At 36.9% G+C, this 144,179-nt stretch overlaps 1 protein-coding gene across 3 annotated transcripts; it reads left to right on the top strand.

Annotated features, from left to right (window-relative positions):
- Positions 1–46,034: 46,034 nt before the first annotated feature.
- On the top strand, positions 46,035–102,822 carry LOC121967228 (vacuolar protein sorting-associated protein 52 A-like). Of its 3 annotated transcripts, XM_042517323.1 has the most exons (22): positions 46,035–46,483; positions 46,561–46,708; positions 47,231–47,294; positions 51,279–51,373; positions 52,405–52,462; positions 57,467–57,562; positions 61,228–61,329; positions 66,674–66,757; positions 67,548–67,628; positions 68,504–68,647; positions 70,769–70,860; positions 74,532–74,613; positions 76,171–76,353; positions 80,636–80,751; positions 80,855–80,913; positions 83,483–83,583; positions 84,836–84,886; positions 93,330–93,509; positions 93,632–93,766; positions 93,875–93,949; positions 102,078–102,135; positions 102,222–102,822. In XM_042517323.1, exons 4-22 carry the CDS (start codon positions 51,297–51,299, stop codon positions 102,521–102,523), a joined length of 2,076 nt encoding a protein of 691 aa, XP_042373257.1. In that variant the 5' UTR covers positions 46,035–46,483; positions 46,561–46,708; positions 47,231–47,294; positions 51,279–51,296; the 3' UTR covers positions 102,524–102,822. The 3 variants fall into 3 exon arrangements, with proteins under 3 accessions (XP_042373257.1, XP_042373256.1, XP_042373258.1); XM_042517322.1 differs by lacking the exons at positions 46,035–46,483; positions 46,561–46,708; positions 47,231–47,294 and having other exon boundaries at positions 51,273–51,373; XM_042517324.1 differs by lacking the exons at positions 46,035–46,483; positions 46,561–46,708; positions 47,231–47,294; ... (1 more) ...; positions 52,405–52,462; positions 57,467–57,562 and having other exon boundaries at positions 66,678–66,757.
- Positions 102,823–144,179: the final 41,357 nt, after the last annotated feature.

The following is a 144,179-nucleotide window of genomic DNA, read 5'->3' as shown; positions in this document are numbered from 1 at the left end:
TTATTATCTTGTCATCCTAACTTTATGACAAATAAAATTAATAGTTGGTATTTCTTCGGTCACACAAATAATAGCAGTGACTCCGATGGGGAGGATACTATTAAATGTGCTTAAGTGTATACCATTACTTGATACTTAGTCCATTAAATAGGATTGTGCCCCTTCAGATGGAGAAAATCGCACGCACCTAAATAACTTCCTATAATCATCCATAAAGGAAGTTTGATCTAATGAATCGTAAACAAAGTCATCCGATGTGGAGGAAGGCACTCAGAGCCAACGCGCAAGTTTGAATGCATCACTTACAAACCAGTAATGGAGACCATGAAATTTAAATAATTCCTCTCCCACTTAGTTATTTAAGACGAGGAATTTTAACATGCAAACACATCACACATGCACAGTATAAAAGACAATAAATATGAAAAATATTTTCCTACTATTATGGCCTTGTCCATAGCTATCCTCCATGTGTTGCCAACCCTAGTCGTCAGCCTAGGGTTTATGTCGTCGCGTCTATTATGCTTCCTTCTCCGCTGCGCCTCTGGTCCTCAACTAGTACCACACCTTGCAAGGATACGATCCGTGACAAAAATAAAATTTTACATTTATCGATCCTATTTTCCACGAAGGAATGTATTAAGCTAAATCTCACCCTTTGATAAGTTAAAGAAATAGATACTAAATATATATGCTTGTTATTATATTAAGATTAAGAGCACACACTTCCATAATAACTAAGGTCTAGTTCTTTTATTAAGTCAGTATAAAAAAAACTTACCTAAAATGATCCTACTCAATACACTTAGAGTGTACTAGTGTAATTTATTAGTCAAGATAAAATAATACCTAATTACACTACGACTATACCAATGATTTATTCCTTTCCATCTTAGTCATGAGCAACTGTTTATAAATTATAAAGAGCTGATAACATGATCTTCTGTGTGTGATACCACACACCATGTTATCTACTTTATAAATTAATTGAACAACTATATTCAACAAATAAATATAGACATTTGACCAATGTGATTCTTTTATTTCAAAAATAAATGTTTACAAAAGCTAGGCTTTTAGTATACACTCTAACAATAATGTATGATATATTTCTTGATTCTCTATCACCAATATCTTCTCCACTTCCACTTCTATTGAGACGCCATTTAGTTTCTAGTAGACAAGGAGTGCAAGTTGAGGATAGTCTCACTAGTGCATATAGTGCAATGATACATGGAGATAATTGGATTTTCCTGGTTCCTGACCTTATATGTGAAATTGAAAATAGTCTTTTGTGGAGGATTTCCTTAGATCTAGATGTGAGTTTTAGTATTTGTGCCTTGCTTTGTATCCTAAAGATATGCTTGTATCATGTTAAAAGCTATAAGTCCTGCAATCTATTGCTGCTAGTAGCTATGATATTATCCTCATATCCATTGCTGCTAGTAGCTTTGATATTATCCTTTGGTGCTGACATAACACATCCTCATCTTGGGGAAGATTCTAGCCCTTTTATCGTAGCTGTAAGTAATTTTATCAATCTTCATTTCTTGCTCTATGTATAGTTGCCTTGATGTATCCTTACTATCTTGATTATATTTGGTTTATCAGGTTGTTGCGTTTCAAGACTAGCCCGAGGTGATAAAAAATGTTGGATTGGTCTGTGCTCAGGCCCATCAAGAATTAATTCAAGATCTATTTAAGGTCTGGCAAGATCCTCAGCAAGGAACTCTTACTGGTGGCATGATAAAGTATGAAATACAATCTAAAACTAGTTTTAAATAGAATGTTGGTTTTCTTTTCCAATTTACCTGGCTGAGTAGAACATCTGCCATGCAATATCCAGGGAGCTACTTATTTCCTTCAAAAAGGCTACTGGATAAAAGCCCCAATGGATTATATTCTACAGGTATGAATCTTTGGAAAACTTAAAAAATACTTGATTGTTTAGATTAATATAGCAAGTTGTACATTCAGGGATGGAGTGAGTGAGGGTCAATTCTATCAAGTTCTACTATATGAAAGAATCAGTAAGTGAGAAAGAGGAGTCCAATAAAATCCTACAAGTCGAAGATTGTGATGGGACTTGGGTTGATAATAATTAAGTACAATCCTACATGGCATGAACCACCATCACAAGTTTCTAGTCTTTTGGTTATTATTTATTAGTTGTAAATATAGTTTATTTGTTTATTTGTATTGAGATAAATTTTATTTGAACATAGAGACATGTTTCTTCTTTTGTGATTGTAATTCTTGTATAAGTAACATTTTGAATGATATTGATGTGGGGAATATTCTTTCTTTTGTGATTATGATTCTTTATTATATATTTATATTGAAATATGATATATTAGTATTAAAAGACAATGATTTAAAATTATTGTTGTCGTCTATCACCCTCAAAGACAACGGTTAAAAACTGTTGTCATAGACCCAAAAACGTTTTAACTGACAGTGGTATTAAAAGTTCTTTAAACAACAACGATTTTAAACCGTTGTCTTTTCATTGAAAGACAATGGTTTAAAACCGTTGCAAAACTATTGTCTTTTCATTCAAAGACAACGGTTTAAAACCATTGTCGTAGCCTCCACTTTTAACAACACTGCCAATTACAACAGTTTTGAAGGGCCTACGACAACGGATAAAATTCGTTGTCTTTTAATATTTTTGTTGTAGTGATGATTGCCCACCTGAGATTCAGTAACCTCTTTTGCCGAAAAATGCACCCACGGGCAGAGGAGCACTATTAACAAATAGCTAACCGACATAACTGTTAGTCAATGCTTTGCTCCTCGTAAATCATCGTCAGATATTTTCACTTAATAACAGCTCGATTTCATAGGTGTTAATCAACAACACCATGTTCTCCACATAATTACAGGTCATACATCTCTAGGTATCATCGAGGATATCTAATCATATCCAATCGGTCCATGAGTCAGGATCTCCCATGAAAGAACATTAGGCGAGTTGGCTAACCACCGCCTTATAAATCGTTATATCACGATTCCTCCTTTTTAGGTTCAAGAACTCCTGACAAGCTATACAGAAGGAGGTAGAGAAATACTATCTCTCTAGAGCATCTCAGAATCATCAACAAGGAATGCTTTGCTCCCATAAGTAGTCTTCTGCATCTTCCTTCACGTGGTGTTTGGTCACGTAAAGGATACGCAGCTAACATCATCTTTTCTTTACCAGTACAAGTCATATATCTGAATATACTCACCAAGTTATACAACCAAGCAATGGTTATATCTCGTAAGTGTTAAGCAGGTAGCGTTACACTTTTCCATACCAGTGGGGTTATCTATCTCAATGTACCTTCAAAGCTCTCCAACCAGGTACAGACAGTCCATGGTCAAAGTCCCCATAGAATATGATATATACATCGATTCTCTACACACTAGTCTAGTCAATAATGGTATGTGGCTAACTCAGTCAATTCTACGTCTGTACAAATCATGAACTCAAATGTGCCTTATAGGTTATCTAACCAAACACAAATAACCCAAAGTCAGAATCTTCATGAAATAGAGTAAGTCGGTCTCCTACTAACTGAACTAATAGAAGTAACTCAGTACTCTACTAACTACACTGACAAGAATGGATCAGTCTTCCACTGATCAAGTCAACAATGGTAAATTAGTCCTCTACTAATCGAAGCAACAAAAGTAAATTGGTCCTCTATGAACCGAACCAACTAGGTTAAATCGATCCTCTACTACCCAAGTCAATAAGGGTAAATCGGTTCCCTATTAACTGAAGTAACATGATATTTAGCAGATATTGTACACTACCAAACTAGTGATAACAGAGACTAATAATACTGGTGGTATGGTAAAAGAAATCCCATGAGACTGTAATCCCTAATCTTAAGTAGGGTTTGTGTTGGCGCTCGGAATTCCATTCTGTGTAAAACCCCTATACAAAAATTTGCACATGCACAGAACTTTTCCTAGCAACTTACATGCTCGATCATACATGTGTTTGATCAATCAAGCAAGTCCTTGATTGACCAAAATGCACCTTGATCGAAGCACAAGATCGCTTGCCTCTTGTGTTGGTGTTCAGGATCCATACAAAGAAAACATAACTAGTTGCGCTGCGGAATAAATAACTAGTTGTACCTTTTTTCGTAGCTAAAGACCTCAAGATCTTCTGTCGTATTCCTCTCCTCTTCTTGGACATCGTGTGTGCGACGATCTACCAAGACAACACCACCCTTCTTTTCTTCTCTTCCAAACCGTCGACCACAAAGAAGATGGAGGAGAAAGGGGCACCGACCCCAGGAGGAGGAGAAGGGGGGTGACCCTTGGTGGAGGTGGCGCCGACCACAAGGAGGAGGAGAAGAGGGGTTTGTGCCGCCGGCCCTAGGAGGAGGAGAGGGGGAGGCAACCACAAGGAGAGAAGGAATTGTAGAGAATAAGAAAGTTAGGTTTTAGGGGTCACATCCTATTCCCTTTTATAGACTTGTCGTCGATTACAAGGAAAGAGAAATTAACAAAATTTTGTTTAGAAAAAATCTAAACAAATTTTGTTAAAACAAACCAAGTTAAATTAAACTAAACTAAGTTAAATTAAATCAAACCAAGTTAAGTTAAATTAAACCAAGTTAAGTTAAACCAAACCAAGTTAAGTTAAACCAAACCCGGTTATGGATGAGTGGATGCGAGGCTTTATATAGAGGCTAAAACAGGGACCTAGAGAAGGAATTGGTTTAGGTCTCCCGATGGGCTTGGGTTTCCCGTGTTCACCCCGAACACCCAACTCAAGTCTATCAATAATAATCTATACCACTAAAGGGTCATTATTGAACTACCGCACCAATCCTATATTATAATATGGGCTCCTACTTATCATGAGTGCGTTAATCTCCCTGTGTTTAAGATATCGTATGTCCGTTAATTAAATGAGTTACTGACAACTCACTTAATTAACATCTGACTCCAAGAGTAGTACCACTCAATTTTATTATCATGTCGAACTAAGTCCACCATAATGTTTACATGATAATCCTTATGAGCTCCTGAAGGGGACATCATCAACCTAAATAAATAGGACATAATTTCCTTTTATAATCAATAACACACCATATAAATGGTACTATCTCCCAACTTATTGGGCCTATTGATTTAACGAATAAATCTCACCCGTTGATAAGTTAAAGAAACAAATACTAAGTATATGTGTTTATCATTATATCGGGATTAAGAGTACGCACATCCATAATAATAAAGGTTCTGTTCTTTTATATAGTCAGTATAAATCGAACAACCTCAAATGGTCCTACTCAATACACACATAGTGTACTAGTGTAATTATATAGTTAAGACAAACTAATACCAAATTACACTACAACCGTTCCAATAGTTTGTCCCTATCCATCTTGGTTGTGAGCTACTATTTATAATTTATAAGGAACCGATAGCATGATCTTCTGTGTGACACCACACACCATGTTATCTACAATATAAATTAAATGGGCAACTGCATCGACATATATATAAATATAAAATGCATACATTTGACTAAAGTGATTCTCATTTCAAACTATCTCAAAAAACAGATGTTCATACAAAGGCTAGACTTATAGTATACATCCCAATAATGTAACGACCCAATTTTCCTTATTTCGAGTTTCAAATGTCCATAAAAATATTTGAAAATACTTTTAAAATATTCTAGAGATTTTTAGGAATTTTTAGAGTATTTTTACGTAATTTTTGGAGGTCGTTTAGTATGGTTACAAAAGAAAGAAGTTTTGACCAAAAAGATTGTTAAAGGTGAGACTCGAACCCAAGACCTCCGGCCGAACCTGACCCAACCGGACACAGCCAACCGACTGAGCTACGTGTGGTTTGTTAATAAGTCTGAAGCGAGATATATATGAGTTATAGTAAAGAACAAAGTTAGACCTAGGTTATAAAAGGGATAAGTTAAGAGGAGAAGGGATTACCGTGACCTAAATCTCTTCCTCATCCTTTCTCACGCGACGGAGCGGCGCCGTTCTGTGCTTGGGCGAAAACGAAGCCCTAGCTTTGTCTCTGGCGCCGGCGAAGGGCTTTTCCGGCCGGTTTTCATCCGTGCGTGACCACCTCGACGAGGAGAGCTCGGAAATACAAAGAAGCCGCCGAGATACGAAGTTGACCGAAACCCTAGAGCTTTTCTTCTTCCTTTCGGTTGTAAGTCCAAGAACAACAAGGTGAGTTGCTTCTCACCTGCAGTAGGAGTTGCTCCGAAGTTTATTCCTCGTTCGTTTCTTTGTTTCCGAAGCTTCGAGTTGCTTCCGGTTTTCATTTTCCTTGCTTTCAGAAATCTTTGTGCCGAATCTGTGGTGCTAGGGATTTAGGTCCCTCTTGGTTAAGATTAAGTTGTATAGGCTTATTGTACCAAGGTTGTTTCAGATTATAGAGTACAAAATTGGGTTAGTCCGGGAGTTTAAGCATAGCATGCGTTCTTGGGCTTTTCCTCTTAAGATCTGTTGTAGAAAAATTAGGATCATGTTGCTCTATAAAAGTATAAGAATTGTAGTCATTTTTAGCTTGTTTTCTGTTGCTGTTGCTGGACATCAGATCTGTTTTAGAAGGGAATCACGATTCCTGCTGGGTTTCAGGAATTTGGAAGGATAGTAAGGTTGTTAAGAGTTTAATAGGAGTCTTTCTTTTAATCGCTAGAGAAATTATAGGTTTCACTTGCTATTGGTATTGCTGGATTTAATTTAGTTGCCTTTTCTATTAGCAAGTGCAGAATTAGCAGTTTTCCTGGCCAAAACAAGGCACGAACAGCTATATATAAAGTGTATTCTGTCACATGATTAGTAAGATTAGATGTGCTTTCTTTTCCTTTGTTTTACAGCATGTATAGGAAGTTCAAAGTTGCATTCTTTTGCCCTATTTTACAGCATGTTTAGTAAGTCTAAGTTAGCTTTCGTTTGCTCTATTTTACAGCATGTTTAGTAAGTCTAAGTTAGCTTTCGTTTGCTCTATTTTACAGCATGTTTAGTAAGTCTAAGTTAGCTTTCTTTTGCTCTATCTTATAGCATGTTTAGTAAGTCTAAGTTAGCTTTCTTTTGCTCTATCTTATAGCATGTTTAGTAAGTCCAAGTTAGCTTTCGTTTGCTCTATTTTACAGCATGTTTAGAAGGTTCAAATTAGCCTTCTTTTGCTTTTATCACAGCACGTTTAGAAAGATCAAATTAACTTTCTTTTGCTCTTATCACAGCATGTTTAGAAAGTCCAAGTTAGCTTTCTTTTGCTCTATTTTACAGCATGTATAGAAAGCTTAAAGTCGCATTCTTTTGCTACCCTATCCAGCATGTGTAGGAAGTCCAAACTAGCTCTCTTTTGCTCTATTTTATAGCATGATTAGTAAGTTCAGATTAGTTTCCCTTTTTGCTCTATTTTGTAGCATGATTAGTAAGATTAGATTAGCTTTCTTTGCTCTTATCACAGCATGTATAGGGAGCTCAAAGTTGCATTCTTTTGCCCTATTTTACAGCATGTTTAGTAAGCTTAAAGTTGCTTTTCTTTGCTCTATTTTTACAGCATGATTAGTAAGCTCAAGTTGCTTTCTTTGCTCTATTTTTATAGCATGATTAGTAAGTTTAAAGTCGCTTTCTTTGCTCTATTTTATAGCATGATTAGTAAGCTCAAAGTTATTTCCATTTGCTATTTTAACAAGCATGAACAGCCATGTATTTTAATGGAAAAATAAGAATCCTATTAAATACTTTTAGAAGTATTAACAAGTAAAAGGAAGAAAAAGAAAAAAAAGAGAAAGGCCAAGGCCTTAAGTAGATCCCAAAGTCAAGACTTTAGGGATTTTGGCACACAAGGTGCTTATTAAATGCTAAGGCATTTTATTATAAGAAGTATTTAAAGATAAAAAGTATTTTACTTTTAAAGGGCATGTACCGGACACAAGATCCAAGGGATGGGCTCCAAGTTGCCCCTAGGCACAAGGCCTAGAAGTATCTTAGTAGTTTCGGGATTAGCTACCTCGATTCTTATTAAGAATGCGCGCAAAGTGGTACAATGCCGGCCCAAGAGAAGTTGATTATTATTTTGAAGTATTAAAGTATAAGTTTTGAAACAAATGAAACAAGCTTCAAATATGTTTAGAATTAGAAAGTTTAGTTTCTTGCTATTTGGAGCATGCAGTAGTAGTTTCAATTGTTTCCTTGCTACTAGATTATTCAGCATGTTTAGTTTTACATGTTTAGTAGTTTTACATGTTTAGTAGCTTTACATGTTTAGTATGTTTCCTTTATTGGATTATGAGCATGATTAGCTATACATGTTTAGTATTTCAGATAGTATGATTCCTTTGCTATTTATGAGCATGAGTAGCTTTACATGTTAGCATTCAGTTTTAGCATGTTTTTATTTATATACATGCATATCGAGTTTTTGTGAGTAGATAGCGCTCACTAAGCTTTATGCTTATAGACTGCACTTCCTCCTACTGCAGATAAAGGAAAGGAAAAGATTTAGCAAGGAAGGCGACAAGGTGGTGGTGATGAAGGTGTGTGATGGCTGGACTATGGAGAGATCATGAGTTTGCTAAGGAGTTGTTAAAACTTACCTGATTAGAGTTTCCTTTTCTTTCTCCTTAATGCTATGATGAAGTTGAGATTGTAATTGAGTCTATTCCGCACTTTGTTATGTTTTATTGTTGGAGTATTATATGTTTACTATTGCTAGAGTAGTTTCATTCTTCTTATTGAGTTATTATACTGCGTGGTTGAGTGATTATATGTTCCAGCCACCTGTGGCTGAGTATATATTATTTGTATTGTTGATTTGGTCACCGGTACAGGGGAGACTCTGTCGAAATTTTTCGGTAGGGATTTCTCGTAGTTTTTAATTATACCGGTTAAGTAGAGTTAGTAGTTAAGTAACGGTCACTCTTAGAGAGTAGTAGTAGTAGTAAGAAGGGTGGTCGTTACAGTTGGTATCAGAGCAGTTCCCATTCTCCAGCATCACACACACATCAGCATCATCCTTGCCGTCTTCAAGTAAGAAAGTATTTAAATTCTTTCTTAATTGCTTTCCTTTATTATTATTTGCAGTATAGAGTGATTGCTTATAAGTGCTTAAGTAAGATAAGAGTTTTTGCTGTTTTCTTTCTTCATATACAAATATGTATGTTTAGAAAGGATAGAGAAATGTTTAGAAGTACCTACTCATAGGTGTTGAAAGTCAAGAATCATGTATAAGTAAGATATATCTAGAAAGTATAGTGATAATTTTAAGTTTTCTTTTTCCTCTGCCTGACTTGATGGCAAGAAGAGGACGTTCCCGTACCGCTGGTATTGAGGATCGAGCTCAGGAGAACGAAGAGCCCAGAACAACTGGGCCTAATCTCTCTGAAGTTGTTGCTCAACTTTAGAGACAAGTAGTAGAGCAGCAACAAGTGATTGCCAATCTGATGGCAAATCAGGAACCAGTTCCTCCCACTCCAACAGTAACTGTGGAGACTCCAGGGGTAATCGAGGTTCCACCAGCTGCCCTGGGAGTCGTCACAGCACCTCAGAGATAAGAAGCCTACCTGATACGGTGGCTGAAGCTAAAACCAGAAAGCTTCTCAGGCACGACTGAGCCCTAGGATGCCCAGGCTTGGTTCAAGACACTTGACAATGGAGCTTCTTGACTGGCCAGAAGTCGAGAAGGTTAAGTGTGCCTCTTTCTACCTATATGGAGATGCTCGTACGTGGTGGGAGCGAGTTAAGAGTAAGAGAGCAGTCAACCAGATGAGCTGGGTTGACTTCGAGATAGAGTTTTACGAAGAAGTCTTCCGTCAACGGATCACCAATAAACAGTATGAGGAGCTTATGGAATTCAGACAAGGTGACCTACCAGTAGAAGAAGCGGTTAAAAGATTTAACAGGCTAGCTCACCTTTGCCTATAGTTAGCAAGTACAGTGAAAGAACGAGTCAGACTGATGCTCCTAATGCTGAGATCAGAAATAACACCTAATGTGAGTAGTGAAACTCACCGACCATAGATTGGTGAAGAGCTGGTCAGCAGGGCATTAGTGAGCACTATCTGAACAACATCAAGGTACAACAAACGTAACACAAGTCAGTCAAGATAGAAGACAAGACAGTGGGGAAACAGAGACCCCAGTCAAGTAATCAGAACTAGAAGGACAAAGATAACAAGAAAGACCCAAGCAGGAAGATGTTCGGGTAGTCTATGAGTATCCATAGGTATTTCCAGAAGTGCTACCTGGACTACCTCCCAACAGAGAAGTGGAGTTTGAAATTGAATTGGTTCCTGGTACCGGTCCAATTTTAAAAGCTTCGTACCGAATGTCTCTAGCAGAGCTAAAAGAGTTACAAGAACAATATCAGGAGCTAGTTGACAAGGGTTTCATCCACCCTAGTCATTCACCTCGGGGAGCTCCAGAGTTGTTCGTTAAGGAGGAAGACGGATCTATGCGGATGTGCATAGATTTTAGAGTGCTGAGCAAAGTAACAGTTAAGGACTAGTACCCTCTTTCCAGAATAGATGATCTATTTGATCAGCTAAAGAGGGCAACAGTGTTCCCTAAAATATACCTGCGTTTTGGGAACCATCAGTTGAAGGCGGAAGGAAGTAATACACCCAGGTAAAGCTAACAAAGTGGCAGATGCACTAAGCAGAAAGTCCAGTGCATCCCTGATGTCTCTGTCATCATTAGCCCTGCCACTGCAGAAAGAGTTGTCAGACTTTGGAGTCGAAATTATTTATGGGCAACTCTCTGCATTGACCTTAGAGTCAACCCTGCTTGAGGATATACAGAGAAAGCAAAGTGAAGATCCAGATATCCAAAAGATCAAGCAAGGGATACAAGAAGAAGAAAATTCAGAGTTTCGAGTATCAAATAGTGGAATCCTCTACCAGGGGAACCGCCTTTGTGTCCCTAATGACGAAGAGTTGAGAAAGAAGATTATAGAAGAAGCTCATAGTACATCCTACTCCATGCATCCTGGTTCTACCAAGATGTACCAAGACGTGAAACAGAGGTTCTGGTAGTCTGGACTCAAAAGAGATGTAGCTAAGTATGTCAGTATCTGCCTGACATGTCAGAGGGTCAAAGCAGAACACCAGAGACCAGGAGGAGTCCTACAGCCCCTCCCAATACCAGAGTGGAAGTGGGAAGATATATCCATGGACTTTATAACAGGCCTTCCAAGAACTACAAATGGATATGACGCAATACTTTCAATATGGGTAGTAGTGGACAGATTGACCAAGTCTGCTCATTTTCTAGCCATCAAGGTGTCCCACTCTATAGAGCAGTTGGCACAGCTGCATGTTAAAGAGGTGATCAGACTTCACGGAGTTCCTAAATCTATTGTTTTTGATAGAGATGGACGCTTCACCTCACACTTCTGGGAGTGTGTTCAGAATGCACTAGGCACCAAACTCAAGTTCTGCACAGCCTTCCATCCTCAGACTGATGGACAGACAGAGTGAGTAAATCAAATTCTAGAAGATATGCTCAGAGCTTGTGCACTAGATTTCAAGTGGAGTTGGTGCAAGTATCTATGCTTAGCTGAGTTTGTCTACAATAATAGTTATCAGGCCACCATCAAGATGAATGGTAGGAAGTGCAGATCACCCATCTGCTAGCAGGAAGCAAGTGAAAGAAAAGAAATGGAAGTAGAGCTGGGCATTCAGACAGAGCTGATAGATGAAACTACTCAGGCTATTCAGAAGATCAGACAGAAGATTGAGACTGCCCAGAGTAGGCAGAAAAGTTATGCTGACACACGCCGTAGGCCACTTGAGTTCCAAGTAGGGGATTCAGTTTTTCTTAAAGTCGCTCCTATGAAGGGAGTAATGAGATTTGGCAAGAAGGGCAAATTAAGTCCGCACTATGTAGGACCTTACCTGATTACATAGAGGATTGGGAAAGTAGCTTACAAGCTAGACTTACCACAAGACATGTCAGCAATACACAATATATTTCATGTCTCTATGCTAAAGAAGTGCATTCACGACCCTAGCCAAGTGATTCAGCCTCAGACAGTGCAGATCCAAGAGGATCTTAGCTACGAGAGCAGACCTACACAGATAGTGGACAGAACAGTCAAGAGATTAAGAAACAAAGATGTACCACTAGTGAAGGTCATCTGGCAGAACCAGAAGCACGAGGAAGTCACTTGGGAGCGTGAGGACAGTATGAGACAGAAATATCCAGAGCTATTCTAAGTTCGAGGACGAACTTTTTATAAGGTATGGGGAATTGTAACGACCCAATTTTCCTTATTTCGAGTTTCAAATGTCCATAAAAATATTTGAAAATACTTTTAAAATATTCTAGAGATTTTTAGGAATTTTTAGAGTATTTTTACGTAATTTTTGGAGGTCGTTTAGTATGGTTACAAAAGAAAGAAGTTTTGACCAAAAAGATTGTTAAAGGTGAGACTCGAACCCAAGACCTCCGGCCGAACCTGACCCAACCGGACACAGCCAACCAACTGAGCTACGTGTGGTTTGTTAATAAGTCTGAAGCGAGATATATATGAGTTATAGTAAAGAACAAAGTTAGACCTAGGTTATAAAAGGGATAAGTTAAGAGGAGAAGGGATTACCGTGACCTAAATCTCTTCCTCATCCTTTCTCACGCGACGGAGCGGCGCCATTCTGTGCTTGGGCGAAAACGAAGCCCTAGCTTTGTCTCTGGCGCCGGCGAAGGGCTTTTCCGGCCGGTTTTCATCCGTGCGTGACCACCTCGACGAGGAGAGCTCGGAAATACAAAGAAGCCGCCGAGATACGAAGTTGACCGAAACCCTAGAGCTTTTCTTCTTCCTTTCGGTTGTAAGTCCAAGAACAACAAGGTGAGTTGCTTCTCACCTGCAGTAGGAGTTGCTCCGAAGTTTATTCCTCGTTCGTTTCTTTGTTTCCGAAGCTTCGAGTTGCTTCCGGTTTTCATTTTCCTTGCTTTCAGAAATCTTTGTGCCGAATCTGTGGTGCTAGGGATTTAGGTCCCTCTTGGTTAAGATTAAGTTGTATAGGCTTATTGTACCAAGGTTGTTTCAGATTATAGAGTACAAAATTGGGTTAGTCCGGGAGTTTAAGCATAGCATGCGTTCTTGGGCTTTTCCTCTTAAGATCTGTTGTAGAAAAATTAGGATCATGTTGCTCTATAAAAGTATAAGAATTGTAGTCATTTTTAGCTTGTTTTCTGTTGCTGTTGCTGGACATCAGATCTGTTTTAGAAGGGAATCACGATTCCTGCTGGGTTTCAGGAATTTGGAAGGATAGTAAGGTTGTTAAGAGTTTAATAGGAGTCTTTCTTTAATCGCTAGAGAAATTATAGGTTTCACTTGCTATTGGTATTGCTGGATTTAATTTAGTTGCCTTTTCTATTAGCAAGTGCAGAATTAGCAGTTTTCCTGGCCAAAACAAGGCACGAACAGCTATATATAAAGTGTATTCTGTCACATGATTAGTAAGATTAGATGTGCTTTCTTTTCCTTTATTTTACAGCATGTATAGGAAGTTCAAAGTTGCATTCTTTTGCCCTATTTTACAGCATGTTTAGTAAGTCTAAGTTAGCTTTCGTTTGCTCTATTTTACAGCATGTTTAGTAAGTCTAAGTTAGCTTTCGTTTGCTCTATTTTACAGCATGTTTAGTAAGTCTAAGTTAGCTTTCTTTTGCTCTATCTTATAGCATGTTTAGTAAGTCTAAGTTAGCTTTCTTTTGCTCTATCTTATAGCATGTTTAGTAAGTCCAAGTTAGCTTTCGTTTGCTCTATTTTACAGCATGTTTAGAAGGTTCAAATTAGCCTTCTTTTGCTTTTATCACAGCACGTTTAGAAAGATCAAATTAACTTTCTTTTGCTCTTATCACAGCATGTTTAGAAAGTCCAAGTTAGCTTTCTTTTGCTCTATTTTACAGCATGTATAGAAAGCTTAAAGTCGCATTCTTTTGCTACCCTATCCAGCATGTGTAGGAAGTCCAAACTAGCTCTCTTTTGCTCTATTTTATAGCATGATTAGTAAGTTCAGATTAGTTTCCTTTTTGCTCTATTTTGTAGCATGATTAGTAAGATTAGATTAGCTTTCTTTGCTCTTATCACAGCATGTATAGGGAGCTCAAAGTTGCATTCTTTTGCCCTATTTTACAGCATGTTTAGTAAGCTAAAGTTGCTTTTCTTTGCTCTATTTTACAGCATGATTAGTAAGCTCAAGTTGCTTTCTTTGCTCTATTTTTATAGCATGATTAGTAAGTTTAAAGTCGCTTTCTTTGCTCTATTTTATAGCATGATTAGTAAGCTCAAAGTTATTTCCATTTGCTATTTTAACAAGCATGAACAACCATGTATTTTAATGGAAAAATAAGAATCCTATTAAATACTTTTAGAAGTATTAACAAGTAAAAGGAAGAAAAAGAAAAAAAAGAGAAAGGCCAAGGCCTTAAGTAGATCCCAAAGTCAAGACTTTAGGGATTTTGGCACACAAGGTGCTTATTAAATGCTAAGGCATTTTATTATAAGAAGTATTTAAAGATAAAAAGTATTTTACTTTTAAAGGGCATGTACCGGACACAAGATCCAAGGGATGGGCTCCAAGTTGCCCCTAGGCACAAGGCCTAGAAGTATCTTAGTAGTTTCGGGATTAGCTACCTCGATTCTTATTAAGAATGCGCGCAAAGTGGTACAATGCCGGCCCAAGAGAAGTTGATTATTATTTTGAAGTATTAAAGTATAAGTTTTGAAACAAATGAAACAAGCTTCAAATATGTTTAGAATTAGAAAGTTTAGTTTCTTGCTATTTGGAGCATGCAGTAGTAGTTTCAATTGTTTCCTTGCTACTAGATTATTCAGCATGTTTAGTTTTACATGTTTAGTAGTTTTACATGTTTAGTAGCTTTACATGTTTAGTATGTTTCCTTTATTGGATTATGAGCATGATTAGCTATACATGTTTAGTATTTCAGATAGTATGATTCCTTTGCTATTTATGAGCATGAGTAGCTTTACATGTTAGCATTCAGTTTTAGCATGTTTTTATTTATATACATGCATATCGAGTTTTTGTGAGTAGATAGCGCTCACTAAGCTTTATGCTTATAGACTGCACTTCCTCCTACTGCAGATAAAGGAAAGGAAAAGATTTAGCAAGGAAGGCGACAAGGTGGTGGTGATGAAGGTGTGTGATGGCTGGACTATGGAGAGATCATGAGTTTGCTAAGGAGTTGTTAAAACTTACCTGATTAGAGTTTCCTTTTCTTTCTCCTTAATGCTATGATGAAGTTGAGATTGTAATTGAGTCTATTCCGCACTTTGTTATGTTTTATTGTTGGAGTATTATCTGTTTACTATTGCTAGAGTAGTTTCATTCTTCTTATTGAGTTATTATACTGCGTGGTTGAGTGATTATATGTTCCAGCCACCTGTGGCTGAGTATATATTATTTGTATTGTTGATTTGGTCACCGGTACAGGGGAGACTCTGTCGAAATTTTTCGGTAGGGATTTCTCGTAGTTTTTAATTATACCGGTTAAGTAGAGTTAGTAGTTAAGTAACGGTCACTCTTAGAGAGTAGTAGTAGTAGTAAGAAGGGTGGTCGTTACAAATAATCTCCCACTTATACTAAAAGACTATGCTTCCATATATGCTGTCATACATTTGATTCTCATCCCCTCAACATGTCCATCAAAAGCTCTCATCGGAAGGGCCTTAGTAAAAGGATCTGCCAAGTTATCTGTTGATGCAATTTGGCGATAACAACTTCTCCTCGCTTTACGATGTCTCGTATCAGGTGGTACTTGCGCTCAATGTGTTTACTTGCCTTATGGGCTCATGGTTCCTTCGAGTTTGCTACTGCACCACTATTATCACAATAAATTGTGATAATTTTGGGCAAACCAGGAATCACATCTAAGTCCATCAAGAAGTTTCTGAGCCATACAACTTCTTTGGCTGCCTCAGAGGCTACCACATACTCAACTTCCATGGTGGAGTCTATAACGCATTTCTGCTTAACACTCTTCCATGTTATGGATCCACCTCCCAAAGTAAATACATACCCTGAGGTTGACTTATTACTGTCTCTATCTGATTGGAAGTATGAATCTGTATAACTCACAGGGACCAAATCATCTGCCTGGTAAATCAGCATATAATCTCTAGTCCTTTTCAGGTACTTTAATATATGCTTTACGGAAGTCCAATATCCCGGTCCTGGGTTACTTTGATATCTGCTAACCATGCCCATGGTAAAATAGATATCCGGTCTCGTACATAGCATCACATACATTAGGTTTCCTACAGCCGAAGCATAAGGAACTGCCTTCATCTCCTCTATCTCCTTTGATGTTTTAGGACACATCTCTTTAGATAAAGGTACTTCATGCCAAAAAGGTAGAAAATCTTTCTTGGAGTTGTGCATGCTAAAACAAGCTAGGATAGTATCGATGTATGAAGCTTGGGATAAGCACAACATCCTTTTCTTGCGATCTCTTATTACTTTGATCCCAAGAATATGTTCACATTCTCCCAAGTCCTTCATATCAAACTGTTTAGACAACCATGCTCTTACATCTGACAACACTTTGACATTGTTGCCAATGTGCATAATGTCATCTGCGTATAGTACAAGAAATACCACCACATTTCCATCACTTTTCTTGTATACACAAGACTCATCCAGACACTTAATGAATCCATAAGACTAGATCACTTCATCAAACCGGATGTTCCAAGATCTCGAAGCTTGCTTCAGTCCATAAATGAACCTATTGAGCTTACATACAAGATGCTCTCTGCCCTTTGCAATGAATCCCTCTTGTTGCTTCATATGGATGTTTTCTTCAAGACTTCCATTAATGAAAGTTGTCTTGACATCCATTTACCAAACCTCATAATTCATATGAGCAGCAATAAATAAAAGAATCCGGATAGACTTAAGCATGAATACCAGCGAAAAAATTTCCTTATAATCGATTCCCTCTTTTTGAGTATACCCCTTCGCAACAAGTCTTGCTTTAAAGGTTTCCACCTTCCCGTCTGTTCCTCTTTTCCTTTTGTAGACCCATTTACATCTAATGACTTTTACTCCATTTAGTGGTTCTACAAGCTCCCAAACTTGATCAGAATATATATATTCTATTTCAGAGTTTATTACACTTTGCCAAGATGTTGCATCTTTATCTTGGAGTGCTTCATCATATGTGCAGGGATCAGGTTCATGTTCACCAGGGATCAAGTCTGAAGACTCTCCCAAAAACATGAATCTATAAGGTTGCCAACAACCCTCCCACTACGACGAGGCACTACCTGTAATTGTGCATCATTTGTGACACGTGTTGTAGTTTCTTGTGGTATCTCATCTTATACCGTTGGTACTAAATTAGATATGTCCTCTCTTATTTCCTCAAAAATAATTTTACTCATGGGCTTGTGGTTCATTACATAGTCTTCTTCTAAAAATTGGGCATTGGTGCTAACAATGACCTTCTGATCTTTATGACTATAAAACAAACCACCTTTCGTTCCTTTAGGATAACCCACAAACAAGCGAACTTCTGTACGTGATTCCAACTTTTCAGCATCTCCCTTCAGCACATGTGCTGGACTACCTCAAATCCGAATGTGTTTCAAACTAGGCTTACGTCCATTCCACAATTCTATGAGAGTAGAGGGTACTAACTTAGAATGTACCAAGTTCAGAATGTACACCGTCGTTTCCAGAGCATATCCCCAAAATGAATTTGGTAATTCTGAATAACTCATCATTGATCTAACCATTTCCATAAGAGTCCTATTCCTTCGTTCTTCCACACCATTCTATTGGGGTGTACCAGGTGCAGACAATTGGGATTGGATCCTGGCCTCTGATAAGTAACTCCTAAACTCTCCTAAGTGGTACTCTCCACCACGATCAGACCATAGTGTCTTGATACTTTTACCCTGACATTTCTCCACATCAGCCTTGTACTCTTTGAACTTATCAAAGCACTCTGACTTGCGGCGCATCAAGTAAATGTACCCATATCTCGAATAGTGGTCTATAAAAGAGACAAAATATTCGAAACTATCTCATGCCTGGATAGTCATAGGCCCACACAAATCAGAATGAACCAATTCCAATACTTCTTTGGCTCTATACCCCTTTTATTTAAAAGGCTTCTTGGTCATTTTTCCTTCCAAGCAAGACTCACAGGTCGAAAAATTTTCCACTGCCAATGAACTCAAAGGTTCATCGACTATTAACCTTTGAATCCTACTCAAGTTAATATGACCCAATTTTAGATGCCAAAGATATGCTCAGTTCATTTCCGATGGTTTCTTTTTCTTATTAGATTTAGAAGATGTGTTATTAATTTTCATTTGTTGCATCATGGGAGTAATTGGATTAAAAGTATACAAATTGTCAACCAACGTACCAGAACAGATAACCACCCTATTTTTCTTAACAACTACTTTGTCATCAAAAGAAACAGAATACCCATCCTTAAATAATTTAGAAACTGAAATCAAGTTCTTTCTAAAACATGGTACGTAAAGATAATTTCTCAAAATCAAAGTTTTATTCCTATCAAAAGATAAATAAGCATCTCCCACTACAACAGCCGCCACTCTCATAGTGTTGCCCATGTAGACGGTAATCTCCCTTTCATTTAGTCGTTTAGTTTCCTGGAACCCCTGCACTGAATTACAGACATGATCAGTAGCTCCCGTATCTACACACCAGGTACCGGTAGATAACACTGCTAAACATGTTTCGACGACTAACGAATAAGATATACCTTTATTGTTCTGCTTTCTGCGAGGACAGTTCGTCAAATGAGCCATCATCTTGGGGATATGATCCCTCATGGGTGTCCCCTCAGTCATGGTGGTCGTCATTAAGTTTCTCCTGGCCTCCTGCCTGGCAGCCCGATTCTGGTGTCCGAAGAGTTCGTTGAGATTGTACATCATGTCATAGGCAGTAGGCATGACTTGATGCTGATGTTGCAACACATTTGATATAGAAGTCAAAATGTAACACCGCGTCATCTCATCTGCCTTGACTCATTTCCTATGTCTGTCAATCTCCTCTTCACTAGAATTTCTATCAGGCGCGTTAGGACATACCTCAAAAAGTACGAACTTGTACCCTTCAACAGTTAAGACAATGTCTAAGTTTTGTTTCCAATCAATATAATTGGGACTAGTAAGTTTGTTTTCTTTTAAAATAACAACAAGAGGATTGAAAGTCATTTTGAAATCCTAAGAATCACAAAATAAGATATTTGGTCAAAACTTTAGAATTTAAAATAATATTGATTCCTCGAAAAATATAATTTAAATTCACCAACACCTCAAAACACTGTGAATTTTGTATGTCACGATAGTGTGGAGGTATACTAATTCAAACATTTGTAAGAGGAGGTTTTGTCCATTAATTTTATTATCTTATCAACCTAACTTTATGACAAATAAAATTAATAGTTGGTTTATTTTCGGCCGTACAAATAATAGCAGTGACTCCGATAGGGAAGATATTATTAAATGTGCCTAAGTGTATACCACTACTTGATACTTAGTCCATTAATTAGAATTGTGCCTCTTCAGATGGAGAAGATCACACAAAACTAAATAATTTACTATAATCATCCATAGAGGAAGTTTGATCTAGCGATCTACAAACAATCTCATCCGATGTGGAGGAAGGCACTTAAAGTCAACGCGCAAGTTTGAATGCATCACTTACAAATTAGTAATAGAGATCGTGGAATTTAAATAAATAAACTCTCTCCCACTTAGTTATTTAAACGAGGAATTTTAACATACACACATGCACACAAAAACATACACATCACAACACATAAAGGCAATAAATATGAAAAAATAATTTTCCAACTATTATGTCCTCATCCATAGCTGTCCTCCGTATATCGCTAACCCTAGTCGTCGCCAACCCTAGTCGCCGACCCTAGGGTTTATGTCGTTGCGTCCTTCTTGCTTCCTCTTACGCCTGATCGCCTCTGGTCCTCAAGCTAGCACCACACATATCAAGGAGATGAGACACAACAAAATAAAATTTTACATTTATCGATCTTATATTCCACAAAGGAATGTACATGTAATCTAGATCAAAATGTAAAATAAACTAATACAGCTCCTGCTGTATTTAATAATTACAATCATGCATGCACACACAAAATGCCCTTGACATGTCCGATGGTCCAAATCACATACAATGCCCGAACTGGAGGAACATGGTTAGGACATGGTCCAAATCACACACTAGTCTGTTTGTCCTTATTTAGATAAACATGGTTAGGACACGCAATGCCCGAACCGGAGGAACAGTGACTCCACCAGATCTGACACAGGTAGTCGCAGACCTCCAGCATCAGATCGCAGAGCAACAGCAGCTGATCACTACCTTAATGGGTCAGCAAGGCAATCCACAACCTGTTGTACCTACAGCCGCACCAGTGCCCCCGCCAGCCCCTACTCCGATGGTCCGACAAGAGGCCTATCTGATTCAGTGGCAAAGGCTTAAGCCGGAAGCATTCTCGGGAAACTGTGAACCATGGGATGCGCAAGCCTGGCTCAAAACCGTGGAGAACATAATGGAATTATTGGATTGGCCTGAACACGAGAAGGTCAAATGCGCGTCGTTCTGTCTTACCGGAGATGCCCGGATGTGGTGGGACAGAGTAAAGGCGAAAAGACAAATAAACCAAATGCAGTGGGCAGATTTTGAGACAGAGTTCTTAGAGGAATTCTTCCATATGCGAGTGACCAACAAGCACTATGACGAGTTCACTGAGCTCCGACAAGGTGATCTGTCAGTTAATGAAGCCGTTAAGAGGTTCAACCGCCTAGCCCGACTGTGCCCAGAACTGGTTCGAACTGAAAAAGAAAGGGTCCGGTTAATGTTAAAGATGCTCCGACCCGAGATAGCTCTGAACGTAGCCGGCGGAGTTAATAGACCGCAGACTGCAGAGGAGCTAGTCAGCAATGCCCTGATTACCGAGCACTATCAGGAAGCAATGAACAAGGGCAAGAACCAAGCACTGACCGGAGGACAAAAATCGTACAATACCAGAACCGACTGGAAAGGAAACTCAGGTGGAAAGAGGAAACAGTGGAATAAACCAAAAGGTGGTCCGGTCAATAAGCAGACCAAGTACCCTCAGTGTGCCACATGTGGGAAGATGCATTCTGGAGTATGTCTTCTGAGCACCAGAAAGTGCTACAACTGCGGAAAGGAAGGTCATTTGATAAGAGATTCAGGCACCACCTTCGCAGAACTTCCAGAACAGGAGTGCCCCCGCACAGCTTCACCAGATGCAAGCTGTCATAGAAGGGACTTCAATCAGCCAAGGAAGATTGGAGGCCCCTCCCACTATGACCGATGCCAGAATCTACTCACTTACCCAGGAAGACGTGGCGAACACCTCTACTGTTGTCACAAGTCAGCTACTTATTTACAATCAATATGCTGTAGTATTATTTGATAACACACTCGTTCGTCTCAACGCCTTTTATGAAGAAGCTAGATATACCACTTCGAACTCTAGAGGACACGTTCTTAACAACCTTACCATCCGGGGAGATTATGCCATCGGACCACATGCTGCAAGCAGTACTCATTCGGATCGCAAACAGAGAACTCTACTGCAATTTGATAGTACTCGATATGCAGGATTATGACATAATTTTGGGCATGGATTTCCTTAGCAAGTACGGCGCTTCAATCGAGTGCCGCAAAAGAAAAGTGATTTTCCGACCCGAAAATGAACCAGAGTTTGAATTTTACGGAGAATCAGAAGGAACGGAGAAGTTATTGTCATCTATTAAAGCACAAAAGATGTTAGATAAAGGATGTATGGGGTTTCTAGCACACGTGGTTGATACTAATCAAGTCAAAGACCCGAAGTTAGAAGACGTCAGAGTAGTATGCAACTACCCAAAAGTATTTCCTGATGAACTACCAGGGTTGGCCCCTGACAGGAAGATAGAATTCGGAATCGAATTGATTCCTGGTACTCAGCCGATCTCGAAAGCACCTTATCGTATGGCTCCGGCTGAATTAAAGGAACTTCAGGAACAGTTATCCGAATTACTCGACAAGGGACTTATTCGTCCTAGTCACTCTCCATGGGGAGCTCTAGTACTATTCGTAAAGAAGAAGGATGGGTCTATGCGAATGTGTATAGACTACCGAGCGCTGAATAATGTGACGATCAAGAATCGGTACCCACTCCCGCGGATCGATGACCTGTTCGATCAACTGAAGGGTGCGACTGTTTTCTCAAAGATAGATCTACGATCCGGTTATCATCAAGTGAAGGTGAAACTAGATGATATACCAAAAACGGCATTCCAAACCCGATATGGACACTATGAGTTCATAGTTATGCCTTTCGGAGTAACCAACGCTCCTGCAGTATTTATGGACCTGATGAATCGAGTATTTACAGCATATCTTGATAAATTTGTAATCGTCTTCATTGATGATATACTTATCTACTCGAGAACCCTGGAAGAACATGCTGAACACCTGAATACTGTACTACAGATCCTCCAAGAGAAACAATTATATGCAAAATTCTCCAAATCCGAGTTTTGGCTTGACCGGGTAATATTCCTAAGACATGTCATCTCCAAGGATGGAGTTATGGTGGATCCAAGTAAAATCGAAGCTGTAAATAACTGGAATCGACCAAGGAATGCCAGCGAAGTCAGGAGTTTTCTCGGACTAGCAGGCTATTAGTAGAGAATTTCTCCAAAATCGCAGCCCCTATGACAGCCCTCACCAAGAAAAATACAAAGTATGAATGGACAGAAGCTTGCGAGGAGAGTTTCGCGGAATTAAAAAGGAGACTGACCAGTTCTCCGATTCTTACTCTTCCGGAAACCAACAAAGGCTTCGATATATACAGCGATGCTTCCATCACAGGACTGGAGCTGTACTCATGCAAGATGGCAAAGTCATTGCCTACGCTTCTAGACAACTTAAAGAACATGAGAAGAATTATCCTATTCACGACTTAGAACTAGCAGCCGTGGTCTTCGCTCTAAAAATATGGAGACATTATTTATATGGAGCTCAGTGTAAGATTTATACCGACCATCAGAGTCTGAAATATTTCTTCACACAAAAAGACCTAAATATGAGGCAACGCCGATGGCTCGAGTTAGTTAAAGATTACGACTGCGAGATTCTTTATCACCCAGGGAAGGCGAACAAAGTGGCCGATGCACTCAGCCGAAAGTTCAGTGCCACCTGATGTAACTATTTTAAAGTTCGAGGACGAACTTTTTATGAGGTACGGGGTACTGTAATACCCACTAAGCTTGTAAGATAAATATATGAATGTGGGATTTTTCCTTAGAAAAATAATAGGAAGTGAGTTGAAGCAAAAAGAAATAAAATGAAATAAAAAGAAGAGGAGATCAAGGATTGAACCATGAACCTCTTATATTATATTTCATAGAATTAATTAGTAGAAACCAATTGGGATAGAGAGAAGATGTTGATAACAAAGGATGGAAACTCATGATAAAGGTAAGAGTAAAAGCTAGCCAAAAGAAAACAAGAAAGGAGCAAGAGAAAGGCAACTTGTCTTCCTCCCTTTCTCTCCTTCTTCCTCTTTGTTGTTGCCGAAAATTTAAAGAGGGAATTAAGAGGATTCAATCCCCCTTATTTCATCATGAATGGTAAGAATAAATAAATAAATAAAATAAATAGGAAATAGGAAAAAAAAGGCTAAGGGAGAAGGAAAGCAAAAATCAATTTTGCTACCTCTTCCCCCTTAACATAAAAGGGAGCAAGAAAAGAGAAGGTTATTTTTCTCTCATTTTCTCTCATTCTTCCTCTCCCTCACCGAAACCATCAGTCCCCTCTCCTCCATCTTCGGCCCCAAAGCCAAGGTTTTCTCCTAAGAAAGCCTAAGATACAAGGAGGACTAAGCAAGGGAATCAAGGGAAAGGAACTAGAAGAAGAGGCTACTTCTTCCATCACCATACCTTAGATCCACAAGCGAAAAGGATGTAAGCTTCCCCTCACCTATGGTACAAGGCTTTTTATGTGATTTTTGGATTTTATAAGGATTAGAAAACCTAGGAAGGAATTTAAGAAAAATTCGGCCAAAGAAAGGGTTTTCAAATCTAGGAAGGTTTAAACAAGTCCTTATTTCATGATATTTTTCAATGCTATGTAGGAAGGATTTTCTTCATGTTTTTATACCTAAATGATGCTTGATCAGAGGAGTACCTAACCCTAGAATTTCGGCCAAAAATATTTTAAAGAGGTTAGGGAAAATATTGTGTAACCAAACTAATGCAAGATTCTCTCCATGAACTATTAAGGATCTTTTATTGGTTTTCTTGCTTAAAAGTTACTTGGAACCAAAAGAAATCCATTTATATGTTTCGGCCAAGAAAAGGGCTTAGGGTTAGGAAGACCTTTAAATTTTAAGTAACCATGTTTGTATGATAGAATATAGAGTTTTCTTAAAGAATTGCATGTTGAACATTGCTAGAAATTCATGAACTCTTATTTTAGATTTTCGGCCATGACAGGATGGATAGTTTAGAAAAGCTTAAACAAAATTCTAATATGCTCAAGACCTCTGTGATATTATGATATGAAAGTTGTTTAATGTTCTTATTGTTGGGGATCGGACGGCCGGCTTGAAGGGGGGTTGGATAGACGGCGCCCCCAAATCGTTGCTTCCTACGTATTCGTTAGCACAGCGGAATACAAAGAATACAAATACGAATACTAAAGCTAATCTAAAGACAAGGAAAGAACAAGCAAACCAATGACACGTTCGTTTAACGTGGTTCGGAGATTAGGGCTCCTACTCCACGGCTTGTCCTTGAGGTGGACGATCCCGATCCTTCGGTGGATTACTCCCCGGCAAACTCCGACTAGCTCACGTAGCTCCTTGTGGGTGGAGAAACCTCACCACAACCCTCACAAGAACTCTTTTGACGCTAGGGCACAAGTAGACTACTAATAGAGATTAACCACCTCTATTTCGTCAACTCAAACCAAGCTCCCAAGCTTTGGTTTTATAGGCCACGGGTTGGAAAACCCCGCCTACCAGTCGACTGCTAAAACATGCAGTCGACTGCCCTCTGTGGAAATTCGACCGTTACATCCCAACGGCTCGATTTCACACATTCTGTTCGCTGCCAGTCGACTGCCCCAGTCGACTGCACGACTGCCAAAACATGCAGTCGACTGCTACAGTACTGCTACAGTAGCGCTACAGTACTGCTACAGTAACGCTACAGTACTGCTACAGTAAAACCCTAAAATCTAGGATTTTACTCCGAGTACAATCTCTCGTGCACTCGTACCCTCACCCTTATGACTCACTTGATTCTTCCTTTGCAGCTTTGACCTTTTGCCTTCAAGCCTACTTCCTTTGGCTCTCGTCCCTCGGATGCATTCAAGCCCGCGGCTCGTACCCAATGCCATCCTTCGCGTATGCCTCGAAGTCGCTTCCCTCGGCCCTTGTCCTCGCTGCCTTGTCTACGGTCCCTCGGATGCTCCATCCTTCACCGGACCCGAAGCCATCAACCTGAGTCACATGTGTATCCTGCAAACCTGCACAACTCAAATACACATATCAAATACAAGGGTGAACCTAACTTAAACCCTTTGCCCAAACACCAAAACACATGGTCCCGCGGACCATTGGGATTGCTCCAACACTTATGTTTAAATTGAGTATAGGAAAATTAGTTACATGATATATGACATGTAAGATCACAAGGGTCCTAGCTTGTTTATGAACCAACTTTGTATATGATGTTCTTAGTAATTTTTGCCATGAAACTTACTTAGGTTTTCCATGCTTTAGGGCACTTAAAACCTAGTTTAAAGAATGGTAGGTTTCAGCCATGAGGAAAAATAAAAGAAAAAGGGAAAGAAACCTAGGAAGCCTAAGACACAATTCACATGTATGTTTATTATGCTTGTCTTTATACATGCTATGAAACTTGTATGATTTCTTATGCTCTTAGGCTATTTGAAGCAAGTTTATATACTGTTGAGTTTCGGCCAAGTAGGGTTTAAAAGACCTAGAGGCCTTAGAAATGAAACCAAATGTGTTAAAAGTGCTTCTTATGAAAATAGGATAATGTGTTGATTGTGTCACATGCTTGTATAATTTTTCCATGACCTAAATGAACTATTGTATGTTTCGGCCATGAAGGAATAGATGCCCTAGAAACTCTAGAACAAGAATTAAATATGCTTATGTCACTTAACATGGAATATGATAAGTAGAAAGACAAAGTTCCCATACTATATGTTGTTTAATGACCTAATTGAGGCTAGGGTAAGTTTCGGCCATACATGTTGTATAATGTTTTGTTAAGAATTTATACATGATGTTAGTTCAAGTTCACATGCTTGTATGTTTGTTTTTAGCCCTCATGAACACTTGTTAAAAGTTTGACTATGATATATGTTAAGGGCTTGAAGGACTTAGGAACTAGCTCAATATGCGTACTATGTTACTTGAAAAAAATGCTATAAATATGGTTTAAGGTTTCCATGCTTTCATGACATTTGGGACCTTGTTTATATACTGATAGGGTTCGACCACATGAGTTTAAGGACTTGGAGAACTTAGAAACCAAGTAAATCATACTTATAATGCTTCCTATGAAATTCATGTAATGATAATTTAGGTTTCACATGCTTGGAGGTTGTTTTTACCTAAATTGAGACCTAAGGGGGTTCGACCATGATAGGAACCCAAGGGTTTAGGAAGCTTAGAACCCAAGTTAACTATGTTACCATGTTTCTTATGATAGTATAATCACATGATACACCCTTATGCTTAACCATGTATGCTTGTGATTTATACCTTTTTTATGATATGATATGTGGATAGAGATATGCATGTTTTAATGATATGTTATGTGCTTAGAATATACATGCTTGATGATATGCTATATGCTTAGAATATGCATGTTTTTATGATATGATATGTGTTTAGAAATATGCATGCTTTGATGATATGTTATGTGCTTAGAATATGCATGTTTTTATGATATGATATGTGTTTAGAAATATGCATGCTTTGATGATATGTTATGTGCTTAGAATATGCATGCTTGATGATATGCTATATGCTTAGAATATGCATGCTTTTTATGATATGCTATGTGGAAGGAAATATGCATACTTTGATGATATGTTATGTGCTTAAAATATGTATGCTTTTATGATATGCATGTTAATATGATGTATGCCTAAGTGATGCATACTTTTATATGATGTATGCCTAAGTGATGCATACTTTTATGACATGATGTATGCCTAAGTGATGCATACTTTTATGACATGATGTATGCCTAAGTGATGCATACCTTTATGACATGATGTATGCCTAAGTGATGCATACTTTTATATGATGTATGCCTAAGTGATGCATGCTTGTATGATGTATGATATGTATAAGTATGACATGTATTTTACTTTGAATGGCTTGTACCAAAAGGGTGGGCTCCTTATGCGCCCCTAGGTCGAATTACGGGCCTAGTAAAGGGTGGGCTCCTTACGTGCCCCTAGGTCGAGCTACGGGCCTAGTTTCCTAGTAGGATCAAGACTAGCTATCTTGGATCTACTTAGGATGCGCGCATTATATATGTATGTGGTACTAAGCCGAGATCCCCAATATGTTGATATTATGTTCAAGTATATATGTAAGAAGAAATAGTTTTAAAGATCATGAGACATACACATGTTTTTCGGATACATGTTTTCAAAATCATATTGCATATACTTTATGATCATGTTGTGATAATGCTATGATTTATGATATGCCATGATTAGATATGACTATGATATGTTCCATGCTATGCTTTAAGGGATGAGATGCCATGATTAGATATGATTATGTTATATTTCATGCTATGCTTTAAGAGATGATATGCCATGACTAATTATGATTTTGTTATGCTGCATGATATGATTAAAGAGTATGATATGTTATGCCATGACTAGTTGAGATCATGTTATGTTGATATATTCTTTTATTATGTAATGATTTTTGGTTTTAGTGAGTAGGAAAGGAACTTACTGAGCCATGAGTGCTCATAGCTTACTTTCCTTGTACCGCAGATAAAGGAAAAAGCTGGATGCGCTAAAGGAGCAGCAGGAGAGGCAAGGAGATGTGTGTGGCTGTGGCTAGGCAACCCAATAAGAACCTGCTTTAAGAACTTTTAAGAATTACGCTTTGGTTTCATAAATTGTAGTACTAAATGGGTGACTTGATGTTATGTTTCTATTTATCTTGTTATCATGTTATGGAAACCATATTAGTGTAGTTCAGATATGCAAACAAAAGAAAAGTTTTTATTAATCTAAGAAAAATTATTTTAAGTCTTCCACTGTAATATGTATGTAGAGTATCGTAGCCCCGTCCCTTAGGGTTAGCAGGGAGGGCGGGCGTTACAGCACCAATCCCATATTACAATATGGGCTCCTACTTATCTTGAGTGTGTTAATCTCCCTATGTTTAAGATATTGTATGTCCGTTAATTAAATGAGTTACTAACAACTCACTTAGTTAACATCTGACTCCAAGAGTAGTACCACTCAATTTTATTTTCATGTCGAACTAAGTCCACCTGCAGGGTTACATGATAATCCTTATGAGCTCCTCAAGGGGGCATCATCAACCTAAATAAATGGGACACAGTTTCCTTTTATAATCAACAACACACCGTATAAATGGTACTATGTCTCAACTTATCGGGCCTATTGATTTAACGAATAAATCTCACCCATTGATAAGTTAAAGAAACAAATAATAAGTATATGTGTTTGTTATTATATCGGAATTAAGAGTACGTACATCCATAATAATAGAGGTTTTGTTCTTTTATAATTAGTATAAATCGAACAACCTCAAATGGTCCTGCTCAATACATGTTAGTTAGAGCCCTAGAGCCAATCATTTGATGATTGTATGGACTCATTGTATCATATTCTTGTATATTAATAAAGGCATTTGTTTGGTTATTATACTTACTTATATTGGTGCCAAATAAACTAAGTATAATAGCGTCCTTGAGTAGAAGGTTCTCACCTATATCAATCGGTTAGTTGAACCGATAGTGAGATGATATAAGGAACACTACTCTAAATCATTCCTAGTCGAGTATTAACATTCAGGGACAATGTTAATGCAATAAGACTAGCATGTAGGTCAACTCGATGACTTGATCTCACAAGTCATGGATATGGAGATATCAAGTTGACACATGGGTATGCATTGGAGAATGTATACTGAATGACCCGCCATGAGAAAGTATCATGGATCGTTATATGAGTGTCATATACTTTCTCATGTGGCTATTAGTATGACTATTAGTCCTTAGACCTGAAGTCACCATGGATCCCTACATAAGGAGTTATATATTTTGGTTTCGTCAAACGTCACCCGTAACTGGGTGGACTATAAAGGCGATTACTGGGTATATAACGAATTATGTAGAGGGATGTGAGTGATGTAGATTGGATCTATCCCTCCCATATGACGGGAGCGACATCGGTATTCTTGATAGAGTTAGACCACGAAGTGCATGGCCATGTCCAAATGAGTCAACATTAGATGTTGAACTCATTTAATCGAGTGACTCTACTTGGAGTTCAAGATTTAGATTGATTAGAGGATGACACGGTCTATGCCTCATATTGATCAATCTAGATGTCTAGGATAGAAGGACAATGTCACATATTGTGAGGAGTCACAATTAGTAGTCACAAGGTGATGTTGGATCTCAACATTCTTGTAACTTGGGTAGTAATGATGTATTGCTAGATACCGCTCATTACTTATGCTTCTAAATGAGTTTAGGGGCATTGCCAACGTTACAAGAACCTATTGGGTCACACACAAAGAACATGTGGATGGAGATTAGGTTCATATGATGAACCAATTGGATTAGGTTCATATGATGCACCAAAGATTGGATTCAAATTAGACTTATTGAGTTAGACTCAATTAGATTCAATTGTTGAATGAGTCTAATTTAAATTTGATTCATTGAGTCAATTTATATTAATGAATTGAGATTCATTAAATTGAAATTGACTTGAATCAAAGGTTGGATTTAACTCAACAAGGAAGAAATTGATCAATTTTGACTTGACCAAGTAGAAGTTGAAACATCAAGTTTGACTTGATGTATTGCCACATCATAAGGATGACTCATCCTTGCCACATCACCTCCACCTCATGAGACATTCCACCTCATGGGGGTTACACTCTCCCCTTGGCTTTAATGTGGCCGGCCACATTAATGGGGAGGTTACAATGTTGTGGCCAGCCACACTAATGCAAAGGAGGTTTTGTTTTGTGGCAATTGATGTGTGGTAATTGTCTCATCTTCTTCCTAGCTTTCTTCCTCCTCCTTACTGCTGTTGCCGTGAACTTCAAAGTGAGGAGAAGGTGGTTGAGTGAATTCCAAGTGCAAAGGAAGAGTGAAGGTCACAAAGGAGGGATACTACTTCTTGAGTGTATGAGTTTCTTTTGTACTCTCTCTTTTTCTTCCTTTCCAATCCCATCCGAGAGCTCTAGAAAGTGCTAGCACACTTGGGGCTCTCTTTTCCATCCTTGAGTGCTAGAGAGCACTCCTTGTTCGTGTGGATATCACTAGAGAAGTATCTACCTTGATACTTTGGAGATCCGACACGTACCTTGGACGAGCGGGATTTTGCGAGGGCACGCTTCAAAGGTAAAAGCTCTCAACACATAGATCTAGGAGTAGATCTAAAGTTTTGAAACTCGTACTCGTATTTTGTTCGGTTTTCCTTGCACGGATCTACGGCTTTGGGTGATTCGGGGTTTCCGCGACGCGAAAAAGCGGTTTTCGCGGCCCGAAGAACCCAGCAATACACACATAGTGTACTAGTGTAATTATATAGTCAATACAAAATAATAGCAAATTACATTACAACTGTTCCAATGGTTTGTTCCTATCCATCTTGGTTGTGAGCTACTATTTATAATTTATAAGGAACCGATAACATGATCTTCTATGTGACACCACATACCATGTTATCTATAATATAAATTAAATGAACAATTGTATCGACATATATATAAATATAAAATGCAGACATTTGACCAAAGTGATTATTATTTCAAAATATCTCAAAAAATAGATGTTCATATAAAAGCTAGGCTTATAGTATACATCTCAACAGTTTGATAGACCTATACAGTGATTCTACAAGTGTATGATGGATCTAACTAATGACTGACACAACACAAGTCATTCATAGTATAAACAACTAGTTAAGTAACAATGGAAGTGTATGATAACAATTGACCACATACCTCTTATAGCTTGGAGATTCCTATCGTTTTCCGGTCCCAAAACTCGAAAAGTCACATCGAGAAACCAAATCATGAAAATCCAAATCACGAAAAATAGGACTCGTAAACCTGTGGCTCTGATACCAATAAATTACCACGCCCCAGAGGAGTCCCTACCGATAAAATTTTGACAGCATCTCCCCTGTACCGTGACAATATGAGGCATATATACATACATCCACAAGCATACTATCAGCAATATACAACAACCCACACGGTTGGATGAAAACACAACCACATAGTTTAATAGTAGCTCACACAGCTGGAAGTAAACACAACCACGCAGTTTAATAGATAGCCCACATGGCTGTAACATAAACACAGCGAAAATCACAACATAACGAATATAAAATAAACCAAACAACTAACTGCGAGCTGGCCCGGCTTGACATGACAACTACATCAATTCAAATACAAGATATCACAAAACTAAACTCCATATAAAAAATACAAATACAAGAACAAGTACAAAACCAATAATGCAAATGGAAGTACTAACAGAATGAGAAGCTCGATGTGACATGGGACTAGCGGACAAGATCTCTAGGTGGCTCCATAAATCCTTTACCTACTACCTGGCGAAATAAATCAGTTTACGGGGTGGTGAGTACTAAGACTCAGTCGGTAATAGACAGATAGTGCATGAACATAATAAAGAACTAGAGATACAAAGGTATACAGTCTCGTAGGGAGAAATAGCAGATACTACAGTGATATCATAATAAGTGTCCATACCTGAAACTATATCCTAGGCTAGTAATAGAATGTCAGGTGTAGCAAAGACCTGCTACAGTACAACTCATAACTACATAGGTATCATGTGAGATATATAAATGTTAACAATAAGTAAGCCAGTGTTTAAACACATACCACAGGTATATATCTCAACATATGTAAACATATCAGCATAAGTAAGCATCAGCACCATAAACTAGCAACAACAGCATAAGTAAGCAACATAATCAGCAGGTATAATAATAACAGCGTATGTACGCATGGTCACTCTCGCCCACCCCTCTACACCATGACCCCTGTATGGTCGAGAGGTCAGGTCAGTGACAGACTGTACACCACTCCAGCTACCACTGCTTTCGAGTGGCCGAGGGGGCAATTGCATAGTAGCTAACTAGCTACATCTGTGACGAGGGTCCCTGCTGCCCGCAACTTCATCTATCACTACCATGAGTGAGTGAGTGGGGGGCACGACAGGACAAGCGACACTCTCCAGCTACCACTACCCATGAGTGGTTAAGCGTGCGTCCCTGGCCAATGACCCTCTCAACCACAAGGGAGATATGGTTGTCGGCATGCATGCAATGACATGATGCGTAAAATGCAACAATCATATATATATATATATATATATATATATATATATATATATATATATATATATATATATATATATATATATATATATATATATATATATATATAAACAGAAATCAGGTATGCTACATGAAGTCAGCATACTCAATAAGGTATGTAAACATACAACATTCAAAACAAGTAGACATGGCATCTAGTTTATATATATATATATCCAATATCTAATATCTAGCATCTGGTATCTAGTATCCGCTAAATATCATAGACAGCAATGTGAAACTATATAGATATAGAAATGAGTAACTCAAAGATCGAGTGGATAAGTATCAAACACAGGACAAATACGAGTGGAGTCAAGATAAATATAGAAACTATCCGAAAATATAGCTCATGCACTAAGATCAATGTACTAAAGAGATAAAGCAAGAAGTACCCGTCTTTATCTGTCGATCGTGATAAATAATGTCACGTCGAGATGTGTCTCCGACTAGTATCCTGTAACATAGAATACATAGTACTTCTAAGTTCTATTATAAGCCAAATAGCTAATCCTAATCCTAATCCGATTAGGAATCAATATTTTAATTCCATTTACTAATCCAACACTACTTTCACAACTAATCCCCTTATGATCTAATCCAATTCAATTAGTTAACCCTTCTTGTTAACATGCTTCAATTATCCATAGAGATATAAACTAACAATCCAACTAATATGATCAATCATGTATCCATTTAATCCTCAATTACCACAAACATCTTTTAAATTAATCATTGTCATGCTTAAAATACTCATATCAACTAATCAAGTCAATAATTCAATAGATTAAACAATCCTAACTGTTTTCACCATTCAATTGGGGTTCATCCTATGCATAAATCACTACAATACTCACCCAATCTGATTGCGCAACCGTTGACCCGTCATCGAGGAAGCTTGCTACTGGAAAAGTGGTCGGAGCTGTGGTTCGCTCACGAACAGCACAACTGGAGCTTAATGGCTAACCACAACTACAAACATTCCAAATTAATTACAATCAATCAATTACAATCAAAGCATAATACCAAAATCCTAAACCATCACAAACCTCAACTCCATGAGCAAGGCAAAGAATTGTCCTAATCCCTTCGTCGATTCTCCTTCTCTCGGCAACGAGGACACTGATTGGCAGTGTCGGCGAATCCGGGTGTCGTAGTGACGTGAGAGGAAGGAAGGCTCGGTAGTGGCTGACTTTTTCCCGTCCAGCCACAGCGTCATCGAGCGGTGGTGGTGGCGAACGAGGAGGTGCGCGAGTGCCAGCGACGGTGGATTGGAAGCTAGGGCATGGAGACGGTGAATCGGGGATGAAGAAATGGTCGACTGATGTTAGATATTTGCATTACCGACCTTCCTGCGGCTAGCGACTTCGATTGGAGCGACTCCGATGAATAGCGGCGATGAAGCTGTGCCCGTGACGAAAATGAGAAGATGGTTGGCGACATCGATGATGTTAGGTCTCGCAAGGTTGTGCCGCACGAGAGAGGACGGCACCTCCCTGCTCTTGGGCGAAGGCAGTCCGTGCAAGGGAGGACAGCTCAGAGAGCTCGGCGGCAGATCTATCTTCGGTGATCGAAGGTGAGGAGGAGATGACATTTGTGACGGTTCGAGTGAGAGAGGAAGAAAGAAGAATCAGATGGGGAAATTAGGGAACTTAGGCTTTTTCAATAATACTTATATACTTATAATTAATCCCTTTAAAACATGTCATACGGACTCCGTTTAAATTTTGAAAAATTTCTAAAAATTCCTAAAAAATCCAATAAGATTATTTGTCAAATATCTTTATTATTTAATTATTATTTAAGTACCGTATTTTACATCGCCCAGTTCCTCAGGCCAGGATTTCGTTGTCTAACTGTAGCTAGGATTTTCCACCTACTTAACCGCAGCTAGGACTTTCCTTTGCCTAAAACCATTTAGGACTTTCTTGCACACTTAGTTCAACTTGTTAGACAACAAGATAGCTTAACTTTGAACTCCTTTGCAATTATCAAAATACAGGTTCGATCATCTGGTGCTCCCAGCACCAACATAAGGTCATATTCACTTACTTTTGCATCGGAGGTACCCTTGTGCAGTTTGATCAATTTTTCCTATAGATCTTTTGCACTTGAAAATTGACCGACTCGATTTAGTTCTTTTTTTGGTTATGCCGCATTGGAGATTACATGTCGCTTTTGCATCCTCCTCGATCTTCCTCTTTGTTGGTGCATCCCACTTGTCATAACGGATGAGTACTCCGTCTTCGGTAGGAAATGTGAATCTAGTTTGGATTATGATCCACATTTTTACTTGCATCTTCAAGTGGTATTCTATCCATCCTTTCTAGTATCCGAAGTGTCCTCACCAGAGAAAAGGGGAGGGTGTGTGATACTGTAACCTTTTTTATGGAACATTTAGTGAAGATCTTGTAAAGACAAAAATAATAAAATTTGTTTCAAGACTTAGTCTTGGATTAGTAGTACAGTAGGAAAATAAGATAACAAAATTAGCCCAAGTGGTGTTGCACTAATTTTGAGAAAAAATTCAACGAATCGATAAATTTGTCAGGAGAGGTTATTAGACCAATTCTGACTTATGATAAAAATTTGAAAATGGAAATATATATATATATATATATATATATAAGAATTTATTTTTACCAAAAATGGGCGAAAAAGCAATGACAAAGAATGCTCGAACAATAGTTGTACCGATTCAGAGCGGCCCCACTTTGATACCAATTGTAGGATCAAAAGCACTAGAGGAGGGTGACTAACACTTGTGGCTTTTTTCACATTTTTCAGAAAACCTAGAATAACACAGCGGAATAAAGAAAAGAAAAGAAAACATAAAGCCAAGCTAGCACCTTTAGTTTTACTTGATTTGGAGCTTGTGACGATTCCTACTCTAAGGCTCACACTCGTTAAGTATTTATTTTGGGTAATTCACTAATAAATTAGAGAATTACAAGTATAATAATTTAATTATAATAATTAAAATTATACTGACAACTAAGGATTAGAAGTTCTGAGCTTTCGATCGTCGAAGTTGCGTCACAGAGTCGTAGGATTGTCCTTGAAGTGATGCGCAAGAGAAAGATAGTAGAATTGAGTTATTTTCAACCCTCTGCTCAAATTCTTCTTTTATAAATTGCTGAAGGTACCTCCAGCATAGTCCGAGGCACTTCCGGCTGTGATGTTTATCCCCACAACCTTTGTCTTGATAACGCACGCTTTCTGTGAAGTTCATCTATCCGAAGGCGCCTTCAAGGCACTTGAAGGTGCCTTTAAGCCAGTCTCCAGGGCGGCTTCAGGCACATGGAAGGTACCTCCGCATAGACCTGACCACGGTTCGGAATCGACGGTTCGACGGTTCGGAACCGCCGGTTCGACGGTTCCAGGCAGGTCGACCCTTAACCTTAACCGCCCAAGACGGTTACGGTTCACGGTTCGGTTCACGGTTCGTCACGGTTCGTCACGGTTCAAGATTAATATGTTAATAAAAATTAAAAATTAAAAATTAAACATTAAACATTAAAAATTAGAAATTAAAATTTATTAAAAAAAGGGCTTGCACTTATTTAAGTTGCCTACGTATCCCTTTAGGGGAATCAAAGCCCACGTAGTTCTTTTACATTTTTATCCTTTTACATTTTCATTCACTTCCATTTCCTGTTCCTGTCGTATTTGTTCCTTCAGTATCAAAATCTTCAACTTCGTCATCTGAAAGTTGCATTCCTTGGATTCTTTTCTCCGTCTGGTCCAATCGTCCAGTAATGCTTGGGCTTCCAATGAGTCGAGACAAAGTTGATCGTCGTTCATCTAATATGTTGCCACAGGCACTGAGCGTCTGCTCCACAGCAACAGTTGACACTGGACAAGCTAAAATTTCTTTTGCGATCACGGAGAGAACGGGAAAGCTTTGAGCCTTCCGTGACCACCACTTTAAGATATTCAAGTTTTCGCTATCCGCTTCATTAAAATCAAAAGAAGTCGTAGAATAATTCTCAAGTTCCTGTGTGGAACTTGAGGATCCCCGTGAACGTTTTGTCCGTTCTTTTAATAAGAGTTGTGCTTTTGTAAGTTTTAAATTACTACTAGTAGTTTGTTGAATTTCGAAATATTAATTTGTGTTCCATATTTTGCATAATATTGATTATAAATATCATATAAATAAATTCTAACATTATATATAATATTAATGGATCGGGGAAGAAGAATCTTTAATTGGAATTAAAGCATCATAATATAAAGTTAACATTTCTTGTAAAACTTCTAATTTAAATCTAGGATCTAAAGCAAATGCAATTAAATAAATTTCAGAATTAAATTAAAATATTTTTCCCATTTAGTTTTCATAGCTAAGATGCAAGGAGATAAAGATTCATTATTAATATGTTCATTTAAAACTAATACTATATTAGAAAAATTTTCTAAAACTAATTGAGCAATGGGATAATAAACACTGGAAAGTTGTTCGGTTGCATCATTAAATACTTTTAAAATTTCACAAATACTACTACAAATATTCCATTGTTGTGAAAATAAATATATATTAGCATTAGTGTTTTGTGCAAAAAATGAACATAATAATTCTTTATATTGAAATGAATCTTGTAATAATTGGTATGTTGAATTCCAACGTGTTGGTACATCACGTGGAAATTTTTAGGTCTCATTCCATTAATTTTACAAAACCTACCCCATTATTTCATTATAGATGGATGAGACCATAAATAAGAAATTGCAATTCTAATTGGTTTAATATAACTTTCTAAAATTTTTAAACCATCTTGAACACATAAATTTAAAACATGGCATACACAACGAATATGAAAAATAAACCTCCAATAATAGGTTGACAAACAAATTTTAGATCATCTATACAAGCGGTATTAGAACTAGCATTATCTAATGATATTGAAAATATTTTATGAGTTAAACCATATTCTTCTAAAATTAAACATAATAATTGTGCGATATTATGAGCATTATGTGATTCATCAAAAACTCTATAAGCTAATAATCTTTTTGAGATTCCAAGAGTTATCGATCCAATGGCAAGTCACACCCATATACGAATGTGTTTGCCAATGATCACTCCAAATATCGGAACATAAAGAAACTTTATTATCTAATTTACTAAATTCATCAATTAAATTCTTTTTCCTTGTTTTACTAATTTTTAATTGTACGAGTAAGTGTAGTCCTAGGAACACGCTTAGCACATGGATTAAGAGATTCTTTACAAAAATCTTCAAATGTGCATTTAGATCCAAAACTAAAAGAAAGATGTTCTACTAAACAAATTTAGCTAATGATTCTCTTAATTTATTATCCGAATATAAAAATAAACCGGAATCGGTACTACCGCTAGTTGAAGAAAATCTTGATAATTGTGTTTGAGAACGGTCGAGTCCATATTCCGTCGGGTGCTTCATTTCTACATGTCGTTTCAACGACCCATAGCCGCCGCCGGCTTGGAATTTGTAGGAAGCATTGCAGTGCTTACATTTTGCACGCATTTCTCCCGACGGAAGAGTGACCTTCTCAAAATGTTTAGTAAAAATAGAAGACTTTAGAGGAGGAAGTTCCCGAACCTTAGAAGTAATTGCATCGGTACTTCCTTGTGTTTCGGGTGTCGGATTCGGAAGATGCTCGATCTCATCATCGGTGGATTGAATGTTGGGGTCCTCCTCCCGCGGATTCATTATTTGCTTTCCCTTCCGAGCTCGAGATGATGCACCTCTGCGGCCTCCTTCCATTGTAATTGAAAACGAAAGCGTGTAGAGATTAGAGAATACGAAAATGAGATTAAGAGTAGAGAAGATGTGTGTGAAAAATGATGAAATGAGCTCTCTATTTATAGAGTTTTGATAGTAACGGACACTAAATCATAGCCATTGATCAAAAAACGGTCAAATGATTCTAACCGTTGAAAAAAAATATCCAAAAAACCCTCCCAGCGGCTACGAACCGGCGGTTCCAACGGCTATGAACCGCCGGTTAACCGGCGGTTCAAGCCGTTTAAAAAAAAAAAAATTGTTTGCGGCTGAACTGCCGGTTCAACCCGCCGGTTAACCGGCGGTTCGCCGGTTTTACATCTAATGAACCGGAACCGGCCCGGCAACTTGCCGGGCCGGTTCCGGTTCGACCCGGCGAACCGGGTCAACGGGCAACCGGCCCGTTGACCCGGTTACGGGCCCGGGCCGGGTCCGGGCCAGACCCGGCCCGGGGTCGGGTCTACCTCCGCACCTCTCCACGCGATGCTTTGGCCAAGGCAGCTGAGGACCTCTAACAGCTCCAGAGGCGCCTCAAACACTGTTTATCCGAGCTCTTCTCTGTGTATTTCACTTTTTGCAAGGCATATTAGTCCAAATACAACATATACCCTGCAAAACAAGATCACACAATAAAATATGATTAATAAACTACTTGACAGTCTTTGGACTATCCAGTTCTAACTTTTAGATTTCTCTAAAGCCCTAGGTTGAACTGACATCTACTATTTCCTCAACGGGGAACGCGTCCTCACCAATTCCTCTCAGAAGAATTTAGCTTTTGCCAGACCAGTCCTCTAGACTATCTAGACTTTTGCTCAATGTTCGAGACATCAAGACTTTCCACTGGACGTCTGATCCCAGACCCGTCCAGTCCTCCACCTGGTGTCCGTGATCCTCAGGACTTTTACCTAGCATCCTCAATCCTATGATTTCGCCCAACTTCCTCAACCTGTCAAGACTTTGCCCAATCCCCTGGATTAGGACTTTATTACCTAACCGCAGTTAGGACTTTTTCACCTTTTGCTTAGCCTCAACTAGGACTTTCACCTTATCTGAGATTACTTAGGACTTTCTTGTACACTTAATTCAACTTGTTAGAACAACATCATAGCTTAATTTTGAACCTTGGTCAATATCAAAATACAAGTTTGATTAGTCGGTGCTTCCAGCACCAACAAGAAGAACTATTCCGATCATTCTATCACTTCGTTCTCCAACTTTTGCGACTCTACTATGCTTGACCACTGGCGGCAGACTGACACCAATACACGAGCTCAATCAAATTCCATTCTTCTAAGTGTTGGTAATGATTTCATTTATTATATATCTTTTATACTTGCAAATGCAAAGTATAGGGTGTTATACTTTTCTCATTTTTTACGTGACTATTCTACCGAGAGTTTACCAGTAGAGAGATTTAGTGATTGTTAGTATTAGCCATAGTACTAATTATTAGATGATTGACAAGGACACTTTTTATATCATATTTTATTCATAAATTGTAAAGTTGGTTATTATATTTGTTTTAGTTCAGTGTCGAATAATAAGTATAATAATGTCTTATGGTAGTAGGTTCTAGTCTACAACATATCAATTAGTTGAATTGATAGTGAGAGCCTGTAGATAGATATATATATATATATATATATATATATATATATATATATATATACTACTTTTAACTATTCCTAGTCAGACATTAATATGCAATGACAATATGAGACTAGCATGTAGGTCAATTGATGACTTAATCTCATAAGTCATGGATATGATATATCACATTAATACATGGGTATATATTAAAGAATATATACTGAATAACCCGCTATGAGAATATTTCATGGATCATTATATGAGTGTCATAAACATTCTTATAGTAACTATTAGTATGAATAGTCCTTAGACCTGAAGTCACTACGCTTTCCTACATAAGGAGTTGTATACTTTGGTATCAACAAACGTCATCTATAATAAGGGGGCTATAAAGTCAATTATTGGGTACGCAATAAGTTATGCAGAGGGATGTGAGTGATATAGATAGGATCTATCCCTTTCATATGACGAAAGTAATTTCTGTGAGCCCCTTGATTAGTAGGACACAAGAATGCATGACTATGCTCAAATGAGTCAATATGTGATATTGAGCTTATTTGATTGAGTGTGTCTACTTAGAGATTAAGAAATACAAAGATTGATAAGAGAATACCACGGTCTATGCCTTATTGATCAATCTAGATATTAAGAATAGAAGGATTGAGTCATATAATATAATAGATACAATAAGGTTAGGTCGGATATCGACATTCTCATCACTTGGGTATCAATGATATCTTGTTAGATGTCACTCATTGTTTATATATCTAAAATAGTTTTAGAGACATTGTCAACGTTATGATAACCTATTGGATCACACACAAAGAACAAGTTTGATTTGGAGATGAGTTCATATGATGGATCATTGAATTAAATCTAATCCAAATTAGATTCATTGAGTTAAACTCAATTGGATCCAATTATTGGATTGAGTCCAATTCGAATTAGACTCATGGAGTTAATTAGGATTGATGAGGATTAATGAGTTGGACTCATTGGGTGAACTCGAATTCACCAAGAAAGAGGAAATGTCAATTTTGGTTTATTGGATGAAAACCAAAAAGACTTAATTGGATTAATGGTGAATTAATACCAATTAATGTCAATTAAGACTCATTGGGTGAATGAATACAAAAAGAGGTTTTTGATTCATTTGGTGGATAACACTTGTGTTCTTCATCCTCTTCTTCCTCTTTGGTCGAAATCTTCCTTAGGGTTGCTAGCACAACCTTGGTTAGTTTTCTTCTCCACTTTGTGAGTTCGTTAGACGGACGAAATACTTGTTTGTATGGATACTGAAAGAGGCACGGACACATGATTGTGCTGAGATCTTAGCTGTTGGGAGTTTATGTTTACACACAAAGGTATAACTCATATTTAACGAACTTAATATATGTTCTCCCTTGCATGGATCTTTTGAAAGGATCTAGCTAGTTTTTCTTTTTGCGTATTTAGTACTCTAGATCCTAATAGTGACTACCCGTCGGAAAGGTCCAAGGGACCTGACTCTTGGAGTAGGAGTCGTCGAATGTTCTTAACCATGTAAAATCTCTTGTGTTATTCCGTTTGTGTTTTTGTTCATTTATTCTGCTGCACACTCGTATTTTCAAAAATCAAAAAAAGAAAGATTTTAAAATACTCGTAATTCAAACCCTCCCTTCTCTCACGTGCATCTGTCCTACAAGTGGTATCAGAGCAAGGTTCACTTTGAATTGGTGCATGCACCATTTGATTGTTATTCTTTTTTGCTCATTATTTCAAAAAATAATATATATTATTTTGTTCAGTTCTTTTGGCAAATTTGTTATAATTTTTTTATTTTTTATTTTTTTATTATTTTTCCTCGAAATTGGCCCGCACTAGTAATCTAAGATCTAGCCTTAGGACTTGTCTCTTTATCTCTTATTATGTGCAAGTATTTTATACATGGTCTAAAGAGAATGAGGAAGCATGCATGAACCTCCACCATACGAAATAAACTACTTCAGAATATGGAAGCATTACATGGAATGCTTCATTATGATGGACAACTTCGATTACGACATAACATTGAAGGGATCTATCCAAAATTCGAAAGCAAACCGAAAGGTAATAAATTTAATCTCAAAATTATTACTTAATAAAATTACCTGTAGAATTGGAAAGTACAAGAATGCATCTAAACTTTGGACTTGGTTGATCGAGCTTCACAAGAACCCAACAAAGCTAGAAGACTAAGTCGAACTTGAGTTCAAATCCGAGTTTGAATCCACGTAGTCAACTGTAGAGTTAGAAGAACAAGACTAGACCAGATTCATGATACTTATAGCTGTGAAGGAGGATCAAGTCATAGTTGAATCCAAACACGAATCAGAACCAATAAAAAAGTCTATAAAATTAGGGGTTACATTTAAGGTTAATATAATTTATCAAAATACTCTTGTTAATAGTAATTTAAATGATATGGATGATAATTTAGATATTTCTAAAAATATCCCTAGAATAGAAACGAGAAATTTAGGTATTGAAAAATTAGAAAATTCAGAATTAATAGTTAATAACACTAATTCTAGTGATAAGAATGATTTAGTCAATAGAGATCTAAAAATTTTAACCTTAATAAGTAATATGAAATTAAATAATAATTTCGATTTTGACCAAATGTTTTTATCATATTCACCTTCACTTGGTCAAATAAAATATTGATAAAATCAATTTAAATAAATTAATTAATAAAAATTTAAATATTGATAATTCAAAATTAAATTAAATTAATAAAAATTCAAATCTAATCAATCAAGATAATGATCAAATAAATCTAGTTCTAGATAATCAATCTTTACTCTAATCAAAATTTTAATTTATTCAATCAAGATAAATCTAAATTTAATAATTCAATTCTAATTAATCATAGTAATTCAAATTTAATTAAACCTCGAGATAAAGTTAAATTAACTAATTAAAATTTACTTAATTTAATAAATCCAAAGTTAATTAATAACTCATTTAATTTGAAAATGTCTAATTTAATATAATTGAATTTAAAATTAATAAAAATTTAAACATTAAATATAAGACCTCAAACACTAACAATTTAATAAATTCGAAATTAAAAATTTAAACACTAAAGATAAGACTTTAAATATCAACAATTTTTAAAATTTAAAACTAAAAATTAACAAGAACTTAAATATTAAAAATGATATTTTAATAAATTCAATCAATTCAAAATTAAAGAAAAATTTAAATATTAAATATATCTTTTTATTTAAATAAATATAATTTAACCAACTCAATTAATTTAAAATTAAAAACTTAAATTAAATTAATCAACTAAAATTAATTAAAAATTAAAATTAACCTGACATCAAAATAATTCATATTGATTTAAAATTAATTTCAATTCAAATCAAAGATTAAAAATTAAACATAATATATGATTCAATGGAGACATCAAATTAGTTGACGCCTCAAGAATAAATCTTACACACCAGGGTATATAGGACTAGATAATTAAGGGTTAACTCTTAACTTGCTAAGATTAAGGACTAGTATTAAATTTTTTGGGTAAGACTAATTGGAAAGCTTGATGTAATGCATGTGATTACTTCTAATGGTATTAATGTGATTTATCATAGTTTTGAAGCTTATCCAAGGAAGCTCGATTGGTGGTGGGTCCAAAGATATACTTAACCTAACACAAGTCAAGACCATCCTTAAAAAATAACTTAACTCATCTTATAAAATTAAAAGATTTATCTTAGTCGAATAAGATAGACTAGACGAGATGAATAAAGAAAATTTAATTTAAATTTTTGATTGAATCTTTAATTAAAACATTAACCTTAACTAAGTCTAAATCGAATTATAATTAAATCGTAATGTTTTAGCGTTAAAATTTTAATTAAATGACTTCAATTAAGAATTTAATCAACTTTAATTAAAAATGTAATCAAATTTAATTGAAAATTTAATCAAATGTAATTAAAATTTTAACTTTAAAATTAATTAAACCTAATTAAACCTTAACCTAATATTAAGCAAGACTTTAATTTAACATTAAATTAGACTTTAACTTGACCTCAATTAAACGATGAATTTTAAGTCTGTCAAAAAGTCTAATCTTAATTAAAACTTAATTAATTAAAAACATTACTCTCAACTTAATTGTTAACCTTAATTTAATTAACTAAACCTAATTAAATTTAATTTTAAAACTTTATCTTAATTTAATTAATTTTAATTTTAGCATTAATTAAAATCACAACTCTACTTTAATTAAATCCTAATTTAACTTAAACTATCTAATTTAACTTAATTAAATTTTTAGTTTAACTAAATACTTAATGATCCGGTGATAAGGACGGGGGATCCTCGTCAGCAAAGGGTCAATGGCACGAAGAGGTCAAAGGTCAAGATAGTCAACCCGAAGACTGGCCGACCGGCCAGGAGTTCTCCGAATCGAATGGAGTACAACCTGACTAAGGGTCAGGTTTCCGATGCTCACGATAAAAAGGTTCAAGGGTCGAGCGGGGTCACCGTTCAGCCGGTGCGCAAGGCAACACAGGCAGAAGCAGGCTTAGCCGAGCATATGACCGTTGCAGGAGTGAGATGCGTGCCGAGCGGCCTATCTGCTCGGTCCTGAAATAGACAAGGAACGCAAGAGGACAAAAGAGATAGGGTAATATCATCCTCGAGACGTCTGCCGCCGACAAATAGCAAAGTTGGCGGCCGAGCCGTACACAGAATCGTACGGTGGAAGCTTCCACCGTCGCATCTGGGATATGCTCGGACGATTGTAGAATGACGACAGAAGTACTTTTCTGACACAGGCTTGTTAAGGTATGTTTAGGGAAGCGTGCACGTGACAGGAAACGTGCCCGCGCTTCTCCGGGGTCCTATATAAAGACCCCAGACGTCAACAAAGGTATGCGCAACTATTTACTGTAGCCACATTACTCTGCCTCGTTCGTTGCCTGACTTGAACGTCGGAGGGCCGTCGCCGGGGAACCCCTCCCGGCTCGGTTTCATTGCAGGATCGTTGGAGAGCCATACCACCAGTCGAAGATAGTGGAGCGTGCCACGCCCCCAGCGTCCGTCGACTCAGCGCTCGGACAGGATCACTTAATTTAACTCATTTTAAACTATAATTTAATTTAACTTTAATTAAACCTTAATCTAATTAACTTTAATTAAACCTTAATTAAATTTAACTTTAATTAAAAAATTTAACTTAATTAAAAATTAACTTCAATTAAAATTTGATTTAATTGAACTTTAACTAAAATTTTAATCAACCATAATTAAAAAAACTTAATTTAATTAGCTTTAATTAAACCTAAATGAGATTAACACTAATTAAACCTTAACTTTACTTAACTTTAATTAAAAACTCAAACTTTAATTAACTTAATTCAACTTTAATCAATAATCCAAAATTCAACTTAATTAACTTCAATTAACTTAATTTAAATTAATCACAATTTTTTTATTAAAAATTAACTTAATCTTAATTAAAAATTGAACTTTAATTAAAAATTAAATCTTAATCTAACCTAATTAAAAATTTAACATTAATTAAAAAAATTAAATTTAATTAAAAATTTAACTTAATTAAAAATCCAATTTAATTAAAATTTAATGTTAACTTAAAATTAATTTAATTAATAATATAACATTAACTCAACTTAATTAAAACGTTAAACTAAATTCAACTCAATTTAATTAAAATTTAACTTTAATTAATACATTAACTTAAATTAAGAATTTAGATTAATATTAATTTAGAATTTAATTTAACTTTAATTAATATTTTAATTTAATTTAACCTAATTAATATTTTAATTTAAATTAATTAAATTAAATTAAATTAAATTATTTTATTAATTAATATAATGTAAAATTTAATAATTAAATAATAAATATTATTGTAGAAATAATTTTAAGGAAAGAACCGAGTTTAACTAAGTATCCTATTCCTAACTCCTCCCCCACCGATTCCCCTTCCTTCCTCCATTCATCGCCGTTTCCTCACGCGCGAACGCGGTGCCGTCGCCGCAGCCGCCATCTCGTCTCGACCGCCTGTGCAGTCCCCGATCGGTTCTCTCCGATCTTCCCTGACGTCGCCCTCCTCTCTTGCGATCTCGCCGCGCTACCCGATCGTTGGACGCTGCCGCTCCGCTGCCGTCACTTCCCCCGGCTGTGCCCTAGCTCCTGATCCACCGCCAGCCGAACTCTCTCTTCCCGATCCATGACCGCCGCCACCGTCATCCACTCACGGTGCCGAGCCTAACCTGGCAGCGTCGCTATCCTTCATTGCTCCGAGTCGGCACCACCCATTTGACCTAGCACCGCCGTTGTTTAGAGTGCCGGATCTGAATTGCAACCGCCAGATTCTTTCCTCCGTTCACAAGAGAGTATGGTGAGCATCTTTATCTCCGTTTCTTTCCTATCTGATAGATGGCTATGGTACTCATCTGATTTGCATATTGGTTGCAGATCCGATCGGTAGCTCTACAAACTTGCTGAATTCCAGCCAGCAAGTGCGTTATTGACACAGAGGGCAGTAGCTCCACCTAACTCTGGCCATAATTTCCAGCAGCAGCTTCTCCAGCCTGAGTGTCTACGGAGGTGTCGCTAGATTTGGGTGAGTTGTTAGAATTGTTTCATGTTTGGCCTAACCTAATGTGATTATGGAATGGATGGGGGTTTGATTTCAGATATCCTTTGGTGGTTGATTTATTTAGTGGATAAGTTGAATATGAATTGTTAAATGGAAATGTTGGATTTCAATTGGTGGAGTGAAAGCAGGATTAACGGTAGAGTTAGAGGATTGATTTGATTTAGATGACTACGTGTGCGTTAATTGAATCATTGGATTAATTAACAAACGGCTAATATTGTTATGTGATGGAGTTGATTTAGGGAGATCTGTTTTCTTGTCTATAGTGGATGGATCCAATATTGACTTCATTTTCTGAATTGGATTTGTATCAGACTTGGAGTTTGGAATATAGTAGTTGGGATTGATTAAGGATTGGATCAATCGGAACCTAGTTGACCACTTCGGATTGATTTAATTTGGGATTCAGTTTATCTATTTGGTCTTGGGATTCAGTTTAGCTAGATGATACATGTTAGAGTAGCTAAACTATACCTTTTGATGCAGGACTTTGAGTTGAGACGAGCATCTCAGCGTGGAAGATATTTGATACGAGCTACGATAAAGACGGGTACTTCCTGCTTTGTCTCTTTAGTACTTTGATCTTAGTGCATGAGCTATATTGGGTAGTTGCTGTATTTACCTGACTCCATTCATATTTTTCTTGAGTTTAATACTTACTTGCTTGATCAAATGATCGGATTCATATCTATATAGTCTCTCGTTGCCATCCATGATATTTAGCGGATATTAGATACTATGTTTACTTGCTTTGATTTTTGTTTTTTTCATATACCTTTTTGAGCATGCTGATTTTATTATAGCATAGCTGATTTGTATGTATATATGTGATGATTGTTGCATCTTGCTCATCATATCATTGCATGCTCTCTTGTGGTTGAGTGAGTCGTTGGTCATCGCTACACACTCGGCTACTTATGGGTAGTGGTAGCCGGAGCAGATGCCGCTTGTCCTGTCGTGCTCTCACTCGGCCACTTATGGGTAGTGGCGATTGGAGTTGCGAGCAGTAGGGACCCCATTGCTATATAACTAGTTAGTTACTATGCAAACTGTCCACTCGGTCACTCGAGAGTAGTGGCGGCTGGAGTGTTGTATAGTTGTCATTGTCCCGGGCCTCCCGGCCTCTCGGCCATACATGGATTATGGTACAGAGCGGTGGGCGGGAGTGATCATACTGTGCATACTCATATGATATTATGCTTGCTTATGCTGTTGTTTTATTGTATCCATGTGATATGTTTACGTATAATTGAGATATATACCTGTTGCATGTGCTTCGACACTGGCTTTCTTATTAGTAGTATGTGTATGCCTCACATGTTACCCTTGTAGTTATGAGCAGTACTATTGTAGATCCTCACTACACCTGACTTTCTATTACTTCCTTAGTATATCAGTTCAGATATGGGCATTTATTATGATATCATTGTAGTTCATGTTACCTCTCCCTATGAGACTGTATATCGTTTAATCTCTAGATATATATTACGTTTATGCATTATCTGTCTATTACCCGCTATGTCACCCACACTCACCACCCCTTGAACTGGTTTTTCTTTCGCTAGGAGCAAGTAGAGGATTTTATGGAGTCGTTTGGAGATCCTGTCCGCTAGTCCCATGCTATATCGAGCGATTTCTTTTGTTATTGCTTCCTCTCGCATTGTTGGTTTTGTTCTTATACTTGTAATATGTATATACTGTGTGAATTTTTGGACTTATGACATTCTTTTATTTGGTTATGTACTTGTTATGTCAAGCTGGGCCGGTTCACAGTCAGTTGTTTATTTTTATATTTTGCATATGTCTTCTGCTGTGTTTTTGATCCCATGTGGGCTGTATATTATTTTGCGTGGTTGTGTTTTGATTCTAGTGTGGGTTGTAGATTTTATTCTTGTATAGCCGAGCGGTTTATGTATTCAGGTTTCAATTGTCACTATTACAGGGGAGGTGTTGTCCGATTTTCGTCGGACAACTTTACTCTCGGGGCGTGACAATTTATTTGGTATCAGAGCCACAGGTTTACGAGGCTTGTTTTCGGTGTTTTTGGATTTTCATGATTTGTTTTCTCGATTTGACTTTTCGAGTTTTGGGATTAGGCAGTGACAGGACATCTCCAAGCTATAGGATTTGTATACTGTTATTATATACTTTTGTTAGTACTTTGTAGCATGTATGACATGTTTAGGTCTATTAGACCTATTGGAGATCAGGGATTACAATCTCAGAGAATTTTTCATACCCTACCACCAGTAGTACTAGCTTCTGTTATTACCAGTTGGGCGAGAGTTAGAGTTACATACACTTGTTGGTTCGTCCAGTAGAGGACTGGTTTACTCTTGTTGGTTCGGTCAGTAGTAGAGGACTGGTTTACTCTTGTTGGTTCAGTCAATAGAGGATCGATTTAACATAGTTGGTTTGGTCAAGGATTGAGTTACTCTGTTGGTTCGGTTAGTAGATTACTCTTGTTGGTTGAGTCAGTAGAGTTTTGACTTACTCTGCCATATGGAGTTTCCTACCCTTGGGTTATTTGTGTTTGGTTGGATAACCTAAAAGACACATATGACTACATGACTTGTACAGACGTAGAAAGGACTAAATTAGCCGTATACCATTGTCGCTTCGACCAATGTATAGAGGATTGATATATCCTTTTCCATGGGGACTTTGACCATGGACTGTGGGTATGGTTGGATGATCTAGAAGGTACATTCGGATAGATGACCCCACTGATGTGAAAAAGTGTAGAGCCAGTTGCTTAACATTTATATGATACAATCATTATAGGGTATATAAATTGGAGAGTACATTCAGACATATGACTTGTACTGGTGCAGAAAAGATGGTGTTAGCTGCTTATCCTTTTTACGTGACTAGGAATGAAGATGCAGATATCACTTGGTGATTATTTTGAGGTGTTTTGAGAGAGAGTACTTCTCTACATCTTTTGGTAGTATAATGATTTATAAGGCGATGGTCAGTCGACTCGCCTAATGCTGTTCTATGGGAGATCCTGGCTCATGGATAGATCAGATATGATTAGATATCCTCAATAGTACATAGAGATATATGATCTGCAATAATGGGGAGAAGGTTGTGTTTTGGTTAACACCTATGAGATCCAATTGTTACTCAGTGGAAATATCAGATGATGATCTTCGAAGAGCAGAGTGTCGATTGACAATTATTTCAACCAACTATTTAGTAATAGTGCTCCTTTACCCTTGTGTGTATGACTCGTCAGTAGAGGTTCCTGAACCTCAGGTGGAGCAATCGTAGTATGATGGGTTACAAGACAATGGTTAGTCGACTCAACTAGTATTGTCTTCATCAAGTAGCTCAAGACCTTGACCATGTGATCATTTACTCAAGGTCTTGAAGTCTATATTTTGAATCAGAGGGTTCGACCTTTTATCGATATTTGTCAAAGGACATTTATGGACATAATTTTGAGAGTTGTGGTGATATTCTTTTAATGGCTAGACTCTTAGTGGACTTAACTGGAATGAGACCTGGAACGAGACCTGATATCTCCTTGGCAGTGAGAATGGTCAGTCGTTTTATGGATAAACCTAAGCAAGTTTACTGACTGCAATCAGGATTCATAAGTACATCAAGAAATCTTTGGGGAAAGAGTTGTCATTTAAGAGAAATGGACACCCAAAGATTGAAGCCTATTCTGATGCCCATTATCCTAGATCAAAGAGCGACAGATGGTCCACTTCTGGATATCACACTTATGTAGGGGAAATCTAGTAATATGGCGAAGTAAGAAACAAACTACTGTTGCTAGGTCAACTGTCGAAGCTAAGTACAGAGCCATGACTCATACTGTAACTGAGATGCTATGGCTAAAGAATTTATTTGAAAAATTAAGATTCACTTACAATGAACCACTCTCTATGTGTTGTGATAATCAAGCGGCTATTCACATCGCAAGTAACCCAGTTTTTTATGAGGATTAAACATATTGAGTTTGACTCTCACTTTATTCACGAGAAAATTGCTACTCCATTCACATCGTCGTCCACTGTCTTCACTAAAGCATTAGGAGAAAAAAGACTAACTTTATGATAAGTTGGATATGATTGACATATATGCTTTACCTTGAGGAGGAGTGTTGAATACGGTAGCGTAATTATGGGGATTGTGATTGATTAGCTTGATTGTGATTAATTGTAATTAGTAATTGATAGGAGTCTTATGTATATAAATACGGATGTATTTGATAGAAAAGTGAATTGAGATATATGTTTTCCTTTTCTACACATACAATTAATGGAAACCTGTACAAGTTATAGATTCTGAAAATGCTAAAATATTTTGTCTACTAATAAAAAAAAAATAACCGACTATTTTTTTAAAGTTCTATAAAGGCGTGTTTTTGTATTTCCTCCCTGTTTTTTTTCCCCTTTTCTGTTTCTGTTATTCTCATGCCAATCAATCAGCCACAGTCAGACTGTTTGGAACTTATTTTTTCAGCTATTTGTACACCTCGTAATGATTATGTTTCCATTTTTTGGACACTTCGATGCAGGCTGAAATAAGCGTCAAAATGCAAGACACCGATAAAGAAACGTTTGACTTGGGATTGTTTGTTGGGGAGTTGACTTTAGATGAAGATGCAAGCAGGTTTTTTGAAAATATCCTTTCTCTCATTAGAGTATTTCAAACCTATAACTTTTTTGGTTGATGTGAATGTTTCTTGGACATCTTTTGAGAATAATTAAAAGCATAGTTATTGTATTTGTATGCTAGATATGATGAGCTATATTGGTCATTTTAAAACTTATTTCAAATTACTTTAAAATCAATTTGCCTTTCACATAACCATCCATGCACTTTGGTGCTTGCATGTTAGATATATAGATTGCTCAGTCTTCATTTATCTCCTTAATATATACATATTTTTTAGAGCTTAGTTAATCTGCTTAATTTTTTCTTTATTGCATTTCCTAATTATCATTTGAGTATCTAAATGCTATGCTTTTGTCTTAAATTACACCACTTTCGGAGTTTTCAATGGTCATAATTAAAAGTTTAGGACTAGGTCTAGCATGGTATAGCCAACAACTGAATAGGAAATCTTTAACTTTACAAATTTTGCTCTTATCTGAAGCTAGGAACTCAAAGATGGATGAAAACAATGTTAGCAGTTGAAGAGCATAGCCAGTGACTGAAATAGGAGAAATTTTGAACTTTGGCCTCAATTTTTTCTTAAATTTGAAGTTAGGAACTCAAAAGCTGAGTAACTTGTGGCTCATATAAGAAAGTAGTGGAGATATTTTCTTGATGTTAAAGGATTGCACATATTCTTGAATAAAACCAATGAGGCTGAATTTAGTGTGTGAACTGATAAGGTTATAATGTTGAAATTGATTTCACCTGTTTGTTACGGTACCAAACTCCTCACATGATCACACAACTCTAATTTCCTCGTGATATGTAGTTTTTGATTAATTAATTTCCTGTCTGGCTTGAGCATGTGGTGTTTTGTAAGTTATGATCTACTATGTTAAACTTATCCTGAAGATGTTCCTCTTTGTTAGAGATCCATTTCTTTTATTAAATTATGGTGTTCCATGTTAAGCTTACCTTGAACTTGTGCCTCTTGACTTGATTAGAGTTCCATTCTATGATTAAATATTATTTCTTATGTTCAGTGATGATATTTCTTTGGAGGGATTGCAAGAAGAACTTGAAGAATGCAAGAATGACAAAGTAACTATCACCTTCATCTTAAAACTTTAAGAATTAAATACTTTGGAATATGGGGCTGTAGGATAGTGAGATCCTGATTTATACATTTCGTTATAAACATGATAAGTTGTTAGGGCCATCTCAATTGTACTGCCTTTTGCTATATTTCTTTGATTGTTAGTGGTTCATGATTTTTGTAAAATGTTTGTAGTTGATTTAGAAAAATTTGTGAGCTTTGTAAAATGTTTGTAGTTTTACATAGCCTTTTTAAATCTCCTTTTAATTTTACAGAAAGCTTGGTTGTTTCTTTTTTTTTGTCTATAATGTATAAGTTAAAGTAATTTCAATTGAACATGCTATTGTGTTTGTTACCAAAAGCTACGTTTCCAAACTCTTTCCTGTTCATACGAAAGTATTTTTACACTTGACACATATATTCGTAAAAACAGTAGAAAAACACTCAGAAACCAGATCCATATTAAGTTACAGTTTATTGCATCATGCCAATTGAATTTTGTTGCTTATGTTTTTTTTGTCAATAGAGTAAATGTCATATCAACTCCACTCATAATGAACCAGTCATAGCCGATCTCAAGCCCGGATAAAGGAGGAGGGTTGCGTTATGTTACTAGTCAGCGTTAAAACTATGACAAATGTTCAATAAATGGATCTATTAAACTATTGTACTAATGGTAGGTTGTTCCCCAAAAGGAATGCGTTGCAGGGTTTGACTGTAACATCTCGACAAGGATCACCACATCTCCAGAACTCGGGTGTAATGCTAAATATGCAAGATTTTACATTACAGGGCCCGACTGTAACGGATTGGCAAGGACTGTTATATCTTCATAAGAACTTGAGTGTAGTGTTAAATATGCAAGAGTTCTCACACCATAGATTGGATAAAAACAAATATGATAGAAAAACTAATAGTATAAGATTTGCAACATAAAACATAGCAATCCTCAAATCAATGGAGGTAGTAGATACGATGATTAGGAGAAAAATTAGTATTTTATGTATAAAAGAGACAAAATGGGTAGACGAGAAGGTAAAGATGATAAAGAACTCGAGTTTTAAGTTATGGTAACAAAAGAAACTATAAACATAATTAACATATATACACCGCAAGTAGAATTAGATGAAACTACCAAATCAAGATTTTGGAAAGACTTAGATGAAGTATTACAAAATATTTCACCAAATGAAATGTTTTTAATAGGAGGTGATCTAAATGGATATGTCAGAGTGAAAAATGAGGAATATGAGAAGGTACATGGGGATTATGGGTTTGGAACGAGAAATGAAGAAGGGAAAACTATATTAGATTTTATAATAGCATATGACCTTATATTAGTTAATATATTTTTTAAGATAAGAGAAAAATACTTAGTTATGTTCAAAGGTGAGAATAATAAATTGCAAATTGACTTTTTTTATGGTTTAGAAGAAGGATGGAAAGATTTGTAAAGATTGCAAGATCATAAAGTTTAACTACCCAACATAGGCTAGTAGTGTTGGATATACACCTCAAGTATAATATCAATAGAAAGAAAATATATACGACTCCTATAATTAATGGTGGAAGTTAAGGATGAGAAGCAAAGTATATTTAAGGAGAAGGTGGGAATATAAGTATTAGGTGAAATATATGGTGACTCTAATATGACATGGGATAAAATAGTATAAAGTTGAAAATAATAGTTAAGAGTATATTGTGAGTTATGCACCACTAAATAAGGAATCTTAGTGGTGGAATGAGAAAGTATAAGAGAAAGTGAAGAAAAAACAAATAGTTTATAATGAATTATATTTTTGTAAGAACGAGGAAAATTTTAAAAAAATACAATAGCTAAGAAAGAGGCTAAGAAAGTAGTGAATGAAGCAAAGAATGAAACTTTTGAACGATTATATTATTATATCAAAAATTGTATATAAAATAAGGGGAAAGAGACTTTTATAAAATAACTAAAGTGAGAGAAAAGAAGACAAAAGATCTTATCTAAATAAAATGTATTAAAGATGAATGTAATAGGGTAATAGTAAATGATGGAGAAATAAAAGAGCGGTGGAAGAGCTATTTTCATCAACTTTTTAATGAAGCTTTAGATGACCAACTTAATTTAGGTAATTTAAGTAGGTCAATTGAGTATAGGAATTTAAATTTTTATTACAGAATTCAAACTTCAGAAGTAGAAACAAGCTTTAAATGTGATGCACAGTCTCCTAGGGCGTAGTGCAGACGGTGGATGTATGATATCTCTAGCATAATGACCAGGGGTCGATTCTTAGGAATTGACGACCTGGAGTTTACCCTACTATATGCCTATGCCCTATGTATCTGCATTTACCTCACGATATATCTGCATTTACCTCCCTCCATATCGTGAGGCTGACACTAAGGGGACTGTTAAGGTAGTGGATCTACCTTGTTTTAAATAAGATGTATAATGAAAAAGCCGTTGGACCAGATGATATTTTGATAGAGGTATGAAAGTGCCTTGGGAAATAAGGTATTGAATGACTTACAGAATTATTTAACATAATATTGAAAGCAAAAAAAAAATGCTTGATCAATGGAGGACAAGTACTCTAGCTCCCTTATATAGGAATAAGGGAGACGTATAAAATTATGCAATCAATAGAGGTAATAAACAAATGAGTCATACCATGAAATTTTGGGAAAAAGTAATAGAAAAAAGATTAAGGAAGGAGACCACGGTGATCGAAAATTAATTTAGGTTCATGCCTAGAAGGTCGACAATAGAAGCTATATATTTTTTTTAGACAACTAATTAGAAAATATCGGGAGCAAAAACAAGATCTACACATGATATTCATTGAATTAGAAAAAGTTTATGATAGAGTTCCAAGTGAAATTATATGGAGTATTTTAAAAAGAGAGGTGCTAGCATAATATATATTGAACTAATTAAAGATATGTACAAGGATGTAACAACAGAGGGTTATATCAAGGATCAACTCTAAGTCTCTATCTTTTTACACTAATTATAGAGGAATTCACTACACACATTCAAGACATAGTACCGTGGTGCATGTTATTTGTAGATGATATTATTTTGGTGGATGAAACATGAAGGAGTAAACGCTAAACTAGAATTTTGGTGGGAAAAACTAAAAGGAAAAAGTTTTAGGCTTAGAAGAATAAAGACAGAATATATGAAATTTAAGTTTAGTAATATTCGATGTAATGAGGCAATTGTTAAAATAGGAGATGATGAGTTGTCCGAACTGAGAGCTTTAAATATTTATGATCATTTTTGATAGAGGGATTGAGAGAGATGTCTTAATACAAGCAGGATGGTTGAATGGAGGAAAGTGTCGGGTGTTTTATGTGATCGTAAAGTATCTCTAAAACTTAAGAAAGTTTTACAAAATCGTAGTTAGACTTGCTATGTTATATGAAGTTGAATGTTGAGTTATGACTCTAGCATATGAGCAAAAGATGAGAATTGTAGAGATGACGATGTTAAAGTGGATGTGTGGACATACGAGAATGCACAAAATAAGAAATGAAAGGATTAGAGAGAAAATCGGAGTTGTATCTATTGAGGGAAAAGAGACATGCTTAAGATGGTACGGACATGTATTGGACGCCAAATAAATGCTCCAGTTAGACAATGTGAAACTATGATAAACATACATATCAAACGAGGACAAGGAGATAGACAAAAAAAAGACTTGGTTAGCAACAATAAAATACGATAAAATTTATTTAAGTATATAAGATGATATAGTAGAAGATAGAGCTCAATGGCGTAAAATGATCTATATAGTTGACCCCACCTAGTGAGATAAGGCTCGGTTATTGTTGTTAGAGTAAATGTCATATCTATGTTTGATTGTGCCTAACATTTAGTTTAGTTAAAGTAGCATTTGAAATATTGAATCTAACATAAATCTGAATCCACTAAGGGCACATTTACTTTCTGAATATATAGTAATTAGGAGGTGTATGCAAAAAGCTGACATGCCTGTCATGATCCCCAAAAACCAATTTGAATCACGTTTCAGCTATGACATGTTTAAGTTCAAGTTTGGGCTTGTATAAACCTAAAAACCCAATTTGAACCACTTCAAGGAAATGAGATTTATCAAAAAGGGTTTCATGAAAAATAATGTACAATGATTTATGAATCTTTGGCTGATGCTACCAAACTTTTTTGAAACCATGATATCACTTTATGAGTTTGAGATAGCAGCTGTTAGAGAAATGGTGGCCATTAAATGAGAAGGCTCATAAAATGGTTTTGAACAAAGCTGCTGCCAGTTAAACCCTTAGGGCAACCCTCTCCTCTGATAGGGTGCTGGTTCAAATGCACCTGTCTAGGTTAAATCTAACACGAGTTTAAGATAGGTAGAGGCAAACAGAGATTTGAGTCAATATAATAATCTACCCATAAGCTATAATATAATATTTGCAGAACCATAAGTTCATTCAGTTGTATAAAAACCAGAAAAACCTGATAAAATCTTGAAAAACCCAGTAAAACCTGGAAAATGAAAAACCTAAAATCTGCTCTGCAAATAAAAAGATCGAGATTTTTTAAAAAAATTTTATCCTATCTTTTTATTTTCATCCTATTTTTTCTTTATGAAGATGGTTCTGAGTTCTGTCCCTGATCAAAGCAGTTTGGTTTTTTTTTTAAACTCTGTCCCAGAATGATCTGTGCCCACCCTTAATCGTGATGATTAAGAATTTGGACAAATAAATGCACTTTCCTCAAAACAAATTGGAATATTCTTGCAAAAATATATTGAGTGGTCGATTGTACAGCAATCTGAATATTAGTCTATTGTCTGGCTGTATAGCATTTGTTTGTATTAGGGTCAATTACCTAGATTATAGTATCATCTGTGAGTTGTTCCTTTTCTGAATTAAATTTATTTATGCTTGTTTGTGAGCTTTCCTTTCCCTTTAGCTAAATATTTATAATTCTACTTTTTTTTTTTCCTTTAGCTACATAAAATTATATTAAGTGTTCATAATTGACTGTTCTACAGGAAGTCGCCAATATACTTTCTAAGGGCACAAAGCTACGAGAATACACAAAAGGTGTTGAGAACAATGTACGCCAAGTTGAATTGGACTCGATTCAGGTTGGTGTATTTGCTTGCAGAGCTTTATAAGCCTTGTGATTTTTAAAGTGAATTTTATGGAGTAAGAAATATTTGAAAAAAAATTGATGATCTGGTTATATATATATATATATATATATATTGGTGAAAGATGAAGGGGAGCCTTGGCGCAATGATAAAGTTGTTGCCATGTGACCAAAAGTCACGGGTTCGAATCCTGAAACAGTCTATTGTAAAAAGCTGGGTAAGGCTGCGTACAATGGATCCTTCCCCGGGACCCAGCATGGTGGGAGCTTCGTGCATCGGGCTGCCTTTTTTGGTGAAAGATCAGTAACATGGATTTTATTAAAAATTATTAATGTTCATATACGTAAAGAAACTATATTTTTGGCTTGCTATATATAAGGGATGATTTTTTTTTTTTTTGTAAATGGAAGTTTGACATATTTTCTCTAATAGGCAGAGATACAGTTAAGAAAATATTATCTTAGGCTATTGCATTGAGAGTGACAACATAAGGAGGTTTCGTTTCCATCTTGTGTAAAAATCTTTTCCTCTTTGACATTTATAGGACTCTGTAGGGAATGCAGATTGAGCTTGAATTCGAGGAAATTACTGTTTTGTAAATTTATCTTATTTATTAGTTGCAATATATATAAACATGGTTGCATATAAATTTGTCCAAGATGAATGACATTGTTAAGAAAATATTATCTTAGGCTAAAGCATTGAGAGTGACAACATTGAAAGTGCATATTTTCTCTAATAGGATGAGATATACTTAAGAAAATATTATCTTAGGCTTAGTATTGAGAGTGGCAACATAAGAAGGCAGTTTCTTTCCCATCTTGTGTAAAATCTTTTCGGCTTTAATATTTTAGGACTGTATAGAGGATAAAGATTGAGCTTGAATTTGAGAAAATTACTTTGTAAACTTGTCTTATTTTTTTAGTTGCAATATATATACCATGGTTTAAAGTGCCGTGCCGAAACGATCGAAACCGGCAAACGTCTCGTTCCGCTCGGAGATTGGCATCGGCACGACCCCGACACTAGATCCACGACAGGTGCGACGTGTTGCGCGTCACAGCAGAGGGGTCGCTCTGCAACAATAGCGGAGAGGTCGCATAACCCTTTCGCTGCCGCCGTGGAGACATCGTGCGACCCTGCGGTCACTGCAGAGGGGTCGCACGACCAACGTGGTCGCGCCAAAGGAATCATGCAATCCTCGCGGCCATGGCCGGTCGCGCAACCCTGCGACAACGCCGAAGTCGTGCTGGCTTGCGAGTGGTGTCGGATTTCAGATTTTTTAAAATTAAACTTAGGTTAATTTTTTTTAATCAACTCCTAGTTATGGTGGAGATAATCTAAAGAGACTTTATTAAACCCTAATAAAATTATCTAATTAATTTTATATTTTATTTATTTTAATTTAAAAATTATAATAAAATTTTTATTTATTTATTTATCTATTTTCATATCTTTTCCTTTTTTAAAAGATTATTTTTTATCTTGTTTATTTTTTAAATATTTATGTTAAATATTTTAGTTTTTAATTAATATATTTTATATTTAAAAAATACCGAAACTATATCAGTACGGCACGATACAGTACCGAAACCATATCGTTCCGGCCTCAGGACCGAAACCTTGGCACGGGTCGAAATTTTAAACCTTGATATATACACATGGTTGAATATAAATTTGTCCAAGCTGAATATATATTTAAAGGTATTGAGCTAATATGGTCATTAGTGCAGAGGGTTTAGTCCTATATTGGTATCTTAGATATAAAGTTTCTATTTTCTTATGTAGCTTATTTATTAGTTTCAATACATACAGACATGGTCATTGTTTGAAATCTTGTACCTTGTTCATTGTGTTTCTGCACTGCAGTTTTTTTTTCAACAGTGTTTTGCTTCTTTTTTTCTGTACATCTTGTTCTATCCGGTAAAGAGGTCAACAGAGAAATGTCATATTGTCAGTTTGCTGTTTCTAGCAGAGCATGAATCTGTGTTCTCAATCTTGCTAGTTAATACATGGACATATAAAAAATCCTGTTCTTAGTTTGCTATTTCTAGTAAAGGGTCAAGATAAGTATCGTCTTTCCTCGAAGACCCTAGAGTTCTTTCCTTTTCTGTTAGTTAATTACATGTCAGCTAGCCTTTCCTTTTGTCATTTTAGGAAAAACCCACTTAGAGAGATTTATTCTTCTAATCTCTCTTCATCCTTGTTTCACTTAATCCTCTCTATTTTTATTCACTTTGTTATATAATGCTCTGTATGAGGACAAACATTTTTTTGGATGTGCGTTGATCTAGGATTGAAGGGAACATCAACTGCATGCTCTACCAATTATTTCCAAAGCTTTGTGTTTTCATTTTCGCGCCCATGTTTTAGTTTATATTGTCTAGTTTATATTTTTGCTTATGAGAGCTTTTTCTAGTTTATGTAACAAGTTGGATATTGATAGTATCTATGGTCTAGCCCGAGAGTAGTATCAAAGTAAATAAGTAATTATGTTAATAGAATTATTGGTGTATGGATTTGATAAGCAGGACTTTGTTGGACTAACTAATTCGTTTGTGACATTGTGCTGCAATTTTAAAGCACTTTGTTCATTCCCATTTTTTGCCACTAATTGTTTCTCATGACTGCTACCTGCTGCCATCCTTGATTACCTAATCTTCCATTTGTTGGCCTTTCTCATTAATGTGCTCTGGTATAATACTTGTTCAACTACCTGCTTTTGAGGTTGAATTCTTTCTTTTCTGCTGTCTTTGGACCATCTCCCTTTTGTAAATGTTATTATTCAATGGGGCTATAAAAGGAAGTTTTCAGTGGATTTGGTGGCTAATTTTCTTGCAATACAACTTGACCTCACGTATTTCAGCCCCTTTTGAGCTCAAATCTACTGGATTGTAAATGTAGTTTTTTTTTGTTTGCTATAATAATCTTCTTTCTTCTAATGGAAAATTAAGCTAGAAATGAATTTGAATTCATGCAAATGTCACCAACACTTTGAATGTATGTCACTGAAAATTGTGCCTTTCGCACAATATCACAATATAGACATGGGATAGGCATGCATTTACCACATTATATCATAATATAGCCTACATCTATTGCACTTTCCTTGCACTGGAAGGAAGTGCACAGTCCATTCGTGTCATCCTTCTCTGTGTAATGAGGAGGTGCTGGAATTGCTGGTAGCATTGAACTGGAGGACGTAACTGAACTGGAGAAGAGATCTTCTCTCTCTCTCGGGAGAATTTTTGAGCATTGAGCTTGCTTATCTCATGTCAATTTGGTTGGTTGCAATCTTTCTGAGTTCCCGGTGTTTATCTGGATTGATAAAATTTGCTTGAGTCCCTAAATGTTTTAGAACCATGCTATTATCTGCACTCTTTTTCCTAATAATTTAAAGCTCCTAATTCTGCATAGAAGCTGTTGATTTACTAGTTGTCGCATTCTGACTTTGCTACCTTGTGCCTTACTGCATACAATCTGGTTACATAGCCCTTGTATTTGTGCATGTATATTTTGTGCTGTCCACTGTGTTAGCATAGATGCCTTCATTAACAGTCATTATCTGCATCAGGACCATTAATTATGCCATTTAGTTGCTAATTTTTTTTTTTCTGATTGCAATTCTTGAGTTGTCTGTATCTTTTGTGTTGTTTCAGGATTATATTGCTGAGAGTGATAACTTAGTTTTACTACATGATCAAATTCGTGATTGTGACATCATCCTATCTCAAATGGAAACAATTCTTAGTGGCTTTCAGGTACGAATGTTTTCCTAGTTGAGCTGTAGGATTATTGGAAGACCTTGTGGGGTTAATAAATATCTTGTACAGACCTCTTTCTGGAGATAGGTTGATTTTTGTTAATTTTTTCTGTGTGTTATCTTTCTGTGGTGATAAGCACTTTGAAATATACATGACATTCTGATTTCCACAGTTAATATCAGATTAATGATGCTTTTCTGGTTATAAAATTTTTTGTTATCTGTAGTAGACCGTTAGCTGATTGACTTGTACCAACCCCTTTTGTCATGAAAAATTATTAAATTAGGAAGACTTAACTGATTACTTATTATTAGTCATTACAATTTCCTGTTAAAACTGTGGTTCTTGGGATTGACTCTCAAAAAGTACAAACAAGCAAGGAATTGGTGTTTCAAGGAAGTGCTGAAGAAGATACCACAGATGTGAGGTGATGACGTGGCAATCCTTTGCCATTCCTTATCTCACGATGGAAAGGAATGTGATGTCTTTCTTGATACGAGTGAGATGGTAGTGAGAATTTATGCTTTACTTTTAGGTCATGTTACATGTAAATTGAAAGAAAGGAATTAAAGAGAAAGGGAATAGTGGATTCATGGAAGGATGGAAGAGAAAGGAAACATAGCAAAAATTTATTTATTTCCAAGTGTTAGAGGGTCCTTCACTACCTGCTTTAGCCCAAGCAATCAAGGGATTTATGATGTAGGAGAGTTCGAACAATTTTATCATTTCTGTTAGGGGTATTTTTGTGGTTAGAGTTTGAGTCTATTTAAACATCTATTTAGTTGTTTTTGAGTTAGTTTTTGGATGAATAATATTTTCAGCCTTGCCTTTTATTTTTCTTTTCCCTATTTCTTGTATTCTTCTGAATCAACATATTTTAGAAGATTGTTTTTGACGTTTGTGTTTGAACCAACGTATAGCTTGTAGGATAATTGCTATTGTACTTGACGTTAGTTGGTGTCAAAGCCTTTAGATCCCATGGATGGTCATCGTGGTCGTGACAAGTAGGTCATCGTGATCGTAACATTCAAGACGAGATACTTGAAGATCTATAGAGACAAGTGGGTTAATAGATGTCTAGTGGCGCAAGATCTTAAAGGTCGTAAGTTCCCTTATCTTAACTTTGCTTTCACTTTTGAATACTCCTATCGCAATTGCGAAAGCCGTGGTCGAGAGGAATGATATGGAGATATCGGGTTTCCAATTGATCTTCTCAAGTTTTTGCTACATTATGGATTGAGGAATTCATTAATTGGCTTAACGAAGTAGAGAGGATCTTTGATTACAAGGAAGCACCCAATCATGTGAAAGTAAAGTTGGTTGCCGTCAAACTCAAGGGCCGAGCATAGGCGCGGTGGGAGCAGTTGCAACGATTACGTAATGGATAGGGCAAGGCCAAGATCACCGATTGGGAGAAGATGAAGAGCCACTTACTTCCCTTTGGCTACACTCAGACTTTGTTTCAACGATGTCGCGTTGAGGTGGGGTGTGAGATTGGTTGATGATTTTACGGAGGACACTGAAGGTAGTGGTGAGGAAGTCGATGAATCCATTGATGAAACTATGTCAGGGGATGAGGGAGAAGAAATTGATGACGATGATGAAGATAATAATGACTTAGAGGAGGATGAAGTTCATTAAATCTATCATCCCGACACAGATCATGACGAGCATGAGATTGATGATAACAATTTGATGAAGATGTCTTGGAAGAAGAGGATGATGACAACGAAGAATCCAGATTTGAAAGTGATGAGTTTGTTGAGTCCATTGTTAATACTTTTATGCATGATATGCAATGTACAGATTATAATAAATGAACTGCTTTACAACATAGTGATAATCCAAATTTCAAGGTGACACCTTTTCTGTTCGTGCCCAATGGGAAACTTGTAGCAGCTATAAGCTTTTCACCAACTTAGGATCTATATTATAGGGAAGAATGCACTCGCAATTTCTTGTTTGGCGTCAGGGAGAGCAAACAACTTTCTGTAAGGCTCACAGCTTGGTGCCATACACTAGAAAATTATTTTATTCAGGAATTCAAAAAATACAAGTAACAACTTGCATTAAGGAATCTTTGTGCTTCTACTAAGGAGTCCCTTCCAACCACACGTGTGCTTCAACATAATGATTGTGCGCTTTGTGTTTACATTGAGAGCCCACAAGTAGTAGAATTCTTGACACATCCTGAATTCACTCTCACTATTGATGTGAAGAAGGCTAATATTATTTGGACTAGCATGCAAGTAGATTTAGAAGTGAAGAAGGCTTTTGAATTTTTCAATAGTCAAACATGTTAGATTATATCTAGCACTCATCTGTCCACAATAAACAATTGCTGAGTTGATGCTAGATGATCTTCCTCATGGGCTACCACATGATAATACTCTAAACTTGAGGATGAGTTTTTTCAACACGGGACGATCGATGCAGGAGGATCCAAACAATTTTGTCTATTTTTGTCTTTTCACAGGGTTAGGGTTTGAGTCTATTTAAACATTGATTTGGTTGTTTTTGAGTTAGTTTTGGGTTGAATAATATTTTCGGCTGTGTCGTTTATTTCCTGTTCCTTGTTTCCTTGTTTCCTGGTATTCTTTTGGATCAACAGATTGTAGAAGATTGTTTCTAACGTTCATGTTCGAACCAACGGAATTAATACAGTTTGCAGGATAATCACTATTCTCCCTTGTGTCAATTTCTGCTTGGATTCCCTTGAAATTGGATTCCTTCCTATAAAAACCACCAAAATCACCCCAAGTAAATGGAACCTTAGTTTTTTACTTCAAAGATTCAAAACAAGTTGGAGGAAGGGGAAAAATTTAGCTAAATTTGCTCGGTATCTCTCTTCTACCTAAATATATTATTCATAACATTCATGTTACATTTTAGTCCCTATAATATAGTGTATTTACAAATAGGTCTTAGTATTTTATTTTGTCCCTAACACTTCCCCTTAAGCTGGCTCAAAGATATAATGAAAAATCTAGTTTTGTTATAAATATACTTGGTTCAAGGATCTCTGAATGAGGATATAGTAAATCTGCTAACTTATCAAACAAATTATGTGACAACTTCATTGAATTGTTCTTTCTCTTTGAGGCACTTCCAATTAATCTTTGTATTTTTTTTATTTTGTTTCTAGTATAGAACACTAGATTTGAGGTCATATGCATGATAGTTTGGTTCTCATAATACAATTTTATTGAATCTTTAGGAACTTATCTCCGAAAATACCGAAAGAACATAGCTTGATGTGGATCTCCTATTTGTGGTAGATTTGCCTAGTCAATACTAGTGTACCCATAACCTAAAGGTGACCTTAATTTTAAATTTTTGTTATATGAGATCTTTCCGTATAGCATTCTTCAGCTGTAGTAAAATTGTCAAGGTTGCTTTCAATTGATCATTGCATGAGACCTTAAGGAACATATCATTTTATTGGAAATAATATTTGGCCATGGAATGGTGAGGTATTTCAGTTTTTCAATGACTAGTACTTTCATGGATTAGTCAATAAATCCTCTTGTCCTGAAAACAATTTGACATTAGGATCTATTAGTTTAGCTCACAACATGCTAATTTCCTCAAGCATATCAAACACATATTTCCACTAGGAGATGTAAATGTTCTGTCCTGAGTGAGCCACCTCTGTAACAAGAAAATATCTCATGTCTGAAAGTGTTGATGGAGATAGACTTTCATTCTTGTAAAATCATCATCAATTATAATAATATCATTCACATAGACAACAAGGAGAATAAACTTAGATGGGGAAGTAAAATGACAAGTTAAACGTAAGCATTGCCCACAATTTAGTAAAACACATAGCATTAAACTGATTGAGATTAATATGTGCTTCATTAAACTACAGATTGATGCTGATTTAGTTAGTACACCTTACGTTTCATTGAGCAATCACCTTATTGATGCACTTACAAAGGGTCTATCTATAGCTAAGTTTGTAATATTGATTCACCAACTTGAGGGGGTGTGTTGAATTTTTGGAATATTTCGTGAAATATCTTCTAGAATATTATTTAGGATGTCCCCGTTAGTGATTCATGTACATAAGAATCTTGCTTATTACTCTCCCTTTAGTCTCCTATTGCTCTCTATTTCTTTATTCTTATATCATCTATTTATGCATTTATGATTTTATTTTGTGGGGAATGGACCAAGGTTTAAATTTTTGAGCTATACTAAAGTTTCGATTTATGTCCAGATATGATTTCTATACCATATCGTACCATCTTGATACGATATCGATACTTTTTAAATACAAATATATTAATTGAAAAAATATTTTTATTAATATTTGATTGTTATCGATGATTATTATTGAGTTATATTTGAAACATTGAATGTTGAATTGGAGTATTGATATTATCTCATAAAATATTTGATGTTTATTGAGTAAAAGTCAATTAGGGTTATTAGTTGAAGTCCACCAAGTAGACATGATGGGATCAAGTAGGTTTAAATTTAATTTAATTTGGTTAGTTTAAAATTAAACCATATATATATATATATATATATATATATATATATATAGTAAAATATTTTATAAGGTTAGCAATTATATTATATTTATTTTCTTAACAATATGTTCCTAACAATATATTAGAAATTTTTAATACCTTGCGGATAGATGGAGGTGGAAAAAAATTAACGGATAAAGAGAAAAAAAAATTAAGAGAGAAAGGAACAAAGAAATAAATTTAAATTAAGGGGAGGAATTTAAATTAATAATAAAAAATAAAAAAGGAAAAAAAATAAAAAAGGACGCCGTGACTTCACGGCTTCCTCTGAGACCTGATGGAGGGTGCCACAATGTTTCGTTTGCCTTCGCAATTGCACGGACGCTGATCCGTAGGTGGAATGAAAAATTCTGCCCGTGACAGGACACATTATTTTATATCATGGAATGGACAATATATAACACAGATTAATTCTTGTTTGGTAAATGATTGAGAGTTTCTTCTACACATCCCATATGTAATAGCTCAGAAGTGCCTGCTGATTCAAACATTATAGTAGTAGTCATGCAAAATGCTAGTTCTCTGTATGATAAAGTAAAATAGCATTTATTCAGGTACTTTTTGCATGTGAAACTTCTTTTGGAAGAAAAACAGCCTTCAGCAAAATTTCTATTCATGTGTATGGATATTGTGACGCTCAAGATTAGTTTGCTTCCTTTATTCATCCACTAATTCCAAGGAAAGGCTTTGGTTGATCTATTTAATATCTTAATTCTGTTACCGAGTTAAGAATTTGTTGGTCTTTATTCAATTTTGTTCTTGATTTTGTATCTTTACTGATTTAGAACATTTTATGGTAGGCAGAAATTGGTTCAATAAGCTCAGAGATAAAAAGTCTTCAAGAGAAATCAATGGACATGGGTCTGAAGCTGAAGAATAGAAAGGTATGGACATTTTTTGTACTTGTGTTGAATTGGATTTTCATTTCAATATGTGATCAAACAATTTATTCTTTGATGGTTATCCTTTCTTAATTTAAGAAACATAATCTCTCATTTGCATTTTGACTCACAATTAGTCATAATATATTTTCTCTCTTTTTTTTTGTCTACATCTTTACATAATGGCGAGGAAGTTTTAATTTGCAAATGGAGGATGTAAACAATACTTCCTATTTACAGGCCATCAGCTTTACATGCGATCATAAAAACTGACTATCAAGGATCTAATATCTGTTCATTTGCAAAAATATTATACATTCTTATACTTCAGCCCCTGGCCTAACATAACTGAATATGTGTGCTGCTTATAATCTAAAACCCACTTTTTCAAGACACTATCCTCAGAATCAGATCCTTGGCTGAAATTTAGTAAAATGTGAAACAGATATTCAGTTGTTAGTCCTCTCCAGACAGTTTCTCTTCTATAGAAGAACAAATATCCATCACTTTGTTATTAGCTTCCTGAGAGCATACTAAAATTTCAGCTTCTTAGGGTATTGCTTTACCAATTCAATTTGACAGCACATACAGAATGGTCCAGGCAAGATTTCTACTTTCGGTCTTTGGATCACCATGTCCTTCTATCCTCTTGAATTTTATCCTTTGTGCCTCTTGAAAGCCATGTCTAGCAACCAACTTATCATGCTGTTCTACATTTCATTTAACTAATAGCTAAATAGTCTAGTAAACTTTTACTTTTTTATGTCTCTAAGATATGCTTCTACGGTTACAGGGAGCGGAATCTAAACTTTCTAAATTTGTAGAAGACATTATTGTTCCCCCAAGGATGATCGACACTTTGATTGATGGGGAGGTAAGAGGTGGTTAGACATTTTTTTAACCTTATTATTAACATACTCTGATATAACGAATTGATATGACATGAAAGCATATCTTGTCCTATGTCAATTGTTGTTGGATTTTTTGTATGATGATTATGCATTCATACCTAAATGGATCTTAATGAAGTACTTCAACCAAATTTTTTGAAGTTACATATCTATCCTTCTATCTATGAAACAGTCATACAATGTTGGCTCAGTGGATAATCTATCTCACAAAGAAGCCTGACAGGGCAATAACAATGAATTTTTGACAAGATGCTTCTTTGAGGTTCATCGAAATTTCTATGCTATGTTGAATCTTTGTTTTTTCCCCTCCAAGGCGGTGATATTATATCACCTTGTTGGTTAATCTGTCGTATAAAGAAGCTCAACAGTAATGATTGTATGGCAAGTCAAACTTTTTGAGGTTTATTGAAGTTTTGTATAATGCATTAGAGTTCAATGACGGATAACAAACCATATGGCATACTACAAACAGTTGGATAAATATAGCTCTACAATTTGACAGTGATGATATCTGTAGTTTTTATGCGATAAACCAAGACATTTTGTTTTTGGAAAAGCAGACATTCAGTTTGTATTAGTAGTCACCATCCCTCCCAGAAATGCTATAATGTGACTGGTTGTTTTTTCAGTCCTATACACAAAATTAATATTTTATGCAACTGTGAATCAATATAATATCTATTTTATATGGTGTTCTAGAATCTATGGTTAGTAAAAGTCTATATGACTATATTTGGTATATTTCTAGGTTATCCACCTGATAGGCGATAGGTTCCTAAAACTTACTAGCTAAGAGTGGTCTAGGCATTTAACAACTATATATTACTAAATGGTGCAGGTTAATGAAGAATACCTCAGGACTCTAGAATTGCTGAGCAAAAAACTGAAATTCCTTGAAGTTGACTCTATGGTCAAAGGTTCCAAAGCTCTTAAAGACATTCAACCTGAGCTAGAAAGGCTAAGGCAAAAGGCTGTTGCCAAGGTTTGCACATCGATATTTCATTTTCATGTTTTATATTTCAAGTTGGTGTTCTAATTATCAAAGTGGCAGTCTGCAATATGTGTTTTATTGTTGAGTTTATCATATTAACAAGTTTTCTCCAGCATTTTCATGATGCTGCATTCCTGGTATGTTCGCTCCATTAGATTTCTGAAACTATCCAACACTTTTATTTGATTTCTAGCTATTGAATTGAATCACCTAAAACTATGCTCTATTGGTTTATTGATTCCATGTTTTTGTAAAGTGTATATTCTAAATTGCATATGAAGATTGCAATACCTGAATAATTTCATATGAGAGAGAGAGACAGTTGATACAAAACTTGATTCTACTCTCCTATCAGATGTAGGCCGAGTGTAAGAGGGACTTGTGGGCTATTTGTGTCAATTGAAGTGTTGGATGATTATGGAATCACATAAGAACACGCCATATTTACTTGGTAGATGAACATTAGGCTGGATTTTGAAATTTACAGCATTTTTATATGGATATTATGAAGAGGTCTATATGGAGGAAATACATAATGAAATCCTTGGCCAATTGAATTGGAACAGATATTACTGCATTCATGGATCATAAATGCTGAATGTTTTTTTTGTAAATATAGTATTTTGCCTGTAAATATACTAAACTAAAGGATGTAAATGTAAAAAGGACAATCAAGATATCTTTGTAAAGGTAGAGCGAAACTACTTTGAGGATATGCCTAATAATTTTCTCAATAGTACTTACTGTTGATTCCTTTTCATTTAGGATTTTAGGGTGTGTTTCCTATGGAGAAATGAAAACGGGAAGTAAAATGTCATAAACAATTTTCTAATTGAAATTTCCATTTTCTTTGGAGGAAAATTGGAGGGAAGCAAAATGCTGAGAAAATCTTTTTCCATTTTCCTTTACATTGGTTTTGTTTGTCTTGGGTGGAAAGCTCGCTTTTTTTGGTTTGAAATTTTGTGCGTGCCTAATACTATAACCAAACCCCTAAACCCTAAAGGCAAAATCCTAAATGGCATAACCGTAAGCTAAAAAAAATAAGCAAAAAAATAAAAAAAAGTTGCTCATTTGAGTCGAGCAGCATGAGTGCGCAACGTGGGTACACAACATAAAATGCTTGTGTGTTTATATATATATATACTCAAGGGTGATGATGTCAAATAGTAATTGCAGTGGAAATAAAAGCAAAAGACACGCTAATCCATGGCCTATAACACGCTCATTGCATCATACTTGAATATCCACTAGAGATTGCTCCTTCATGGAGCTGTCTTACAATTCCGACCTATGTTGTTTATAGTTTGCTTTACACTTTTAAAGCTTATAAATGCAAAATTGAAGTGACATGGAGATTACTAAGAGCTTGAATTGAAGCCTTCCACTTTGATTGAAAGCCTTAGAGACTTTTAGCATTTGATCAAGTGTTCATAGCAGAGTTGGCATATCTTTGTGCAAAGTTTTTGACACAAATCTCCCTAATAACTTATTTAATAAGTTATCCAATAACCATATTTTGCCCGCTTCTTGTTGACTAGAAATACTCTCCAATCGACTGATTGGCTATAAATTGAAGTCATCTTCTATTGCCTCAAATTCCAAGTAATTTTAGTGTCTACAAATATGTGATTAACTTATCATAACCCATCAAATTTGTTGTCATTATTATCAACCATATTTGTGGCAAAATAATTCTCATAAATACTCCTGTGCAATAATCTCTTAGGTTGGCGAACCTTTTCTGATTCTGATGCTGAATACAAAGTAAAGTTCTTGAAGGCTTCATCTTGGAGCTATGTTAATTGACTTGGAAATGATCCAACATTAGTTTGGATGTGGCTGACATTGTTGTGTCTAAAAGTTTTAACGTAATCAATAATGTTGGATGTTGACTCAAAGTATTAGAGTTTGGCATGGGAACAGAAAGGGGCAAATGAAGAGAGAAAACCAAGTATTAGAGGTTGAGAGTTTATTTGCAAAGAGTTCAAATTTCTGGTTATGAAACTGGCAAACTGTTTCATTTAGGAATATCTTTCACAATATTCAAGTTAGTTTGCTACACATGTAAGTGTACTGTCTAAATCATTGATATTTTTGAACTTCTTCTTGAAGGTGTTTGAGTTTATTACCCAGAAATTTTATGCATTAAGAAAACCGAAGACAAATATTCAGATTCTACAACAAAGTGTTCTTCTAAAGTATAAGTAAGTTGTTCTTAGTAAGTTTTTTTACCTATAAAACATATGGTTCTAAATCTATCTGTATGCAAATTATGTGGCATTTGTTAATTTTTTTTAGTTTGTTGGATATATTATTTATATGCCAAAATATCTTATCCCTGTTTCAGCACTTTTATGTTTGACTTTGATAAATTATTTTTATGGAAAAATGGTGCAAGGTTATTGGGCCCATGGTGTTTCTAAATTACCATTCCTTGGTTAGAACTGGTATAGCTACCAAGAAAATGCTTGCATTTACACCACGGGAATTCACACTATTTGAACTCTGTCCAAAGCATTTAATTTATGTGCTAACTTGTTAAAATGTGCCTCAGAGTCTTTAGATCTTTTAAAAATTTAAGTATATGCTACTCACATTGGATACTTATCGATGTAATTCATATGCTTTCATGAATGAATAAACATAGGTCTTCTACAGAAGAATTGATGCAGTGCAATATATGGATTTGGTTTTTCTTTGGCTCTTCCATCGAGTGATTGAACCCAACACAACAATCATGCAATATCATACTGAGCATTTATGTTGTTGGATCCGGAAAAAAAATGATTTAATCATTGAAGGGAGCCTGGATACTCTTAACTCCTATAAGCTGGATTATAGATATTAATTTTCCTAGTTTGTTATATAATTATGAAAATTGAGAAGCTCCCAAAGAATTAGTATATTTATCTATAAGTTGGCCTTAATGCAGGGAATCACAGCCTTTGAAATAACTAAATCACAAATGAAATGAAATGAGCACTCATTCTATTTAGCAATGTAGGTGGTTTCCTTCTTATCTCAATGTATAACCATAGACTTGGAGATCCAACACCAAACTCATCTATCAAGGCATTCAACCATCATATCTCACAAGCAAAATTTGATTCATAGCACAAAAGTCAACCTAGACTCTAGAATGGAAACCTTTTACTCTTTCAAGTGACCAATTTCTGCGAACAGTATACTAATATTAGTTTTCCATCATTAACAAGGCCATCATAGTATTATTTTGCAACAACATACAACTTCGCATGTAAATTTCGTATCTTCCTTTATAGAAGTCCTTTTCCAGAATTTTTAATGCATCAATGAGTTTCAATAAACCCACCCAATCATCTGAGACAACATATATTGAGTAATTAGTCCATTTTATATGGTATGTTGAGTTTAATAATGGTAAGATAAATGATTTGTCACAAGACAAGCTGATCACAACCACGAGGATCATTGAGAATTTATAGGCTTATCCATGGGTTCTGGTACTAGGCTGTGTCAGTCAGCATCGGTCAAATTTACCATTTCGCTAACCGACATTAAGATGGCTTCAACACAGTGGCATAAAGGAAATAAGAGGGTAGAAAAAGAGATCGAGGGAGAGAAAGGAGAATAAAGGAGAGGAGTGTTGTGGAAATGAAAGAGGGGAAAAAAGAGGAGCACCAGATAGCAGGTGGGCAATGACGATTATAGGCAGTAGGCAATGGAAGCGATCAGTTGCAACGGGAAGTGACGGTGATCAATTGAAAGGCACAATAGACATTGACAGGTGTGGAGAGGAAGATGTAGAGAGGAATTGGGATTGGGAAGGAAAAAAGAAAAGCAAAGAAAAAGAAAGTGAAAGTAGGATAGGATAATCCTTAACCTTTTAAAAATACAACTACCTAAGTGACTATGATTAAACTCAATTTATATATGTATAAACTTGATTCAGTTCTAAACTATTCATAGAAATCCAATACGAGCTTGGTTTGAATCCATTTGTCTCTAATCGTTGTCTAGTTAAAATACTTCACCAAATCTTAAACGGAGTTTCACTTGAAAGGTCATTGAGCGGGCGATGAAAAAACTAGATTTGACAACATATTAATTAAATAAAAATTTATTCGACTAAATCTAAACAATAGTTTTTTTTCTTTTACTATTTTTAATTCATTTTAGCAGAGATATATAATAAGTACAATGATGTTACTAAATAGATCAAATTTTTTTTTTTTATATATATATATAAATTCTTGGAAACATCCTCTTGCAAAAAGTAGGGTAAAGCTGTGTACAATGGATCCTTCCCCGGGACCTCGCATAGCGGGAGCTTCGTGCATCGGACTATCCTTTTTTTTATTAAAAAAATTTAAATCTAAAATTTTCAAATTTGATTTAGTCAAGTAGAATTTTTTATTTTTTTTTAAAATTTATATTATAAAACTAAATAAATTTAATTTAAAAATTTAAAATCTAATTGAAGTTTAAAATATAATATTTTAAAATTTGAAAATCTTGTATTAATTTTGGCCCATTCTAATAATTATAATTATGTGAATGAAATAAATTCAAATTAGAATAAGACAATAGGGTTTTAAATTATGAATTTATTTTATCCTAGAGTTTTATCAAACAAAATACATGAAATAAAATGATATTTAATGCATATTTTGTTTTATTAAATGCTATTATATAAATTTTGAATATAATTACATAAAGCGATAAAAATATACATTTGTTTTAATAAAATTTTATCTTTAACAATGATAGTTTCTCGGTCTTTAAATTTAAAATTGATCCAATGTTACAAAATATGTCCCTGTTTGTAGAGTACTACAATCTCATTCTCTTTCCAGTGTTTTAACTGTAAAAGTTGAATAAATTATAAGCATAAATTAATATAAAACAAAACGAAAGAAGTATATAATTTACAAGTCCTTGTCCTAGTCCTAGTCTCACAATGTATTATCTATGCCGTCTTTGACACCTGGATCCACATTTGTTTCGGATACTCATACTCAAATTATAGTCCTAGTCTTAGTACTAGTAATATAGTGTTGGACAACCATTGTGATGCTTTTTGGTTTGATTTTAAGCAAGTCAATATGCTTTCTATTGGCACAGAATTAAATATTCACGTGTATCTTTTTGACCATTATGATTGCTACTGCAACAATGCGCTACATATATCTGTTAATGTTAATTTCCCTCCTTTTTCTTATACTCTTTTTTGTCCTAATCTTTATGCTGAGGCAAAGAATATGGATTGCCTATCTCTCTTTTCTCCTATCTTCATGTTTTTTGTCTGGTTTTTCTTTTCTTTTCTCTCTGGCATCTCCCACCTGCTTTCTACTCCTGCTCTTGTTCTGTGTCTTTCTTCTCCCTCCTCCAACTCTTCCTTTCGTTTTCTTCTCTGCTCTCCTTTCTCCCCTCACTCTCTTCTTCTCCTCTCCATGTTTCCTTCTCCATCTCTTCTCATCACTGAATGGTACCATGTCATCCTAACAAACAATACATGTTGATAATTCGAAAGAACTGTTCTTACTGCTAACTGCATTTTTATGTGGATTGGTTTATAATCCTGAACATGATGATTCAACTTTCAATTTCTCATTTTGCTTTTGCTGTTGACAACCTAAATTTAAAGATTTGAAACTGATGACTGAGATACCAGAGTAACATTGTGAGGTTATTCTGGTGGTTCCTAAGTAAATTATTATGTTTCGATCTTGAAGCCCAGTGCTTGCTCAAAGTCTGATATCTCATAAATTTGTTCCTTGAATTTAAACCATGAATTCCTTCCATAGTTACTTCAATTTCTTTCATTTAAATTGTTTTTGGAACTTTAACTTTGTTGTGCTAGTTGTTTCTTTAATCATTTATGTTTAATCTGCAGGTATGTGATACATTTCCTTAAAGAACATGGTAAAGACATATACACCGAGGTTCGTGCAGTTTATGTTGATACAATGAACAAGGTAACTTCTGACCAATTCCTCATATAGTTTTATTAATAGTTGCTTATGTTTCAAGATCATATTTATTAGGTCAATCTATTTACTAAATTACTTGATGAATTTTAGAATAGTAGTATGTCTCATACCACATCAATATTAAAATTTTGGATTGCTACACAGGGTTGCACAAATATCACATGGGGTTGCTTTAGATCAAAACTGTCTCTATTCATCTCTGTGGATTAATGGAGAGAGAGAAAGGAAGGGAAATTTCATATAAAGATTTGTGTAAACGCTTACAATTTTTTATATATAGGGCTTATTACAACAGAGTTAAAAGTGTGAGGAAAACTGATGAGAAAATTTTAAGGAGATTAGCCTTTTATAGTGTAGCTTAGGTATTTAATTTATATCAAATATTATAATTATTTAAAAGTTCTTTGGAAAAACAACTTTTGCAATGCAACCTATGACTTGTATTGAAAAAGTGGCTTTGTGAATGTGGTGTTTGGAAAAAGGCTTTACTACATTTCATTCCTAAAATGCTTTGCATTCCCAAATACATACTAGAATATGAACCAAAGTGCACAATCGTAGAGGGTTTGTATATATGTGAATGAAAAGGTTACATGGTAGCTAGAAGATAGGGTTGATAAGTAGTTGGTATGAGGATAGTGGAGGCATCATGATAGGAGTTGAGAGATGAACCTTGGTTTAATACAAGGAGGTAAACTGGATGAATATGATGGGCAGGGGTAGGAAGGACAGGGTGGATCAAGATAGAAGGGTGGAAAGGGGGAAAAGTGGATGTGTAGAAGATGTCAAAGGTGACTTCTATATATGGTCTGAAGGATTATAATCAATATAAATTGGTTGAACCTTGAATATGATAATCTATTTAGTAGTTTTCTTATGAGGTAAATAAAATAATAAAATGAAATTTCCTATTTGAGTGCAATTAAGTGTGAAGAGAAACCAAAAAATATGGTAAAATAGGTCAACATAGTTTGATTATGGTCAAAGACCATAAATGTTACGACAGGTGGACCTTTAGATAGTTTTGTGAGGTAAATAAAATAATTAAATGAAATATACTATTTGAGAGCAATAAAGTATAAAAAGAAACCAAAAATTATGGTAAAATAGTCAGCATGGTTTGATTATGGTCAAATGAAGACCCATATATGTTGTAGGTGGTCAAACAGGCTAATTAGAGTGGAAGGTGTGATTGGTAAAGAGAAAACAAAGGAAACTCTAATTATAATTATTAATTACTGTGATTTACAAAACTTGGATATCACTTGTGATACAAGTCTTACATAAAGTTAAATGGCAGTAATTTCATATGGCCAAACCCAAATAATTCTGATTTTATATTTTTTGTTATATAGTAGGTGGTACCTTTCTAACCATATCTAAAACTGTTATTTGCAAAAGCTTCATCAATACTGTGAGGGTTTTATTCATTTATTCTTTATTTTTTATGATCTGATATTATTGTGTGGTATATACTCGTAGATGCTACCATTTGTAATAATGAATGTTTGCTCATGACAGCTTTCTTTTCTTTTCCCTTAGGTTTTAAGTGCACATTTTCGAGCATATATACAAGCATTGGAGAAACTGCAGTTGGACATTGCTACTGCAACAGACTTAATTGGAGTTGAAACTAGGAGTGCAGGTTTTCTCTTAAGAGGAAGAGAACCTCTAAAGTACCGTTCTGCTGTTTTTGCTTTAGGTGAAAGAATAAATATCTTAAAGGTACTTAGCAATAATGTGATATTTGTACATACTTGTACTTGAGAGTCTGAAACTTGTAGGAATATTTCCTCAAGGATATCGTTTATCATTTAATAACATATGTGCCTAATCTAAAATTACCTGTCCATAGTTGTAGTTCTTATAGTGATTCATTATTATGCTGTATAACTGTTCTATGCATTTCCAATGATCCAAATCTCTTTTACCCTATGGAAAGGATTAGGACTTCATCCACCATCTACATTTAAATATAGATGGTGATATAATAGGAGATAGAGCTCAATGGCGTAAAAGGATTCATACAGCCGACCCCACCTAGTGGGATAAGGCTTGGTTGTGGTTGTTGTTGTTGTACTTGTTTTTGCATGTATATAAGCCATGGATTCAAGTACGAGTCATACTGGTCGACATGGATGGAATTCACCATTCCAGCTGCCAATTGGCATGATCAGGCCGCTGTGACTTGCAGAGGCCGCCTCCGTGAGGTTGTAGATACAGCCGTGACGACACGGTTAAGTTGCAGCGACTTCCGATCCCCTGGCACTTCTGCAGAAGTTGTTCAGCGGAGTGCACAACTTTTTGCCTAGCCAATCTCCAGTCAACCAGTTTTTAAGAAAGCCATATCTTATAAGTGAAGGTCCTCTCTTCCTCAGTTGGAGGGGTCCCAACAGTTCAAACAGATCAAAAAGAAGCTTCCCCTAGCCTGTTGGTTGGATTGTTTCGGGGCAGATTGTGAATTTGGATGATGGGTTTGATATAGCATCATTTTGTGAACCTGTAGGATCCTTGTTAGGGGCAATGGATTGACTATCGATGCTATTATGGCCTAGTTTGAGTCCGAAGAGTGACAAGAATTTGGTTAGGGTTTTTTAGACTATTTTATGTTATGCCACACAAACTATAGAGGCCTCATCAAGCTGGCTAAGAGAGAGACCAAGATGGATGTAGTTAAGGAATATAATTGTGATGTTGTCGTGCTTCAAGAGACTAAGGTTGTTTTTAGTAACATTTTTCTTCATGGCATTCTCAGTTGTTAAGGTTCCTTTTCTTCGGTGTTGTATTCTCTTGGACAGTTAGGAGGCTTGGCTTTGGGCTACTCTTCTAGGTGGTCCTTTTTCTTGATGCACATTTTGGTACTTCTCTATCTTGACTGCCTCAACATCAGCTGTCACGTTTTCCTTTATGTTCAAACTAGTTTACAAGCCTCATTCCAATGTGAGTAGGCATTGCCTTTTGAATAGTTACATTTTGTTGGAGGTCTTTGCATTGACTCTTATAGAACCTGGACACTCCAAAGGAGGACAAGACACAAAATTGGCTTCAGAGAGCTAAGCTCCAATGGGCTCAGGTGGGAGATGAAAATCCACATGGTTGCTTCTGGGAAGGCGGTAGAGGAGCTCCATATCTTCCTTTCATATATTGCTGACAAGATGGTTATTCCCTTGCTTTTTTTTTTTCCTTCTCCTTTGTCCTCTAGTCTATTCAATGATTCTGGCAAAACTCTAGATTTCATAGTGACTCCCTTTCAGAGGAGATTCTTCAAGTGGACAAGAGCCTTAGGAAGCTTAAAACCTCAGTCATGTGAATTCAACATGGAGTTTGTTCTGGTTTCTTGGGATATTCTCAAGGGAGACATCTTGAAACTCTTTAATGATTTCTTTGAGGGTAGAACTATTCTAAGTTGCTTAAATTTCTTTTGTGTCACACTTATTCTCAAGTTTGGTGGAGCTTGTAATCCTACTGACTTCTGGCTGATTTCTTTAGAAAATCTCATGTAGTGTATTTCGTGGATATTGAGATTAGTAAATAGTGTTAGTTAATAGTCATGTTGGAGGATTGGTTCCAATGCTAGAAGGGGCTGAGGCAACATAACCCTCATCAACTGCTTCTTCATTTTGTTGACTCTCACTTTGCATGGTGCACACTTATAGTGGTTAGACTGTTGGTGTTATTCATGGGGTAGCTTAGAGTTGTTGGATTCAGGGCTTCATATATTGCACTATGCTGATGATATTCTCCTATTTTCTTATGCGGATCCCTCAGTGGTTTTACATCTTTTCATTCTGGTGGAAGCATTTTCAATATTCAGTGGGTTCAAAAATCAGTCTTTAGAAATCTACAATGACATACATTGTGTGGTAAGGTGGTCTGAGGAGACATTCTAGCAGAGATCTTTTGGTGCCCTTTGCAGCAGCTGCATATTACTTATTTAGGCTTTTAGCTTTGTGTGTCAAGCCTATTCGAGTTTATTGGAAGGGGATCATGTCTCGGTGACCTGAAGCCCTGCTCTCTGACAGGTTTTATCCCTTTATTGGAGGTAGAGTTACCATTGAAAGTAGTGTTCTTACATTACTTATTGTCTAGCTGTGTGGTTTATGTTCTTCTAGTTTGAATCGGATGCAGGCCAGATGCTATTTGGCTCGGGTTTTTCTGGCATCTTCAGCATGCTTCAGCTTCTCCAGTTAGGAACCTTGCATTTTGGAGTTCAGTTTACCAGCATAAATTGGTTGGCTGATTGAGTGTTCTTAGCATTCATGAACACAATCAGGTCAGCAAGTGGTGCTGGCAAATTTTTTCTGTGATCAATTTATCTGGAGGTGTGTAGTTTCTAATGCTTATTTTGCTACTTGAAGTTGGGTGGTGTGTAGTTTCCTGAAGTCTTTTTATAATGATCAGTGTACCTCTACTTTTGGCACAGTCGCTTGTCCAGAGGGTTGGTGCCTAAATGGAATTTTTCCTCACTTTATTTATTATGTTCGGAACAATAGGTGAAGATTTTTCAGCTAGATTTCTCGTCCACTTCGGCAGGCTATCTTTCAGGTGGCTTGGACCATGCTTGGAGATGGTGGAGTTCTTGGGGCTGGTCCAAGAGATATTGACAGAACCTTTTAGTGATGTTGTGTAGAGGTAGAGTGTTGATGGGATTTTATCGATGAAGTTAGCATATGGATCATTTACTGATTGGTGGTTATGGTTGGACTTGGCATAGTTTTATGCGGAGCTCATATTCTTACTTGGCTGATTGTGTGCAACAAGTTGAAACATGAGGGCCAATCTTAGAAGAAAGTGTCTGATCATCTCAGATTGCTCGTGTGATGGCCTGAATCTTTCATGGTTGCACAGGCCTGGTTGTATCCAATTTTGCTAGCCTAATGTACTTCTGCTTTTCAGTCTAGATGACTGATCTCACTCATATATTGCGGTCAAAGAAGGACATACTTTTACTTTGGAAGGTGCTAGTGCCATTAAGGATAAGGTTGTATTCCTGGAAGCTCTCGAAAGGCTTGCTATCTAACTGGGAGGCATCTCTAGCATGTTTTTAATCCCTGGGAGCTCTCTGAATGCTCGATGCTCTTATCTATTACTAATCATAGTTGGCATTAAGATTCCTTAATGCTTGTACTGATGCTTTTGCTAATAAAATTGAGTGGCACTCAGTCACTTTCAATCACTTTTCAAGATAAAAGGGTTCCTTATTGTCCAAAAAAGTTTCTTGGTATAATTTTATGAGTAGGCTGTTTATCTTTTAAAAGGTTTGTTCAGGAAGTCAGTGGAGCTTCAATTGTCTGTCTGTTGCGATGTTGCCTAATATTTCTTATTTGCAGTGCTGTTGTGTTGTATCTTTATCTTCTTGTTAATATGCCAGAAAAATATTCTTCTCTTCTGTTTTACTTTTCACACAGGCCTGGTTGTATCCAATTTTGCTAGCCTAATGTACTTCTGCTTTTCAGTCTAGGTGACTGATCTCACTCATATATTGCGGTCAAAGAAGGACATACTTTTACTTTGGAAGGTGCGAGTGCCATTAAGGATAAGGTTGTATTCCTGGAAGCTCTCGAAAGGCTTGCTATCTAACTGGGAGGCATCTCTAGCATGTTTTTAATCCCTGGAAGCTCTCTGAATGCTTGATGCTCTTATCTATTACTAATCATAGTTGGCATTAAGATTCCTTAATGCTTGTACTGATGCTTTTGCTAATAAAATTGAGTGGCACTCAGTCACTTTCAATCACTTTTCAAGATAAAAGGGTTCCTTATTGTCCAAAAAAGTTTCTTGGTATAATTTTATGAGTAGGCTGTTTATCTTTTAAAAGGTTTGTTCAGGAAGTCAGTGGAGCTTCAATTGTCTGTCTGTTGCGATGTTGCCTAATATTTCTTATTTGCAGTGCTGTTGTGTTGTATCTTTATCTTCTTGTTAATATGCCAGAAAAATATTCTTCTCTTCTGTTTTACTTTTCATACGTTTGAGTTTGGTTTTATGACCCTTGTTCTATGTTACTCAGGAAATTGATCAGCCAGCATTAATCCCACATATAGCTGAAGCTAACTCTATCAAATATCCATATGAGGTTCTCTTTAGGAGTTTGCACAAGCTTTTGATGGACACTGCCACTTCAGAGTATCTTTGCATTAATTTTCTTCAGAATATCTATCATGTGGAGAGAATTCCAAAATTTTTACCAGTATAAGCAGTATACGTTTTTTTCTTATTTAAATTTCAGGTACCTTTTCTGTGATGATTTTTTTGCAGAAGAATCTATATTCCATGAAATTTTTGCAGGTATTCCATTGATACTCTCGTGTCATTAGAAAATGTCCTCTTTTCACAAAAAACAAGGAAAAAGAAAATGCCATCTCTTTCTCTCTACGTTTGTTTCCTAATTGTTTTTATTCCTTTTCTTTTGTATTTAGTTGTTGCCGTGTTACTTTCATAATTGAATATAGTATCACATTTGAATCAGTAAGGGTGAATCGGAGTCTTGGCGCAACGGTAAAGTTATTGCCATGTGACCTAGAGGTCACGAGTTCGAGTCTCAGAAACAGCCTCTTGCAAAGCAGGGTAAGACTGTGTACAATAAACCCTTTCTCAGGACTCTGCATTGGCGGGAGCTTCGTGTAAGGGTGTGAACTCTGGATTAGTGAGGGTGTGAAACTTGGTAATTGAAATAAGCAATGGACTAAATAATCCTTCAAATGGTTCTTATTGTTAATGGTCTTTTCATTAGTTCACAGTTGATGGTCTATTATTTTCACATGGTACCAGAGTCACCAAGTGTCTTCTTCATTCTGACTACTATACATGATCTTGGATTTTTAACTAAATATTGACCATGCTAGTTATTTCTTGTCTCCAACATAGACCATTATGTTATCTACTTCCAATGTCTCCCATGAGAATCATCAATAATTGAGGACATAATTATAAATAATTAGGATCATGGTTAAAAATCTTGTGTCGTACTGCTCGATACGAGTGAAACATTTTGTTCCGCTCAACCAGCACTGACACGGCTCCGTTGGCGGCGCCTTGAGGCCACTGCGACTGCTGTGTAGGAGTTGTGCAGGCCTCGTGGCTGTCGCATAGGGGTTGTGCAAGCCTTGCAACAGCAGTAGGGTCGTCGTGTGGATCTCACGGTCATTGTGGACGCCTCGTGCTAGCCTCACGGTTGTTGGCGACACTGAACGTGTCACAGGCGAAGGTTTAACTTAGGATTTAATTAAATAACTTAGGTTAATAATATTAATCAACTCTTAGCTATAATTGAGATAATTTAAATAGATTTAATTAAATCTAATAAAATTATTCTATTAATTTAATATATATGTATATATATAAATAAAATTAATATTTATATTTTATTTTTTAAATAGTTAGATTATTTTTTTATTTTTATTTAATATATTTTATATTTTAAAAATACCGAAACTATATCGGTATGGTATAAGTACCAAAATCACATCGTTCCGGTCAAGGGCAGAAACCTTGGCACGGATCAAGATTTTAAACCATGGACCATGGTTAGGATTATAATTTTATTAGATAACATGTATAGAAACCTTTGAGCCATGGTTTTGATGAAGGCAGGCAATACACCTAAGACCTTAAAAATAACTTTTAATGCCCATATCAACTAGCTTAGTTGGCACCTTCAGGTAATATTATAGTTGTAAATATATATAAAAAAATCATGGATGGTAATGTAAGATGACAATGATGTAGTATTTACAGAGGGATATAGACTACCTTCTACCTAGGGTGGATGAACCTTGGTAAGTTGCTCCATTTTAATATGGTAGCAGAGTAATTGATCTTTGGTCACTTATCTCTTGATCATCTCACATATTCCATCCTCAAAAATTGTGATTTCTTCTTTCCTAGTATCAAATATTTTATCCTGGCATGAAGACCTAGGTAGGAAATGTATTGGATCGATACAACCGACTAAATTGGAATCCTTGATAAAAAAGTTTAAATAATGAAAAAGACTAATAATTTGATATGAAAGATGTCATATGATGTTTCATAATATCATGAAAGGACATAATAAAACAATATACTTATTGAATAAGTAGAATTAGTTAATTAGTTTATATTATCACTATTGTAGCAGAAGGTGATATCGCTCACCCCAAGTGGCCAGTATTGCCGACACTAGATGAAGAAGAGATGGATAAGACACTTTGTCTACTTAGTGTTATATTACATGCATTAATAAGGTGAGTCTTTTGATGGATGAAAAGAAGAGATGGATGATGTGATTGGTCTACTTAATGGTAGATCGCATGAACCGACAAGGTTATTCTATTGATTTTACATGAAATCTTAGGCAGTGTGGAGGTGAGAGATTTGAGCTACAATTCCTGATAGCAGCAAAGGAAATATATCTCTCTCTTGTATATTTTTGATAGTATTTAAGCTAAGATTAAGAGTTGGATAGGTTTGTTAGTTTAACAAACTCAATTGAATTTGACAATTCCAATGTTTTCTATCCTTTTATGTCAAGATTTGATGAGCTTTCAATTAGTTTCATTTTGTTTTTAATGAAGGTAGATTATTTCTAGGCAATTTCTTTGAATCTTGACTTTCTTTAAACTCCTCAATTAATCCTTATGAGATCTCGGAAAAGATTGGATCATCCTTTGTCGATACCAATCCAACACGGCTGATCCATATTGGTATTGCCTGATTTTGACTCCCATGATTAACAGTTTCGTTCAGTTCTCAAAACAAAGTTCTTGCTTTATGGAAAATACTTAAGAGAGTTTGTATGTGATTTGATTGAGCACATTACTATCCGTATTGCTTGATTAGAATAATATCAAATGAAATAAAATTTCTTTTTCTCCAGGGCCATTTCAGGTCATTGATGAACATTTCAACACAGTGCTTCCAAATTACTATGATGCCATTGGCTTGATGCTTATGATTCGCATCATACACCAACACCAGGTACTTTCGTAGAATAAATTAATAAAATAGTAATGTCCTCCATGGGATATTTTGTTATTTTATTCATATATAGTTATAAACAGTAGGACAAGCATGGATCATGATAATGAATGTGTTGATATACTATAAAAAGTTAACCTTGGTACTTGCTCAAATCTTTTACTTTTCCTCATTTCCTTCAACTTGGTGTCAATGTAGGTTTCCATTATCCCAGCCCATCCTGTCACCCCTCTCCTCTTTCTTTGTTCATCTGGAACACCCTCCCACCCTTACCTCATGACAACTGAACATTATGCTCCCTTGTTTACGCAATGTATCCTTTGTTGGTGTTTCTCCCTGCTGAACAGTCACTTTATAAGATGCTAGTTGCAATATTGAACTTGAAGGCCCACTACATTCGGATTCTCTCTTGTCTGGACTACTTTTTGACTTCTCCTATATGATATCTGATCATGATTCCTGTAACTTGAAATCAACCCATGACATCCAACTGTGATTTTGTTCCATGCAACATCGTCATGTACTCATGTTTTTTTTCCTGGCCTACACACTGTCTTGATGATTTTCTTACATGCAAAAGCTCATAGAAGTGCAAAAAACAAACAAAAAAAATTCACTTCATTCCTCTTCCTCCCCACCTCTTTCAACACCACCCTTCTAAACCAACAGCTTTGATTTCTTTACAAAACCATTTATTCTAACTTTATTTTCCTACTTTGAGTTTCATGTTGGGCATGACTCATTATCATCATCATCATCAAGTTTTGTCTCCCAACTATGTAGTTGGTTACATGAATCTTATCCCTACAACTTGCTGAACAGTCATATTAGTCCCATTTGGTTACATGAATCTTATCCCTACACTATATAAAACTCTCCTTGGCATTTTACATGCTTGAATAATAATTTTTTTTTCGCTTCTCCAACTTGTCATGGTTGAGATGCCTTACTTAAGAATGGGTTTGGCCATCCATCTGCATGCGTAGGAAGGATGCAATCTATGATTAGCAATCTTTGTTTTACAATATTTATTCACTTCGTTAAGAGGAGACTAAGTGCTTCTCCCATTAACTGAACCTTTTGCTGCATATGTAAGTACTAAAAGTAATCAGAATATTGCTACACTAACTGTTATACAGTGGCATATTCAACAGCCCTCTTTTGCATGTCTGTCTTCCTTCTAGCATATTGATATCTAAGAATATATAACATTGACATGGAAATTCCACCTAATCCTTGACTGTTATTGCAGTTGATTATGTTTAGACGCCGAATTCCATGCCTGGACTCATTCTTAGACAAGGTACTGTTGCAAATATCTTTTATAGTTGTAGGGTTCATTTGCCCCTTTTTGTGTAAATATATCTTCATTAATGTTATTTATTTTGGTCATTTTTCGATGGTTCTTGACAATCTTTATCTAGGTGAAGGGCTACCTTCACTTACATACATGGAAGACTAATTATGTAGACGAAAAGTGTTAACTTGGGACTCTGATGTACTAATATTGGCATTGGAGATTGTGATATAAGATATGCATGCTTTCTCTCTCTAATGGGAAGATAATTGCCAGTTTCAAGTTGTAGTTGTCACGACCCGGAGACTTCATCCCTATATGGGAGATAGCCTCCTTGCTCGGACAGTACTCATCGTTGTATCAAAATCATAAATAATATCCGAGAAAGATACACTAGACTATACAAATATAAACATTATTAAATCAAGAAATGCAAACACAGGACTCTATTATGCTCATGACCCGACTAACAAACCGACCACATGCAGATAATGAAATGGAAAATACTAAAATAACCAAATGCATACACAACCCAAGCTATGTAGTACAAAATGAATTTGATGGACTCTGTAGAAACCGTCTCCATAACTATCGCTGAGCATCTCTAGACAACCGTTCAAGTTTATTTACCAAACCTCAAAAATCGCCTCAAGTATGCGAATCTGGAGGCGAGCACAAAGTGTAAAGTGGAGAAATGAAAGACGTGCATGAAAATGTAATCAAAGAAGTCAACAACATAAGAAATAATTTATATCTATCTATATATATCTATAAATTTAGCGTCATTTAATTATACCTCTTTCCCATCCGTTGTCTTTTCTTAACTACTTTCATCCGTTCTACTTTATTTCATACTTTCAACATTTTACATATTATAGTATTCTCTTTATCCCACACTCAGCGACTTTATTTCATACTTTCAACATTTTACATATTATAGTATTCTCTTTATCCCACACTCAGCGACATTTATTAGGAAGGTGAGCAACAAGTAATACACCCATCTGATACAAACACATGACATTTAAATATATAGGTGAGCGACCCGTAACCCACTTGAGAAGGATGCATTGTATATGAGAGTGAATGACTCGCAATCCACTCGTAACGAAATGGATCGTATGTATGCACCTATACATACATAGATTGGGTGAACGACCTGCAATCCACTCGAAGAGATGTATTGTATATACATGAGGTGAACGACCCGCAATTTATACGAAACTATACCTGTGTATGCACATATACAAACATATATATAGAGTGAATGACCTGCAATCTATCTGAAAAGTGTCTCACATAAAAATAGGATGAACGGTTTGCAATCCACCCTGTGAGGAAAATCATCGCAATGCTGCTGAAGCCCATGAAATAAATGTGACACTTGCTTCTTTATTAATTTACTTAAGAAATTGCATACTCCTTATGAGCCGAAACTCTCTCGTGTTACTCGATTTTAGGTAAACTATTTCAACAGAATTATTCCCCTCGTTTACCCTCTTAAAATTCTCATAAGGGTTTGTATTCTCTTTAAGGGAACTATCCTAAGTTCTCCTATAGTATCCTTCAATTATTTTCTAACTTCATGTGCTAAAAATAATTTTTAACAGTAATCAACATAATATAGTATAACTTTGCTGAAGTTCCTAATTTGTAATATAATGTCACAGTAGACATATGTACAATTGAAGAAATATCACATCATACACAAGTTTTGGGAGAGAAGCACAATAGTCATTTGAGGGTTGAGACATTAATGGTTGAGAAAGTTCAATTAACTTAGACATGCTACAAAGTCTACTGCCATTGAAATAAGGAAAAATACAAAATAAAGGCCAACAACTAAGAACGTGATATCAGAAAAAATCCAACCTGATATAGAAAATATTACATATTGGAAAGATTTGGTAGGAAGTGCTATGGAGTAGCTCATTCTTGTCATGTATATTGAAGGAATAGCATGAGGTTGTAATTTATAGGATCCAGGTTGCAAATTCAGCAAACAATCAAAAATAATTATGTATATATATGATCTCTGAGGTAGGTTTAATCATGCACAAGATCATTAGGGGAAACAAACAAGAAAACTCCACCTCAAACCGAAGGCTCCTTGGCAAGGAGCACCAATAATGCACCAACCGCGACACTAGCTCCCCACAACGAGTGGTGGCGGAGAAACGACGTCGACGAGCAGCGGTGATGACAATGACAACAACGATGACAATGCGAGGGCGAGAAAAGATGAGATTTTTTCTTTGGGGAGATTTAGGATTAGGTTTAGAGAGGATATAAAGAGGAAGAGTGATGCAGACAAAAAAAATAAATTGGGAAAGCAATTTTAATGATGTAGACAGAAAAACAAATCGAGAAAATAATTTTAATCTTTTTATTATTTTTATCGAGTTTGGTATTTAGGATATTTTTGGTAATTTTTAAGTTTGGCATTTAGGGTATTTTTGTTAATTTTTAAGTTTGGTATTTAGGGTATTTTTGTTAATTTCTATCTTTTATATCTTTTTGGATTTGGAGTCTCTTTAGAATATTTTGGGTTTTGAGTATATTTAGAATCTTATCTTTCTATTAGGATTTATTTTCTTTTTTGTGTTTTAGGGTTTTGAGTGTATATAAACGTCTTGTTTGGGCTCTGTAAAGACAGAGCCAGGTTGTTGTGAAGTCATGCCACTAAGAAGCCAATAGTGTACGAATGCAATATGGAGCAGGTTCGAACTATTGGTGAACGGATGAAACAGATGGAAGATTTTGATAAATGTATGGAACGAATGGTAGGAATTGTGGAAAAGCTTGCTGAAAGTATGGCGGTGGGTTTTCAAAACCAAAATCAAAGAAATCCAGTCCAATGCAAAAACAATCACCAGACAAACTCGGAGGAGGAAGGAGTTTTTATTTATAAGAAAGAAGTGAATGACAAGATCGAAATATTCGGTAAGCCAATTTACGATGAAGATGAAATTGAGTCAACTAGCGAGCCAGTTTATGATGATGAGGTGGATGACGATAAACAAGAATTAGTGGTATCTAAGAGAATTCAACTGTTTGAGGATTTTACTGGTCCACCCTTAATAGATGATGGTGGCAAAGAATAAAAAATACCACGTAGAAGACGTAGAAGAACTAATGGTGCAGTGAAAAGTATGGAAGATTCAGTCTAGTGCAAACTTGAACAGTTTTATGAAGGGCTAGACGGTCCACCAGTCCGGGTTCTCCCAATAGGCATCCAAAAACTAAACAAAGCTTTGGGGAAAAAAACGGCATGACCGAACGTATTGGTAAAAAATTGTCTTTACATTAGCCCAAATAAGACGCTTATATAGACTCCGAACCCTAAGACACAAAAAGAAAATAAATCCTAATAGAAAGGAAAAATTCTAAATATATTAAAAATCGAAAATATTTTAAACAGACTCCAAATCCAAAAATATAAAAGACAGAAATTAACGAAAATACCCTAAATACCAAACTTAAAAATTACCAAAAATATCTCAAATACCAAACTCGATAAAATAATAAAAAAGATTAAAATTTGCTTTGGGTAACCCGATTAAAATTGTTTTCCGATTTGTTTTTTTGTCTGCATCAGTTGATAGTAGATCCAAGTTCTTGTGGAAGCATGTCACCCAGAAGATAGTAACGAGTCGACTACGCTTATGAAGAGGATGTTCTTGATGAGGAGGAAAGAGGTTTTATTCATAAGATAGTAACGAGTCGACTACGCTTATGAAGAGGATGTTCTTGATGAGGAGGAAAGAGGTTTTATTCATAAGGAATATGTGGATGACAAAATCGAGATATTCAGTGATTCGGTTTATGACGACGAGGATGACAATGCCAATCCCTTCTCCTCCCTCCTCTGAGATGATGCCGAAGAGGAGATAGACTCAGATGAAGCATTGAACGAAATCCATGGAGACTATGACTATGATTGGGAGGATGAAGTCGATCCCGAGGAGAGGGTGGACCCCGACGGTAGCAGGGATGGAAGCGGAGAAGTCAACCCTGTCTGCGTCAAGGGAAGTTTTTTCTTCCCTGCAACCACCAAGGAGGTTGACCTAGGGCAGTGGAAGACATGCAATTATCCTTGATCATTAAATGCAGAGATTTGTTGATGCCCACGTTTAAAATTTCATGCTGGTCCATTTGAAGTGGAACCCATCTGAGTAACCCATTCAATCCCTAATTGCTGTGGGTTGGTCCTCTGATGCAATGATGGTACAATATTTCATACTGGTGACTCGAAGATTGATGAGTCACCACTATATGGCAAAATTTTTGACTGTGAGGCTTTGGAGCAGCTTTCTAAGGAAGGCGTGCCTTTGATGATGAGTGACTCAACTAATGTACTATCGCCTGGAAGATCTATCACTGAGACTGTTGTGGCAGATGCACTATTGCGCTATATTTCAGAAGCAAAAGGAAGAGTTATAATGACACAATTTGCTTCTAACATACATCGTCTTGGAAGTGTGAAAGCTGCTACTACTTTAACTGGACAGAAAATGATGTTAATTGGCATGTTTGAGAACTTACTTGGATGCTGCGTTCAAGGATAGCACCCATAGATCCTTCCATGGTTTAAAGTGTCGTGCCGAGACAGTCGAAACGAGCGAAACATCTCGTTCCGCTTGGCGATCGACACAGGCACTGGCATGCCCCCGACACCATATCCGCGACAGGTGCGACGTGTTGCGTGACCCCGTGGTCACAGCAGAGGGGTCACTCGACCCTGCAACAACAAAGGGATCGCATAACCCTTCCGCTACCGCCACGGAGGCATCGTGCGACCCTGCGGTCGCTGCAGAGGGGTCGCACTACCAACGCGGTCGTGCCGAAGGAGTAGGGTAATCCCCGTGGCCATGGTTGGTCGCGCAAACCTGCGACAGTGCCGAAGTCGTGCGGGCTCGCGAGTGGTGTCGGATTTCAGATTTTTTTTTAATTAAACTTAGGTTAATTATTTTAATCAACGCCTAGATATGATGGAGATAATCTAAAGAGACTTTATTAAATCCTAATAAAATTATCTAATTAATTTTATATTTTATTTATTTTAATTTAAAAATTATAATAAAATTTTTATTTATTTATTTATCTATTTTCATATCTTTTTCTTTTTTTAAAGATTATTTTTTATATTGTTTATTTATTAAATATTTATGTTAAATATTTTAGTTTTTAATTAATATATTTTTTATTTAAAAATACCGAAACTATATCGGCACGACACGATACAGTACCGAAACTGTATCGTTCCGGTCCAAGACCGAAATCTCGGCACGGGTCGAAATTTTAAACGTTGGATCCTTCTCCCTCGGTGAAAATTGAGGATGTTGATGCTCATGCTTCAAAAGATTTGTTGATTGTTACAACTGGTTCTCAGGCAGAACCGCGAGCTGCACTAAATCTTTCTTCCTTTGGAGGTAGTTACTCTATCAAACTTGGAAAAGATGATTTGGTTCTATCTTCTGCTAAGGTAATTGCTGGAAATGAGACTCGTGTGAAGATGCTCAATCTCATCACAGAGCTCGGACCTACAACTATGATAGGAAAAAATGCTGGACTTCATACGTCTGGTCATGCTTATCGTGAAGAATTGGAGGAAGTTCTTAAGATTGTGAAGCCTCAACATCTGCCCATTCATGGGGAGCTCTTGTTTTTGAAAGAGCATGAATTACTAGGAAAATCCACTGGAATATGGCATACCACTGCAGTAAAGAATGGTGAGATTCTTGGCGTTTCACATTTAAGAAATAGGCGAGTTTTGTCTAATTGTTTTTCTCCACGGGGAAAGGAGGCATTGGAGTTGATGTATACTGATGGTGATAAAGCAGTTGGAAGATCATCTGAACTCTGCATTGATGAGAGATTACGAATCACATAAGTCCCGTCTTCTATTTCCAGATATTCTTCATCACGTGGAAGTTTATTCTCTTCCAATCCTGCATCATATTCCTTCTTACTCATGCATTGTAACTTCACCATCGTTAAAAGCCTTTCTTGATGATGAGGCTGAAGAAGAAGATGATAGTGACCATCATGTGTGCGAAATTAATTTTCAGCTTCTCAAGTTTGGAAATAAAGTTGCATCTGAATCATCGAGGATTCCCAAAGTCCAACAACTGTTAGTAAATTTTACCAAGTTGATGTCAAATCTTTCTCGTTGGCTACCACATGATACTATTTTAAATTTGAGGGTGAGTTTTCTCTACCTTGGAGAGAATGATGCTGAAAAAAAAATGGGAAAGTAATTTTAATGATGCAGACAAAAAAATAAATCGGAAAAGCAATTTTATTATTTTTATTATTTTTATCGAGTTTGGTATTTAGGATATTTTTGGTAATTTTTAAGTTTGATATTTAGGGTATTTTTATTAATTTTTGTATTTTATATTTTTGGATTTGGTGTCTGTTTAGAATATTTTGGATTTTTAGTATATTTAGAAATTTTCCTTTCTATTAAGATTTATTTTTTTTTGTGTGTTGAAGTTTAGAGTCTATATAAGCATCTTGTTTGGGTTAATGTAAAGACAGTTTTTTATCAATACTAATTTGGCTATGCTGTTCTTTTCCCCAAAGCTTTGTTTTGTTTTTGGATGTCTATTTCTTGGTATTCATGCGCGAATAAACGTGTTTAGAGGATCGCTTTCGGTATTCGTGTGTGAATCAATGGATTCTATAGTCGCTTCTGGTATTTGTGTATGAATCAACGGAGCCGATAGTTATCCGTTGCATCAAAGAGGGGGAAAAGTCACGGGTACGGGAGGGGAGGAAAGGTTAGGCTGTGACCTTTTATTTTCATTTTTGTGAAAAGATCCAACAAGTTTCAAAAATTTCAACTATAACCTTTCCTTATATATCTATATATTTTCCCATATATGTAACAGTAGTAGTTAACTAGTTACTGAGATGATCTTTGTTTCCAGCCTGATTTTTTCATGGACCAGACTGTCATTAGGAATATCTAAAATTGCATCTTCTGAGTGGATGGATATTTTAGGGCAATGTTGGCTTTTCTGTTTTGTATCTCTTTTCTGATTTGCCATCTGGCTGGAAAGGCTGGCTTTAAAATAATAGGCAATTCAACTATCCGAGTGCCTAACCACTTCAGATACAAATCAATGTCAAAGAATTACTACTTTCATCTATCATATTTTTCTTAACAGGAATGCTTGATCTTTGATTTAGGCATCCTGTAGGAGTAAACAGGTATTAGTCTAACTAATGAGTGCTTAAACCATGTCAAGGAGGCTTCTTTTATAAACACCATTATTTGATAATAGGATCCTTTCCCTAGCTTCCTTAGTACCCATGCTGATTTTGTAAATATTATTGGAGTTTGATCTGATATTGTCATTCTAGATTAAAAGAAGTTACACACAGATAAAATCATTTTATTTCAAGTGTTATGTATTTTGATGAGTGTCGAGTTTGTATGTTAATTTAGTTGGTTAGTCTTGTTATAGTATATGAAGGAATATGTATTCTTAATCCACTGAGTTTGGTATGCCATATATGTGAAAAAAATACATTGAGCAAGTGTTTCTTTTTTTCAACAAGTGATGTGCTCTTCGAGTATAAGATATTATGAAATGCGAAGGATGCAAATGCTATGTTATCTGTATGCTGGTCAACATAGTTGTGCATACCATTCTGTATGCTGGTCAATTAATGAGCTGTACAGAAATAGTTGTGTATACCATTCTGTGGTCCTGTACCAATATGCTACGTTGGTCCCAGTTTGTGTGACTTCGTAGACTGGTTCGTGGAAATTGTAAGGTATAAAATAATAAGTAGATTTGGTCCAATTTTCTGGATGCTGAAACAATTTCTTATCGATTTATTATTTGATACCTTGCAAATTAAGTGTTTTGGAGCTTGGAGAACTTGTCTTTGGTAAAGATGACCAGTACCTTTCATCTCTCCCACGTGCATCATTCCCATAACCAAAGGTTACTCAGCAGTTACTCAAAACTTGGTTGCAACATTATTTTGGATTAAATGTTATTTTGGTATCATATTGGTACGTCCTGTATAGCTACAGAGAGTAATTTAAAATGGTATCTTCATGTACACCCAATACTGTTGGGACAAAGAAATTGTAAATATCAAGTTATATTTCTTGTCAGCTTTCTTACCACTGATGTGTCCTGTGGTTGTGATTGTTTGAAAAATCTGATCAACCTACATTAATGACTCATCTATTATTTCTTCTTAATTATGACCCATTGACTTTGTTACTGATATTGATAATTGAAGAGAAACATCATACCATCAAAAGATGTGAAAATGATATAATTGTAGTCATGTATTCCCTTCTATGTAAATTCTTTTGTGCTTTCTTTGGCTCCGGCATCTATTTACCTGTGGGATTTTTTTCTAATTGATTAGAGACCATAAGAACATAACTGCTTCACTGACTGATTTTCTCCTCAATCAGGTTAATATTTCACTGTGGCCTCGTTTCAAGATGGTATTTGACATGCATCTTAACAGCTTACGCAGTGCAAATGTAAAAGCATTATGGGAAGATGATGTCCATCCCCATTATGTTATGAGGCGCTATGCTGAATTCACAGCATCCCTAGTGCATCTCAATGTTGAATATGGAGATGGGCAGGTCAGCCATCTACATATGTTGGTTCTGATATTTTTGAAGATCACTTGCTTCACTTTTCATATGCTAAATATGGTCATTATATCTTACTAATCCAATTTTGCTTGTTTTTGCTTAATTTGTAGCTTGATATGAACCTTGAGCGACTTCGGATGGCAATTGATGACTTGCTTGTTAAATTGGCTAGAACATTTGCAAAGACCAAGTCACAGACAGTATTCCTTATAAACAACTATGATATGACAATTGCTATTTTGAAGGTCCCAATATCTTATTGTCTTTCTATCCATCCTTGTGTTGATTAGTTATCACAAACAGTTTATATGGTTTCATGCTCCTTGTGAAAGTTTTGGTGGCAATTGCTGCAGGAAGCAGGTGCTGGAGGATTGAAAATGCAAGAGCACTTTGAGGAACTACTTAAGAGCAACATAGGAATTTACGTGGTAAAATACAAGTTCCTCAATACAAATTGAATAACATTCACTCAGAGTTGCAAGTATTATTATGAACAATCATGTTTCAACAGTTTAAGAGGACATTTCTTATTTTTATTGAAAAGACAAAACTACACCCATATATACCAATAATTCACCTAATTATAATATCTCTTAGTATAATGCTCAAATGTATTAACTCTAATGACATAATGAGAGATTTTGACAAAGTAATGCTTGGATTGATGTCTATGAGTTGATCTAAACTGCAAAGAATCTATATCTTCTAAAGTATAACTTTTTACCTTACTCTCAAATTGAAGATACGTTAGGTGATAAGTTTGTCCAGATGAAAGTTAAAACTTACAAATTATGAAAAGTTGCAGAGAATAAGAGTTAGATATTAAGGTGTAGTGTCTACACATGACATAAACAAAGAGTTAATAAGGAGACGAATTTTGTTTGATATTCTTCCAAGAGATGAGAAGTGATAGATGAAATGGAGCAAGGTTCTGATATTGACTGGAGAGATAAGGATATAGGAGAAAGTGACAATGTTTTTTAAGTTTCCAAATCGACAGTGAGTGATAAAGTGTTTCAAAGAGAATGATGAGATTAGGATTTCAACATTAATCATACTTTGAGGTAGAAATGCCAGGACAAGAGATTAAATTTCCAATTATTTTCGCTACAAGAGATGGTGAAAATGTCATTAGGGACAGTTTGACATCATCTCGAAGAGAAAGAGATATCAGGAAAGAAATAATAATAATAATCTCTTTAAAGTCTTAATAACAAAGGTGGTTGAGAAACATTCTGATGATAAACTTAGAGAATAGGAGTAGTATGGCCAAGTTTAGATAAAATGGTGAGAGAACAACCTGTGGTGTTGGTGGTAAAGCATAAAGGCTTAATGTCTGTATTTTTTTCTCATCATCCTCACATTTTTTTATGTTGCATTTTTCTCAAATCTATGTTTTTGTTATACCTTCTCCTTTTTTAAACTACATGTTATTGTTTTCCAGTCTTTTCTATGATTGCTTCTGTGACCTTTCTTTATCATGTCTGCTTGAGCACCTGTGTGATGAAAGTGGCTTGTGAGTGTGCTGGCATGTCTGAAAGACAGCAAGAGGCGATGGTGCTCCAGGGGAAGGCTAGAGAGCATAGATCTGGCATCTGAGTTGGTGTTAATGCTTGGTTATGAAAAGTTACTGGTTGCCACTGTTGGTGCTTTAAGCACCTCTTTGACATGACATGTTTTAGAGATGAGGAGATAAACATTGTTTGTGACTATGGACTACGGGGAGTTCTGTTGAAGATGCATATCTACTAGGTTCAGACTTGGGAGCCTGAACTTGAAGCAGAGCCTCAACAGAACATGTGGGTGTCAAGGTTGTTCTATTCGGAATAAAGTAAGGGGAAGGAAGAAGCAACAGAGGTATTGTTCTTGAAGGAATGATGAGTTCCAACTCAGAACAAAGAAGGGGATGGATGAAGTGATAGGGGTACTGATCTTGATGTAACAAGGAGGTGAACACACTATATGAGATCAAATGTGGATTTCTCTTAGATCATCACAGATCCATGAGATTTGTCAAATGTAAGGTGTAGAAAGAAGATGAGATGAATATAGAAAAAAGTTGGAAAAAAAGAATGAGGGAGGGAAGGCGATGTGACTTCATCAAACTCGTTATCTCCCCTTCAAATCAGAACCTTTAAGAGAAACCCTAGATTTGCTGCTCTAAGTTGAGAGGGATGAAAGTGCTATTTTATTACAAATCACGCTCATGTGTAGAACACCAACATCACATATAATGACATCTGACATCAATAGCCCATGCATGGGACTAATAATCAAACAGACAGAACTATTAACTCGTAATAGAATAGAATGAACTCATGGCTTGAATATGATTTGATGCTGTTTTTTTCTAAAGAACGTTGTCGTGTTTTCTCCATTTTTGTCGTCTTTATTTTTTTGCAAGATTGTATGGTGTTGTCTATTAAGAGTAGAATTAATAACTAAAAGTATTGCTCCATAATAGTGTGATTAGTTTCTCAAAAACAGGAGATATGGTTATCAAGTTTAATCAGTCATAAGTTATCCTATAAAATACAAAATGATGGAATTTATTTTTAACCAATAATACAACAAAACCAATAGAAACAAGCTAGATACATGACTATGAACTCAGCAGATGTGTGTGTGTGTGTGTTTTTTTTCCTTTCAGTTAGTTTCAAGTGCACAAAGCATCATAACATAGATAAGATGCCTGCCTTGTGTATTACCATCAGTTTTTTTATTTTTTTGTAAAATTGTATATAATGTTAGGACCTTGATCACCGGCTAGAGGGGATGAATAGACGGTCACCGTCTTCGATCACTTTCTATGTTTGTTAGCGTAGCGGAATACCAAAACAAACAAAGACAAACTAAAACCTAGATGCAATAAACAAAACAATCAAACCACTAACACGTTGATTTATGTGGTTCAGAGATTAGGGCTCCTATTTCACGGCTGTCCGTAAGGTGGACGATCCCTCAATTCGTCGGTGGATCAATCCCTAACTCCGGCTAGTGAACGACTCTTTCTCAGTAGAGAAACTTCGCTACAATCTTGATCACGAACACTTGGATCAACGAGAGCTTTGAGACTAATTAGGGATTAACCACCTCTAATTTCATCACACTTGGACTTTGCCTTGTTAGAGCATCCACATCAGATACCTTATTCAAAGATTTTATCCTAAATTTTAGATAGGATAACTAAAAACCTTTGCATCAACTATCCTATCCATTCCCTAAATTATGTATTTATGAAGAGTACTTTTATAAATTTAGGAAATCAATTTCATTCCCTAAACATTATAGAAGAGAGAGAAGAAATAAGGAAGTTGATATATGGTCTATTGAAAAGTGGATATTCAAATTTAATAAAGTAACTTTTTTACCCTAAATTATGCATTTTAGATAGGGAAGTTGGTGTGAATGCTCTTATACCTGCATCCTGCACACTCACAGGCACCTATCAAATACAACAAATTATCTAACTTAAACTTTTGCCAAAATCAAAACCTAGGGTCGCACTGATTGCTCCAACAATCTTTTCTTTTTGATGTTTGACAACCCGTTTAAGTTAGGAAAATATATAATGCAATAACATGTAAATATATATGCAATCTACTCATGCATATATCATGGAACCTAATCCTAGGCTCTCCCTTCACCTAAGTTCCCTCGTGAGCTAAAATTTCTTGCAAAGGTATTTAGGTTTCCCACTTAAACCTAAATTTCTCCCCCTTTGCCATATATCAAAAAGAGCTCCAATAATATCCCAATTATTGGACTCTTTTAACTTCTAATGACCATTAATCATCATGTATTAATCCCCCATAAGATTACATACATGTATACCATCCTTTTGGCCATTTCCTAATACTGAAAAACAGTTTCAGATTATATTAGTTGACTGCCCTATGCCCCAGTCAGCCGCTCTCATCGAAATAACCTCAAAGACTCATTCTGTGTTCGATGAACATTTTTACCAGTCGACTGGTCTTTGATAGCTGTCGACTAGTACAAATTTCAGCCAAAAATGTATTTTTGAACCCAATTTCAGAAATGTATAAGAAATTCCACATACATTCAAAAATTCTCAAATTTTGTGGAGAAGTTTATTTTACCATCATCTACTTGAAAAAAATATATTTAAAAATATATCTATCATGGATCCCAAGATTGACATAAAACCCAAAACTATCTAAATGATTCAATTGAACCTTGACATAAAGTTCTAGTTTTGACTTTCTCTTAATGTATCTGCCTATATTAGACCATACTGCATCCCTAGCATTAGTTTATATGACATCTATACATCTAAAACCAATTTTCATACAATATGAACCTCATTTCATATTTCTTGCATGACAACTCATCTCAATTGTGTCAATTTCTTCTCATTCATGACTCTTCTAGAATCTTAAGCAAGGTCTACTTGAGATCCATTGACCATGGGTCCCCATTTAACTCTTTGAGCTCCCCCTAAAGCTCTTAACTTTAAACACCTCCCTAGGCGACTCATCTAAAGATATGAGGCCACGATGGTGCACCTTAGGTGACGATTGGTTAACCCATTTGACCTTCTTTTGCTTAACCTTTGACTTTTCCTTGTCTTTGGTTGATCTCTTCTTGTCCTTAGATGACTTTCCCTTGCCATTTCTGACCTTTCTTTGCTATAGTCATATGCCACCCTAGTATATGATTCTTCTCTAGCCATGGAGGATTCCTCCTTGCCATTTGCACTTGCAATCATTGCATGTGACTTTCTTTTGGCCTTAGGGAACTCTACTATGACATACTTGCCAAAGTGCTCAATGGATAACTTTCCCTTACCCTTGTTTGATGAAGACTGGTATCCCAAACTGAATCTATCACCATTGGATGTTTGACTACCCAACATTATACCTAATCCCTTAGATCCAATATTGAATCTCTTAAGGGATTTCTCTAACCCATAAAGCTTTTCCCTCGAAGTTTGATTTTCCAATTCTAGGTTTCTAACCCTAGAATCCACTTGTCCACCATGGACATTCCTAGACTTACCTACCTTCATAGGCATGTGCCTCCCATTCTTGGGATTAATGTCTTGGTTTTCAACTACTTTCCTCTCCTTAGGCAAAGTAGATTGTTTTTGGTTTGATCTAACCTTAACATTATTTTCCTAGGGTTATCTACTATGTTAACCCTATTCCTATCGTTGTATCTAAATCTATAATTATGCATGGGTAAATAATCTACTTTGTTATCTCTAGCATGCATGCGCCTAAAACTTGAATTAATATTATAATTAAAGATCAAGTTAGGGATTACCTTCCTACCTACCATTGGAGCTCTCCCTTAATATGAGCATCCACATGACTTCATTTTCCTCCATTGCTTTAATTGCTCCATCTTCATGAGCGCTCCCTTCCTTGGGCACTTTGTGTGGTAATGCCCCCTTTCACCACGCGTGAAGCAAATGATGTGCTACTTCTCCTCCTAGGCACCACCCTTTCTACAATCCACATTAGATTCTAAATGAACTTTAGTGGGTTTAGGGTTTACCTCCTTTACCTTCTTGAGCGAAGGACACCTACTCTTGTAGTGTCCATTTTCCCACACTGAAAGCACTTGATGTGCTTTAATCGCTCCATCTTCATGAGCGCTCCCTTCCTTGGGCACTTTGTGTGGTAATGCCCCCTTTCACCACACGCGAAGCAAATGATGTGTCACTTCTTCTTCTGGGCACCACCGACACCACCCTTCCTACAATCCACATTAGATTCTAAATGAACTTTAGTGGGTTTAGGGTTTACCTCCTTTACCATCTTGAGCGAAGGACACCACTCTTGTAGTGCCCCATTTTCCCACACTCAAACACTTGATGTGGTTCTTCCCGTTCTTCTCGGTAGATGAGGTTAATGGTTGAACTTCCAAGACTTCTTCATCTGTCTTGGATTCTTCTTCCTCCTTTGAAGATGTGGACAGTTTCACTTCCCCCTCTAAAGATGTGGCTGATTCCACTTCTTCCTCATTGGATGTTGAACACGTCTCCACATCTGATTGGTCCTTCTCTTCCTTTTAGACCAATGAGTCATTCTCCTTGGGCTGCTCCACTTCTCGTGCTTGTGTAGGATCTTTATAAAGAGCAATCACTTTGCTCCATAGTTCATGAGTACACTTGTACTTACCTACACGTGACAATATTAGAAGGTAATAAATTCAATACAATTCTAATTTTCTTGTCCGCCTTCGATTGTAGCCTTTGCTCCTCGGTCTAATACTGTAGTCAGATGCACTTCTCCCCTTTCTCCATTGGAGCTTCAAAAGGAACTAGCAACACGGTCCAATGGTCCCAATCCATTTGGAATCAAGTTTCCAACTACTTCCTCCAATACTTTGAAATTTTCCAAATCGTATGGAGGTGAGATTCGAATATCTCATCCTAATGGCCCTTCTGCCTCCATCTTCTTCCTCTAGCACTTGCTCCTCCTGCGATTAGTCCAATGAAAAGTGACCTCACTCCGATATCAATTGTTGGGACCTTGATGATCGACTAGAGGGGGGTGAATAGATGGTCACCCTCTTTGATCGCTTCCTACGCTTGTTAATGCAGCGGAATACCAAAACAAAGGAAAACTAAACCTAGAGGCAATAAACAAAACAATCAAACCTCTAACACGTTGATTTACATGGTTCAGAGATTAGGGCTCATACTCCACGGTTGTTCGTAAGATGGACGATCCCTCAATCCGTCGGTAGATCAAACTCTGATTAGTGAACGACTTGGTGGAGAAACCTCGTCATAATCTTGATCATGACCACTTGGATCAACGAGAGCTTGGAGACTCTAGTTAGGGGTTAACCACCTCTAATTTCATCACCCAAGCCAGCCATCCCAAGCTATAGAGCTTAGGGGAAAACATTCAAGCTATTTTCTTGCTACTAGTCGACTGGTAAAGTCACCAATCGACTGATTTATGTGGAAAATCGATCGTTATACATCAACGGCTCGATACTAGTCGACTGGTGCTAGAACCAGTCGATTGGTGCCAGAACCAGTCGATTGGTCCACTTTGGTTGAGAGAGCAAAAATTTTCTATTTTCTCCAATCGACTGGACCAGTTGACTGATGAACATACCTGTCGATTGGTCACCCTAGACTGAGTAAACAGAAGCTCACACTTGCTACTTTTGAACCACCAGTCGATTTGGACATGTACCAGTCGACTGGTAAATCCTAACACTAGGGTTTTTACCTCGAATATAATCACTTAGCACATGTCCTCGTCTTCACAACTTGACCTTGCCTTCTAGCCTCCTCCATTGGCTTGCGTCCCTCAGATGCTTCCCTATCCTTCATGCTTTGCCTTCAAGAGATTTCTTCGGTCTTGTCCTTGTTGTCGGGTCTTCTATTGCCAAGAGGCTCCTCACTTCTGAGACTTCAACCTTGCCAAGTCACACTTGGACTTACACCGCCAAGCCTCTACACTTGGACTTTGCCTTTGCCTTTGCCAAGATCACACATGGACTTTGCCCTATTGTACCTGCATCCTGCACACTCACAAGCGCATATCAAATACAACAAAACTTAACTTAAACCTTTGTCCAAACATCAAACAAGCATCAAAATCTAAGGTCACACTGATTGCTCCAACACAAAATAATATATAATCGGATTTTTGATGTTCAATGGGATTATTTATCCCTCATGCATGAGATGTTTCACTATTAGGTGGGCATCAAATCGATTTGAGTCATGTCATCCTATAGTTTAAAATATCATACAAAAAGCAAAGAAAGCACTTGTATGAGAAATAAATTAAGTGAATTGTAGAAAAATAAAAGTAATTGAAGATATGGCAATGCAATTATTGTCTAATTAATTGTTAGCAAAGTTCCATTTGTATCCAGTGTTGTCAGTCAGGATCATGGTTTGACAGACACATGGTTTGAAATCATGTGTCTGTCATAATGGTCGAAAGGTATTGTTCTAATAATTCACTAAAACTCAGATACCACTCGACACAAGATTCAAAATCTTAAGTTGTGTCGTAGTTTTAGTAAAAAGTAACTTTAAATATCATGTCGACATTTCAATGCATGGTGTCGGCTACAAATTGAAGGTTGAAGGAGAAAGGAGATATTTTGTGCTGAGTGATACAAAGTTTCTATAATTTACCAAAATGAAATGTTTTGATCGTTTTTTCCAACATAATATAAGATTTAAAATCATACTCGATGTAGACAATGACTCCTTCCTATGCTTCATTTCCTTCAACTTCAATTCATTATCAACATCATGCATGGAAACATTGATATGATACCGAACAGTATCGTTCCGGTCAAAGACCGAAACTTTGACATGACTCGAGATTTTGAATTTTAGTTAAGATTTTGATTAATTTGCATCTCCTAAAGCTGCACTCATATTTTCTTTTAAGTATAACATTTCATGGCAATTGAGGAAGAATGGTAGCAAATCCTTTTTTTACCATATCTACCTGTGTTCTAGAAAATCCTATTTAATGCTATTTTAGTATTTGATTCCATATTGATTCTAGAAGCTTTACTAAACAATATGGCGTGCTTGTGCAGGAAGAATTGCTCCTAGAGCATTTTGCTGATCTTATCAAATTTGTTAAGAATAATGCTTGTAAGTTGGCATGTAATAGCAATTAGTACCTTATTCGCTGCATTCAATCCCAGCCTAACTCAAATTTCTCTTGATGCTTATATTAGCTGAGGATACAATTTCTAGTGCTGGGAGGCCCACTGTTGCAGATGTTGATCCATTGGTGAAGGATTTCGCAAACAGGTGGAAAGTTGCGATCGAACTGATGCACAAGGATGTTATTACTTCTTTCAGCAACTTTTTATGTGGAATGGAGATCCTGAAAGCAGCATTGACGCAGCTACTTCTGTACTATACAAGACTCTCAGAGTGCGTGAAGAAAATTCCTGGTGGTTCTGCTCTAAACAAGGACTTAGTTTCCATATCATCAATATTATTCGAAATCAAAAAATACTCGAGGACTTTCTGATTTCCCCAGATTAATATGCAACTCCCCTCAAGAAGTTTGTTTTGTGTTTGCTGCTGATGAAAACAGCAACATAATTATTTGATCAGGACGTTCGGAGATTGCCCTGCATATGCACTATGCAGGACGTGTAAAATGGCAAAAGTGATTCATCTAGAACATATAAACACAAAATACTTACAAAGTTTCTTTTAATTTCTATTTCATTCTGTTTGAACCACTTAAGATTTTTATAAATATTGATCTTGTAAGTGTGATGAAGTTCAATCATGTTAATATTAAATGAGTGATTACAAGTATTATTATTATTATCTTATAATTACTCAAACGTGATTCATGTAGGGCAGATAACATTTGTTATAGTCTCTGATTGCATTGTATTTGAACTTCTTAAATAACCATAAGAAATACACCATGTTTTGCAAACAACCTGACTGAGATCCTTAAATGTCACACCATCCACATTTCAAGAGATCAAAATTCCAAGGCTAAACGCTGGAGCCAGAACCCTCACTTGAAATTCTTCAATTTGTTTAAGGGTGTGAGGATACCAAAGAAGCTCGAAGAGATCCCAATCACCCAATGGCACAAGTTGGCTGATCTTTATCTCTTGCCATTTAAACACTGGAAAATTATCCTTGTCAAACTTGTCTTAGAGGTGGTGAGAAGAATGACCTTGAATTGATAATACTTGTTTTGCATGCGATTGTGTACTATGTTAGTCGTCATATGTGTTTCTCGATTTATGTTGATGGTCAATAGAAAATTTTATTAGGAATGGACCGGTCACCTAATAATAATTAATGAGATTAATTAAAATTATCATTTTATTTAGATGATATTTTAACTATTAATTAATTTCCTAAATGGAATGCTTAACATCAAAATGGATCGGATACATACAATATTATTATCTCTTAGAAAAATACGCATTACCAACTTTGACTTCTGTTTCTCCATTTAAATTAAGAAAGAACTTCAGGTAGGCAGCTACTACATATATGCTCATTCCATGGCCACATGCGTGCATATTTGCCCACTTCGCAAGGTACAACTCGCACGTACTAATGCGTGTTTGACATGACAATACATACTGCATGCACGATGGTGGTTATATAAATACATGCCATATGCGTGAACCTACCTGTAAAAACAAAAAAGAAAGAAAAAAAAATTTAATGCATCTATCTACTTCGCCAATATGATACAGTGGAAAATGGAATCGCAGACTACAGTGGAGGTTGAGATGCAACTGTTATTCTACCTGTATACACATGCCACTGCTAACTGCTACGTATCTTCGACCACCATTATATGACCTCAATCATGAGATGTTCGATTGAGATGAAAAAAATAGTGTTGTTGTCTGGTGATTGATTGGAGGTATCAATGGTGCACGAGGAAAAGTAGCAGTTATCATTGGCTCACACATGATGCATCTCAACTAAACCTCCAAGCCATACATGGTGGGGGAACCCACCACTGTTTTTATTGATTTGGATTTATTCACCTGTTCAGTCACTTCACGATGCTAGGAATCAGTCTGGTTCAATTAATGAAAGTTTCTAGATAGATCGAAGTGAATTTTAATATGATTACCTCAAGGATATCAATCATCTTCTTTTGTCGAGTGATTAATTTCTATTGATATATATGTGATGCATCCCGGGTAAACCAAAGAACGAACACTGTCGCAATTCCAAAGGAGGAAGGAGAGGAGTCAGAGGGTGATGAAGGACACCATCAATATGCATGGCCTTTTTGTAACAACTTAAGCTAACAGGTCATTGCAGTACTTTTGATGATAATTAAGGGGTCAAAATAATTGCCAAATGTGGAAATCATTTAATATTCCTATGCATAAATGGAATAAGAAAAGAAATAGAAAAGCATTACGAGAGTTTGGAGGTTGTTGAGTCTAACAAATGCTTGGCAACACACTTGAAGACCCACAAGCAATCTTTGTTCTTTGAATTCGCGTGTGGGGCTAGAAATGCTAAGAAATTTATAGTTAAGTTACCAATGGCATTTTGTTCATTTCAAATTTTCAATACTAGAGTATGTGCTAGGTCATACCTTTACTAAGTTCAAGATCTAAAGTTCTAAAGATTGGTTGTTGATGAACATAAACGGTAATAATGAAAACAAAGATTTAGTTTTGAGTTGTCAGGGGCATCTAACACCATAACATGTCAGAATTGATCCTTAATCAATGAATTCAAAACTTTTTGAGTGAAAAGACTGTTGGTGTTAAGAGCGTGAAAGAGTGCCTCTTCCCCTTCATATGTTGGTGTTAAGAGGGTGAAAGGGCGCCTCCTCTTCCCTTTCATCTTTCAACCCTTTCACTTTCCTCCATTAATGGAGGTAGAGGAATAGTCATCTTCCTTTATAAAAGAGTATCCAAGGCAATTGGTGCAAGAAGAGAAAGAGGGCTGCATGTATCAGGAAAAGATTGTCGTGCTGTGTACGCAGATGAGATCGAAGCACAACAGAAGTACTGTCAAAATTTTGCCGAGACTGTGTATCTTGCAGAGAAGAACATCCGAGGCTTGGGATTTGGCTCATGGAATTTTGAAGAGCTTTTTGATTCGTTCGTGATTGTTTTTCCGACGGCAAGTTATTCTTCGATATCTTCTCCGGTCTTCTTCTCCGAGCATCACAGTGAGTTTTTCGTTTTGTACGAAAAGCGAAGATCAAGATCTACTATAGGAGATCACTGTGAGTTTTACCGTTTTTGTATTTATGTATTTTTTATGCTTTAGAACTATCAACAATTGTATCAGAGCATTAGTTCTAAAAATTCATGAAACTTACCCCATGTCGAGAGAACATTGCTTGCCGAGGACAACATCTCGAAAGAGGGATGCTGTCAGCAACACATCGCTTGCTGGCAGAAACATTGTTGTTATAAACAGTGTTGCATCGAGTCGAAAAAAAATGCGACAGCGTCGCAATTTTCATCGAAGTCGAGCTTTGCATGGTGGAAGGTCACTGGTGATGTTTTTTCTAGGACCAACGAGAGCATCCGGTTGGTCGGGGATGCACCCATTGCCGTCGATGCGGCTATGGGTTGCCTTTCACTGTTTCTGTGCAAGCATACGCCGATGAATACGTTGGTCCAAGAGCGATTAGCGTCTTGCGTCGGAAAGGGCCAACAACTACCCCAAGATGCCATCGGTTGGCTGCTATTGTCAACGATTGCGTTCGTCGCGGTTCGTGAGGAGTGAAAGTGTGTGGCCAAAGGAACAGTCCTGGAAACTCGAACAAGAAGAGTTTTCAATCCTGGATAATTACAGGATATGGGCATTGATTCGTTTACTGCCGAAGAATCCAAAGGTGGTAGCACACCAAATATAGAGGCTCTTCGAAGGAAGAATCTTATATGCATAATTGTGTGTGGAACTACTTCACCATGAGTTCCTAGAGGAAGATCTTGAAGAGTTTGAGAAAGATCCAGAGGAGGATCCTGAAGAATCTGAAGATTCTGAAGAAGTTTTGATGATAGATCAAATTGAAAATCTTAAAGTTGGTCTATCTAAGATTGCCTCAAATGAGTCTAGGTTGAAGGAGATTATGTTGACCACTGCACTAGTGTCTGTCCTAGTAGGAGTGGTGTTAGCCTATCTAGTTTATTAGAGTTATGTTATTGTTACTGCCATTATGTATGAATAGTATTAGTCTATTTAGTTTATGTCAGTTTGTTATATGTTAATAATATGCAACATGTTTATATGAATGATATGTTTATTCATATGTTGATTACTTTACATGATACACAATAAATGATTAGTTCATTTAATTAAAGAAATTATGATAGAATAATGATTAAGTTCATTAGTTGAGATGCGTGTAATAGTATTGATCAATGTTGATTTGATTAGTCATATGAATGATGAGTGAAAATGTAGTTATCACTTGATTTTTTAAACCAACTCAAATTAACATTGAGTCGATCATAAATTTCATGCATATAAATTACACTAAATAGTAAATAATATGTTTATTTATGTAGATCATGACAAATAAGAACATTATAACTAAACTCAATAATAGAGAGAAATTATATGAGGATAACTATAAAATCTAGTAGCTCATGATACAATATATTCTTGAGAAAAAAGAAGTTATTGAGACTATAAAACATGTTATGGAAGAACCTGTAGATGATCCCATTGTATAGAACAGACGAGATCTTGATGCCTATAAGACATGAAAAAAGAAGGACTCCACTGCTAAGGGAATATTGATTAGTTCAATAATGTATGACCTAATTTTTGAATATGAGTTGTATCTTACGGCTCATGCAGTCTGGGTAGCCATTAAGGAGAAATACAATGGAGTAAGTTTGAGCAAGCTTCGATAACTGACGATTAAGTTTGATAGCTATAAAAAGTGTCTGAATCTTTCAATGGTTCAACACCTCAGGAGATATCGAACATGATTTGGGAGCTTAAAACCACCGGTCATGAGTTGACCGATGAACAGCAGGTTCAAGCAGTTATTCATTCCCTTCCAGATTCTTGGGAGACCATGAAGAAGACTTTAACTCATAGTGAGAGTATAAAAACTTTCATTGACGTCTCATGCCATATAGAATTGGAGACAAAGATAGTTGAATTTGCAAGGATTTCTAGACTAGCCTATGTGGCTATTAGTTTTATTGGATCATCTGGATCCAAGAAAAAGAAATGGTTCAAGAAGGGGAAGGGAAAGAAGAAAGAAGTTGCTGTTGTGACACAAGGCCCAATCAAGAAGAAAGAAAGAAGACCAGACTGAAACAATACAAGTGTATCTTCTTTTCTTGAGTATTTTGTTACTAGTTCAGTATTGTTAGCTGATTCTTATTCTTTGTAGATTATAGATTTAGGAGCAACCAACCATGTAGCTTTGGAGTGAGTTACATTTGTAGAGTATCGACGGATACCAACTAGTAACAAATGGATCTATGTAGGAAACAATGTAAGAGTTGAAGTCAAATGAGTGGACACTTGCAAACTCAACCTCTATGGTGATAGTGTTTTATTTCTACATGATGTCTTGCATGCTCCTAAAATTCGACGGAATCTTATTTTCATTACAGGTCTTCTTGATTTAGGGTACTGTATTAATTTTTATAGATGGAGTGTTGAACTTAAGATTAGCTTAGTGTTAATCGAATATGTTTTTTCTTTATCAAATGATTTTATGGTTCTTGATATAGAACTAGATGTCAATTGTGCTATTGATGGTTATTTTTCAAACATTGCTCTAATTAGTAATGCAGATATAACTAATGAGATTTGACATGCTAGATTAGGACACATAGGATAAGAACGTATGAATCGGTTGGCTAGAGAAGGTATATTGGGCACTGGGCTAAGATTCACTTGTCTATATGTAAGCATTGTCTTATTGGAAAAGCAACTAGGAAATCATTTGGTAAGACTATAAGTGCTGAATCGTCATTACAATTAATTCATTCGGATATTTGTGGTTCAATGAATGTGAAAGTTAGACATGAAGCTTCCTATTTCATTACATTTATTGACAATTTCTCTCATTTTGGTCATGCGTATTTGATTTCTTATAAATTAGAAGCATTAGATTGCTTTAATCATTATTTGAACGAAGTTGAGAATTAATTAATGTTAAAACCTTCTGTACTGATCATGGAGGAGAATATTTGTCTGATCAAATGAGGTTGCAGCTGAAAGAAGAAATATAACTCTTCTAGATATGGTTAGGTCTATAATAGCGCAAGGTAATTTGCTGATCTCTTATTAGGGAATGCATTATTAGTTGTGGCCTATATACTTGACAAAGTGCCTTCAAAGTTAGTTCCATTCATCCCATATGAACGTTGGACAGGTAGAAAATTAGATTTAAGTAATCTAAGGCATTGGGGGTCAGTTGCTTATGTTCATGATAGTTCTCACAAGTATGAAAAACTGGGATCTAGGAGTAAAAAATGTATCTTTATTAGATATCATGAGACCTCTAAAGGTTATGTTTTCATAGATGAGCAACTAGATGGAACCATCTCCGAAATAGATTCGAAAGATACGACTTTTCTTGAAATAGCGTTCTCAATTAGAGGTGATGTTGATAAAAGTGTTTCTTTTTTTTTAGGAGGATGAGATATTATCAACAAGCTGAGAGGTGTCAAAAGAGATGTCTGAGTCTAATCAACCCAGTGAGAGTTATTTGCCAAGTCATAAGTTGACTTCTCAACAATCCAACTTATAAAGAAGTGTTCGTAAGATTAAACCTCGAAAATAGTTTAATATTGAGAATAAGACATTAATAACACTCTCAGTTGACACAATGAACCTCGAACGATTGAGGAAGTATTAAGATGCTCAATTAGAGAAAAAAAATGTAAGTTGCAATAGATGAGGAAATAGAGTTAATGAGAAAAAAAATTAAGTTTGAGATTTAGTCGATCTTCCTCTAGGTCAAGGGCTAATTGGGAATAAGTTGATTTTCAAAATCAAGAGAAAAGTGGATGGATCTATTAATCGATACAAAGCTCGACTAGTTGTAAAAGAATATATCCAAATGAAGGGTATTATTTTTGAAGAGAAGCTGATCTCATCTTAGGAGTGAAGATCATGAAAGATTGATCAAAAAATCTTTTGGGTTTGTCTCAAGAGGCTTATATCACTAAGATATTACAATACTTCAATATGTCAAATTGTAACATTGTATCCCAAGACTCTTGAAGAAATAGCTGAAAAAATCATACGCCAGTGCTATTGGCAATTTGATGTGCTCTATGTTGTGTACTCATCCTGCTATAAGCTATGTTATTGGCTTAGTTAGTCATCTCCAGTTAAACCCAAGATCGAGACACTAGAAAGTGGTGAAGAGGATACTAAAATACCTCAAAAAGGACAACAAATTATTGTATTTATTTCTAAGGATCTATGATGAGCTTGAAGAACTGTACAGATGCAGATTGAGCAGGAGACTTTGATGATAGAAAATTCACATCTATTTATACCTTCTTGCTAAATGGTGGTGTCATCTCATGAAATAGCAAGAAACAAGCTTATGTAGCCTTGTTGAAAATGGAAGCTGTGTGGCTTGACTTATGTAGCCCTGTCGACAATAGAAGCTATATGGTTAGGCTTGTGTAGCCTTATCAACAATGAAAGGTATGTGGCTTGCGCATCAGTTGTGCAACAATTTGTCTGGTTGAAAAGGTTTCTAAAGAATTTGAAGATTTTTGAGGACAGTGGGAGTTCTGTTATAGTGTACTGTGACAATCAAGCTGAGGATCCCAAATATCACAGCAAAGGCAAGTATATAGAATTAAGTATAATTTTGTAAGGGATATTGTGAATAAGAAATGATAATTCTTGAGTATATCCCTACACATACTATGCTTGTAGATCTTTTTACTAAGCCATTGATTAAAGAGTTATTTCAAGGATATGGGAAGTCTTTATGACTTCATAAAATATAATACGTTGTAAAATGTCATGATTTATTCAGTGTATATGTTGTTACATTTTGGATTAAAGTCTTGATGAGTATGTTGGCAGGTTGAGATTGTTCCACTCACATGAACAATCATCTATATTTGTTAAGTATAAATAGAGGTAAGACCGTTACTTATGAGACATCTTATGTAGCTGTGAATAGAGACATACCTATAATTTAAGGTCTCCTTGATAATTGTGTTAAGATGAGATCATTTATGTAATGATCAGAGTAAATGTACCCATCATTTACTTAAGGCCAGATTGGAATTCATTTGTTGAATTGAGGATTATACATTAGGTATATCTAGATTAGAATTTATACGATGTTAAAATTTGAGAAAACATGCATTCTTTTTAGTAAAGAGAATAACATCGTAGCATCTGATTTATACTACATGCACTATGATGATAAGAAGGGTAGTAGGAGAATGAATCCCTGCTTCTCTACTATGTGAGATCCTTGAGATTATAAGTTAATATCAATTTTATCCTAAACGACCATTGAACTATCTACTTGAAGTTATAATCAGTGTCTACTACTTTACCATGTTTCTTATTGACTATGTATGATTCGATCTATGGAGCATAACTAGAAAAGCAACTGATTAGAATGAATAGATTCTAGCTAAAAAGGAAGATTAAATAGATTTATATTTTTTAATGTTATTCACTGGTTGACCCATTTCTGTTATGTATAGTAATGATTGTGAATATTGAATATGTACATGCTCTTGACATAATAGTCATTGTGAGACATTAGAGATGTTCATATTGATGTAAATAAAGATTATTTAATCGGGATAAATAGTAAGACATGAATATATCCAAGATAATGGCAATGTGCCACTGGGAGATTGGATGTTTCCTAGATAATAGATATATACCACTAGGAGAGTGGCTATGTTCCATTATGAGAATATCTCAGGAAAAGGTTGTTGCGTTGTGTACGTAGATGAGATCGAAGCACAACAGAAGTGTTGTCAGAATTCCGCGGAGATTGAGAGTGTTGTAGCGAAGAAGAACATCTGAGACTTGGGATTTGGCTCGTGGAATCTTGAAGAGCTTTCTGATTCGTTCATGATCGTTCTTTCGACGGTAAGTTATTCTTCGATATTTTCTCTGATCTTCTTCTCTGAGCATCACTGTGAGTTTTTTTTTTCATTTTGTATGAAAAGTAAAGATCAAGATCTACTATGGGAGATCACTATGAGTTTTACAGTTTTTGTATTTATGTATTTTTCATGCTTTAGAACTATCAACAAATACAAGTGTCAAGACATGCTTGATTACTCAAGCAATGGCTAGGGTTGTAACATTGTCATGTATATAGAAGTTCATCATAAATTTAATTTGAATTTGTTTGGATGCCATCAAAGACTTTCAAGCTTGATTTAGGAGCATTTGAAGTTTTAGCTAACCCAAATAAATCTTGTTTAGGTCAAATTTTGAAGAATCCCTAATTTGGGAGGCATTTTTGGAAATGGATGACATGTTATAGCAATATTAGATTAAATCCATTGGTTTGTAGAGTTTAGATCAACTTTATGATCAAAACCTTTCCATAGTTTGATTGATTTAATTTTTTGTTATAGAACAGAATGTTGAAGAATCTTAGTTCCTCTTTTGTGGTTAAATTGATCATGACATTTAATATTTGACAATACTTTTAAGTTAGCTAGTTTAGACTAATGATCTTGTCTTAAATTAACAATTTGAGGTTTATTATAGGTCAGTGGATGATTCTAAACTTGAATGAATGAATTTGATGAAAGATATAAAGAATGATCTACATCTTATGTGCAATGTGACACTTGGTCTCCAAGTCATGTTTCAACCATTTCAACTATTAATTCTTGGGAACAAATTACAAGGCAAACCATATATCATTGGAATGTTACGGATGTCTAGTTTCCAAGAAAAAAAATAATGTTCAAAAATAATATTCCAACATAAAGTTATTACCATTTTGATCGAGATCTGTTAGGCTGAAAATATTGCTCAGGAAGGATATATTACTCATGAAAAATTGTTCGGGAAGGATATTTTGCTTAGGAAAGACATATTACTTAGGAAAAGATATATTGCTCGTGAAAGACATATTGCTTTAGAATTGAAAAGAGTTTGATCTACAATTTTGGTATTCTTGGAACTTGAAAAGGTTGATGAGCCTTTGATACCTCTGCATACTTTTTTATTATTAAAATTACTCTTATTCTCAATGTTTTGGAAATATAAATGTAGTTTAATGAGACCTTAGAAAATATAAACCGTATTTAATACATTTTGACTTATCTTGGAGAGTTCTAAATTTCCCTATAAAAGGACTATCATTTATATTATTGGGTAGAGATTGTTTTTGAGATTAAAATATATTTGAGCTTTTAATCTTATTAGAAGATTTATCTTCTTGTTATCTCTCTAAACTCTTGGAGAATTTCTTAGAGTTGTGAGTTTTGAGTGCGTCTTGTGTTACCTCTTGCTTCTCCTATGCTTTCTGATGTCATCAATCTGAATACTACTTTAAGTTTAGACTTATGGATAGATCTTATGTGAATAGGGTTTGTACAACTTGTTACTTATTATCTTTAGGCTTGTAGTTAGGTATTTGAGTCAAGTTCCTCATTACCATGTTGTGTATCATATAGCTCTTGGCCCTTGGCCTTCACTGCCCTTCTTGAGTGGTTGGGATTTATCATAGACCCACTTTCCAAGCACGTTTCTTCCTTCTTGAGCCTTAGGATGCGTATGGTGTGGTACCCTCTCTTTTCTTCTTCTATTGAGCATTGTCATTTTGGCATGACTTTGACATGGTGCATCCTTCCCTCATGTTGATCTTGATCCTCCTCTAATAAATACAAGAGAGGGCACATATTTGGTGTATTATTAATTGCCTCTTGAGACTTCAATGTGAAGTTACCATCTTAGTGAATAGCATTATCATGATCATATCTAGGAGGTTTGTCATGAATCATTTCACATGAGGTTCTAAATTGTCTTTTTGCTTGAGTTAGTGTATGATGCCCATTTCATGTAAGCTCCCCTTATCATGATCAATTGTTGTCATGGTGTGTGTGTCATGGTGACATTTAGGAAAACTTGAAGCTTTCCTCAGCTATTAAAGCACCCTTGCCATTTTGGTGAATCTTCTCTTATAATTGACCATTCTAAGTTTTCATGGTGTCATTCATGATGCCATCACCAGAATATTTTCACGCGTTGACATGTGACCATGTGTTCATCTTGTCATGTGTTATTTGGCCAAAGTTCAAATTAGATCATGTCTAAATCATGCTACCAAAGTTTAGCATAGGTTTTGTCAGGATAACATTGGAATTAAAATCATATCCACCAAGCCATATTACATTTTTTTATCATGACAATTAGCATCAAAATTACATCAATGCCTTAATTAAATGTTGCCCATGTCCAACAAGTCGAGGTTATTAATTCTTAGTTTGCCCTGATTAAGTGTTAACCATGTCCATCAAGTTAAGTCATTCTTAATTGATCTTGATTGAGCCATGTATAAGGCTTGATTGAGGCAAATGCATGTCTTGACTGAGTGAATTGGGGACTCGATCAATTTGATTAAGTCAAAATTAGGACATAGGCCCGAGGTATAACCTTATGGTGATGAGTCCTCCCTTTGGTCTCCTTGTCCTTGTGGGTCCCACTTGAACAATATGGTCGGGCTTGATTACTTCCTTCACATTTTGATATTGGACCGATAGAGTTATCAACTTCAACACATTTTCAACAAAAATTGTGTTTTGGTTATAAGGGTCAATGATGTGCAACAAGGTTAACATTTTGTGGTTGCACCCATAAGCACAATAATGGTGATATTGGTTTGAAATATAAATTCTCACATCTAGCATTGCAAACTTAGGTACATAACTAGAAGGGGATGTAGATATTATAAATAAAAGAAAACTTGTCTTATTTGAAGTATGCTAACATTTATACATTTATATGGAAATTGTTGGTGCTAGGTGCACAACATATAATCTAAGGTTTTGAAAAATAAATAAAATTAAAGTTAGGTTAATTGTGATCTAACTGGTTGTGTCAAATTTGTAGGTACAGAATACTTGACAGGTGTTAAAATTCTGTTTGTGAACCAGACAATTAACAAGTCTTAGTGGATCTAAGCATGAACCAAGTCTTGGTTGGGACCAAGAAGACAAATTCCTAGCTGGAAGCTAGGTGAATCAAGGCAAAGTGGTTAAAATTTGATAGAAAAATTCTTAGCTAGGAGCTAGGTAAATCAAGTCCAACTGAAAAGGCTTGACAGACAAAATTTTTAGCTGGAAGGTAGGTGAATTAAGTCTCAGTGATTAAGGCTTAGCAGATAAAATTCCTAGCTGGGTGCTAGGTGATTTAAGTTTAAGTGTGTGGAATTAGTTGGAGGCTGATTGCTTTGCAAAAAGATTGCTTGACACAAGTCCAAGTGTGTGGAATTAGTTGGAGCCTGATTGCTTGACAAAACTGAACTAGACTGGTTAATCTAGTCAAATAAGTGCGAGTAACTTAAGATTTTATATCATACTCGTTACGCGTAACTGATGTGCATAGATCATATACACTTTTATGCATACTTTGACGCACATTCACGTACTTTATTTGTAGTTAATTTGTGCATTTTTACACCTCTTATTATACTTTCAGCATAATTACTCCTTTTTGTCGGAAATATACTTTTTAAATATACTTTTTGTGTATTTTTCTGTTGACAGGAGCCACTTATGGGGCGAAAATGACGCTCATTGTAACGACCCGACCTCTCGGCCCCTTGGGCGGCCAAACTGGCGACCCATTTGGTGGTCCCTTGGGCGGCCCAACTGGCGACCCCTTATGTCATCGACCGACGACCCTCGGCCGTGTCGTTACTCACTAGGTCTTTCCACCCCTGGCCAGTGAATTTTTGCCTTCCCCAGGATTCGAACTCTAGACCTCCAGGCTAAGTACTAGAGTTTATGAATCCTGGTAGTAACGGCACCTAGTGAGTAACGGCACGGCCGAGGGTCGTCGGTCGACGACATAAGGGGTCGCCAGTTGGACCGCCCAAGGGACCTCCAAGGGGCCGCCAAATGAGCAGCCAGTTGGGTCGCCCAAGGGGCCGAGGGGCCAGGTCGTTACAGATACCACTTGTTGGTCCGTTGCCGCTGGCAAGAGGGGTGAATTGTCCTGTACAGAAAAACACATTCCTCGACTTATAGCTTGATTAATAAACACACTTGTATAAAAAGAAACTAATTAACAAACAGAAACAAGAGGTAGATCCTTTACTTGGTTTGCAATTAAGGGATTGATAATCCAAGACGTTGAAAACTCACTTTCCAATCTCTTTCAGTCAGAGATGCCTCTTGCAGTAGTTAAAGCACTTACTTACAGAACTAAACAGAAGAAGAATTGTTTACAAGTGTTCTTCCTAGCTACTGGGATCAGGGTTGTATTTATAGCCCTGATCGAGGGGTCTGGACACAGCTCCTCGTCCCCTGGATGCACTGAGCTCATTGACTCTCTTTCTTGCCATCCTTCTCGCTAGCTGCATCTTTCGTTCGACCTCCTGTGCTTCTAAATTCCTGCATACTTAGACATAAGACATCAAAACCCAACATGACATAACTTGTCTTATTTGATCACATTAAAACTACAACGAGGTACTTACACTTTGATCCCTTCCCATCTAACATGGAGATTGATGATTGGGAAAACAAGTGATGAATGTTCGAGGCTGTTCCCTTGATGCCTTCTCCATAATACATGGCAAGTAGTGAATGGAGGATGAGTAGTGGTTGTCAGAGATGGTTTCCTCATAACCCTTTTCACTTTACATGGTGGTCAAGCACTGGAAGAATGATAATGAACCATCAGAGACTGCATTCTCACTAACCTAGGTGGGAAGAAGCATAAAGGTGTGAAGGCAAGTGATATAGAAATTATTTTTTATCAACTATATAAGCACTTCGGACGGTAACTTCGAGGTACGATGGTCTTTTTTTCTAATTAGTGGAGATAACTCTTTATTCTTCAATTCCTTTTTCTTACTTTACTACATTCCCTCTCTCTTAATCGATTACTGACTTGAGCGTCGGAGGAGCCATGCTGGAGGAGCCAGCCTGACTCTAATTTGTGTTACTGTCTTAGAGCCACGCAACTATATGAGAAAGGATGACTTGGTGAGAAGGAGGAGCACGAGTGAGTAGAGAAAGGAGCCATTAGTTATAAAAACATCAAAATTATAATCCTTGGGCATGATTGCATCAACATAACTTTTTATATCTTGTCAAATATCTAGTCAACTTTGACTTACATGACTTCTTCGCTCAACCAACTAATGATATAGATCGACTATCAAATATCCAGTCAATTATAACCTACATGACCTCTCACTCGACCAATTAACATATTGATCAAATATCAAAACCCAACTCGAGTTAACTAGAGCTTGGTTAACTTGGTCAATCTTGACTAAGGTTCGATTGCACCAACACTTTTCACTACTAGTTAAACTAGGGAATCAATTTAGGAGCATTCTATTCATTCAATACTATCTACTAATCGATTGTTATCCTACAATAGTTGATTGCCAGTGAATTCAAGGTTCAGTAGTTGGTTGACTCTGTTCATGAACAATAGTCATGCGCGTGCTCGTAGCCAAACACCGAAGCCCAAATCTGAGTCAGTTGAGGTCACAGATGCACACTGAAACTTAAGCCTAAGTTGGCCAACTATTGAAGCTCGAGCCTGAGCTAGAGTGGGTTCTTGTGTGCCAACTCCCCCACACCCGAACCCCCTAACACCTAATTCATGGTTTCAATATGTTATTTAATTTACCAACTGCTTGAGTTCCCCATGCATCTTAGTAGCCTAAGTCCTAAACATGCTTCTGAGCAACCTGAGTTCAAGTGGGTTCCTATGAGTTGACTCCCACATACGCTCGAACACTCCCGAACACTCTACCAACTTTGAGTCCTGAGCCTGAATGGGTTCCCTAGTGCTAACTCAACCCAACATTGACTCTCGAACCTGAGTGGATTCTTGAGTTCTAACTTGGAAAATGCCTTGCATGAGCTACCTGAGTTCAAGTGAGTTGTTGGGCATGAAGGAATTAGGACTCAGCCACTCAGCATTTCTCGTATGTAACCAAGCACTCGAGCACCTCAAACCCATTTTTGTTCTCCCAGATCTCCTGACCCTGAATTCAAGATTTAGGGCTTGCCTATCGATTGCTACTACGTAGCAATCGACTACAAGTGTTATTTCTAAGAATGACCATTTCCCCTTAATCTGATGAAGAATCTAATATCTGATGGGTATTTTCGGGTTGAGGTATATATATATATATAAAAGAAAAAACTTTAGCCCACTTCCCGCCTCGGGAAAAAAAAACTTAGTTTGTTTCTTTACCTAGTCACCAACACATATCTCATCTTCTTTTCTATGAAAAATCCTCACCCGATCGAAGGAGCATTAGGAGTACAAGAATTTAAGAATTTAATAAATATTCATAAATTTATTAAAATAATTTAATTTAAAAAAAATATAGGTATTAATAGAATGATGGGTAGGATATGGATACTCAATCCTCTGACGGGTATGAGGATGGGGATGAAAGTTAAATACCTGATGGGTATGAAGTTGGGTATGGAGATGGATTTGATAAATGAGGATGAGTGCGGAGGATATGAAATTTGACCAAAATCCTAGCCATTGTCATCCCTAGTTATTTCATCCTTTTCAAGGTTGAATTCTCGTCTTGCTTGGAATTCAGTTAACCTCAACCTATGAGAGTTTCCTTTGCTCAACATCTGGTCACTCTTGACATGTCGAGACTTCATGCGCCTAACATCCGATCACTCTTGACCAGCCAGGACTTCATCTATGCCACATTTGGTCTTCTTTGACATGTTTGGACTTCATATCACCAAGTGTCTAGTCAGCCATGACTCACTTGGACTTTTCATCTTATACTTACTTCATGTTAGACTTTTGATCATCAAGTGTTTGGCCACCCATAACTCACTTGGACTTTCCATTTACCAACTCCCTATTAGGCTTCCGATCAGTACTAAGTCTCTGGTCAATCATGATCCATTTGGTCTTTTCATATTTTATCAAGTATATGGTCAATCTTGGCCTATTTAACTCTTCCTTATATAACTAATATATTGATCAAAATTAAAATTCAACTCAAGTCAGCTTAATCTTAGTCAATTTGGTCAACGACTAGAGATCGATTGCACCAACAAATAGTAAATCACAAAAGAGACTAATTTGGACTTAAAAAAAATAAAACTTTTACACTCGAAATCTCATGTTGTTACGTGCATGTAGATTCAAAAAATAGGAATAAGCTAGACAGAGTCTAGAAAAGCTTATTTGATATAATACAAATAAGTTTTACGTAGATATATATTTGAGATGATCAAAATCAAAATATCATTAAAAAATAAATATATCTTGTATTTAAGAAAAAGCTTATGTGCATTACTTCATAGTGATTTGAAATGGTTATCTATATGAATTAACTTGATAGATTCTCAATTCTTATAAAATTAAATATCTATTTGTAAGTTGAATAAAAATTTATATGTTTTGAAAAGGCGTTTACAAGGATGCTAAAAGAAATTTATGATTTCAAAACAAGGAGATGATTGGCGAAAGAGCTTTATGCAAATTTGGTAGGGAGCAAAAATAAAAAAATAAAAAAATCAATCAATAATACACCTTATGTCAAATTTAGCTTTTTCATTTAAACATATTTAGATTAGGAATCATTTCATCTAACAATCACTAGAGGATAAAGAGGACAAGATGTCACTAGAGCTAGTAGATTAGAAAATTGACATATATCGACTAATAAAGGCATCCACTTGAGATAAACTAAGGCTCTTAAAGTCTAAGTTGGCCAACACAATAAGTGTTGAAGAAAAGTTGTATGCATGAGAGAAGAAGCTTTGAACGAGCCAAAGGGCCTCGACTTGATAAAATCAATCTTCAAGTAGGAGATAGTCGAAGGAACTGGCTTGATTTAAGGGAAGTCGATTTCATGGGCACACAAATCTAACCAGCTTCAGTCAACCCAATTGCATCCACACACAAGCGATTGCAATCGATATAAAACGGCCTCATGAATCTATGCTATTCTTTCTAGATCCAATAATTGACCAAATTTTCTAACTTGATATTCTTCAAAATTTGATAGTTGTTAATTTGGTCAATTGATTACATCCCTACTCGCTTAGTCTATAAAAAGGAGAGAGTGAAAGCCTGTCACTAGATAAAGAAACCTTATGCTTTCGATTATCCTCGACACTATAGACCTTTCACTTATCTCAATGAATGCTTTTGGCTCTCCTATATCTTTGTTCAAAAAGAACAAAAATACTAGTAAATCTCTCTTTTGTATACACCAAAAGATCGACACGAGACTCATCGGTATCGGATAGATCCAACACAAAGAAATTAAAATGACAATAAAAAAAAGGTTAAAAAATGAGAAGATGATCAGGGTGGAGGAATATAATCATGATTCATGACATGGGTCCGGTAAAGCTTGTGAGTGCACAGAAGAAGATGCTAGATCCTAATCGAAAATATAAGTGATTAAATTAATTATGAAGAAGGTGGATCGATCTCCAACGCCATGTGGGTGCTCATGTTTGCTAGCTAGCTCAGGTGCCTTCTGCCCCATCTTCATTAGTTGACTGCTAATGCAGTACTTCTAAACACTAATTAAGTGATCTTCATTAATCACATGCCTCCTAGTCATCGCTGAAAATAATTGAGGTGCATGATGATTTGCAAGTAGTTATATTATTATTATTATCATTATTATTATTATTATTATTATTTCAACTGTTTCAGGAAATTTAGTTAGTTTAATTTTCATTTATGAATTTTTCTAAAGGCAAGAGATCGGTACTAATCTGTGAGTACATTGTTCATAAAATAAAATACATATTTCAACATTTAAAATGTAAATTTAATTGTAGTTGTTGATTGTGTAATTTTTTATTAAACATGTCGGCTGCCATGGGTATCACACACACTGTGAGAGTGTGAAGCGTTCAAATCTCTATCTCTTCTTGACTTACATCTTACTATAAGCTTTTTGTTAATTGTGTTGTTAATTAATAAATAGTTTACAAAATTTAATATTAACATGTTGCTGCTCGATGATCACTTTAGCTAATAAACTGAGTGAAATCTGTGGGCCTCGATTGATCCTGATACTTAGGAAGGCGAGCTTGTTCTTTAGAGGAAGTATAAGGTAACTCCGTTTGTTTGTATCGATATGTTTTGTTCTTTCACAAAAGACATCATTTTGAGTTATTTGAACAACTATGCATGAGAAGAATTGATCATGTTGTTGATTGGATCGATTCATCTGTCATATGACGCGAAATGGGCATTAAAAGAATTCTTTTTGCCGTTGAAATGTGATAATTTTGTCGTCATTTGTATGTTCTCCTATTGGAAATTAATTTCAGTAAGCAATGGGTCGAATAGGGATATAAAAGGTTATTTTAAGAGTAGGCTATTGTAAACTAATCTATGGAATAAATGAGAAATTAATATCAAGACCATTTGAGCGATGAAGTGTTAATTTAGTATGATCAAAGTTTATAAATGCAAATACATGAATGCTGACTCAAATATGCACAAATAACAATTTCTAGGGATGTGAAATTTGTTAGGACCTTCGTAAAAGCAGTTAATAGTTTTGATCGCTTCATCTTGATTGTGTGTTGATCATTTAAATGCGCAGTGGAAAATTTGAATCAAACTTGATGTCACATGTACAACACCTTGACTTTATTTGTTATCCGCCTCTTAAAACGACTAATCTAAGGTATATATCCGCCTCTTAAGGCAACTAATCCAAGTCTAGTCCTAGAGATCTACCACCACTAAATCTTCTCTTTTTCGAATACCTTCCGATGACGAAGAAGCCTCTTACAATTTGTTTTTGCATCAAATATATATAACAAGCATACAAATACAAATACAAATACAAATAAAAGTACAAACAACTTTATAAATTAAAGCCTCTTGCTTTAAATACTTTCTTGTTGCTTGGAATTCCTGAAATGCAGCAGCATTTCGTTCTCTAACTTCCAAGAATCGAAACCTTCGATTTCACTCGACACTCTCTTTTAAAGGTTGTTGCTTGGACTGATTTTCACCTACTAGCCGATTGGTAGACTTCACTAATCAACTGCCACATTGGATCTGACTGTTTAAACCTGTAGAATGACTCTTTTTTACCTTAACAATCAATTGATCAACATCACCAATTGGCTACCACTGATCACTCGAATTAGTCAATCAACTCAGTAGAATTCTGTTCGCTACTACAATGCCACCAACTAATTGATTGGTAGCAGTTCAACAAGCCACCTCCTTTCTCACCTTAAAATCCTGAGTTTAGGGTAAGACCTCTATTTGAACCTTTGGCTAAACTCTTGTCTTGCTTATTATCTGATTAACCTTAACTTATTAGGACTTTTTTTACCCAACATCTGCTTGATTCATATAAGACTTTTTGTTGCCCAACATCTGGTTAACATTAACCTATTGGGACTTCGTCATTACCTAGTATCTAGTTGACCTCAATCTATTAGGAATTCATCCATGTGCTAAGTGTCTGATTTTTCATGATCTACTTAGACTTCATCCATCTTATGCTAATGTTTAGTCAACATTGACCGACTTGGACTTCACTTCTCATGTTAAGTGTCCGGTCCTTCATGACTCACATAGACTTCTCTCTTGCCAACTCTCCATTACACTTCCTATCACCAAGTATCCAGTCAACCATGACCCATTTGAATTTTCCTCTTGCCAACTCCTTATTGGACTTCCAATCACCAAGTGTCTAGTCAACCGTAACACACTTGGCTTTTTCTTTCACATGCCAAATGTCTGGTCAACCATGATCCACTTGAATTTTTATCTTCTTCTCAAATATCTGATCAACTTGACTTACTTGATTCTTTAGTTAAACATACATCATTTGCTCATCGAGTCAAGTATCCGATTAATCTTAACTTGCTTAACGTCTTACTCAACCACTTAATATATTGATCAAACATCTAAACTTAACTTAAGTCAACTCGAGCTTCGTCAACCTGGTTAACCTTGCCCAAAGGTCGATTGTACCAGTAATCTATCCCTTTTTGATGTTTGACAAATATTTAAGTTAGGCTAAACTATTATCCCAACATCCTACTTTTCATGTCAATGAAGGTTTTTTAACTTGAACCCTTCCTTCATTCTTCCCCTTTGGCGCACATCAAAAAGACATCCTCTTTTTCTATTTCAACTTCCAATTATTACAATGAAGGTTTTCTACTTTCCATTGTCTTCAATGCTCAACCTTAAGCATACTATTGGTACAATCATTCTCGGGTCAAGGTTGACTAGTTTGACTAAATTTGGGTTGGTTTGAGTTTGAGTTTCGATGTTTGACAATATGTGAGAGAGAAATCAAGTAGATCAATGGAGGACTAGATACTTGACTGAGAAAGTTCTAACTAGAGGTTAGACAAATAGAAAGTCCTAGTGGGGCTAGGTATTGGAAGACCTATTTGGGAATTAGACAATGAAAGTTCTGACGGGGATAGGTAATAGAAAGTCCTAACTAAAGATTAAACAATGGAAAGTTATAACTAGAGGATAGGAAGAGAAAAGTCCTAATTGAGGTTAGGTAGGTAAGAAGTCTACCGAGTGACTAGTCCTAATTGGAGGTTAGGTAAAGAAAAGTCTAATAGGAAGTTGGCAAGGGAAAAGTCTAAGTGGGTCAAAGGTTGATCGGACAATTGACACGAGATGAAAAGTCCAAGTAGGTTAAAGGTTAACCAAACACTTGGTGAATAAGTCCTAGCTGATCAAGATTGACCAGATGTTGAGCAAAGAAACCCTAAACTTGGATTCTATGTGTTAGGGTTGGGCAATTAATAAGGGTAATTGATTGCGAGTTGTTTTCTCGAAGTATAGAAGGGTGAAACCTAATCAATTCAGTATAGGACAATCAATTAGTGTAATTGATTGAAGGTTTCTCACGAGCGAACAGAAGCTTACTGAATCAATTGGGCAATCAATTCAGCAAGCCAATTGATTGTTGAATCAATTGGCTTAATCGATTCAACATCTCCAATCGTTTGGCCCAATCGATTGGAGTGATTTTTGTAAGAATAGAAAGTTTCGAAATCGATGGGTCAATTAATTAGAAGCTGTTAATCAATTGGTATGGCTCAGCAACCAATTTGACATGTGAAAAAGAACTGTTATATAGGTTTTGAACGATCGAGCTGACGCGACAATTGATTGAGGACAAGACCAATCAATTAGGAGGCATCAAAAGAACCCTAGAAAAGGGGATTTTGTGGAGTTTCTTCATAGCCAGCTCATGAGGTTTTGGCGACAACTGTTGATGCACTTTTCCGAGCATCAAGAAGCTAACCAAAGTAAGAAAAGAGCAAGCAAAGTAAGGTTTATTATTATAAAGTCATTCTCAATTTCTTGTGTAATCTTGTTTATGTTTTCTTATTTGTATTCTTGTATTTGAGCTTGTATGAGGCTTATTTGCCTTCAGAAAGGAGATTTTCATAGTGGAGCTGTGAGTGAGGAGTGAATTCTTGGATTAGTCATCTCAAGGAGGTAAATACCAAGTAAAATCCAATATTAGCATTGTGAAGATTCTTCATTTCAAGTTTTCACTATAAATCAAGTTCGAAGAAGAGAAGCGAGCTATTCACCCTAACCCCCCTAGTTCATACGTGTCCTAACAAGTGGTATCAGAGTGAGGTTGCTCTTCATTATACTAATCACTAGGAGTAAAGATCTAGAGGAAGAAGAAGAAGTTGAAATCTTGAGCCCTAATTTCAACAAGTCAAAGGACAAATCATCAAAGGAGCTCAAGTTTGAAAATGGATCTAGGAAATGGATTTAGATGTGACATCTGGGCACCTCCACCTTTTGGATTGGGAGGATTTGATTTTTGGAAATCAAGGGTCAAGAATTTCTTTATAATGAACATAAATTAATGGTTTTCTCTAATAGAAGGATTTGAAGCCCCAACAGATAGCAAAGAAAAATTCCTTAAACAAAAGAAATGGACCGAGGAGCAAATTTAAAAATCTGAGACGAACGACAAGGTAACAAAAATTCTAGTTAATTTGGTACCTAATAATATTTTGTGTAAGATAGGTGAATTAAGGATACATGTGAGTTATGGAGTAAGTTGGCCAAGCTCCCATGAAAATCCACCCTTAAATGCAATGTAATGAAAAAGGTGTTAGTGTAATTGTCCTTAGGTCAAAGTTGACCAATTTGACTCAAGCTTGAGTTTTGATGTTTGACAATATATGGAGATTGCAGGTGTAATAGTCCATTAGGGAGAATACTAGTGCAAATCACCTCTGGTCAAAGGTTGACCAATTTGATATGAGAGAGTAGTCAAAAAGGTCAAGGTTGACTTAATACTTGACTAGGAAAATCCTAATTGGAGGTTAGGTAATGGCAAGACCAACAGAATGGTTGGCAGAAGAAGAAAAATCAAATGGGTCAATGTTGATTGGACACTTGGTGTAAAAAGTCCTGGTGAGTGAAGCCAGATAATGAGGAAAATCTTAGTGAGTGAAGTCAGGCAGATGGAAAGTCCTGGTAAGTAAAGTTATGCAGTTGGAAAGTCTTTGTAAAGCCCGAAAAATCTCAAAATTATTTTATAAATATTCTATGATTTTTCTGGAATTTTAGAATATTTTTATGGAATTTTTAGAGTAGTGGAAGTAGCAAAAACGAATAGAATCGTAAAATAGCCTACGCGGGAATTGAACCCGAGACCTATTGGGTCCTATGACTTATGGTGAACCATGGTAACCAAGTGAACCCAGCAGGGCCGTGCTGAAAGGAAAGGGAGACAATTAAATTTAAGTTTAAGTTGGGTCGAAATACCCACTTAATATAAATAGGGAATTAATTGGTGAGGAGTGAATTTTTAACGTGATCTCTCCTCTCCCCAACCTAATTCCGCCGCCCACTTCTCCTCTCCTTCTCTCAGCGCCAACCACAAGCAAGGTTAGAGTTCCCCCCAAGGGCACCTTCCGATGACGACTTCGACACGAGGACGCTCCCCTCCGCAAGAGGAACGAGTGGACGCGAGAAGATCGTCGAAAGGATCGTCTCCTCCGGAGATCTAGCGATTAGAATCGTAAGAAAATCCGAACAGGAGGTAAGAAACCCCTCACCTGCGGTATAAGTAGTTTTTCGTACGATATAATGCTTTTAAATTAGCTATATGTAGATTTTTCGATGCATATGGTGTATTTAACCCTCCTCACAGATTTAGGAATCTAGTTGAGCACCTCTAGATGGGCCAGATACGTTTTCTCCTTTCAGTTGGAGATTCTGGATGTTGTCAGGTGCCTGGAGGTGGTCTCCCTAATAGAGGGGAGAGTTGGAGCACACTAAGTGTTCGATGAAATGCTTAACTCAGTAAAATGCTATAGTATGCATTTTTAATAGCTCAATAAATGCAATAAAAGCATTTAAAATAGCTTCGTTAGTCTTGCTACAACATATATGGGACTACGGTCCAATGGGTGGGCACCCACAGTCGCCTCTAGGTTCAGATAACCTAGTAAAAGCAAGATAAATTAATTAGCTATGATCCAGTATTTTATTTTCAGTAGGGGCACTGTACGGGACTAGATGTCCTTGGGCTGGGCTCTCATAGTCGGTCCATAGGTTTAGATAACCTAGTAAACCTTACTAAATTCGGGATTTGCAACCCCGGGTCTAGTTAAGGATGCGCGCATAGCATGTACAGTTGCCGAGGCCCAAACAGCAGCATGATTATTATTTTAATCTATTATGTTATTAGCTTTTCAAAATTCACAAAGATCAGTTATATTAGTTGAGTTTGAATTCAGCTTCAGTCTAGCTCAGTTCATGTTTCAGCTCAGTTCTTTCTTATTGATACACATGATAGTTTATGATTAGCTTTGTATGCCATGCTTTAGTGTTCATGTTCAGTGATTTCAGTATGCCATGTTTTAACAAGTTTAACATATGTTTAAGAGCATGTTTTAAAAAAAAAATCATAAATGCATCGTGTGCATGTTTTAGTGAGGTAGATGATTTCTTACTAAGCTCTCAAGCTTACAGATACTTTTTCCTTATACTGCAGATAAAGGTAAAGGAAAAATGGACTAGTGGAGGCTGGAGGACAATGCGATGAAGATGTGTGTGGATGGAACTTGGAATGAGGATCTAGGGAACTTCAGCAAGCTTGTTTTAAGCATTGGAACTTTTAGCTTTTCGTTATTTTGCACCTTAGTATATTAAATGTTATGAATTAGTAATCATGCCTCCTATCGTGTTTAGAACACCATTTTGTGATGTTAGAATGTTTTGTATTTGGGTTAGAATTGTTATAGGTGATTTTGGCACGAACAGGTGCTGAAATAAGACCTTTGGTCGAAATCAGAAACTTGAATCGATCAGCTGATCGATTCGAGAGTCTCCAATCGATCGAAGGATCGATCGGGCAACTTGCCTCGCGAACAGTAGGCCTCTGGATCGATCAGCCGATCGATCCAGTGAATTCTGTCACGAACAGAAGGCTATGGGATCGATCACTGGATCGATTGGCCAGTCTGGATCGATCAGCCGATCGACCCAGAATATTGTCCCGGGCACAGTAGCGTGCTGGATCGATCCAACCCAAGCCCCGCATACGATAGCCGGCTGAATCGATCACTGGATCGATTCAACTGTTCCAATCGATCTGTGGATCGATTGGGAGGCCCGAAAGGTGCTAGGAAGCCTCTAGTTCAGTTCTTTGACCATGGGGGAAGTATAATGTGTCATGAATAGTTAGATTACACTCCTGAGCATGTATAGAATCAAGAAATGTCAATAGTTTAGCAAAATTTTATTTAGTACAGCTTCCGCATCTAGATTTAGTAATGGTCAGGGAATAGTTTAGCACAGCATAATGTGACGGTCCGGCCTTACAGCTTAGTTAGTAGAAGGCGGGTCGTTACAGAGTGGTATAAGAGCAGTTTCCATACTTCCTACACACACATCAGCATTGAACCTGCAGCTTCCAAGTAAGAACATCTCTCACTTTCTTTATGTTTCTTGTTTCATGTTTAGATATGACTAAAGCATGCTTGTTTATGATAGTAGTTAACATGATAACAATAGTTACTCCATTATGATTGTATTGGTCATGTATGTCCTTGGTTTCTTTAGAAATGGCACGAGGACGCCCAGCTAGAAGGGCACCAGCTACTGAGCCCCAGCATGAGGCAGGCAGTTCAGTGCCTACCCCAGACCTTACAGCATTAGTGGCTTAGTTACAACAGCAGCTAGCTGAACAGCAACAGGAAATAGCCACTTTAAAGGCTAATCAGCAAAATACTCCCACAGTCACCCCGGAACCAAACGTAGCAACGCCAGTAGTCTTAGAGGTTCCACCAGTCCAGCCTACAGCACCAGTAGCCCCAGCAGTAGTAGAGGCAAAGAGAGAAGCCTATCTGATCTAGTGGCAGAGAGTCAAGCCAGAGAATTTCTCAGGCACCAGCGTACCATGGGATGCTCAAGCCTGGTTCAAAACACTGGAAAGTACGATGGAGCTCCTAGACTGGCCAGAGTATGAAAAGGTGAAGTGCGCCTCCTTTTGCTTGACAGGAGATGCACGCATATGGTGGGAGAGAATTAGAGCGAAGCGCCCAGTAAACCAAATGACATGGGCAGACTTCGAGAAGGAGTTCTTTGAAGAATTCTTTCACATGCGGGTCACAAACCGCCACTACGATGAGTTCACTGAGTTTCGTCAGGGCAACCTATCAGTTGAGGAAGCCGTGAAGAAATTCAACAGGTTGGCTCGTTTATGCCCTGAACTAGTCAGTACAGAAAAAGAACGAGTTCGGTTGATGCTCAAGATGCTGAGGTCGGAAATAGCAATGAACGTGGCTGGCGGCGTTCACAGGCCGCAAACCACCGAGGAACTAGTCAGCAGTGCTCTGACCACCGAGCACTACCAGAACAGTATCAAGCAGCAGAAGCAAGTTCTCTCTGAGTCGAAAGGTCAAGGAGGCTCAGGCACCCAGAAACACCAGGGCCATGGCTCCCACGGCTCTAACTGGAAAGGGAACTCTAGCAACAAGCGCAAGCCAGGGAGTTACCCAAAAGGAGGACCAGCCAGTAAGCAGCCCAGTTATCCAAAGTGTGCTACTTGTGGGAAATTCCATCCTGGAGTTTGTCGTAAGGGCACACGAGGATGCTTTGAGTGCGGACAAGAAGGACATATGGCCAAGCAGTGTCCGAACAAGACCATCTTTCCTCCACCACAGCCGATCCAGTACGAAGCCAAGCCAGCACAGTTGCATCAGATGCATGCCGCTCTAGATGGTCCACACATCAGCCAGGGCAGATTAGAAGCCTCTCTAGCTACGACCAATGTGAGGATCTACTCACTGACCAGAGAGGACGTAGCAAATGCCTCGACAGTTGTTACAGGTCAGATTAGTATTTTACAGCAAAGTACAACTGTCTTATTCGATACTGGGGAAACCCATTCATATATATCCAGGGAATTTGCTGAGAAGTTAGCAATACCTCCAGAGGTACTCAGTAGTCAGTTTCTGACAACGTTACCTTTAGGAGAAATTATGGCATCCACGCACTGGCTCAGAGCAGTGCCAGTCATTATAGCAGACAGAGAACTCTTTTGTGATCTGATGGTGCTAAATATGATTGACTATGATGTCATATTCGGAATGGACTTCTTGATTAGATACGGTGCTTCCATAGAGTGCCGTAAACAGAAAGTCGTATTCCAACCTGAAACAGAAGCACAGTTCGAGTTCGTCGGAGAACCAAAATGAAAGCCCAAGAAGTTTCTCTCAACTATGAAGGCACAGAGGTTAATGGATTCAGGATGTACGGGGTTCTTAGCACACGTAGTCAGTACCAGCCAGGACAAGGACCAACAGCTAGCAGAGGTCCGAGTCGTATGTGACTACCCAACAGTCTTCCTTGAAGAGTTACCAGGCCTAGCACCAGACAGGGAGATTGAATTCGAAATAGAGCTCATTCCCGGTACAAATCCTATTTCCAAAGCACCGTACCGCATGGCTCCAGCAGAGCTGAAAGAACTTCACGAGCAATTACAAGAGCTGCTTGACAAAGGCTTCATATGCCCTAGTCATTCACCATGGGGAGCGCCTATATTGTTCGTGAAGAAGAAGGACGGGAGCATGCGGCTGTGTATAGATTACCAGGCACTGAATCAAGTCATGATCAAGAACAAGTATCCTCTTCCCAGAATAGATGACCTGTTCGATCAGCTAAAGGGAGCAGCAGTGTTCTCTAAGATAGACCTCAGATCAGGTTATCATCAGGTGAAAGTCAAGGAAGGGGATATACCCAAGACATCATTCAGGACTAGATACGGACATTACGAGTTCATAGTCATGCCCTTTGGCGTGACAAATGCTCCAGCTACTTTCATGGACCTCATGAACAGAGTATTCAGAGAATACTTAGATAAGTTCGTTATCGTGTTCATCGATGAGATTCTTATCTATTCAAGAACTCAGGAAGAACACGCAGAGCACCTGAGAGCAGTATTGCAGACCCTTCAGCAGAACCAGCTGTACGCCAAGTTCACAAAATGTGAATTTTGGTTAGATCAGGTGTCCTTCCTGGGTCACATCATCTCAAAGGATGGTATCATGGTAGACCCTAGTAAGATAGAAGCTGTGAGTAACTGGAAAAGACCCAAGAACGCTAGTGAGATCAGAAGCTTTCTGGGATTAGCAGGTTACTACAGAAAATTTGTAGAGGACTTCTCCAGGATAGCCTCCCCACTGACAGCTCTCACCAGGAAGAACAGAAAATATCAGTGGACAGAGGACTGCGAGAACAGCTTCAGGGAGCTAAAAAAGAGATTGACCAGCGCACCTATTCTGACTCTACCAGAAAACACAGGCAGCTTCGATATTTATAGTGATGCCTCTAAATTGGGACTAGGAGCAGTACTGATGCAAGAAGGTAAGGTGATTGCCTACGCCTCCAGAAAACTCAAGGACTATGAGAGGAATTATCCTACTCATGACCTCGAGCTTGCAGCAGTAGTGTTCGCCCTCAAAATTTGGAGACATTACTTGTATGGAGCTCAGTGCAGAGTGTATACAGATCATCAGAGTCTGAAGTACTTCTTCACTTAGAAGGATCTGAATATGCGACAGCGTAGATGGCTAGAGCTGGTCAAGGACTACGATATAGACATCCTCTACCACCCAGGGAAGGCCAATAAGGTAGCAGACGCACTTAGCAGGAAGTCCAGTGCTACCCTATTATCTTTAGCAGCCATGTCAACGCCCCTACAGAAAGAGATCGCAGATTTCGGTCTCGAACTCATAGTTGGACAACTCTCTACTATGACTTTAGAGTCGACCTTGCTTGGTGACATTCAGACAGCTCAGGAACATGATCCTGAAATTCAGAAAATCAAGCAAGGGATAGCAGAATCAAGAGGTGGAGAGTTCAGAATATCAGATAGCGGGGTATTATACTTTGGTGACAGATTATGCGTTCCAGATCAGGAGGAACTCAGAAGGAAGATTTTAGATGAGGCTCACAAGACTCCCTATGCGATGCATCCAGGATCCACTAAAATGTACCAGGACTTGAAGAAACGTTTTTGGTGGCCCGGGATGAAGAGAGACATCGCTCGTTATGTCAGCACCTGCCTAACCTGTCAGAGGGTTAAGGCAGAACATCAGAGACCAGGAGGAGTTTTGCAGCCTATTCAGATCCCAGAATGGAAGTGGGAGGAAATTTCTATGGATTTCGTAGTGGGATTACCCAGAACCACGAATGGTTTTGATACCATCTGGGTAATAGTCGACAGGTTGACTAAATCAGCCCACTTCTTAGCTATCCGGATATCCTACTCCATGGAACAGCTAGCTCAGTTATATCTCAAGGAGATTGTTAGATTACATGGAGTCCCACGAACCATTATATCAAACAGAGACAGTAGATTCACATCACACTTCTGGGAGTGTGTACAGTTAGCTTTGGGCACGAAGTTAAAGTTCAGCACAACCTTCCATCCTCAGACAGATGGACAGACGGAGCGAGTAAATCAGGTACTCGAAGATATGCTCCGAGCATGTGCCCTAGATTTCAAGGGAAGTTGGTGCAAGTATCTGAGTTTAGCAGAATTTGCATACAACAACAGCTATCAGGCCACTATCGGCATGACACCTTACGAGGCTCTCTACGGCCGGAGGTGTAGATCTCCAATCTGTTGGTATGAGAGTGGTGAACAGAAAGAACTAGAACTTCAGACAGATCTAGTAGTAGATACCACAGTAGTTATTCAGCAGATCCGCCAGAGGATAGAGACAGCTTAGAGACGCCAGAAAAGCTATGCTGATACACGGTGCAGACCTTTAGAGTTCTCAGTTGGGGATTCAGTATTCCTCAGAGTAGCTCCCATGAAGGGAGTAATGCGTTTTGGGAAAAGGGGCAAACTAAGTCCCAGATATGTGGGACCATACCTTATCAGCAGAAGAGTGGGCAAGGTAGCATATGAGTTAGAGCTACCCCAGGAAATGTCAGCTGTCCACAACGTATTTCATGTCTCTATGCTGAAGAAGCATATCCCAGATGCCACCCAGGTGATTGAGCCCCAACAGGTACAAGTCCGCGAAGACCTCAGCTATGACAGTCGGCCTACTCAGATAGTAGATCGAGCAGTTAAGAAATTACGGAACAAGGAGGTACCATTAGTAAAAGTCATTTGGCAAAATCACACATCAGAAGAGGCAACTTGGGAGACGGAAGCTAGTATGAGACAGAAGTACCCAGAGTTATTCTAAGTTCGAGGACAAACTTTTTATAAGGTATGGGGGATTGTAACACCCAAAAATTCTCAAAATTATTTTAGAAATATTCTATGATTTTTCTGGAATTTTAGAATATTTTTATGGAATTTTTAGAGTAGCGGAAGTAGCAAAAACGAATAGAACCGTAAAATAGCCTACGCGGGAATTGAATCCGAGACCTATTGGGTCCTATGACTTATGGTGAACCATGGTAACCAAGTGAACCCAGCAGGGCCGTGCTGAAAGGAAAGGGAGACAATTAAATTTAAGTTTAAGTTGGGTCGAAATACCCACTTAATATAAATAGGGAATTAATTGGTGAGGAGTGAATTTTTAACGTGATCTCTCCTCTCCCCAACCTAATTCCGCCGCCCACTTCTCCTCTCCTTCTCTCAGCGCCAACCACAAGTAAGGTTAGAGTTCCGCCCAAGGGCACCTTCCGGCGACGACTTCGACACGAGGACGCTCCCCTCCGCGAGAGGAACGCGTGGACGCGGGAAGATCGTCGAAAGGATCGTCTCCTCCGGAGATCTAGCGATTAGAATCGTAATAAAATTCGAACAGGAGGTAAGAAACCCCTCACCTGCGGTATAAGTAGCTTTTCGTACGATAGAATGCTTTTAAATTAGCTATATGTAGATTTTTCGACGCATATGGTGTATTTAACCCTCCTCACAGATTTAGGGATCTAGTTGAGCACCTCTAGATGGGCCAGATACGTTTTCTCCTTTCAGTTGGAGATTCTGGACGTTGTCGGGTGCCTGGAGGTGGCCTCCCTAATAGAGGGGAGAGTTGGAGCACACTAAGTGTTCGATAAAATGCTTAACTCAGCAAAATGCTACAGTATGCATTTTTAATACCTCAGTAAATGCAATAGAAGCATTTAAAATAGCTTAGTTAGTCTTGCTACAGCATATATGGGACTACGGTCCAATGGGTGGGCACCCACAGTCGCCTCTAGGTTCAGATAACCTAGTAAAAGCAAGATAAATTAATTAGCTATGATCCAATATTTTATTTTCAGTAGGGGCACTGTACGGGACTAGATGTCCTTGGGCTGGGCTCCCATAGTCGGTCCCTAGGTTTAGATAACCTAGTAAACCTTACTAAATTTGGGATTTGCAACCCCGGGTCTAGTTAAGGATGCGCGCATAGCATGTACAGTTGCCGAGGCCCAAACAGCAGCATGATTATTATTTTAATCTATTATGTTATTAGCTTTTCAAAACTCACAAAGATCAGTTATATTAGTTGAGTTTGAATTCAGCTTCAGTCTAGCTCAGTTCATGTTTCAGCTCAGTTCTTTCTTATTGATACACATGATAGTTTATGATTAGCTTTGTATGCCATGCTTTAGTGTTCATGTTCAGTGATTTCAGTATGCCATGTTTTAACAAGTTTAACATATGTTTAATAGCATGTTTTAAAAAAAAAATCATAAATGCATCGTGTGCATGTTTTAGTGAGGTAGATGGTTTCTTACTAAGCTCTTAAGCTTACAGATACTTTTTCCTTATACTGCAGATAAAGGTAAAGGAAAAATGGAATAGTGGAGGCTGGAGGACAATGCGATGAAGATGTGTGTGGATGGAACTTGGAATGAGGATCTAGGGAACTTCAGCAAGCTTGTTTTAAGCATTGGAACTTTTAGCTTTTCGTTATTTTGCACCTTAGTATATTAAATGTTATGAATTAGTAATCATGCCTCCTATCGTGTTTAGAACACCATTTTGTGATGTTAGAATGTTTTGTATTTGGGTTAGAATTGTTATAGGTGATTTTGGCACGAACAGGTGCTGAAATAAGACCTTTGGTCGAAATCAGAAACTTGAATCGATCAGCTGATCGATTCGAGAGTCTCCAATCGATCGAAGGATCGATCGGGCAACTTGCCTCATGAACAGTAGGTTTCTGGATCGATCAGCCGATCGATCCAGTGAATTCTGTCACGAACAGAAGGCTCTGGGATCGATCACTAGATCGATTGGCCAGTCTGGATCGATCAGCCGATCGACCCAGAATATTGTCCCGGGCACAGTAGCGTGCTGGATCGATCCAACCCAAGCCCCGCATACGGTAGCCGGCTGAATCGATCACTGGATCGATTCAACAGTTCCAATCGATCTGTGGATCGATTGGGAGGCCCGAAAGGTGCTAGGAAGCCTCTAGTTCAGTTCCTTGACCATGGGGGAAGTATAATGTGTCATGAATAGTTAGATTACACTCCTGAGCATGTATAGAATCAAGAAATGTCAATAGTTTAGCAAAATTTTATTTAGTACAGCTTCCGCATCTAGATTTAGTAATGGTCAGGGAATAGTTTAGCACAGCATAATGTGACGGTCCGGCCTTACAGCTTAGTTAGTAGAAGACGGGTCGTTACAGTATTAGCGAGTGAAGCTAGGTAGATGGAAAGCCTCGTGAGTGAAGTCAGGCAGTTGGAAAGTCCTGGTGAGTGAAGCCAAGTAGATGAAAAATCTTGGTAAGTGAAGCCAAGTAGTTAGAAAGTCATATTGAGTGAAGCTAGGTAGCGAGGAAACCCTGATGAGTGAAGCCAAGAGGAAAAATCCTAGTGAGTGAAGCTAGGTGGAGAAAAGTCCTAGTGAGTAGACAATGAGGAAACCCTGATGAGTGAAGTTAGGTGAAAAAAATCCAAGTGAGTGAAGGTAGGTAGAGAAAAGTCCCGGTGAGTGAAGCCAGACATTGAAAATCTAGGTGGATCAAAGGTTGATCAAACACTTCGTGTTTAGAAGTCTAGGTGGGTCAAAGGTTGACCGAACACCTAGTGTTTAGATGTCTAAATGGGTCATGGAGGACTGGACACTTGGCACGAGGAAAAAATTCAAGTGGGTCAAAGGTTGACCAGACAACTGGTGTTTGGAAGTCCAAGGCGGTCATGGAGGACTAGACACTTGGTACGAGGAGAAAAGTCCAAATGGGTCATGGAGAACTGGACACGTGGTGGAGAAGTCCCAACAGGCTATGGTTGACCTGAGATTGGGAAAGGGAACCCTAGAATCAGGTCAAGTCAATTAAGGTTGGACAATCGATTAGGGTAATCGATTGGGACATGCTCAGATTGATTAGGATTGATTCCTAATTGATTGGGAGCTTCGCAGAGCCAAAATCACGAGGGTGGAAAAAGGAGCTAAATTGATTAGACTAATTGATTAGGTTAATTGATTGGGTCAATCAATTGGGTCAATCAATTAGGCAGTATTTTGTCGCAAGAAGAGGGAATCGATTAAGGCAATCAATTAAGAAGGCTTAGTCTATTGGGTTAATTGATTAAGGTCTTTTGTAAGTAAATAGAGAGCTGCAGAATCGATTTGGTAATCGATTAAGGCTCTCTGAATCGATTGGGATAGCTCACCGATCAATTAAGGTTAAAAAAAAGAGTCGTTCTATAGGTGTTGGATGATCGGGTGATGTGGCAATCGATTAGAGAAAAGCCTAATCGGTTAGAGGCATAGAGTGAACCCTAGAAAAGGGTTTTCGCCAAGGCATGAAGAACAACTCTCACACACAGCTTCTCAACAACACATGAACATTTATTGGAGACTTAGAGTGAAGTGTTGCACCATTTCAAAGTTACTCAAGAGGTGATTCCAAATAAGAAGAGAGCAAGCTAGGGTTTCATTGTTGTAATCTTATAAGATTTCATTTGTATTATCTTTTCGGTCTCTTCTTGTATTTATTTGTGTGTGAGTTTGTACAAGGCTTCTCCACCTGTGGATTATTTATGAGAAGGAGTATTTTCATAGTGTAGATGTGTATCCTATGTGGATCCTTGGATTAGTCACCTCAAGGAGATGGATACCAAGTAAATCCTCGTGTTAGCATTGGAGAGTTTGTTACTTCAAGTATTCCGCTGCAAGATCATCTAGCTCCCCTTGGTCCCAACAAGTGGTATTAGAGCGAAACTGCTCTTCACCGGACTCATCGCCGGAAAGGGCAATGAGCTAGCGGAAGAAGAAGAAAGTGAAGCCCTAAAGTCAACAAGTCAAAGATTATCATCAAGGGAGCTCAACTTCAAGATGGATTTCCAAGATGGACTCAGATTTGATACTCGAGTACCTCCACCATTCATAGTGTCAAGCTTCGATCTTTGGAAATCAAGGATAAAAAATTTCTTCATAATGGAGATAAAGCAATGGTTTGCTTTAATAGAGGGATTTGAAACTCCAAGTGATAGCAAAGGCAAACTCATCAAGAGAAGCAAATGGAGCAAGGAACAAATCCAAAGATACAAAGCAAATGATAAAGTGACCAAATTATTAGTCAATTTTTTGCCAAGCAACATTTTAAGCCAAATTGGAGAATTTAAAGATGCCAAGGAGTTTTGAACAAAATTGACACAACTTCATGAAGATCCATCCTCGGAGCAAAGTGAAGCAAAATGAAAAGAGGGAAACTCTTTGTATCATATACATGAGGATTCGAAAGTTGAGAGGTGTTCAACATCTGAGGATGAAGAAGAGGCATCCACCTCAAGGGGTAAGAGGGAGTGTCAATCTTTGACACTGGAGCAGGAAGAAGCCTCTACTTCCGGATCAAATGAAGAAGAGTCTTGTGTCATCCCTACAAAAACAGAAGGTATAACAATTCCAATTTATAAAAATAAAAATCATATCATTTACTTTGAGTATAGGGAAAAAGAACATTATAAGAATAAGTATCCTAAATTGGTCAAAAAAAGGGTTAAGTGGTACCCAAGGACAAGCAGAAGCTAAAGGAGGTCGGCTCCATGGTACACAAGGGCAAGGAGTACATTATGTGATTTTCTTGCAATTAAAAGGGGCATTATCAAAACCAATGTCCAAAGGGAAGAGATCTGATCGAGAATAAAGGAGGAAGCTCAAGTCGACGGGGAGCTTCCAAGAATAACACTAAGGTACCATTAGTTAATGGTATTTCTTTATATCATGAAAAAAACATGCTAAAAATAATTTCTATTATTTAATACTATTTATCATGAAAATAGGAAGCATGATAGGATTAAAGAAAATTATGTAGTGTATCATGCTAGAATAACTCTACCTAAGGATAGAAAGGTAAAAAATGATTTAGGTAAGAAATCTAAGAAAAATAGATATTTTGCCCAAAAAGAAAAATGTCCAAGGATTTAAGGAAAAATCTAAATTTGAGGACTTAAGGAAAAAAAAATCAAGTCTTAAGGTCAAGACTTGATAAATTAGAGAGGACTCTTAAGAAGATGACAAATAAAGAAAAAGGGTCCAAGAACAAAAACCTAGGTCAAAATAGGCAAAAATCATCCAATGGTAACAGGGTTTGGGATAAAAACTTAAAAGTAAGAAGGATGTGTCTTCATACCATAGAGTTTTATATATCTATGGAACTAGCCCTAAGTCTAGGCATCAAGTCAAAGTCACAAGGGAAGAAATCCCTAGATTTGACTTTGAGGAAACCAGTGTGACTAAGACTTCAAAGAAACCTAGGAAAGTCATTAGGAAGGTTTCTAGAGAAGTTATTTCTAGTGAATACCTAGCATACCCAAGGAGGATCAATAGGTTTTGGATTCCTAAGAATGTGTTCTCTACACTCTAGATGGGGTTAGAGAGTATCAATTTTAATTGGAAGGGATTGACCCAACCTTTATGAAGTTGACACTTCGATGCCTTTTCTGTTGGGACAGAAAAGTAGATAGAGGGGGGGGGGGTGAATAGCTCGTCGCGTGCTAGATGCTCGTCGTTGCTTGTTTCTTCGAAGATGTGCAGCGAAAAATGCAGAAACAAATCACACAACGCTAACAAGGTTGGTTACTTGGTATCCACCTCACAAGAGGTGACTAGTCCAAGGATCCACACTTACTCACGCACCCTCCACTAATAAAAACCTCCTTTTCGGTAACTACCGAAGGCGGAGAAGCCCTACAAGACTTTCAGTACAAAAGAAAGGGAAGGGATACAAGAATACAAGCACAAGCTTACAATAAGCGTAGAAAACCCTAACCCTAACTTTTCTCTTTGCCTGTGATCCGCCTCTTGACTTGGAAAACCTCCAAGATCCTTCAAGAACTGGGGATCTGAGCTTTAAGAGCGCTATGGAGGATCTGGTGAGAGAGCTGAGATGAATCGGTGACCAACTACTGAAGGAGGCGCCCGCCTGCAGCTCAAATACGACGCAACGGTCGGATCCCGATCGATTCGAAAACTCCCAATCGATCGGGGAGGCTTTGGATCGATTCACGGATCGATCCAGAGCGCCTATGTGCTCTGGAAAAACGCCTGGATCGATCCACGGATCGATCCAGCGCTTATCGCACGAAGCAGCAGCATCCCAATCGATCACCCAATCGATTGGGACCTCTGGATCGATCCACTAATCGATTCAGAGGCTCTCTGTTCGCTAGGAAAGGCTTGGATCGATCACTGATCGATCCAGCTCTTGGTTTTTGCCCAAAACCAAGTCCCAAGCCTCTCAAATCAACATCCGGTCAACCTTGACCTGTTGGTACATCATACCTAGCATATGGTCACTCCCTTGATCTGCCAGAACTCCCCATCAAGTGTCCGGTCAATCCCTTTGACCCACTTTGGACTTTTCTCTTCATGCCAAGTATCCGGTCACTCCCTTGACCTACTTGAACTTCCACCAGATGTCTGGTCAACCTTGACCCATCTGGATTTCCTCGTGCCAAGTATCCAGTCAATCCTTTGACCTACTTGGACTTCCCAACACCAGATGTCCGATCATCCTTGATCCATCTGGATTTTCCCTTGCCCGGCTTCACTCACCAGGGCTTTCACCTAGCTTCACTCACTATGACTTTAACCTGGCTTCACTCACAAGGATTTCCTTCTGCCTAGCTTCACTCACTAAGACTTTCACCTGGCTTCACTCACCAGGATTTCCTTCTGCCTAGCTTCACTCACTAGGACTTTCCAGTCAGGTATCCGGTCACTTTTGACCTACTTGACTCTTCTTCATTCACACTGATCAGTCCCTGATCAGAATCTCCCCATATGAACAACTGCACCTGCATTGTCCATGTGTCTACATGTATATTGTCAAACATCGAAACTATGACCAAGACTCAAACTTGGTCAAACCAGTCAACCTTGACCTAAGGGATATTGCACCAACAATCTCCCCCTTTTTGATGTTTGACAATACCTTTAAGTTAGGACTACTCTGAGTTAAGCTAATCCCACAACCTTAACTCTCTTCATGCCAAAGTATGAATGTTGGTTCCCTTCATTCTCCCCCTATGACCTCCCCCATAGGTAATGAAGGCCTAACTTGAACCACACATTCTCCCCCTATTGGCACACATCAAACAATGCCTCATTTTTGGGCACACATCAACAAATTCACTTGTTGAAAACTCTCCCCCTGAAGAGTTGCGCATCGTTATTCACAACTTCACTCGTTGTGATCAACACGATAATGAAGGTCCCATACCCTTCATTATCCTTAACCCTACATTTCCCATTAATGTAGTCAAATGCCCATCCTTGAGCATTTTTTAACTTAAACCACTTGAACAATGAGGACATCCACTCCCCATTAAAGTTCAAACGCTCAGCCTTGAGCATGTTCTGAAAAGAAGGTTAACCACCTCCCAAGGTTCATGAAAAATAATTTTAATGTCTTTAAAGAGTCCCTCCCCCTAAAGACATGGTAGTAACTTCTGTCATTGCACCAAAAATGACTTGGAATCCCTAAACCTTTAGGAAACCCAAATTACGAAGTTTTGAGGTTCAAATATTCAAAAATTTTAAGCAAACCTCAACCTAAACTTCAACTTAGTCTCCCTTAACCAATCCATCCTTGTTTTCAACATGAAAACACCCTTTTTATGTATACAAATGTATTTTGAGGGGTTAGGAATGGTTACCTAGACTAAAATAGGTTCAAAATGCTGAAAATAAGCTTTCCCAGCCAAAATCAGCAACTTGGATCGATTGGAGTTGGGTTCCAATCGATTGAACCTTGCTGAATCGATCCACTGATCGATTCAGGAGGGCTGGATCGATCGGTGGATCGATCCAGAAAGCTTCTGTTGCGCAAGAAGCTTGCTCTCAATCGATCGCCCGATCGATTGAGACCCTTCAATCGATCGGGTGATCGATTGAGGTCTGATAGTTGCTGAAATTTACTTTCTGTGAATTTCAGAAGCCCCTAGAAAAATCTACAAAATTCCAAAAATCTTAAAAATTTTTGTAGACATTATTTAGGGCATACTTTATCATGGAAAAATAGTTTTCTATGAAAATACATTATATTTTCAAAGATTTGACACAAGCTTGAAAACTTGCTAAAACTTTAGCATTTTCTTCAAGTTTGTGTCTAACTATTCAATGATGATTACTATCAAAAGATAGCCTTCACCAAGGTTTTCCAAAAGCAATTTAATTTAATTTTCAAAACCAATATCCCATCACATTCCTTGGGCTTAATGCACATGACTTGTACATTAGCTTTCCCAATGATGGGAAAACACATAAGTATGTGTTTTGATGAATTTAAAACTCAAAAGAATGCACTAAATCAACATCTTGAGTTTTGTTCATCATCCTAACATCTCACTTGTATCCAGTGTGCACTAAAACACATACAAGTCATCTTATTGGTCTTTGTGAGATGTAAAGTTTGGTTTTGCCCTAATCTAGGGATCATGCATATCTATCTAGGCATTTTGTGGATATTGAACATCCACTTAGGATGTTACTTGTAAATACCACTTGTTGACAACACTTGTTGAAAACACTTGTTGATAAATGCCATTTGTCCTTGCTTTTAAGGAATTAAACATAATGCATGAATATGTTATGACATACATCAAAAGGAAATAATTTTTCAAACGAAAATATCCTATAACTATATGATGTATGAATGTCATGACATGGTATTTTTGGATTTTTCATAATAAAACATGAATGCAAAAATAGACATGATGTCATGACATATGATGGGCAAACAATCATGGCAAGGTTTAGCATAAATAAAATATACCTAGATTGCCTATCTAAGTATCCTTAACCACTTAGCTATCTCCACTTGTTTTAACTTAAAACGTTAAACCTAGATTGCCCTAAATGCTTCAAAGAAGTGCCAAAACCTAAATTGTCATTTCTATTTCTCTTGATTTGTTTATGCCACTTTAAAAATTAAGCATATCCTCAAATGTTGGCATATTCCACTTTTCCTCAAGAGTAAGCACATAAATCAAGGCCTGGATTGCCTTAAATTCTTAAGAGAATACCAAAATCCCAACTTGGTATTTCTCTAGATTTTCCCAATTTATGCCATTAAAGATAAAATCAATTTTTCCACCATTAGGCACATTTTACTCTTTCAAAGAGTAAATAATAATTCCATTTCATTTTCAAAGGTTAACAAAAACCTTGAAAATGCTCCTTGAGTGTCAATTTCCTCAAAGTTGGGTTAACTACCCTTCTAAGCGGAGTTGACACTCTCTAACCCATCTATGGGGTAGAGAAGATGCTCCTAGGAACCCAACACCTATTGGTGCTCCTTGCATGCTCTAGGTACTCACTAGGGATAACTTCCCTAGATACCTTCCTAGTGACCTTGTTGGGCTTCTTAGAAGCCTTGGTCACATTTTCTAGGTCAACTCGAGGGATAGCCTCCCTTGTGACCTTGTTAGTGACTTTCTTAGACTTCTTAGAAGTCTTAGTCACTTTGGTTGCAAAGATACTTCTAGGGATATCTTCCCTTGTATTTTTGGCTTGCCCACTAGACTTAGGGCTTGTTCCATAACTATATGGAACCCTATGATAACTAGGCACATCCTTTTTAGCGTTGGGTTTGTATCCTAAACCTCTATGGCCATTGGATGGCTTCTGTACCCCTAAACCTAGGTTATGCTCATTTTGCCCTAATAGGATATTTTTCATCCTTTTTAGGGTCTTTTCCATTTTATCAAGTCTTGACCTCAAGACTTGATTTTCTATCATTAAATCCTTAGATTTTGATTTTTCATTACACCTATGAGCATTTTTGTTTCTAGACTTATAACTATGGTCCTTAGTGTGATTGCCTAGATTTTTATCTATCTTCCTAATCCTAGGTGTGGTAGTCTTAGCATGATAAGCTACATGATTTTCTTTAATTTTATCATGCCTCCTATTTTCATGGTAAATAGCATTAAAATGATAACAATTAGAACTATCATGCTTTTTACCATAATGTAAAGGGGTAGACTCAATAAATGTTACCTTCTTCTTTACCTTAGAGGCTCCCCCTTGACTAGTGCCTCCTTGAGCCTTGACCATCTTCTTCCCCTTGGAGCATTGACTTCGGTAATGCCCTTTTTGTTGACACAAGAAGCACACAATGTGCTCCTTGCTCTTCTTTGTCCCGGGGGTGGTCTCTTTGGGCTTCTCCTTGCCCTTTTGTGTCACTTGACCCTTTTTCTTGGCCAAGTTGGGACACTTGCTCTTGTAGTGCCCACTTTCCCTACTCTCAAAACATATTATATGATTTTTATTTTTAATTGAAACATTTATACCTTCATATGTAGGGTTGACACTTTCTCCTTTGGATTCGGAGGTAGAGACTTCCTCTTGATCCGTAAATGATTGTCCTCCCATTGATTTAGCTTGACTTGTGGAGGTGGAAGTTGCTTCATCCTCATCTTCTCTTGACCTGGATGTGGAGGATTCTTCTTGCTCTTGCTCCGGTGTCAATGAAGATTGCTCCCCCTCAATCCTAGAGGTGGAGGCTTCACCTTCTTCTTCATCTTCATCCTCTTGTACATGAAACAAGGAATATACTCCTTCCTTGCTCTTTTGATTGCTCTCCTTTGAGGATGAAGCTTCTTGGACCTCCTCTTCGGAGGTTGAACATCTCTCAACCTCGGAGTCCTCCTCTTCTTGGTTTTGATCTATTGAGTCGCCCTCTTTGGATTCTCCTTGATTTGGTATAGTGGAGGGGATCTCATGAATCCTTGCCAATTTGCTCCAAAGCTCCTTGGCATCTTCAAACTCTCCAATTTGCTCCAAGATGTTGCTTGGCAATAAATTGACCAAAAGCTTGGTCACTTTGTCATTTGCCTCACATCTTTGGAGTTGCTCCTTACTCCATTTGCTTTTCTTGAGATCTTTTCCCTTGGAGTTCTTTGGAGCTTCAAAACCTTCCATAAGAGCAAACCATTGCTCTATCTCCACCATTAAGAAATTCTCGATCCTTGATCTCCAAAGATCGAAGCTTGTAGATATGTACGGTGGAGCCACCCTTGTGTCAAATCTAAATCCATCTTGGAATTGCATCTTGAAGTTGAGCTTCTTGAATTCTTTGACTTTGATGAATTTGCTCCAACTTCTTCACCCTCTAGCTTTCCTTGTATTGTTTGCCCCTTCCGACGATGATTCCGGTGAAGAGCGGCCTCGCTCTGATACCACTTGTTGGGACCGAAAAGTAGCTAGAGGGGGGGTGAATAGCTCGTCGCATGCTAGATGCTCGTCGTTGCTTGTTTCTTCGAAGATGTGCAGCGGAAAATACAGAAACAAATCACACAACGCTAACAAGGTTGGTTTACTTGGTATCCACCTCACAAGAGGTGACTAGTCCAAGGATCCACACCTACTCACGCACTCTCCACTAATAAAAACCTCCTTTTCGGTAACTACCAAAGGCGGAGAAGCCCTACACGACTTTCAGTACAAAAGAAAGGGAAGGGATACAAGAATACAAGCACAAGCTTACAATAAGCGTAGAAAACCCTAACCCTAACTTTTCTCCTTGCCTGTGATCCGCCTCTTGACTTGGAAAACCTCCAAGATCCTTCAAGAACTGGCGATCTGAGCTTTGAGAGCGCTGTGGAGGATCTGGCGAGAGAGCTGAGATGAATCGGTGACCAACTACTGAAGGAGGCGCCCACCTGCAGCTCAAATACGACGCAACGGTCGGATCCCGATCGATTCGAAAACTCCCAATCGATCGGGGAGGCTTTGGATCGATTCACGGATCGATCCAGAGTGCCTCTGTGCTCTGGAAAAACGCCTGGATCGATCCACGGATCGATCCAGCGCTTATCGCGCGAAGCAGCAGCGTCCCAATCGATCACCCGATCGATTGGGACCTCTGGATCGATCCACTGATCGATTCAGAGGCTCTCTGTTCGCTAGGAAAGGCCTGGATAGATCCACTGATCGATCCAGCTCCTGGATCGATCCACTGATCGATCTAGCTCTTGGTTTTTGCCCAAAACCAAGTCCCAAGCCTCTCAAATCAACATCCGGTCAACCTTGACCTATTGGTACATCATACCTAGCATCTGGTCAC

Source organism: Zingiber officinale, chromosome 3B (genome assembly GCF_018446385.1).
Source record: "Zingiber officinale cultivar Zhangliang chromosome 3B, Zo_v1.1, whole genome shotgun sequence".
In the NCBI taxonomy this organism is placed as follows: Eukaryota; Viridiplantae; Streptophyta; class Magnoliopsida; order Zingiberales; family Zingiberaceae; genus Zingiber; species Zingiber officinale.
The sequence above is the reverse complement of the archived record's forward strand: the minus strand, read 5'-3'. Positions and strand labels throughout refer to the sequence as shown.

Bases quoted from the DNA above. Each gene is read 5' to 3' on its own strand.
- LOC121967228 (XM_042517322.1), top strand. From the start codon at position 51,273: ATGCAGGCTGAAATAAGCGTCAAAATGCAAGACACCGATAAAGAAACG. The intron at 52,463-57,466 runs GTAACTATCACC...ACTGTTCTACAG, and splicing joins AAGAATGCAAGAATGACAAA to GAAGTCGCCAATATACTTTC. The intron at 102,136-102,221 runs GTAAGTTGGCAT...TGCTTATATTAG, and splicing joins ATTTGTTAAGAATAATGCTT to CTGAGGATACAATTTCTAGT.